Raw genomic sequence first — 128178 nt, 5'->3', positions numbered from 1 at the left:
ACCTTCAACATATTCGTGTGACTCTTTTCTGATTACCCATGTAGATGTAGATTTACAAACATTCCCTACAAAATTTATGAAAATTGTTAAAAATTGACTATAAAGGGCAATAACTCCTTAAGGGGTCAACTGACCATTTTGGAATATGTTGACTTATTTGTAGATCCTACTTTGCTGAACATTATTGCTGTTTGCAGTTTATCTCTATCTATAATAATATTCAAGATAATAACCAAAAACGGCAAAATTTCCTTAAAATTACCACAACCCAACAATAGGTTCTCAAATCCATCTGAAAATTTCAGAGCAGATAGCTCTTGACCTGATAAACAATTTTACCCCATGTCAGATTTGCTATAAATGCTTTTGTTTCAGAGATATAAGCCAAAATTTACATTTTACCCGTATGTTCAATTTTTAGCCATGATCGCCATCTTGGTTGGTTGGCGGGGTTACTGGACACATTTTTTGAACTAGATACCCCAATGATGATTGTGGCCAAGTTTGGTTAAATTTGGCCAAGTAGTTTCAGAGGAAGAGATTTTTGTAAAAGTTAACGTCAAAGGACGACGACAACCAACGATGGACGCAAAGTGATGAGATAAGCTCAAAATAACTATGTCTGTTTACGGTTAACTGACTGACACTATTTTGAGTGCTGACCCTAAGCCCTTTTATTTCCGTCGTAAAGTGAAAAATAAACTGAACTCATGTTAAAAGTGAAGATAGTGTTGCCTGATACATCCAAATGTTCATAATCATGAAGATGATAGCTGTTTTAAGGAAATTCGCGACTCGTGTGATGAAATAAACATTTTTGCCGCTATTTTTTCCCCCAATCAATAACAAAGGGAAATAATTCAATCTTTAAAATTACGGGCAAACTCGGCCCACGACGAAACTGCACACTCAAAATCATGTCACAAAAAAAAAAAAATCCAAACTACTTACCTACCTACCCTACTTTTTTAAAGCATGTAACCTTAAACAGACATATATTTTTTTTGGCATTACTGTGAATGTTTTGTGAATATCTAAATGTAATTGAAGATTGAGGAGACCTATCTGAAAGACATGTATACTGTGTTTGTTGTCTCCCTTCTCTTATATAATATAGTTTTATTGTCATGTATTGTAATTTCAATGAAAAACATCACCACAATTATTTGTACACTTTGATTTAAACTGTAATTGTACTGCTCCTCAGGGCGTCTTGATTGGCAAATTAAAATTGTTGTATAATGTAAAATAGTAAAAAAATACAAATGAATTAGCCCCGAAGAAAGTTTTAAGATTTTCACTGCTATTTTTGTTAAATAGGTCCCTGTGTAATTTGGGTAGAGTGACGTTAATTGGTTAATGATAAAAATGGCTCAAATTAAAAACCTTCCATGAATCTCTTTTGATTAAGTTAGATTTGTCACTTTGGGGACTTGAATGTCTGATATCTGTGAGAATTTATGTCTTACAATATATAGTTAGTCTTAGTCTTTAGTATGCGTCATCTTGACACTGATTTTCTCATATGTACTTTGGTCACTTGCGCGTTTGAATACATTAATCACGTTTGTATTTTCTCTTTGTACTTTCACTTTAATTTAGGTAGGCGCTGTTGATACTGATTTATAAAAACAAATGATCAAATCTTCGAGTATCGTCTATAAACTCGGAAACTGCATATTGTATGTCTGCACTGGCTTCTGTGTTAAGTAATTCTTCTAGATCTAGATTAAGTGTTCCTGTTTTGAAATATATTGACTGGCGGAGTTTTTCTCTATCCAAACTGTAATTGTCACAAAATAATAAAAAATGTTCTACAGATTCTATTTCTCCGCAAGTACATTTGTTGTCTTCCACATGTCTGTTAATGAAATGTTGATACCCCTTTAGTTTGGAGTATCCTGATCTGAGACTGTTTAGTATATATAGTTAATTTATTTTTTGAATTCTCAAAATTTGGATTGACCAATTCACCTCAATTGTATAGGTTAAATTGCCACCGTTCAAAAGCGATGAAAATTCTAGATCGAGGACAGAATTTAAGATACACGAGATAGTAGGTTTTCCTATAAAACCGTGTCAATTAGAGGTATATATTTACTTAAAATAACTTCAAAAATGTCTTTGTCTGCAGCTGTTTTCATGTTTCAATTTAACTTCCGGTGTTTTTTCGGAACATTTCTAGGATCTTCTTTTCTGAATCAAATTTTGTTAAAAGTCTTTCAGTGAATATAATTTATAAAGTCAGTCCATAATTCATCTGTAAATTAAGTTTATTGTCATTGCTTTTGAGTCTTACAAAATTTAATTTGAAAAATACGAAAATAAAGATGCTATAAAGTATGAGTAATGACCATACAAAAAGATATTGCTATAAATCACAAGAAGACCCCAATTATAGATATATAGATTTTTTTTTTTAATTTTTTTTAAAGTACAATAAATTATCCATATATGTGTAAATAGAATTTGATAAGTATTTATGCATACCATTTTATAAGGATCTATTCTTGTCAAAGTTATAGAACTGACATAATCTAACAAACGGTCTCAATGAATCGATGACAACTCGCCCCACTAGCAATCGCCTCGTACCAAATCGCCCCACTCTTTTCCCAACTCGCCCCACTCTTGGTGACAACTCGCCCCTTCTGATGAAAAAGTGTAAATCCCATGATTATAGGTCTACAACAGGGGCGGATCCAGAACCTTGATGTCTGGGGGGGGGGGGGGGGGGGGGCACCATGAAACCAAAATTTTATATTTTTTAGAGATGTATATACGGTATATGCGAGTGTGCGTGTTTTGTTTTTTTCTTGTTGTTTTTTGAAAGGAGGAGGGTCAGATCATCGTTTCTATATCTCTATATTTCTAGATTTTTTTTATTGTTTTTACTATTTCACTTTATACTTTCTTTTCCTGCCAATTGATCTGTTATTATATTTGTCCTCAACATGCATCAAATATTTGCCACTGGACGTTAAACATCATACAATCAATCAATATTTTCTTCATCACCTCTATATTTTTTTGGCCTTGCTTCCAGACTTACTTTTTTGTACATTAGTCTAATATCTGTAAAACACCTTCATATCCTTAAAAATGGTGACCTTTTTTAGCCTCATACATGTACATGGCAATTGAAAAAATAAAAATAAAAACAAATATAACTGTATGCTCGGGCATTTAAAGAAATGATTAAGTCCCAGATTCAGTTATAAAATAGATCTTAGGAAAATAATTTAGCATTTTATTAATGATTTTTTTATAAGAAAATGTCAATTCATCATGTTTTTCCTAGACCGGTGAAAAAAAGGGGGTTTGACAAATTGTCGATTTCCCTTGAAAAAAAGAGGGAAGTAAATAGGACATTCCATTCCATTTAAAAAACAAACGTGTATGGTATTAAAAAATAATTTAATGATTTGATTTGTTGCTGAATAAATTCACAAAAAGACCGTTTTGAAGAGAGAAAAAACATAAATTCTAAATAAAATGGTAATGTGAGTACTGTATTTTGGAATGGAGAGAAACTAAGAACCTAAATATAGATGTATACCAACATTATCGACATAAACATATAATTTGTACCTATTCTTTAAAAACACAGATCAGAAGTTTCACCTGGTAATCGATTTAAATCTGTATTGTATTATAAACCAATAAAAATTCGTACTATTCCAATCAACATGTAAATGTATTTTCCATAATTTAAGCTTGCAAAGAGAAATTAAAAACACACAAAGGTGTCAATATTTACACACCCATCGATAAGTTGTCATAAATCACGCATGTGGACGCTGGCATTAATTAACGGCCAGTATAAGAAGTCAAATCAAGCTGTGATTCATTTCCGCTCTAGATATTAAGAAGATTCATGAGCAATAAAATTATGTTAAAAAAAAATTTTGGTGACCTGAACTGGGGGGGCACATGCCCCTGTGCCCCCGGTAATTCCGCCACTGTACAAACTCGCCTCACTTATGAAAAGGGTTAAAATCCCGCTGAATAAAGTACTCGCCCCACTTATGGAAATTTTTTAAAACCATGATGAATTTTATCGTCATGCCAACTCATCCCACTTGTCAGAGACAGTTTATACTTAGTTAGCATACAAAGATAGATCACCGCACATTTTCTCAAGCTACAGGTTATGAAAAAATTACACCTTTTGTATGGATTATACAGAAAAAAAACATCATTATGTGATTTGAAGCTAAACTAAATGTTAGCATTGTGAAATAAAATTCGAGAAGATATAGCTTTTAGAAAATGCTTTTAGAATATCAAAAGAAAAGATAGGGTCATCGTGTGGTTTTTCTTTCCGGCTAGAATTCAAAATAGCAAAAGTCCGTGTAGATTCCATGAGAAAATGCACTATTTCAGAGTTATCTCCCCTTAAAATGCCAATTTAAACAAAAAAATCAAACTAAATTCATTTATACTTGTAAAAATATTAATATTTATAAGTTATAAGCTTATAAATTTGTTCTTTTAAATGCAAATTCACATTTGTAAACTGCATTCCTGCATCAAATTTTGCTAACTTGATTGAAAATCTAGACCTTAGATTCTCTGTTTTTCACAATCCAAGATGGTGAAAGACACCCATACCACCTTAAATCAATGGAATAAAACTCCTTTTCATAAGTGGGTTTGAGAAATGTTTAAAGTTTTCAGTTATTTTATTTTCTTAATGGCTAAATTCAATGTAATTTAGTAAATTTTTTTGCTAATTTCACTTTTGTGCGGCACCAGTATATCGTAAATACCGCACACTGGACGTTTACTATGTACCGCGCTTTATGTAACGTCACGTCACCTTGACGTGTTACTATACTTTTCTAATACATCTATCAAATAGTCAAGACGTCTTTTATTTCTATCACCCACTTTATGATACCACCTTTAATAAAGCCAACTCGACCCACCGTATGAATAAAATAATTAAACTGTACAGAATTGAGGCCTACCTAGTTGCCCAAATTATGAATTAAATGAATATTTATGAATAATGTAGAAATGCATCTCGGTTATTTTAAGGTAGATGGGGTGTCTAAATTATAATATTTATTAAAAATTATTATATAGATTTTTTTGATAATTTGCCAAAACGTAGTTTATATTCTGCTTGTTTAAAAACCTTAATAAAGATAATGGGTCACGGGACTTATTTTCACACTACAGGTTGTGCAAAATTGACAGATTTTGTATAGATTATGATGGAAAACCCAATTTTCCGCCATTAAAACAAAACTTCACCATATAATTTTGAGATAAAATATGAGAACATAGCTCAAATATTATGCTTTCAGATAAGAAAAAGAAAAAACAGGGTCACCGGACTCATTTTCTTGCTACATACTAAAATGGGTAAATTCCTAACACAGTCTATTGTAAAAGTAACACTATTTGAATTATCTGCCCTTGCATTTGAGTTGCCTTCCCTTATTTGGCAAAGTTGGGAAAAAATTGAATCCGAAACAAAAGTATTCGTGTTTTTGTAAAATACAACCATAAAGATGATTAAAACTTGGTATTTTCTGTATCATAATGAACATTCTTACACATGAACTACCTACTACTCTCAAAATTTGCACAGTTTATCAAAGATCTAGACCTTTATTCCTGGTATTTCAAAATCCAAGATGGAGGAAGACACCCTATCTACCTTAAACTCTTTTGGTTGAAAGAGAGCAGACATGAGTAAGTATCAGCATTTCTGGAACGTACAATTTTATTGACTATAGAAACTGTTTATGAATTTTTCTCTGATAAATATAATCACTGTTTTACAAATTTACAAGTCAAGAATCATCATGATAAAATATCATCATGTTACTGTATTTTTACATATTTTTTCTCAGATGAAAGGTTTGCACAATAAATCCATTATGACAAACACTGTCATGATTACACCAATGATTTGTATCGTTCTTACTATACAAATCTTTTGATTACACAAAAAAAGAAGTACTAGATAAAATGTCAACACTAGAAACAAGAACATAGATACACAAATATGGTATACAACAGATAAGTTTTCATAAGTGACTGAGGCTGAGTTGGCAGACATTAATCATGTTATTATCTGGATTTTACACATTTTGATAAATGCAGTGAGTAAGCAGAAGTAAATTTAACGGGATTTAACCTCCTTTTGAAAGTGGGGCGAGTTGGTGCAAAAATGGAGCGAGTTGAGTTTTATTACTTCCATCTCATTGGTCCGTTGTTGTTGATTATCTGCTAGACTTTTTTATATAATATTAGGCTATACCTGCGCATCTGAATCCGGCAATTTTCTTATAAAAATATAATTCTCTATTTAATACCTAATTTTATAACAATTTTGTGCTTTATAAACTAAGATTTAACGTTGTAAGATTTCAAACATAGAACTCATTACAAAATCTTATCCATTATTATTTGTTCAGAAACTACAATTTTTTGGATAAAGCGCAAGGTTACAACTTGAAATTGACGTGGCCGAAAAACCGTCAGCAGATACGTTCATTACTTCAATATTTGTCAACACTAGTATTGAAAACAGCATTCTTTCAACATGGTAGGACATTCACTAAGTTTCAATAACATTGTCAGACATTCTTATTGCTCTCGACAATGAATATTTTTCTCGCTAGAGCCTGATCAAACCCAAACCACTTACCGGCATCCTTCATATTTTTTCTCCACAACAACAAACCGAACCTCATTTTTGCTTTATTATACTGTAAACATATTGAATAACGTAATGTATTTATAATTGGATTCTATCACTAGCACCATGGAATGAGCACAGATTCATTAAACATGTAAAAAAACTGCATTTGTACTGGTATAACAAAAAGTTTTCAAAATTGAAGCCAATGAAGGACATAACGTCATAAGATACATGTACTGTTGGACATGTAACTTAAGGAAGAATAAAACTTAGTAGTAGTAAACAAAAGAATGCACCACTATTTTATACCTTTGTAAATTTTATAGGATCTGTACTCATCATATTCATTCGTGTCATTACTTATTCCTTGGTTTAAGGATTATGTACCCTTTTGTTGATTTAATGCCACACGGAAGCAGGACAAATCGCCCCACTGGCAAAACGCCCCACACCAAATCGCCCCACTTTTTCACCAACTCGCCCCACTATTAAAAAAATCGCCCAAACTGGTTTACCAACTCGCCCCACTTTTTAAAAAATAGTCTTCAAAAAATAGCCTCACTTGTGAAAAGAGTTCAATCCCGTTAATTTTTCCCCGTTCAACTCGCCCCACTTATTGAAAAAAGGTAAAATCTACTTCAATATATAATTTTCAGGTCTTCCAACTAGCCCCACTCAGAGACATATATGTGTATATATGTCTCTGCCCCACTTAAATGAAAACTAATTTACACAGAATACAAAAAAAACCCGAAATTTATTAAACCATTATTTTTTAAGTTGAATAATGTTTAACATTCTTAAAATATAATTGCAAATACATTTTCGTATCATTCATTGAAGAATAACTTTATACTTGTAAGCTTAGTTGTATAACAATACACCTTATCGCTATTTGTCCGCCATTACTGGATATCACACAGGTTCCCGTAAAATTTTTACATCATAAAGCAAAATATCTGACGCCACAATGAAGAAGTGTTTGTTGTATGCGTCAAAAGTTCAAGCGGCCAGGTCAGCGGGTATTAGCGATAAGGTGTATTGAAAAGAAACCTGTTAATTGTATCATAATCATACAATTTGATGTTATTGCACTTCACCAAGGTTTTCATAGGTATTAATTAAAGTGGGGCAGGGACATAGATATACAACGGGATTGCATCTTTTTTCATAAGTGGGGCGAGTTGACACTAATAAATTCATTGTGGTTTATCTATTTGTCCCGAGTGGGGCTAGTTGGCAAACCTTATTTCAGCGGGATTTCAATCCTTTTCATAAGTGGGGTATGTTGTTCAACCTTTATGCAATGGGATTTTACCCTTTTTCATAAGTGGGGCGAGTTAGTAAACAAGAGTGGGGCGAGTTGGTGAAAAAGTGGGGCGATTTGCCAGTGGGGCGATTTGTCATGGATTCATGCCACACATATGGAAATTTTATAGAAAACCCACAGCCTTTCCCTTTGTACTCTCATGTTTGGTAATTCCATGCTTGATAGATAGAGAATTATTGCATACAGTGCTAGCAAGAATTTCCTTAAAACAAGTTTATAGATTTAGATATTGGTTAAAACAAATATAAATATGGACCAAATCAAGTACACTTTCTAGAGTGCACTTGACTTTAGTGACTCAGCACAAGGTGTTTTGGAATTTAAAGGTTGTTTAGGACTTTTTGTAAACAATAAACATTAGCACATCATAGAAAAACAAGTGAGTAATCTATGGTCAAAATTTTATAGCATTAATCTCTATTGAAGTCTGTGGATTTTCTACAAAAATCTTGGTTTTATTTTCACCAAATCCTCTTTTTCTACTAAATGCAATTAAACTTTAAATGATAAGGCTTTGCACAAGTTTCCTCTTGGTATATGTACAAATTGCCCATCTCTATTATTAATTATCTTTGCTGTTTTGATACTATTGAAACTATTGCAGTTTGAAAATTTCGTAATTCTCAGGACACAGAAGGGATCATAAACCTTAAGAATGTAAGAATACCCATAAATTTATTGGACAATCAAGTATATTTTTCTTTCTTTTATCTAGGTGCTGCTTGCTGCAGCTGTATGTAACAAGTCCGGAAAAGGTTGGTTTATTTTTTACAATTCTTAATTAATTAATCTCACCAAAATGTTTATATCTGTATATTTTACAAGAGAATTGAGAAATTTAATACTGAATTTTACTATCATTTAAATTATTAAAAAAAAGGTCAAAAGCTATCATTTTAATTATTTACTCAATTGATTAACTACATTTATATAATATATATTATTACATCTCATACAAGTTTCATACAATTACATAATTTAAATGAATTTTCATGATTGTAGCCTGAAATCGTTATTGTAATACATGTAAGAATTAAATGCTTCGTCTCTTTGATAAATAATGTGCTGTACACCCTGATGTAATTACAAAATGAAGAATGAAATTAATACTTATAAGACTTTTTCAGCGTTAATTTCCCGTCAATTTGTGGAAATGACAAGGTCAAGAATAGAAGGCTTGCTTGCAGCTTTTCCTAAGTTGATGAGTTCAGGAAAACAACATACTTTTGTTGAAACAGAAAGTGTGAGATATGTGTATCAGCCTCTAGAAAAACTTTATGTTCTATTGATAACAACAAAAGCTAGCAACATACTAGAAGATCTGGAAACATTACGTCTGTTTGCACGTGTGGTAAGTTTGAAAAAAAACTTTATGATCTATCAATAACAACAATCACTAACAACATACATGTTCTTGAAGATCTGGGAACATTTGTCTGTTTGAACATGTGGTAAGTTTAGAAAACTTTATGTTCTATAATAATTATTAATAGCTATCAACATGCTAGAATATCTTAATATAGTGTCGTTTGGCAGGTGAAGTAACTTAATAAAGAAAAAAACTTCTTTCAATAAGTATCATTCACACAAGAAGATGTTGTGTGTGTGGGGGGGGGGGGAGGATAATACTTTTCATGTGATAGATTTGCTTGGATTACACCTTATTATTTTAAGGAGCATTTTTGATGGCATTGCAAAGATCTAGATAAATAGCAGAATTGAATATTTGTTAACAACTTGACATGCATTAAAAAGTTAACTAAATGCATAACAAATATCTATTTTTTATTTTTTTATTTTCTTCAGATACCAGAATACTGCAGAAATATGGAGGAGGCTGAGATTGGAGATCAGGCATTTTCTCTTATCTTTGCTTTTGATGAAATCGTAGCTCTAGGTTATAGAGAAAATGTAAATCTTGCTCAAATCAGAACATTCACTGAAATGGATTCACATGAAGAAAAGGTTGCAATATCTGTTAGAGAGGTAATAATTATTAAGGTTTAAATGATTTTAAATGCTTGGGCCTGCAGATTAAAACTTACTGTAAAAAACTTAAAGAATTGGAATGAGCTAGTAAAATCTTTAATATTGACCTGTGGATGTCAAAAGCCTTGTAGGAGTCAATATAAAGTTTTTGTTAATACTGTACTAAGAAATGAGTAAAACAAAATAGTTTTTAAGCACAACAGAAAAATAAATAGTTGAATAAAATACATGGTTTACCCTGATTATTTCATGCTATGGTAAATATTTCAGCATCTCTCAGGGAACACTTGAATATTCAGACCCTTTTGTCTACTATTGAAAGACCTGCTACAAAATGTTATGGTTTATTTTAATGAAATAAATAATTAATGAAGACAAATTCTAATTTTGTCATGTTTGTAACAAAAAATTGGTCTCAGGAAAATATGATTGTAAACACCCTTTCCTTTCTTGCAGTATATATGCAATTATATTTTGAATTAAAAATTTAAAAAAATCAAATCATCAACTCCTTTATGAATTTTTTGTCAAGAATATGAAAAACATATTGGTATGATGTTATATAGCTCATATGAAATATTAAATTGAATTGTTGTTTGATGTATATTTGTACAAACCAAATATAACGTTAAGCAACCAACAATGAAGTAAGTATTCCAAGTAATATTTGAAATAGTGCTAAATATTCAGTAACACTTTAAGCTGCAATATGCATTCTAAATTTAGACACAAGAAAGAGAGGCGAAGGAAGCAATGAAGAAAAGAGCCAAAGAATTACAGCAAGAGAGAAAAGAAGCTGGTAGATCAGGGAAAGGTATTGGTTATGCAGGAGGATTTGGTAGTTCTTCATATTCATCATCATCGTCATCAAGAGACATTATTGAGCCTACACCATCAGCAGAGACAAAACCATCATACACATCTGTACCTAGGTAATTCATAACAAAATCTATCAGATATTTGTGCTGTGGATTCATTCATATTTGTGCAATACACATTTTTCATGTTTTGGTCGGTAGGAGAAAACCACAAATTTATCTTGATTTAATACAATTATTAAGATTTTTCTGTTTTTTGAATTATGATAAATAGGGCTGTTCCAGAAATTAAAGTAGGAGGGGAGGATGAAGTCAGAAAGCACTTTTAATTTACACCAAAATGCAATTAGAGTTTAATTTACTATTTCTATATAATTATTATTCCACCCCATACAATTAATTCTAGAAGTAGATATAAGCATTGATAACTCAGTTCATGTGGTAGCTAATTAGTATACTGTCTGAACTTTTTAATGTTTCATTTTAGTATATAAAAATGTTTTTCTGTTACAAATCATGATGTATTGTTTTATGTGTACATGTTATGCTGCCCATCAAGGGCCATTGATTGGAATAATAAATATTCTTATTCTTATACTGTTATTAAACAGATTGTAATTCCATATTTTATTTATTTTAGTAAACCATCTGGAACTGGCAAAGCTCTTAAGCTTGGCAGTAAGAAGAAAGATGTTGATACATTTGTTGGACAGTTAGAATCAGAGGGACAAAGTAAGATTTCTTCATCAAAATGTACTAAAAAACTATGACATTGCTAGAAGGTATGTTTTTATCATGAGATTTTCAAAGATGTAAACTGAATACTCATGATGAAGTCATACTAGGAAACAATGTCAACACCTTATACAATATAAGATTTTTCATGGGCCTGTGTATTTTTTCAAATGTATAGTTGTATGACATTTTGCATGCCCATGTCGTGTTGGAGACCGGTCTCATTATATTTGGAAGCTGAAAATCTTCATGTTGAAATCAGATCTTTTACAGTATCCTTCCTAAAACTCTGTGTGAGGGAGTTATAAACATTCTTGTATCGAACCTATATAGTAAAATATGGAAGTATTGTGAGAAAACTAAAGCAAAAACAAGTACTCTGGGAAAAAAACTTATTTTTTGGTATAAGTTTTTTGCAGAATGATTGATATATTGCTTTTACAAGAAAACATTGTCAGGTGGTGGGTAATTTTACTACTCTTTGTGATTTTGTCAACTATCAAGAGAAATCAAAGAAAACTATAAAAGTATAATGTACTTATTATTATTTTTTATCTTTCAGAAGTAGTCAGTTCCAACACATCAGTATCATCAACGGTAGCCAAAGCTTCTACACCAGCTGTTGATCAGGACGGGTAAGATCTAAATGTTCATACTGAATTAATGTTAAATTTCTCCTCATTGTAGTAAGACAATGTATCTCACACTTTGCTACTGTTATATCAGTAACTTCAGATCATGGATTATTTTCAGTAGACAAAAGAATAGTTAGAAATATTTGGCTTTAAATCTCTTCCTAGAAAACTTGTCCTTCAAATTATTCTGTAGACAAGTTCCATTTGTATAATTCTCACATCCAGACATTTCATGTAATTCTGCAAAAGCTGCAAAAAAAAGTAATATGTTTTTGTGCTAATAACAAGAAAATTCTGACTTAGTACAACAACAAAAATACACAGCTAGGTGGCCCTGCTTCAGGTTAAATCTACAAACTTAACATACAATTTGCCTTACATTTTTACCTAGTTTCACACAAATAAGCTAAGAGAACACTGATAAATTAAAACATTTTCAGTTGTTTTACCTGAAAAAAGAAGTAATAAGGTATTAACTGCTGCATTAAAAAAACTTGACTGTATTTCAATGAATACAGTGAGAAACTACTTATTTAATGAATAAAAATCAACCGATAACTGAAATTTTTATCAAGGTTCTAGTGAAAGTTGTTAAACTTTTATTATTATATTCTTATTAATATAAATATTTACTAATGAATTTTTATTTTCTTTTATAGTGTACACATCGTAATGGAAGAAAAGGTTTCATTAACGGCCGGCCGTGATGGTGGTCTTCAGAGTATGGAAATTCTTGGTATGGTCAAGGTTAAAGTCAACGATGAACAATATGGTCGCATTAAAGTACAAATGATTAATAATGATAAAAAAGGAACACAGTTACAGGTAGGTCATATGGTGAAAGCATTTAAAAACATATAAGAACATGCTATAGTTTTGAATATGCTACTAGTCTCAAAAGTGAAAAAAAACTTGGTATTAAAATAACTTTACAAACATATTTTCTGATGAGTTATATCTAAGGATATGAAGTAGAAGGGAGGGGATATAATTTTTGATCAGTTTATCATCCTTTTCTTAATGTTAAATGAAGAACTTTGCACCAGATTGCGACCTTGCCTGGATATATAGCATGTAATGAAAGAAATCCTTATTGATTTTTGCAGTCATTATATCTTAAAATAGACATTTGTGCTGTAAAGTGGTGTGTATACTTAATCAAATACTACAAATGGGATGGCAAATATATACTTTGTTGTTTTATAGTTCCATGTAATGAAAAGAATACTTCTATTGATTATGATGTCTCGACATCTAATTAGGTTAAGGCCATAGTTGTTGAAAATAGATGAAAATTTGTTAAAAAAAGTTGTTTCTGAATTGTAAAACAATTTTTGTCTTATATAAGTTTGCAACATTTCTTGAATGAATGTCACATGTAACGACTACATGAGAGGAAGATCACTATTAATTCTATGGTAAAAGTCATAGTTGCTAAAAATAGACTAGAAGTGGTTTTCAAGTAATTCAACAATTGCAACCTTACATTGATAATGTGAGCTTGTTCACTAAAGATTCTTTGATTTATATGATTATTTAAAATCTATATGAGTAGATAAAGTAATTTTATATTTACTTTGCATGTCATTTTGGTGTTCTGAATAACAGGATGGTATTTGAAATTGATACTTTAAAAGTTGGGATTAATTGGAAAACATATATATTTGAGATGTTTAAGCGTGCAATTAGATAAGCTTACTGTTTTTTTCATTTCATTTGAAGGATCAAGGAAGGGTCTATCTCTTAAAAACTTATTAAAATCTTGAAATACCTTAAAAAACTTGTGTGTTAAGTTATCTCCCCTGATAATTCACAAATTTGGGTGTTAAACATTTTTTGATTGTAGAAATATGATTTTTTTTATATGTTCTGCTCTGAAATTAATAGAATTAATGTTTATAAATAATTATATTTTTTTCATAACAAAAGAATCAGTTTAGTTTATTGTATCATAATATCTTATTGTCTTATACTTTTTAGACACATCCCAATGTGGACAAGAAAAGATTTAGTACAACATCCAATATTCAGCTGAAAAATCCAGAAAAACCTTTCCCTCTGCATCAAGATGTTGGTGTATTAAAATGGAGATATACAACACAAGATGAATCTAATATGCCATTATCAAGTAAGTTTATTGTGATATGGCCATAGTTCTACAAGAAAAATGTTCAGATATAGAGAATTTAATTATTTTTTATGTAAAAATGTTCCAATCTAATTAGAATTCTTTATTTTTGCATGTGAATGACTTAAAAATTGATTTATTTTGCATAAAGACACTTCAGAAATTAATTTTATCCGTTTACTATTCAGGATTGATAATGTTTACCTTTATTTTCAGTAAACTGTTGGCCAAATGAAACAGGAAATGGCTGTGATGTAAATATAGAATATCAGTTAGAGCAACCGCAACTAGAATTAAATGATGTAACAATAAATATTCCTCTACCGTAAGTGCTTCTCTCATGTTAAAGTTGTGTGTTTAATAAATCAACCTTCAATAAACTGTTAAGTCTTTATCGTTTTGTTCAGTGAATGTAGGATTGGTCTGTGGGTAAACAGCATTAGACAGTTAATGTTATAATATTTTTATACCCCACCTATGATATTTTCAATGTTTTTCTGACAGGAAATTGACCCGGAAGTTACGAATTTGCAATTTTGGAGACAAGAAGATTTTGTTTTTAATAAATAAAAAGGATCTATTTCTTGTGAAGTTGTTGTCTTTATTCATTGTTTTCCCATATCATGTGAATTAGATGCCCTTTTACTTCAAATGGTTTTAATCTATTTATAAATTATACAAGACTCAGTTGACAAGAGCAGTACGTTGATGTTAGGAGGATTTTTATTAAACTATAAATGCTCATAGAATGAGAAATATAATCTAAACTGAATAATTTATTGCAATATAAATATAAATCCCTTTTGACAAGAGAAATCTGACTTTTGTCATAAATTTTTTTTTTCAAATGTGCAAAGGTAACCACATGTCATGGCGGCCAAATTGGTTTGTTTACAAATTTGTGAAGAAGCCTCTAGAACCATGACCTGAAAATAAATAGTCTTCAGAAAACGTAAACTTTATGCAATAATATTTTATCAATCATAATTATTTCATAAATTTAAATTTGATTATTTAAAGAAATAAAATTTTAACAATTACCATTTTAGTTCAGAGATTCTACCCAAACATGCTTTGATCTATTTATAGCCAAATAAGTTGTATAATTTATTATTTACAATTGTTAATGATGTCTATTTTCTCTAATAGGACGGGTGTAGGAGCTCCAGTAGTCGGAGACTGTGATGGGGAATATAATTACGACAGTAGAAAGTCAATGTTAGTGTGGAGTTTACCTGTTATAGATGCTTCCAACAAGTCTGGCAGCTTAGAGTTCAGTATAGCTGGACATCCAGATGATTTCTTCCCTGTCCATGTTAACTTTATGTCCAAAAAATCTTACTGTGATTTACAGGTTAGTTATTATATTTTGTGTCATATTATTATCTGAAGCTTATCAATGGTACTACATTCAAAGCCTTGTTAAATACTGAGAATTTATTATATCTTATAGCGGGATATTTAAGCCGGTGTAAAATTTCGCAATCTTCATTGAATAAGGTATACGAAATATTTTGGGGGATTCAAAATTTTTATCAATACCTTAGCATGTTACACTTTTATTTGGGCGGAATTTATTTGTTCTACCCACGAAAATTTACACCCTGCCAAAATAATCCGCTATACGGTATTTTGAGAAAATGAATTGGCTGACTGCCTTGGTGGTCTCGTGGAAGCATGTTTACCTTGAGTGTGGGAGGTTTTGGGTTGGAACCCCGTCTGGGATATTCCAAAGACTTTGAAATTAGTATTTGCTTCATCTTTGCTTAGCATGTGGCATTATGAAATAATAGCAAGGCTGGTTGGCTCAGAGTCAGAAAAATGTGTCTGGGTAATGTGACATGTCTTCATGTGGCATGTAACCTTGTGAACTTGCAAGTTTAAAATCTGGCTCAGCTTGTTGGTCTTGTACAAAGCAACGTTAATATTCATATAACATAAACATGTTCTCTTCCTGATTAGGCATAATAATTTGCTGCTGGACATTAAGTAGCCATCATCATTAACACGAATTTGAAAAGTTGATTTATAAAACTTGTTTTTCTATATCTACATTATTGAAATATATGTAAATATTTAATGCAGACATGTATAAAACTTGTTACTAATAAGAAGGCTACCTCTCAGCTCCATGTAAAAAGAGTTGCATTTCTAGTCTTTTAAATCAACTCTTCATTTTTTTTTTTACAGATATCTGATGTACGATTAATAGATGGAGAACAGCCTGTAAAATATTCATCGGAAGTTATGTGTTATACAGACAAATATGAAATTGTATGATAAATATGTTAAAAAATAAAACATTTTATGTAAAATTGGGACTTGGATGAGAAAGACAGCCAACTAACTGCCTGTTTTAAGTGCTGCAATGTCTAGAAATTAAATACTATTCTGAACAAAAGAATTTAGACCTAATTAAACGTTGGCTGGCTAGATAAAGTGAATCATGAACGTGGATATTCAGAAGAATCTAATTTTTATGTTCCTGCAGCACATACTACTTTTGTAACATTGGTTTTTGGTTAAAAAATAGCTTGTTAAAAAAAGTGTTGTTACAGCATAGAATATATATCACATCTATTTCATAGACTTGTTACAATCTGTAGATGACCATTTCTGTTTTAGAAGTCTTTTCATCAGAATGGAGCGTTGATATTTGTGTAGGCATTACTGAGGAGCACCATATAATAATGAATTGTCTCAGTTTGTAATTGAGTTTTTGTGAAAACTGTCAAATAAAACTGTGTTTTATGAGTATAAAATTGTAAAGACTTTAAAGAAAATCTCATTTTTGTAAAAAAAAAAACAATACTTTAAAAAAAATGTTTAATATGTTAAAACTTCAGATTCAGGTTCAACAGTTTCAAATGATTATATGATTACAACATAAACAAACAACAATATATGTATGTATGTTCTCGAGGTATTAATTATTATTCTACAAATGTTTAATGAATTAAAATGTAAATATCTTTTAACTTCCACTTTACAGACCTTTAGATGGAAATAAACAATCTCTTTGATACAAAGACAAATCTATGAAATTTGAATTATGTGTTAAGAACAAACTCACTTTTATAGGTAGGAATTGACTTTAAAAGGTTGTAGTTAAGATCTAAGTTAAAACAGATATTAAGTCTTGAGGACTTGTATTTAAAGTTTTCTTGTTTATGACAAGGAGGGTAGTATGTTAAAAAAGTATATGAGGGTTGATGTCAATTATAATTTGTTTCATAGACATAGAAAACGTTTTAAAATCATGATCTTTACTTGAGATTTTGGTATAAAGATCACATTTATAATTATGTGAGTATATTACTACTTACATATATTGTCAGATGAGAGGACTATTTTACTGTCTAAGGACAAGATGAGAAGTTGACTTGATATTTTGTTTGTCAGCAATTTCTTTATATACAGGAACTACTACTATATTTTACGTAATGGTAATCTGATTTTTGTTATAAAAATATTATGGCATTGGAGAACCTTTAATTTGGAAACATTGCATTATATTTGTTTTCAACTGAAAAAAATAGAATTGATGAAATTACAACCAAATATGGATAAGATTTATCTAAAAGAGCACACAGCCTCGATAAGAGCTCCTGCAGGTAACATTATAAAAAATGCTTCTACTAATTTTAAACCAATAGGTATCAATTGATGGAGATTTCCTGTTGACAATTGTTATTTGTTACAACTTAAGGACCAAAAAAAAATTATGTATATATGTCTTTTTAAAAGAAGAATGTTTATTTATTGAAAGTGCTCTGAAGTATATATTGTCAAAAATAAAATGGTCGAACAGTTTGATATTCTTGTTATTAGTTGTAAATTTACTTGAAAATTACATAAGAATTTGTATTATCCAGATGAGAGGTGTTGTCTTATTGTTGATAAAAGTTGTAGGCCATCCATTGTACAGCTCGAAGAAAATATGGAAATTTTGTGCATTGATATTCCTTATTTCCAGGGAAATTATTTGGCTTTAAGCCAGGTGCAACATGAGCAGAATCTGCTTACCCTTTAGGTGCACATGAAGTCTCTAGATTTTGGTGAGGTTGATTTTACTCTGACTTTGGTTTTCTTTGCTTTGTTTTGTATACTGATATTTGTCTTTTGATCTTTTTAACCGGATTTTTGTGACAAAAATGTCGGTTATTGATTTGGGGATGTACGGCGGGCGGGCGGGCGGGCGGCAATCAAATATTGTCCGTGCATTAACTCATGAACCGTTCAACCAAAGCTTTTAAAATTTTAATATGTTATTACTGACAACTATACGAAGGTCAAGTTCAATAATGGAGATTTTGACTTTTACCGTTCAGGAGTTATGGTTCTTGAAAGATTGAAAAATGGAGTTTCCAGTCGTGTCCGTGCATTTATGCATGAACTGTTCTACCAAAACTTCCGAAATTTTAATATGCTGTTACTGATGACAAAATGGAGGTCAAGTTCAATAACGACGATTTTGACTTTTACCGTTCAGGAGTTATGGTTCTTGAAAGATTGAAAAATGGTGTTTCCCGTCGTGTCCGTGCATTTTCTCATGAACCATTCAACCAAAGCTTTTGAAATTTTAATATGTTGTTACTGATGACAAAATAGAGGTCAAGTTCAATAATGACGATTTTGACTTTTACCGTTCAGGAGTTATGGTTCTTGAAAGATCGTAAAATGGCGTTTCCATTCACGTTGTTGCATTTACTCATGAACCATTCAATCTAAGCTTTTCAAATTTTAATATGTTGATACTGATGACAAAAAGGAGGTCAAATTTGATATTGACGATTTTCACTTTCACCATTCATCAGTAATGGTTCTTGTGATATTGCCAGGACACAAATAAATGTTAATAAATCCGGTTTGCTCTTGTTCTATGTTTCGTTTGTGTTTGCCATGGCAGTTAATTTTTTTTACTTAAAATTTTTGTCATTTTGGTGTCTTTCGCTCTCTCTTCCAGGCATGGTTCATTTTATGAGTTATTGTATAAAGAGTTGATGGATAGAGGGACTACATTATACCATAATACATCACATCTATGAATGGTGTGTAAAAAAAGTATATTCAAAATCTGCAAAGAAAATCGATACCTTTAAGCATGAAGAAAACATGAGTGCTCGCCCTGATATGTGTCGCCTACCTTACTAACCATTGATATTATGTTGATAGTCCTAAATATAAAGCTTTCAGGGCCGTAACTACCTATGAGGCAGGGGAGGCAGTTGCCTCCCCTGAATTTTCTACACCAATATTTTTTATTGAAGTAATAAAATGAAATATTGACTATGTACACGAAGAACTCGAATTCATATTATAAACAACACAAGTTTACAGTTTTAACAGTGTTATCATGTTACGTGATATATCTGTCATTTTCAGGATTTTCGATCCATAGTGAACCGTTTCAGTATATTTGTTTTATTTTTTTTTTCGTGTAGCCGTCCGTCTGTTATGCAGTATTCGTAGGAGAACACATATGAAACTTTGCTTTCGACAATTTTGAATAAAACTATTAACTATTCACATTTATTTAGCCATAGAGGCTCAATTAAGCAGAGGAAGTTCCCTTTGTATTGTGAATCTTTTATGATATCGGAAATTCGTTATCGGCTGAATCAGCTGTTGGATCTTTTTTTTTAACGTCTCCTGATCGTACAAGAGCTTTATGGTCAATGCTTTAGAAGTTTTAAAAGCACTCCCATTCGTTGTAGCAGGGACTTTCTATACTAAGTATATACTGGTATAGAAAGTCCCAGGTTGTAGTTATATACATGTCTGTTCAGCTTTCAACAATATTGAAATTCTAGGTCCTCGATAAAAAAAATATCTTACGCTCTATGATCTTGCTTTATGGTATGTTTTTTTATACCCCCGCTTTAAAAAAGGGGGGGTATACTGTTTTACCTCTGTCTGTCCTTCCGTCAGTCCATCAGTCAGTCCGTCCCATGAATATTTTTCGTCGCATTTTTCTCAGGAACTACAATACAAGGATTTCTGAAATTTGGTTTCAGGGTTTATCTAAGTCAGCTATACCGTGTGATGCATTTTCAGATTGATCACTTGACAACTTCCTGTTTACCGAACACTTGTATGATTTTACACATGATAGCCAAGTTGAAAATTTTCGTCACATTTTTCTCAGGAACTACAATACAAGGATTTCTGAAATTTGGTTTCAGGATTTATATAAGTCAGCTATACCGTGTGATGCGTTTTCAGATTCATCACTCGACAACTTCCTGTTTACCGAACACTTGCATATTTTTACACTATTAATATTATCCACTTGCGGCGGGGGTATCATCAGTGAGCAGTAGCTAGCAGTTTCACTTGTTTTATAACTTACCAGTTTGATTTCTAACAAAAATATCTTTAAATACAGATAATAATTGTTTGCATGAAAATTGCTTCCAGGATCCAGCAATACTGATGTTTCTTAAAGTAAGGAACTCGAAGGAAAACGGGTAATTTTTAGCAGTTTTACTGAGAGAAAAAATCGGCGGCCCCCAAACCCCTGCCTTCCCTGAATTCGAACCCTAGTTATGGCCCTGGCTTTACTACAATTATCACATTAACTTAACATGATCAAAGAAAATGAGGTCACGGTCTCATTAACCAAACAAGAAATACATGTGCATCTTGCAATCATTCAATTCACTAAATATAGTTGACCTATTGCTTATATAGACTTCATCAAGTAAACTAAACATTGACCAATCAACCATGAAAATTAGGTCAAGGTCAGATGAACCATGCCAGGCAGACATGTACAGCTTACAATCCTTCCATACAACAAATATAGTTTACCTCTTGCTTAAAGTTTAAGAAAAATAGACCAAAACACCAAAAACTTAACACTGAGCATTGAACCATGAAAATGAGGTCAAGGTCACATAAAACCTGTGAGACTGACATGTACATCATAAAATATTTCCATAAACCAAATATAGTTGACCTATTGCATATATAGACTTAATCAAGAAAACTAACTTTGACCACTGAACCATGAAAATGAGGTCAAGGGCAGATGACACCTGCCTGTTGGATGTGTATACCTTCCTATCATTTCATACACCAAATATAGTAGACCTATTGCATACAGTATAAGAAAAACCGACCAAAACACAAAAATTTAATTATAACCACTGAACCATGAAAATGAGGTCACGGTCAGCTGACACCTGCCAGTTGGACATGTACACCTTACAATCCTTCCATACACCAAATATACTAGATCTATTGCTAATAGTATCAGAGATATGGACTTGACCACCAAAACTTAACCTTGTTCACTGATCCATGAAGAGAGGTCGTGGTCAAGTGAAAACTGTCTGACAGCATTAGGACCTTGCAAGGTAAGCACATACCAAATGTAATTATCCTATAACTCATAATAAGTAGTCGCTGAACCATCAAACTGAAGACAATGGGCATGTGACTGACGGAAACTTCGTGACATAAGGCATCTATATACAAAGTATAAAGCATTCTAAATATAAAGCTTTTAAGAAGTTAGTTAATGCTGCTGGATCACTATCCCTATGTTGAGCTTTCTGCAACTAATGTCACAGACTAAAACACACAACAAAAAAGCAGAAAAACTGATAACTTTGTGAATTTATCGAAGGCAAAGGATCATAACTCTGCACATCTGACTGGAACAGAATTCATACATTATCTGTATCTTTTTATGGTTAAACTATATATACCAAATATCAAAACATTATCGGGGCCTCGTTGGCCGAGTGGTCTAAGTAGTTACTACTGTAATCACTAGCCGGTCAACACTGAGGTTGCGAGTTCGAACTCCGCTCTACCGGGTGCACTCGACTCCAATCTTAATTGACTAGGATTGTCAGTTTTCCTATCGAAGGTCTGTGGTTTTCTTCAGGCACTCCGGCTTCCTCCACCAATAAAATCTGGCCGTCACGAAATAGCCTAAATGCGGTGCTTAAAAGAGGCATTAAAACACCAAAAATCAAAAATCAAATCAAAACATTATCTTCAAGCCTGATGGGGGGAAAATGCAAAACTGATTACATGTCAACATTTTTCCAAGTCCAAATAATATTACTCTGCTCAAAATCAGCATAACAGAACAAAATTCAAACTTGATCTGTAACTGGTCATTATAAAACTATATACCAAAAATATATAAAATTATTATCTTCAAGCATGATGAACAAAAAAGAGAGATTACTTGCCTGAATTTCCTCAATTCCAAGGAACATAACTCTACACAAAATCTTTAGACCAGAACACAATTAAAATTTGATCTTTAACCTTTCATTGTTAAACTAGATATCAAATCAATGTCTTGAAGTATGAAGAAATAGTGGAAAACTGATTACTTGCTGAATTTTTCAAAATCCAAGGTCCATAACTGCACAAAATCATCAGACCTGAGCAGAATGCAAACTCAAATATGTAAAACTATATACTGAATATTAAATCAATATCTAATAGCATGAAGAAAACAAGTGGATTTTTTTTTGCCAAACTTAAGGTTTGACAGGCAATGAGTGCAAACCTGAAGTCCTCTTTGACTTCATTGGTAGGGGACTTATAAAGAATACCATATCACAGTTACCTTAAGAAGCAGTACTTAACCTGCTGATGATAAATTGGGTTCATTAGCCCTTGTAGCTTTAGGATACATTGAAATCAAAAGATTCAAGCAACTTATGCTATCAGAATACCAAGGTGTAATAAATATATTTCTTTTTAGAAACATTCAAGGACACTTTGGCATGTTCATTATATGCTTCTAGGACTGCACATTCATAAATGTTCCTTGTCGTAAAACATCACTTTTACTCAAATCCTAGAAGTGTACCTCAAGTAAACAACAAATTGCACCTCATATTCTTCTTTTCAATCTTTTTTCAGTAGCTGTAACCTTGGCCTTTGACCTTAAAATTCATAGGGTTCTTCCCCTTCCTTATTTCCTCCAAATTTATACTGATTTATCAATTTCATTATTAAATCAACAAAGGAACCTCATCAATGGAAAACCAATCCCCCCATCCCCCCCAAAAAAGTCTATGTATAGCAACAGCAAACTTTAAAATTAACCTATTTAACCACAAATCATCTAGTTTACCCTCTTCTCTCTATATATTGCATTTGCATATGTTTCTTTTCAATTAAGCAAGGAAAACTTCTTGGTTTTGGACAGACAAATGGACAATTATATTGGTCCCTATAACTTTTATAGGGAGATTAGAAAATAATTGAAACAAGTCTGATATTATGCATATTTTATTCTTTGCCAAAACAATTTTAAGCTCAGACAATGAGTCTCAAAATCATCAAAGAATCTCTTTCATATAAAGTGATGAAAAAAATACAGACTTTGTTCTTTAGAAATCAGATCACAAAGCAAAAATACATAAAAAAAAGGTCTTTCATATCATATAAAATCAAATGCAAATTGGTACTTTTGTAAGTCAGAAGGCTTTCTCAGTCCTAAGACATATCTTAACCTTGATAATGTTTAAAATTAAACATATTAGAGGTGAAGATAATAACTTCAGTAAAGGAAGTTTCTGGCAGACTTCAGGAATTAATAATTACACTATAGTAGATGAATGTTTCATTATAATGCATTATTTTGATTGGCTAACAACAATCTTGCGTCATTCTGATATAAACATTCATTTTTTTCAAAATGAAGTTACATTCATGACGACACACTTTTCCACAATAGAGGGCATAGGTTAATCAAAGAAAAACTGTACAAATGTACTTTGGTCAACAGTTTTACACCCCATTTAATTTACAAAAAGAAGCATTCAATACTAAAATAAATCAAATATCAATTTTATTTTCTTATCTTATAATACATATTGCCTTCATGCATATTTCCTATTTTATATCATTTTCTCCTTTGTTTCATTGATTGTCTTACATGACTATAGTTTAACTTTGTCTTTCATGACTATAGTTTAACTTTGTCTTTCATGACTATAGTTTAACTTTGTCTTTCATGACTATAGTTTAACTTTGTCTTTCATGACTATAGTTTAACTCAATTACTTAATAGAATAGGAAACAAAATGCTCAAGCAACCTTCTCAAAAGGACTGTTTACAATTTTCCAACTTGTAAGCAAGTACAAGAAATATGAACATTTTATGCACAAATTACAAGACAATGTCTGGAATGATTCATTGTCTTCATAAAAAAAATCACATAATTTTGTGATTGGTGGGTATCAATAACAATGTTTATAGTCTTCTGTCATGAATAATAAGTTTATCAATAACAATCTGTACACAACAGTCTTCAGTCATGCATAACTTGTTAATCAATAACAATCTTCACAAATTCTTCAGTCAAGTATAACTTGTTTCTTCGTTCCATCTTCTCTAATAAGATGTTTAAATCCATTTTCTAAATCAAACTCTCTTCGTAAATATGCATATAACAGGTCTGTTATCAAAAAGATCTGAAAATAAATTAGATTTGAAACACACATAAAATGAATGACACTTTTGTACAAATCTTTTATTAATAACAATGTCTTACTATAGTTGGTATTAGTCATCTAAATAAAATTGTGTGTCTAAAGAACACATTCATGAAACAATTCTAATTTCAACTACATTTGAAGTTATGCATTTGCTGAAATTCGAATTTCATCTATCTTTTCAATATTCCATCTAAGTCTGTGCAATCCCATTGAAGTCATTCATTGGGGAATTTTAAAAAATTGACTCAAGTATATACTGTGAAAGTACTTTTATTCGTGGGGTACCAATTTTCGTGGTTTTCGTGGATGACTTTATCCACGAATTTAAGTGTCCAACGAAATAAAACAACCATTGTCCAAATCAAGACATGGAAAGATCCCCATCGGTAGATTTGACCACTGATATGATCTAGAAAATATATTGAATAACGCCAAATCTGAGAATACATTAATAGCAGTCACAGAACTACAACCGCATGCAGAATTATACCCATTTAATCTTTAATAACCTAAACTGTACAACTTTTGATCTTTTTATTCTCATAAAAAATATTGTTGATCGACGAAAGTCAGATTTCCGGTATTGATATGCTAGTATGATAAAGTGTTCACTTTATATCCTCATAGTTCTCCTACATGTGGGAAATAATAATTTCATGCTGGGCTTGATTATTTGACAATTCAAGATACGTTTAAACCATTTATTTATGTTACTGTTTTCTTTAGGTGACATGTTTATGGCCTAATCAACACCTTTGATGGTCTTTAATCTGTTGATCACTTTATCATAGGTTAATTAGTGTTATCACTACGATTTACACGGTCAATGTTTACTTTGCAATTTCCTTCAATCAAGACTATTTGTAACCTTCGTTTCTAAAGGCTTTAATTTTTCAATTATTTTTTTTATATTAGAAAACTAAAATCCACGAATTCAAAAACCCACGAACATGTTAATATTACTCAAACCACGAAAATTGATATCCACGAATTAAAGTACTTTCACAGTATTATAAATCAGTGGTTTTGTACGGTTTTTTTTTTAAATAACATACTTTTATACTTATTCTATTACTTTTTTGTTTTCAAGAATTCTCTACAGTTACTTAACTAAGATCCTTATTTGCTATAAAATCTCATACCAGTAAAATGTATCCTCTGTTTAAAGTTAATTGCCTTACCTGAGCTGTAGAAAATGCTAAAGATGTTGCAAAATAGAAGTTGGCATTAGCACTTCCTGCATAGATCCACAAATGGTACAGTATAGGACCAAACACTGTTGTACAAATATACATGCAGGCTACTACAAATGAATTTCTCATATCTGTAAAAAAACAAAAATAGTTATTCTCTTTATAATTTTAATCCACTTGTAAATTGATTTTTTTTTTCATGAATTTTTAGTAGCTATAGAATGAAGCTTTTTGTCCTGTGCTGATTTTTTATATGTGAGGTCTGCACAAAAACCTCAGAAATCCTTGGGTTCCACAGCAATATATTTAATTGGTCCTTCTGATAAAAAACATTTTTGCACCTAATTAAAATTGGTATAAAATATTGTAGTTTTTCTATGAATAGCGTAAACATTCTTATTCTCAATCTTGGTACCATCTTCCTGGTTTTATTTTATACATCTCCAAACTGATTTGCTTGTCCTTGAAAATAATTTACAATATACTCTCATTTGAAATTTTCACAGCAATGGAGGAAGTTGATAAAACAGTCCTTCTTGGCTTCAATTTAAGGACCATTTGTTTTATGAAGTGTTTCTTGGTAATAACATAAGGCACATGAATAATAAAGTGGTTTATGTTGGAATTCAACATAGCATTAATTCCAGATTGTTGCTTTTAATTCAAACTACCTAATAAAGGAATGTCGTCTTGTTTAACAATGAATCCAGATATTTTAATCATCAGCTAGTAAAAATGAGATCAGTTGCATCTATAACCAGCAGGGTTAAGATCACCTTAAATACATACTGTAAATTCAGAAATTATTGCGAGGTTTTTATTATTGCAAAAACATGTGACAAGGTTATAATTGCAATAATTTAAAATTGCATTTTGAAATTTTTTATATAAATTAAAACAGGATTTATCTCAATACAGCAAAAATTAGAGACATATTTTAGTCAAAATGACAAAATCGCAATTAATGAATGGCTATTATTTATTGAACCATAAAATTAATTTTTGACTCTTCACATTGAATAATCCACAATAAATTCAAAATAAATTATTGCCATTCATTATAAATAAATTTTTATCAAAAATAAGGCTCAAAGAACTTTTTATATTATTTATATTAACAATAACAACGTACACACATGCTGGCGTATAAATACACAACGTCAGAGCGGGCGTGTCGCCATAAAAATTGACAACATTGAAAATAAAAGTATACTTTTAGCCAATCAGAAGACAGTAAATACACCAAATTTATTTATTGATAAATGCATGCAATAATTTTTGAATTTATAGTATATGTTTATACTTACATTCAAAAGCATATCTCCATAATGGTAACAATGATAACATGAGTCCTACATCGCTATAACTTGGGTAAGATTTAAATATACAAATCAAACTGACTAGTATATACATAAGAAATACAGGATGCTCTCTGAAAGGAATGCAAAACATTTAATATACATGTTATAATCAATAATCACAACACTTTAAAATATACTTGTAATTGATTTTAATGATTCAGTGATTGTTGGAAGCAGTGTAGTCACCTGTTATTGTTCACAGCTTTGCCCTTTGGTATGTAGAAATACTGTGGATTCATTTATTGTTGGGGTACTTACTAATTTTCGTTGTTTGAGGAAAACTTGCATTTTCATGGATATATTAATTCATGGTTTTGCCAAACTCTGCATATAACCTTTTAGAGAAAAAAAATTTGAACTCAATTTAGTGGTTCACCTGTACCAACGAAATCCATGAAAATTAGTATCCAACAAATAATCATGAATCCACAGTAGTTATCTCATTGGCAATCATACAGTTTACATTTCCTTATTGATGTATTAAAATATCTTCCTCTTTATATATATCTACTTCTATAGAACAAATCCTATTTAGGTTTTATTAGTTGATTGTAAATACACAAAAAAGATTTCTAAAAAGTAAAACATCAAGACAATTTTTGTTTACTATGTAATTCAACAAAGTATATGTTTTGTTTATGTCCATCATATATTTTAATACACTGGTAGGAAACACAAAAAATCTACTTTTTGCATGAAAGATAAATGAATACTTACTTTAGTTTTACTGATAATGGAACTGTATAAATGACAACGTTTATCTGGAACACACATATAAAGAACATTCGGAAATGTTCAAACATCTCTGTGAAAAAATACCAGAAAACTCCCATGTTAGGCGTCAAATCTGGAACCATTAAACTGAAATGTAATATAGTAAGTACACTTGTATTTCAATTAATCCAACTAATTCATACCAAAGTGAATATTTTCTCCAGGGTAATTTAACTAACTCATACCAAAGTGAATATTTTCTCCCAGGGGGGAGAGGTTTGATTATTTTTGCTGAATTAGCATTGAAATCAAATATATGTCATATGAAAATATAGATACGTCGGACAGTCACACACTTATCATTAAAAATTGTGAATCAAGCCTCCAAGTGAAAAATGTAACCATTGAAAAAGCTATAAATAGCAGCAACTGAGAGATCATGAATTTATTCATTGGCCCAAAACATTTGATTATGAAATATTTCAATCAATTTCAAAGAGGGGCTTTCCATTTGTTATCTGGAAAATACAAAAAAGTACCATTGTGGTAAAGTTAAAACAATGAAAATCAAACTCATTTTCCAGAAACCACAAAATTTTGAATTTTGGTCACTGAAGCATGAAATGTAGGTAAGAGTAATTCTATTATTTTATTGGGTGTTTGTATATCATCCATTAATATTTTGCAGTGGCAGGAATTTTCCACACAAAAATTTAATACAGCCTATAGCATTTATACTATAAAAAAAAACTACTGTGACCACTGATAAGCTCTAATGTAATTGATATCAAAAAGTTTTGAATTGTACCACATTAAATTTATATCCTATCTGCAGTTTATATTTATACTATTACAATGTATATACAATACAACAGTGGCTCATAACAGGGAATCACCAAACTTACATAAAGCCATATGTTGATGAAATAAAACTCCATGATCCTTCTAGAAATGCTGAGAAACCAATGAGAGCTGCTACCATGACAACACATAAACCAACTGTTCTGCAGTAACTAAATAAGGCTGGGCTGTCAGTGTAGGACATTTCTGTGTCTGATATCTTATTCTGAAATAAACAAAAACTCTTATTTCAATTTATTAATCAACTTAGGTATCACTATACAAAATTTATATTAAATGGTACCTCTGATAACGGTAATAAATTCCTATGGGGAAGCCTAAATTACAATGCACTGCATCGTCATATAACTATATTTATTTCTGTTAAACTTAAAGAAGTTAACTATTGGCATTGCATGTTTATAATGACTATTAACATGTGTGGATAGTTTAGAATTCTCCTTTTGTTTTTAGTGCCAAAATAAATATTTGTAAATTTCATATGAAATGATGATTAATAATGTTCTAAAACACCAATCTATCTACAATTTTCTCCATTTAAATGAAACAATCACATCTGGTATAGATTACCTTTCTGAATTTTGAACTCTGCATGAAGAAAATGGCTGCTGGTACACAAAGTGTGATTGGATAAATTGACAAGTAAGCTGACATGGCAATAAACAGATAACAAAGATATTCATTTTCTGAAATTAAAAATGAAATAGAAATGATTTCAAATAAATATATGTATTAACCCTTTGCTCTATATCTATAATTCCTTAAATTTCTTTGGCCTGAAAAATTTTTCCATGGTAATTGCTGGTTAGTTATTAAACTTGTTCATCAATCTGTTGAATTGTTCATAAAAATCGGCACAAAAAATCTTCAGTCATTATCAAGCCAAATATAATTTTTAAAAAGAGGGATCCATGTAATCATTTTTAAGTTAAATCAGTCTGAGTGATAAAAATCAGTCAAAAATGCATCTTTGCCTCATATAGCAAAGTTTGACGTCGTGAAAAATAACAATTTACCATAGCAACATCATTATCTCCCCTGTTACTGTATCATTTGCGCTTAATGTGTTTTGACATCTGGTAAATTAATTGTTGATGGCAAATCTTTGTTTCTATCTTGTTATTTATTCATAACTACAGTTTCAAGTAGTTATATATATATTATATCTATATATCTTTATAACCAAACGAAAATTAGTACAAAGCAGTAAATTTCAATAAATGTTTTAGTAATATTTCTAGTCACAAAAGAATAATTTGACAAATAACCTACCTTTAAGCATGAAATAGAAGATGAATAAGATTGACAGATTATTGAAAACAGCTGTAGATTTGGCTAAACAAGCAGCTATACTGTATGGATTCAATGAAAATCTGAAACATAATGATACATATCTATTAAAATTACAATATATGATAGTTCATTTTTAACTAACAAACCAACACATATATCTAAATGAAACAGACCAATGAACTGAAACAAAGAGAATTATAGAGGGGGTGGGGGTGTCCAATAACAGCAAAACAGCAAATTGATTTAGCCCCAAAACAACATAACTTTAAAATCCCTTGTGGTATCACCTCCCCACCCTCAACATACACCCCTACTTTAGAAAGTGAGATGGGTTTTATTATCATTTTGAAACGAGTAATAGTTTTTAACTTGAGTATATGTTTTGACATCTATGATTTTACTTTAAATTTATCAAGAACAACCAAAAACCAATTTACCAAAGAAAAAATTATCTTTGGTTCATTTCTGCCTATTTCAGTTGATAATCATGTGATTTCTTACAATTATCTACTGGTCCGAGAACACAATTATTTCGTAGTGCATTTCTTTTAGAACATAAATGAAAATAAAAAAATTCCCACCTGCGCTTTCTCAAAGAAACTTTTACAGTGTGTTGTACTACTTTTGGGACAAATTATATCAAAATTATAGAAAACTTAATCGGCTCTAACTCAAAATATGGACAATTTTATGTTTAGGGCATCTTGAAATCTTTTGACAGCTTCCGAAGTGCTAATTTTCAACCTTTTTCAGCTGGACCAAATCACTACTTTCCTTTAAAATTCTGGACCCAAATTTTTTTACAGTGTAATTTCACCCCCATACTTGCAATTTGAGGCAATAAACATGGAGAAATAAATTTGGAAGGGGTATAAAAATTAATGGCAAGTAACCCACTGTCAACACTAGGGACTATATTCGTGAACAACGAAAAACAAGGGGACGACAATTGTGGTCTCGGACCTAATAGGATAGAAAGAGTTGACAAATCTTAAAAAAACTTGGTATGACCAAAGCTTAATAAATTATAACACTGCTTACAAAGTTTCATGACAATAGGATGTATATTATAGACAATAAGTTAAGTTCTATACTCATTTTTGCACGTAAAATTTTGACATTAAAATTGAAAAATTTCAACTATCAACATTTGGGGCTTTAAAAATTAAAATATTGCAAAAAAATACTTTTAACATGCCTTAATATATAACTTATCCTGTACTAAAAGCAATAGAGTACTCATTTGATTTATCAGACTTGGCATAATTATTCAAAAGTAAAACTTATATGAGCCTGCGCCTAAAAATTGAGGTTTTTCAATGAAGGGGAGCCTTACATGAAGATGTAATATTTTCCAGCAATTTTAAATTTGTGAAGCTTTTTGGTTATAAATAATCCTTACATATGTATTGAAAGTACTTTAAATGGAAAGAAAAGTTACAAATAACATATCATATTAGTTTAAAAGGGTCTTAGGCCAAGTAAGACTGGAAAAAATTTAGGGTCAATTTAGGCGGTGCCATATATTTACATTAAAAAATGCATACTGAGGATACTAGTATAAGAAATAAAAATTTGTGCCTTTTTTATCATTTCTATACTCATGTGACATGATACAACAAATCTGAGCACAAAAAGACTCTTGCAATTAACTTTTCTTACAAACAGTATGGTCTGATACAAAGATTTTTGCCTTTTTAGGGAAAAACTTGCATGCAATTTATTCTCAACAGGCTTATATTTAAATCACTTGCTATCCTACAGAAGAAAAGAAAGATATTATGTGAAATGGAACAGGTACAATAGACTTGTAAAGTGCTTTTGATACAAATTAAGTGAGGTATTTATTATGGACTTCAAATTTTATGTTCCAAGCTCCCCACTTTTTACTTCATCCAAACAGGGCGTTAGACAAGGGTCATTTATACAACACATTTTGCACATATTGTCTGAGATAATCTTCTTTTCTGTAGATTCAGAGTTCATAAATAAGTAAAAGAACTAGATAAAGGCATAGAAACACAAATATTGACACATGAAAACCTGTCAGATAGAAAGTCAGGATGCCATTTATGCATCAATATTGAAAAAGCTATAAATGCCTATTTTGACCATAAAATGCCAAAATTGGTCATTTTTGCAGAAATTCTATAAAATAAAAGTTAAAATCCTTTAGTTTCATGCTATTTGACAAATTGACACCATCAAAACATTTAGGGAAGTTGCCAAAGTACAGATTCTATATTTACAGATTTCACCTCTTAGGTCCGAGAACACAATTATTTCGTAGTGCATTTCTTTTAGAACATAAATGAAAATAAAAAAAATCCCACTTGCGCTTTCTCAAAGAAACTTTTACAGTGTGTTGTACTACTTTTGGGACAAATTATATCAAAATTATAGAAAACTTAATCGGCTCTAACTTAAAATATGGACAATTTTATGTTTAGGGCGTCTTGAAATCTTTTGACAGCTTCCGAAGTGCTAATTTTCAACCTTTTTCAGCTGGACCAAATCACTACGTTCCTTTAAAATTCTGGACCCAAATTTTTTTACAGTGTAATTTCACCCCCTTACTTGCAATTTGAGGCAATAAACATGGAGAAATAAATTTGGAAGGGGTATAAAAATTAATGGCAAGTAACCCACTGTCAACACTAGGGACTATATTCGTGAACAACGAAAAACAAGGGGACAACAATTGTGGTCTCGGACCTACTGAGATATTGCATCATAACCACTTTGTATACAAATTGATAAAGATGCAACAACAGTACATTGTGGATCAATTTATTTTCACTAAGGGTCTGGAAACGGTCATATATGCCAGTCTTGTCCTAAACTGAAAGTGTTTGTCCTAAGCGTGGAATTGGGATTTAGGACAAATTTTATTTTTTAACAGAAATAATTTCGGTCATTTCGTTGAGATCTAGTTTCTAAATCGCCATTTTGAACTTGTTTTTGTTTTGTTATCCCTTTCCTGTGATAAAACTGCCACTCCAGTAAAGTGTTATAATCCTGAGGGTCCTCCTAATAACTATATTAATGCCTCGGGAAAGTATTGGCTAATGATCGCTAATCTCTTTACCTGTGTTTTTAATTCACACCTGGCTATTGATCACAAGCTCAGAACTAATATTATAAAGAAATTAAAATTCCATAACAACTGTCTTCATTTTTTAATTACTTTTAAGCTTAGACAATAGTCAATTCTGATTTTAAGTTGAATTAAAACTTGATTTAATTTACGTAGAAAAAAGTATTTTGTCACTACTAACACACGTGCTTTGTTTACTATGTAATAGGCATCTTTATATGTCGAAATCCTCTTCCGCAGATTGACACTAAATCGTAAATTCAAAATGATTTCATGCTAAATAAAGCAAGTGCAAGTATTATCATTCATATTCAAACACTATCAAAGGTAAACAATTAAAAGCCAATGATTTCCTGTGAATTTGATAAACAAGACTAAACCCGGGAAATGAGTTCGGAATTGCTCGTTTTAGAATTTCGCAAAACATCCAGTTTCAATTTTGTCTTCAATGTCTTAAAAATTGAAAGAAACGTAAGCCTTGTCTGAAAAATTTATCGTTTTGAGTCATTAAAATCATTTCACTTTTTAACTGTGCCTTCCCTTAATTGCTCTTGAATAATTCTAGGAAAATGGTAGGAAAATTCATGAAGTAAATGTGAAAAAAAAATCGGGATCCTTGATTTTCACATATACCAATTTTCTTGGATTGAGGATAACATGCATTTGCTTTACCTATTCGATTTTTGTGGTTTTACAAAATTATGCATTCAAGCCTGTAAAAAAATTACACTTCATTGAAATTATTAAATGTATTGTTCACCTTTGTCCATCAAATCCATGAAAATTAATATCCCACAAATATACAGTAATGTCATTATGTAATTAAAGATGTTATGGCAAAATCAAACTTACGCTACAATAACATAAAACTGTATTATTCTCAAGTCTTCTGTTTTTATTATCAATGTGTCACAATCTGTAGCATATCTCTTTACTTCTTTTGCTTGCTTTTTCAGCTGTTAAAAAATTCCAATAACTACATGAGCACCAAAGTTTTAATGATAATTTCAAAAATTGTTATATCACAAGTTTTATGGGGTTCGTGTTGCTTATTCTTTAGTTTTCTATGTTGTGTCATGTGTTCTATTGTTTGTCTTCTTTCATTTTTAGCCAGGCATTGTCAGTTTATTTTCGATTTATGAGTTTGACTGCCCCTCTCGTGTCTTTCGTCCCTCTTTTATGCTTATTTCTATCTTTCAAAACATTTCATTAGTGGCATTTATAGTAGATTTCATAGATTTTAAAGTCTGTTAATGCAGTCTAAATCATTGGTGCTATAGTTTGTGGTATAAACCTTGGTCCAATATATTTTTTCTATTCATGTTTTCTTATCCGACTATATACATGCAACCATATGATATCTATAACTGCATTATACTCTGTATTACATATAAATGTCATACCCTTATGATACTTACCAGATATCCACCATACAGATTTGCTATTTTTACCATCAAAATTAAACATAAAGCATCGAGTCCCTGAAAATGTCAAAGATGATTCTTAACCTCAAATCTTGTGTTTCATATAAATGTTTAAATAGGTATATAATGTGTACTGGTATATCAACACTTATTTCATTGAGGAAAAATTGTATTTTTGCACATATTTGATTTTCTGGTTTTATCAAAGTCTGTCTACTTGCCTTTAGAAAATATGTAACTTTGTTGAATATTCAAAATTGTGGTTCATGAATATCAATCCAAAGTAGTCAATTTATCTCCCTTCCACCTGGATAATGATCAATCTATTTTTACTTATTCATATGATATTTTTAATTTTTCTCATTCTAAATTTGCATAAAATCAATACTGTTAAGCAACCAAACCAACAGCAAGTTGTTTTACTCCTATCTACTGTTAGACAGTTCATCCCTTTATCACGTAAGTAGTTATGCTCTCAAAATTTTAAAAAATATATTGATTGATCAGCTTTCCACATTTTGGTTCAGAAACCTTTAATGGTTGTCTTATGTATTTTTTTAAATTGGTATTTTTTTCCTTATGTTTTACTTTTTAATATCATATTACATGTAAGTGATAATACTAAAGACAAATAATTAAAAAATAGAAACCTTTTCAATGATGTCATTCTTTTCTTTTTTTACAAATAAACAACATGATGAACATGTCTTATTTGGACACAATTGAACCAATCAAACTGTAAACAGCAAAATATTATTTCTATATCCTAACTGTTGTGTGATTTAGTTTTAAAATTGCTTAAATCATTCATATACTTACAACAAACATCAGTAAGATTGTATTGTCAGAAAATGAAGTCATGAAACCCAGTATTCTTAGAACTAGTGGGGTCTAAAATGAAAATATACATCTCTCAGTTTAATAACAGTACACAATAATAATAAGTTATAACACATTATAGTAAAAAAAAACATTCTAAGACAGTATATTGTGAGGTTTCAATGTTTATATGTTTTGTCATCTAAAACATTATCATATGCAAATGCTTTCATCTAACTGGGATCTGTAACTTTCTAAAGTTACAAATATTACAGCTTTTCTCACTTTTCTGTAATTTATTGAATTAAATATATTTATTTACTTTATTACACAGCTCAGTAGAAATTAACCTCAGTAGAAATTAACTGTCTATTTAAAAAAAACATCATTAAAAATAATTGAATGTTTCTTTTGTGGTTATTTTTACCTTAGTTCCTATGAACAGTAGCACAAAATTCCATCACTTTTTTTTATATATAAAATTAATATATTATTATAACTACATATTACCTCATGAAATAAATCCCCAGCATAAGGTGATATCATATACTCCTTTAAAGCAATACCTTCCATCGCTGTGAATATAAGTTAAATGCATAATTAGCCTGTTTCTGTACCAAATCTTGAGGCTTATTTTGAAACCCTACATGCATGCGACACTCACAGTATTTCTTCCCACATTTGATTTTATCACAAGGGTGATGGCAACTATTTTTGGGTTTCAGGTATAACATTTGTGTACAATAGAATCAATCAGTTTATATAGTCATCATAATAGAACACTATTTAACAACAAAAAAGGCAATTATTTGATACAGTGTCTTTTCAGAAGTTTGGAATGAAACATGTACATCATAGTCCTTTAGTGACAGTTCAGATTTTGTTTATTCATGAAATTATATAAAAAAAATCAAAGACCTGATAGCTTTGATAGAGTAAGACAATAACTTGAATAACTATGAAAGCAAAGCCCTATTACCACACCAACCTAGCCTTCTGTTGCTTTCGAAATAATATACTTACACATGTGATATGTCTCCACCAAAACATATAAAACTTACTATTAACATCTCTGAATATTGTTGATTCAAATTAAATTCACTTTAATTTCATACAATGCATCTCAGTACATTTTGCATGTTCAATTTTATTAAAGCAAAAACATTGGAATTGATTAGGATTCATTCAAAGGATTTTTTGACACTGAAACTGATTATTTTCAGAAGGTATTAATTACAGGGATGGCGTCAAGACTCTTAACCCTTAAGGGAATTGCTGGTTCCATATGAATCATCAAATAAGTCTATACAAAGTTCATGTGCATTAAACTAGAAATTAGAAAAACAGTCCAGATCAAAAGATTTTCAGGGCATATATGTATGTTTTCTACCTGTAAACTGGATGTAAAGGTATTTCTTCCAATATAATTGAAAATTTCATTTCAGAAATGTTTTCAATGAATGGTTAAAAAGCAAGAGCAGCCACCTGGGAAAACAATAGTTTATGTCTCGGTTTCAGTGATCTGATCATTCTATTTTCTAATTTCTGCATAGATTTGGTAACCTGTCTTCAAAGTTATTTGACATTGCCTGCTGTGTCAATGTTGTTTTTACGGTCTCACTAATTAGCGACAACAAGCGTCAACAAGTGACAAGAAGCGACAACAAGAATTATTTTAGCGACAACAAGCGACAAGAAACTATTTAGCGACAAGAAAACATTTTTTTTTAATTAAAATTAATTATTGCAATAAATATTAAAAGAATATAATTTTAGCGACAAGAAAGTTAAAATTGATAGAAAAAAATGAAACATTATTTACATAATATTTTATCATCTATTATGAATAACAGCCAGTATTACGTTTAATTATTGTATTATGAGATTACTTTTCCTTGTGTTTTAGAACATATTATTTATCTTATAATTTGTTTTTTAAAACTCTTTTTGTGCAATATGTATTAAGCTCGCAAAATGAATTACTTGTGCATCATTGTCCTGAAAATATTGACACAAATTGTGAAATACAAAGAACTGAAACCAAACAGGAGGAAAAGAAAATTGAAATGTGAATGTTTTCATCTTTTTATTTGTTTATTGCCTCATTAAACGATATTTATCATGTTTATGCATATTGATTGAAGATGAAAGGAAATTAATGACAATCTTGAGTTTTCAACAGGTGTTCACTATTTACAATGATTGTATATTCTGGCGCGTGTAATTGTATAGTCTGACGCGTGTACAAAGATGAAGGTGTTAATTGGATGTTATTGTAGCAATAAAACAGGGGAAAAGCTCAATCTCTTTCTTTTTCACAAATGTTAAATTTCTTCATCTACCAATATACTAATATAAACTTCACAATCTCTTTCTTTCTCACAAATGTTTCATTTCTTCGTCTATCTATATGATAAAACATTTTAATTAGACATATCTGCTCGATATTTAAAAAAAAACATTAAATACAATTTCTTTATATCTAATAAAAAAAAAATGTTTTCTTGTCGCTAAATAGTCTTCTTGTCGCTTGTTGTCGCTAAAATAATTTTTGTTGTCGCTTCTTGTCGTTTGTTGACGCTTGTTGTCGCTTCTTGACGCTTGTTGTCGCTAATTAGTGAGACCCTTCTTTTTAGTTTAAAACGACAATAGGCTGTGTCAATTTGCTGTTTATCTTTATAAGCTGTGTCAAAGGGCTATATAATTAGGTTTTCTGTACACAACAGGTAAGCACAAAATGGTGTAAAACATGCCCACGTTTATTTTATTTGGAAATCATTAGTTATAGTTCTATTAAACTTCTATGTTGGTCAATCGTAAATAATTTATTTTGTCTTCTCACAGCAAAATGCCTATTAAATAATTTGGCAATGTTGACATGGCAGTGAAGCACCTGTTTCATAAGAGTGAAGGAACTTTTAACATTTCAATTTCGTGATAAGGTTGGACTAGCTTAAGCGTGAAAGAGTTGGAAGGAAAAACAAAATTATATGAAGCTCAGCATCCCTCAAGTTGCGGCTCAACCGAAGTCCTCTCTGCATATTAATTTACCTCGCTCCCATGATGTTAATGGTGTAGAAACCTCTGGTTGCAATGAGATCCAATCAGGGAGAGAGGTCCGGAATAAGGCAAGTCGAATAATAATGCCACTAACTGTACAAAAGATGAGCGGGTAGCTCGACATTTTATTTCACGATTTCGATTTTTTTTTTGTTTGATGAGCATTTTTTCGTATTAAATAAAACGTGTAATTGATCCTGATTCATAATTCAATTTTAAGATACATTACCGTGCGAACATGATAATAGTCCGTTTTTTTTCTTCTCTAAATAAATTCCTCCGTTGTTGGAGCACCAATGACACACGCGGTAATAAAACCCTCCTATATAAATTTTTAATGTTTCTTGTTTAAAAAAAATAAATAATAAGTAACATTTATTCCCCTGCAACTCCCTGCTATCATAGTGTCAGGAGAACCACCAATCTTATATATACTCTGACTTTATTTTTTTATTTTTTTTAATCAGTCAAATTCTACTCTAAAGTTGTATCCTGCGTCAATGATGTCGTAAAGCGCAAAAGCCTGTGTCAATGTGCCGGTTGTAGGCTATGTCAATGTATACCTTGTGTATGAATATTTTTAAAATTGCTGTTCACCATTTACATTTTTACAACTGTTTACAGAGGGGGGGGCAAGGGGTTTAACTGTTATGCTGTTATGGGGTAATTTAATTCTTTGTTATCTGTTATTCTGAAAATATATTTACTGTTAGCTGTTATGGTCTTATTCCTTGTTATCTGTTATAGGACTATTATTTTTATTGTTATCTGTTATAGTGAGATTGTTTTGCTGTTAACTGTTATTGAAAATTGGAATGTTAGCATTTTGACAGCCAATCTTAAGTAGAAATTGAAGAAAATTGAACATTGTGATTTGGATGGAAAGTTGTGTCAGTTGCACTCATACCACATCTTTTTATTATCACTATTGGGGTCTTTCCATTGGTAATATGGAGGTCACGTATTTGCAGAAGGATTCCCGGAGTAACAAACATCACATAAACATATTTAAAAACAGTGGGGTCCAGGACCATTGCAGTATACATTATTATTAATCTTTGTAATAAATTCCATTGTCTGTGAACATGTTTTTAGATGTAAGATTTTGTACAAATTATAGTTTGTTTTTTTTTTACTTTGTACACATTTTTCTTATAAATTATAATTTGTATTTTGACTTTGTACACAGTTTTTGTACAGATTATAATTTGTGAAAATGACCATTTGTATAAAAGTTGACTAAAAATCACTTTTAAAAATGTATAACTTTTAAAATAACTTATCATATGGATTTTTTTTATGAAAAAAAAAAGCCTTGATACACGTATATAATTTTAATTCAATGACCAAATAATAAACTTTTTGTTGTACTGTTACACCACTGTCCGAGGTTAGGCACCAACTAACATGTTTAACCCCGCCACATTATGTATGTGCCTGTCCCAAGTCATCAGGAGCCTGCAATTCAGTGGTTGTTTTCGTTTATTATTTTTTGAGATAAATCAAGCTGTTAAATTTCTCGTTTTGATTGTTTTTCGTTTGTCATTTTAAGGCCTTTTATATCTGACTATGCAGTATTGGTTTGTTGCTCATAGTCGAAGGTGGTATGATGAGCTATAGTTGTTAATTTCTGTGTCTTTTTGTCTCTTTTGGAGAGTTGTCTTATTGGCAATCATACCACATCTTCTTTTATACTTATTTACAAAATACAAAAATAGTATATATGTATCATTTGTTTGAGCATGTGAGTGAAATGTTGCCTTTTGGGAATTACACGACATCTTTTTCTTTAGCATTCACACTTAAAAGTACTACTCCTCCTCTTTGTATTTACATGAAAGAGAACCCTGACTATCAATATTTCGATAGCTTTTTAACTGGTTCACATAATGAAAAGTGAAGCTTAGAAACTGTTGCTGCAAATAAAGATGTGTCTTTAACAGCTTCAAATATTTAATTTTTCGACAAAATATCCTTAAAATAAGTGAATATATATGTCTCTGTTAAGGCCTAGCAATCCATGCAACCAGTTATAATAAGATGTACTGACAGTACTGTATTGGTCCTTGTTGGACTGATTTTAAAATTTCATTTACTGTTATCTGTTATTGTCCCTTTTCAATTCCTTGTTATCTGTTTTAAGCCAAATCAATTTACTGTTTTGCTGTTATTGGAACCCCCTTGCCCCCCTCTTTACACAGTAGAGGCAAACATTACGATAAATGTATAACATGTCTCTGGTGCAAGTGATTTATTTCCATTGTGCATATGATATATATAATATGATCTGACTTAACCCCTGAATCATTATGAGATAAAAGCTTTAACGCTTATAAAACTACATGCATCTTGTCCATTTCCTTGTATAATTGTCTCGTACTTGATACAGTACTTCAGAGACATATAAATACAGTATACAAATTTAGTATACATGTCTCTGAGTACTTTAAGAGTAGTAATTTTTTATTTAAGAATTCTTTACAATTAGTCGATAATTTCACTGAAAAATTTCCATCGAACCAAGTTTAACATTTGTAATTTCGGGACCTTTTATTGAGGACTATGCGGTATGGCTTTGCTCAATGCTGAAGGTCGTACGGTGATCTTATAGCTTTTAATTTCTGTGTCATTTGGTCTCTTGTCGATAGTTGTCCAGTTGGCCATCATACCACATCTTCTTTTTTTTATATTTAGTAACACTTTTCTACAATCTAATAAAAATCTAGATCTTTGATTTCATTATCCTCGTAAGCGACGGGGATGGTCTTTGATTTCATTATGCTCGTAAGGGGATAAAAACATCAGATTATGAGGATAACGAAATCAGAGGTCTATTTTTTATTACATTGACTTTTCTATAACACTTATCTATATTCTTTTCGTGTCGGGACTCTTGAGGTATTGGATGTTCTCATTGCAGTTGACGGTCATACGGCAGCCTATAATTGATTATATTCACTTCATTTAAACTATATGTCGATAGTTATATGACCGGAATATTTGGACAGTGCAATGAAATTAGTTTTTAAACAACAGTTTAGTATTTCAATTGTTTTAATGTATATTTAGGTTTTGCATTTATTTTATTATTCTAGACTTTGTCGTAAATTTAGGCATAAGTGTTTTACACGGATTATGTGTCATAATCTTGGACAAAGGTCTTAAATGCATTTACTCTATTTATTTCATTATTTATTCTCTGTGACAGTTTGGACTATAATTTACAAATACGTGTCGGACACTAATTACTCTTTTAATCTATTGTTATTTCTAATTTCTAATTTGTCATCTGTTAATCTTCTTAATCCTTTAATTGCTTGTGCTTATATATATTGTTATTGTTTGTATGTTACTTTACACTTAGTTTGGAGTTTGGTGTTCGGTCTCGCCGGACTGCTGAAATAAAAGTTTTAGGAGCGAAATATTCCTTCTTGATTTACATTTAGTCGGAACGCCATTCCACCCGGCTATAGTTATCTCATTGGCAATCATACCTCATCTCCCTATTCTTACATTGTAAAGGATGCAAAACATCCGTGACTTGAGACAAGTTACAGTTTTACGAATATAACCCAATAAATATAATTGTCAGGTTACAAGCATTGGTACATATAAACTCTATTTGTAATGGTTTTAAAGCTATTAACTATTAAACCTATATTTATTTATAAACAAAACTTTTGATTTTATTATTTTATTATTTATACTGCATATGTTTGACGTCTTTATGACAAATTAAACTATTGAACTTGAAATATTTGTTTCTGAAAATCTAAGTCAATAATCGAAAGTTACAACTTGGTGACAAGTTCATATCTAAGGAGTAAACAAACTTAGTACCTAATCAACTACGTTGTCAAACTGTTCACTTTGATTTCTTATACTGAGTACCCGATCAACTACGCTATCAAACTGTACACCTATATTTCTTATACTCAGTACTCGATCAACAACGCTGTCAACTTTGCATCTAGTTTTCTTATATTGAGTATCCGATCAATTACACTATCAAACTTCACACTTAGATTTCTTGTACTGAGTACCCGATCAACTACTCTGTCATATTTTATACCTAGAGTTCTTATACTGAGTACCCGAGTAACTACACTGTCATATTTTATACCTAGAGTTCTTATACTGAGTACCCGAGTAACTACACTGTCATATTTTATACCTAGAGTTCTTATACTGAGTACCCGATCAACTACACTGTCATATTTTATAACTAGAGTTCTTATATGAAACATGAAACATGAAAACTTAATTAAACGCCTATTTCTACATATACAATATGTATTCAATGGCGTTGTACATAAATGACATATAAAATACAAAAATACTATACAAAAATACAATATGTATGTACTATACCAAAAATTGAAAATATACACTGTGATACACAAGAAAAAAGTCAGAAAAGTTCAAAATAATTTTCGAAATACAATGTTTTCAACCGACATTTAAAAGTATCCAAAGATTCAGAGTTTCTTACATTTGTACCTAGTTCATTCCACAATTTTGGCCCAATAGTACTAAAGCTTCTATCTGAAAAAGTTTTCTTTTTGTTATATGGGACTGCATAACAACCAATAGATGACTCTGACGACCTTAATGAACGTTTCGACACTTGAGGATTTAACAAATTGATCAAATATGACGGTGCATTACCTACATGACAGTTGTACATATATGTTAAGATTTTGAATGTAATTCTAGCTTTGATCGGAAGCCAGTGTAAGTCAAACAATGCCTGCTTGGCACTATCATACTTAGAACGGTTTAACACAAGTTTGGCACACATATTCTGTATACGTTGCAATTTATATAAATCAGCTTGTGAAATTCCAAAAAGTATAACATTGCAATAATCTAAATGTGATATAACCAAAGATAAGACCAAAGTTTCAGTTGCTTCTTTCGATAGATAGGATCTTATGCACTTTATTTTGTAGTAGTTCATCATTGCTGTTTTACATTTTTTAGTAATATGGTCTTTGAAGTTTAGAGTCTCATCCAGAAAAGCTCCTAAGTACCGTATACATGTTTTTGATTTTATAACATCTCCACAAATGATTATTTCTTTTGTCTGACATTTAGAGAGTTGGTGTCGACTGCCAAAGAGAATAAACTCTGTTTTCGCATTGTTCATTTTTAGTTTGTTACTGTTCATCCAGGTGTTTATATGAACAGCGCAGTCCTGTAAGTCACGAATTGCACCCATCTCATTCGTTAATGTTGGCACGAAACGTTTATTAGCAGTATGGTCGTCGGCAAATCCGTACACAGTAATAGATGGTGGAATAATGTCGAATAGAGTTCGGTCGTAGACTAAATAAAGCCAGGGACCTAAGCAACTTCCCTGTGGTACGCTACACTCAAGTTGTCGCTCTGATGATGTTGTAGAGCTGACATTTACACGACAGCTTCGAGGTCTCAAATAGGAATCGATCCATTTAAGTGCGGTTCCATTTACACCGTACTGATATTCGAGTACTTTTATCAAAATACTATGATCTACAGTATCGAATGCTGCACTTAAATCAACGGCGATCATAGCGGTGACTTCTTAATGCTCCATCCCATCGAGTATGTCATTAACGAGTCGTAGAAGGGCCGATTCGCACGAATGGAATTGACGATACGCAGATTGGTTTGTAGGAAGGAGATCATGGTCTCTCACGTGTTTATTCAGTCTATATAGCGCGCATTTTTCAATTAATTTAGACAGGAAAGACAAGTTGCTTACTGGTCTATAATTTGAGTAAATTAGTTCAAGACCAGCCTTTTTCAGCAGAGGCCTGACTACCGCTTGCTTCCATCTTAATGGGAAGACGCCTTGACTAAGAGACAAGTTAACTAACTTTGTGATAACAGGCAACAATTCACTAAGGAACGATTTAAGTACTTTCGTAGGCAAAATGTCAAGTTCGCATGATTTACATTGCAATTTATTTATGATGGTCTTAACTTCGTCTTCTGAAAGATTTTTAAATGATGTAAATAACGGAACGTCTTTGAACAATGGTTTGTAATCGTCAAAGTCTCTCAGAGAATCACGAATTGTTTTTATCTTGTTCATGAAGAAGTCCGCAAATTCATCGGGAAGTTCGTTTTCGTTTTATACTGAGTATCCGAGTAACTACACTGTCATATTTTATACCTAGAGTTCTTATACTGAGTACCCGATCAACTACACTGTCATATTTTATACCTAGAGTTCTTATACTGAGTACCCGATCAACTACACTGTCATATTTTATACCTAGAGTTCTTATACTGAGTACCCGATCAACTACACTGTCATATTTTATACCTAGATTTCTTATTCTGAGTACCCGATCAACTACGTTGTCAAACTTTACACCTATATTTCTTATTCTGAGTACCCGATCAACTACACTGTCATATTTTATACCTAGATTTCTTATTCTGAGTAGCCGATCAACTACACTGTCATATTTTATACCTAGATTTCTTATTCTGAGTACCCGAGTAACCTTGTATAGTGGTCCCAGACTAAGTTTATGCAAAGGATTAACAAGTTTACCCAGAACGTTTGCGAATTTCTGAAATGTCTGGGCTCGGTAAACAACATCACCTTAAAATTAGGATAAGCTTTTCCGCGTGAGCACATACCATTTTTTATCTTTTTTTTCTGTAATAAACAATGACATGTCTGTCTGTATGTTTAATTTTTTTCTTCAATGAATAAAATGTTTACCATCAACATGTACCCTGTGGAAATTGCATTGCAAATAATTGCACACTTTTACTCATATACAGGTAACATCATATGCTTTTTTGACAAAAAGATGGGGAATCGAATTACTAAGAAATAAAGATGCGATATAGCATGGCATGTATTCCATAAAATAATGCACTATCATGTTTTGATATACATGTTGTTCATATATATGAAAAAGTTGTACCGTGAACTTTAATTCGGCACGTAACTGTATATTTACATAACGCATATTTTATTGAATACTATTTACTTTGCAATATTAGCCGTTATCACATATAACTAAATAAATCATGTAAAATGATATAAACATTTACTTAGTTCTCGACATTTTCTACTTCATTTTTGAAGTATTTATATCTACCGATTCAGACCAATATAAAAACTCATCGACTATAATAATGGTACGCTAGGCGCGTGCTTCGTCTACATACGACTCACCAGTTGCGCTCGAATCAATTAGATGCAAGGTCATATCAGGTACGAAGTTGAATAGCATCATAAATCGAAAATTCTCATAATGTTCTGTCAACTATGACTTAGGTAAACTAGGACTTAAGGTAGGACAATCTTACCGTTCCAAAAATGTACTAATAAGTTAGCAAAATATGAAACATGTTTGATATTTTGAATACTGAGTGTAAAGAGAAGAAAAACACAACCACAGATATAAGATGATGATTCAGTTATTTACAATAGGACAACACCGAGAACTTGATACTAAAAACAATTTTAAAAGGTTACTATCTGTGATCTAAAGAAGAAACAAGTTAAAGTCAACAAAAATAAAAACTTTTAAGTCATTACGATCGTTTTGAATGTATTTTTTTCTATTAGTTTTGTCAATCAGCCCTTAAAGAAAAGAAAACTACAAAAATTAGAACGGAAATGAAATTGTAGATATAAGTAAACAATATAGAGATCAGTGAATAGATGTAAATGTGTACTCGGACGGCCTTTATGTCCGTTAAACAAATATTCTCAAGAGTTTACACTTCCAATTTAAAGGCACAATTAAATTTTAGCTTTTGTTTACAACACTTATTGAAACCTAAACTATTTATATAAAATGTTTATTCCACCTCCGATCTTACCATAGACAACCAAACGAGAATATAAACCATGATCTTGTAATTCTAGTGTTAAATTGACGTCTAAAACATGGATTATGACAATGATTTGTTTTTGTCGGTATCATCTCATTTAAAAGACAGAGATTCAGAAGCCAAAATGACACATTGTACAGAGGTATATCCTGACCTTTTTGTGGGCACTGAGTAAGTACATATCGCTTTTCTGCTCCGCAGGGTTTTAAGATTTACCACAGAAAATATTGCGCACATTTCGACTGAGAATAGGAAGCCTAGGGTTAAACGTTTCTTCTAAATACAAGTATTCACTTCCACATCAACATATACCATGATTCTCACCGTCAAGAACGGGAGTTTAGAAATAAGTACTGCCAATTTAAATAATGTTAAAAAAACCACATCATCAATTGTAATTGACAAAGGCAGAATAGTTTGACGGTACCTTTTTTTACAGACTCGAAATACTCTCATAGCACCATTACGAAAAAAAAAATCATTTTTTATAGAACAGGGGGAAAATCACATTGCCATGCTTTACAGAATATTTACATATTCATTATAGTAAAGGAATACCTTAGGATTAATTATATTGACTTTTTTTTCAGCATGCAATCAGAGAATAAGAAGGAACTTATTATCATGGGTATAACTGATGTGATAAGTTTTGATGTACATTATCTAAGTACGAATTTCTATCGAGATTCAGGAATAAACTATCACCCAGTGGATATATCTGATGAAGCGGAACCAACAAGGAATTATATTCCTCTGTTTTTGGAAACAGCAGATCTAATAGACAGAATCATCAGAAAAGGAGGTACGTATAAGGATTTTTAGAATGATGTATTCCAATATGTTATTAAGATCATAACCGGCATTCGTTTTTGTCAGACACGAGAAAACATATCATTGCAGGACTTTCTTAGTATAAATAAGATGTCACAAACAAAGCAAACACAAAAATTGGTATTGTATAAAGTTAAATGGGTTTTTGACGGGTAACACAACCATTTCATTTCCCCATTACCTTTTTTTTGTTGGAATGGCAGACGGTAGGCAGGCAGGCGACAACAAATGAACAAATCTATATTGTGTTATCAACTTCTGCAGATTTAAACGTAGTCAAATTTCAGCCAAAAATAATTTTTCACCTGTTTATCATAATTTCGAAAGATGGTAATTCAACAGAAAAAAAAACAAACACAAAAGACGCGACCAATTGTGCATGTGTCATCAACTTCTCTTACTGTTTTCAGACAAGATTTCTGTACATTTACTTTGCATACAAAGTAATGCACCTTTTTGCAACCCGACAATCTGAGAATTGGTTCCATTATTATGTTTTTCACACAGATATCTGTGTACTCGTTTTAAAATGCTTCAAAATACACAAATATGACAAAGAAAGATAATGCTCTGACAATTAAGTTTCACTAAACCTTTACAATGCTATAGTTCAGGATAAAAGTCTTCCTATAGATTCGACCACAACTCGTAAAAGTTAAATTAAACAACAACAAAAATCTATCGAGGGTGGATGAACTGAATGAAAAAATACATAAGAAATAAGAAGAATTTTAAAGAGGGTACGGACTTCATGAAAAGACATGTCAGAATAGTTTGTGTTAGGTTGATGCTTTGTGCATGGACTTTGTTGTGTTTTGAAAGCATCAACAATTTCGAATTGACTGATATAAAAGTATGATATTTATTATTCCAGAGGAAGGTTCATTCCACAACTTTGTTCTAACAAGGAATTTTTAAGAGGATATAAATTATTTCAACTTTAAGCATATTCTAATAGTGTTTAACTGTCATATTTTCGTTGTTCATTGTTATTCTGCGGTTAACATGTCAAAATGTACTATAATATTATTTATTTATGAATTTCTTTGTCTTAGGTGTTCTTGTATTCAATTGTAAGGAATTCCTGTCATGTAACATTGTCGTTTTAGCAGTATTTTAACATTGACATTAAGCGGGAGGTTTGGCTAGCTATAAAACCAGATTCAACCCACCATTTGTTTCTTAAAATGTCCGGTACCTAGTCAGTTGTTATCTAATAGTTCGTTTCTATGTGTGTTGCATTGGCGTTTGTATTTATTACACTTCAGTGTTTCTGTTGTTCCGTTGTTTTCCTCTTATAGTTGATGTGTTTCCCTCGGTTTTAGTTTTAGAAAAGCGGTATACTTTGTTGCCTTTATTAAGGATGAGTAATTTTGTGTTAAAAATAACTTTTGATATATTTGTTCAATGAATAACACATTATTTGTCTTGTAGGTAAAGCTTTTTTGTTCTGTAACGCTGGATACAGGAAGTCACCGGCCGTGGCTATAGCTTATCTGATGTCAAAACGAAGAATGACATTAACTGAAGCTTCCATACAAGTAGCCAAAATACGGAGGATTTTACCTCATGATGGACTCATTAAGCAACTATGTGCCTTAAACAGGAAGCTGTATGGAGTATAGCACAAAGCATTCATTATTCTATATCAATATGTGGAATTTGTATAATATTTATGTTATCAACCAGGCTAAATGCCTTACCTCATATAGGAAATCGTCCATTCATTTTTGACAATAAATACATTTCAGAAGTACTTATATGTGAAATCTTCGGATTTCTGTGCGCACACTTGTCTTTTAAGAATAAAATAATATAGAAAATCGTAAGAACATCATGAAAAAAATCCGTATTCTTTGCACAAAGAAAACATCTGAAATATAACGAATCACAAATTACTACACCATTGCTTAATGTTTAGTCATATTCCGACCACTTGGGGACAGGTTAATGGCTGTAACAGACACAATTGTTTGGTTGAATGACGTGCTCCTATAAACGATTGGTTTGCTTAGATATTCGCAAGTTTGCATAACTCAAAAAGCCCTTTGAAATGCAACTACGTATTTGTACCCTATAAAAATATTGTGTGTGTACTGTTGTTTGTCGTTTGTCGCTCTTGTCATGGTCACTGTTCCTTTTTCAACATAAAATTTCAATATCTCTTTGGTATCTATCACCTACCTTTAAAATCAATATTGTTGTAGTTTGTTTATTAGTCTAACGTGAACAGCTACTTATACTTTATTAAAATGTTTGATTTATTTTCGGTTCCTTTTTGTTTTGCTGTTACAGCAAGCTCTGTAAGTCCAAATTGAAAATTAACATCTATATCAATTCTGTCTTTTGACGGATTCTGAATATCGATCTTAAAGTCAGCAAAGTGTCTACAATCTTTGTCGTCAATATACACAGGATTTTCATGTGGAGATGAAAATAAACGAAAAGTAGCAATATCCTGGAATGGTTGTATTGTATGAAATGTATGTGAACGTTTTTCTCCCACAACAACTGGTGTATTGGCTGAAATTAAACTATGAAATGTATCTCGACAACGTTTTACACCATCAACAGTGTCAGCACGGCGCTCTTGATGTTTTGAAGGATCAAATCTTTGACTGCTTGAAATTCCGTATGAGTGTTTAACAATCCTTGAAGCGATTATATTTGGATTGTGTCCATACATGACAGCCCCTCTGAGTACTGCAGTGCTACTGTCAGGTATTATAATCACTGTCTTGTCAGGAAACGCCTTCTTTATCGTATTTTGTACAACTACCGACTCAGAAAACCCACCAACAAGTAATAACATAGATAGATCCTTACATTTGGGATTTTTCAAGTTCTCTTTTATCAAATTAACTATTTTTGATGTAGTTGAACTAAATAAAGACAAGAATAACTCTTTCGACAACTGCACTTTTTCCCCCGTAACATGTGTCACGGTGTCTTTATGTTTTGACTGTTTCAGAGTATCAATAAAGTTCTTTTTATAATGAGCAGAGCAAATTTTATCAAACGCCGCCAATGGTACCGACATTCGAATTCTTTTCTCTGGATCTGTATGTTTTAAGAGTTCTAGAGTTCTCCGTATATCTAAATAGTCCAATGGATAGTCACGTTTGAATTCAAGCATCACATCGTTCCCTAGAATTTGTGATACAACCTTCATAAATTCTTTATCAACATTTGTACCGCCACACTCATCACCACAAGGTTTACACAAATCTTTCAGCCTTCCGTCTTTCAGTTTCTCTTGAATAACAATATCTGTTGTGCCTCCTATAAAAAAAAAAGATTGACAAGAGGTGTTTTTGGTTGCATTTTTGGTACATCAATAAACATATTCTGTTGTTTGATCAACATTGAATTATTTGACACAATGTCAAAACCTTGAAATAAAAACACCTGACGATATCATTCTGTGAAATTTAAAAAATATTCACAACGCTTAATTTTAGAATTGATTGTGCAATAAGTATACGGAAATTGTTTACATGTCAACAATTACAAAGATCAAAAAAAGAAATAATTGGTGTTTTGATCGAAGTGTTCTGTAATTTTGGTATGCATTTGCTATTTCTATATTTTCTTGTTTGCTATGTGCTTCATTCGAAGTGTTAAATGATTAAAAGCATCAGCTATGCATACTTTTAATGCCTCTGCTTTAAAAAAAAATAGTGGGAGTATACTAGTCTGTCTGTCTGTCTGTCTGTCTTTCTGTCTTTCTTTCTATCTGTCTGTCTGTCTGTCCGTCCGTCCGTCCGTCCGTCCGTCCACAAGTTCGTCCAACCGTCCTATGCATATTTTTCAAGTAATTAGAATGGTTTAAATATTCCAAATGCATATTTAGGTGGGGTGTCATCATTGGGCACTAGCTCGAATAAACTCATCATAGATACCAGTACTAAAATTTTATATTTACGCCAGACGCGCGTTTCGTCTACAAAAGACTCATCAGTGACGCTCGAACCAAAAAATGTCTAAAAGGCCAAATAGAGTACAAAGTTGAAGAGCATTGAGGACCAAAAATTCCTAAAAGTGTTGCCAAATACAGCTAAGCTAATCTATGAGGTAGAAAAGGCCTTAGTTTTTCAAACATTCAAAGTTTTGTTAACAGTTAATTTATAATTATGAACATATCAATGATAACTCAAGTCAACACAGAAGGGCTGACTACTGGGCTGGTGATACCCTCGGGGAAATAAATCTCCACCAGCAGTGGCACCAACCCAGTGGTTGCAAAGTTTCAAAGTTACACTTGTTAGTCTTGCAATGCATTTACTTATGTCAGTCTGAGATATAGATTTCCATGACTTTCGTTTCCGTAAATTTAACATTTTATAAGCACTAGCATAATATTAAGTTATAACATAAATTGAATATCAGCATTCGTATTTACTTTTTACTACATGATGCTTATTAAAAGTCAAATGTTAATCATCACTAAAGAATAATCCCTCTTCAGCAAAACCATTCGGACACACGAAATTTAACAAGGAAATGTTTTATTTCCCAGTATACCAATTGGTAAGATTTAAAATGTGTTGGACCTTAAAAATGAGACCGTATTAAATTCCACGTTGACATTCCCAAATGGTTTGTTTCTCGCATGATTTAAGGTGCAAAGAGCGTCATCGCATTTTCAAATACCTTGAATCAATAAACTTATTTTAGATACGAGTATTGAAATTTTGTATTTGCGCCAGACGCCAAATGTATTGACTTGTTTGTACTATCGTATGATTTCTCAATGTTTAAATGTTTGTCCTGTGCAGCAAAATGATCGTCCCCCTTACAAGAGAGGTGTGTCAAATGTCAAAACATCTATATCCATTCTACTATTATTGCCAAACCTTTTTTGAAAATACCACAGAATGTACTCACCTCCGATGTCCACTATCATGAATTTTAGATGTAATGATGGCGTTGCGGAAAATGGAACACATTGACAAAATATGGAGGCGGCTTCTGGTTCCAGAGCAATAATGGGATTATGTCCTAATCCAGCCTTTAAGATAAAAAAAAGTATAAGAGTGCTATAAACAGTTTCGTATAAAAAAAAACTAGGGGTTATTCCCCGACTAAAAATAACCATGGAGGGAAACCCCTGTTTATTTACTCAATTGGTGAAAAAGTATCATGTTTTTTGTATTTGATAGTAAAAATTAGTTAATTAGCTTTCAATTAAAACAGGTTGAATGATTGAAATAATTTTAAAAATTATATTAACTTTACATGTTTTGAGGGGAGACAACACTGTAAACATCCTGTTTTTTTGGCAGTGAAAAATGAAAACTTATTTGCAGCCACTGTAGCTCTTTTCGGAGCAGGAAACCGTACCCTGAAACAAGATTTTTTTTAAAGGCCAGGTAAAAACCTACAAATTTCATACAGTTTTGATTATGTAAAATTTGCATAGATCATGTCTTCATGGGTGTGCACATGACCTGGTTTCATGTTTTTTAAGTTCAAATTAGACCTTTTTTCCCCCATGTTCATTGGATGGAATATTTTTAATATATTAAAAGTACACATTATTTTTATTTCATTATAAACTAGAGAACATTCTGATTCCAGTGATATCTAGTTTTATACAAGTATCTTTATAATCAGTCCACCACTAAGAGATCACCCCTAGTTTTTGGTGGGGTTCGTGTTGTTTATTCTTTAGTTTTCTATGTTGTGTCATGTGTACTATTGTTTTTCTGTTTGTCTTTTTCATTTTTAGCCATGGCGTTGTCAGTTTGTTTTAGATTTATGAGTTTGACTGTCCCTTTGATATCTTTCGTCCCTCTTTTATGCATGGTCCCTCAAAATGTGACGTCATAGAAAAAAACTGTTGATTGCACCCTTAGATATAAAACTATTTTGGAGGACCAAAATTGAAGAAACCAATCTACAATATTTTTCTTGATGTTGTGATATAGAGGTGCTGATTCTATCATTTTATTTACAGCAAGTAAAACGATTATTAGCTTATAAATTGATTCAATAAATTGAATCGAATACCAGAAAAATTACACTTTTTATATTGAATATTCACAAAATTATATTATTCCGTCTTGACAATTACAACATACAGTAGAGCTATACAATGCAGGATATTATATAAATAATAAATAATACTAATCAGACAAGAAGAATGTTACATCAAATAATAATTATGTTTTTTTTTTAATTCATATACCTTCACTGCACATGTTCGCATAAATTTCTTTGCTGGTTCTGTCCATATAGAAGGAATTGTTAATACCCATCTTATTTCATTTTCCTGAATTAATCTGCCTAGAAGACCTTTGCTTTCCAAATTTTCCAGTAAATTGTCCTTTAATGACTTTAATGATCCGACAATAACTGTTTTCGCTAACAATGGTTTCCCTGCTACATCTTCTATCATGGAGTCATTTGTTAAGACCTAAGCAGTGAAATATATTGAATTACGTTTTTAGCTTAATCTTTCTTACATGTAACACACCAATACATTTTTTTTCTTACGCATGTTACTGGAGAGATATTTGTTGGCATTTCAAATGTGTCTCAACAGTTATTGCACCAAGCTGATGAGAAAAGTGCATGCAGCTTTTTGTTTCCTGTACATAGCAACTTTCTCAGATGATTGAAAAAGAGAGGAGAAGGATACAAAAAGGACCTTATCAATATCATATCGAAACAAATTGATATATTAATATTAAACAAAGCAACGAAAGCGACCAAAAGACTAACAACATGATACACAACGAAACTTAAAAAAACTAAAGACTGAGCAACACGAACACCAACATAGATAAAGGCACCGGTATTTTGCCGCTGTTCAACAGTCAGAAATCGATTTAACTGAAACAAATCATAAACCGTGGGTGATTTCAATTTCCCCTGAAGGGTTAATACACCCTGCAATAAATAAGGCAACCGTCGTGTTATTCATGTTAGTCTAATTCGATAGGTCACATTCATCATCATCAGGAAGTTGAATATTTGAAAACCAAGAAGTTATCAGGACATATCCGTCGTCATCTGTGAAGCAGATATTCCATTATGGTCTACCAGCTCGTGATGGTAATCGTGAAATTTTCAAAGGGTCAATTTCATCTCTTCAACATTTGGAACTTCGACATTGAATACAATGGAAATAGATATTTGGAAATAGCTTGGCTTACTAGATAGGTATTTACATAGCTTTAGAAAAAAAGGATAATTCATTACTTTACTAACCTCTATTTTATAAAGATTCATTTTAAAATTCTTGAAGAAATAATACTCATTCTGTGTTTTGTCCAACACAATGTTCGTGTAGTCATCTTCAGCGTCATACCCAAACGATAAAACCTTTTTGTTCTCATCAAACAAAATACAAGTTGGACATTTTATGGATGGATTTCCAGGCTTCCATGCTTGATTTGCATTGATTTGTAAAGGATTGTTTTCAAATTCAGCTTTCATTGAAAATGCATATCCTGAAAACGTTGTTCCTAAATCAATGGCTGCTACCATCAACACCGGGATCGACATCCTGATGTCCTAAAATTGGAAAACAAATTTAATTTAGAAAGTGACATACCTACCAACATTTCAAAATTCCCATTGGGGTTTGAATTTGGAAGATGTGTCTTATAGTCCTACAAAACTTTTTAAGTGGTCATAAAATAATTAATGTGTATTTTGTTTTGCTACTTCATACTTTTATCCAATCTATAGCCATGGTAAATTGATTGATTTTGTTTTATAATTGTTGAAAAATTGCTCTTTCAAAATTTCCTTTTGGGAACATTCATGGGTGAAATCCCCAGCACATAGGAACAGTTGGCAGGTATGAGTTACACAAATGAACATAACGAAAGCCAGCCTTGTTATAAATCATAGACCAAATACATGTTCCAACGATGTATACTCGCACTACTTTTACTTTTTTAGATAATACTTAACTTTTATATTTAATATCAATAGTGTTAGAAAGTAAATGTATCGATTAGACTAACCCTTTTCTTTCCTTTTATTGGCATTTCCTTTCTTTGCTGTGTAATGGGAGGGGACAGTGTATTGCTCCATGGTACTCAAAATGTTAAAAATAATGTAAAGTTATTTAGATATTTTAACTGCAAATCGACCGAAATAATTGAAATAATTGAAATGTGCATTTATAATTATTGTAAATGCTCATAATAAATTTACTACCTTTCAGACCTATATACACAACATATTGTTGCTCAATGTTATTTGTATTTTTCATTTGTTCAATCGATGAATAGAAATATTCTAATAGCTAAATAGTTCAGTAAGAAAATTAACCTACCCTAGTTTTGTTTACAATGGTAACCGACAAGGAAGTAAATTGTACTGCAAAAAGGTTAACCAGTGCATAGAACACACACTACTTTCAATTTACCTCGAAACAGTATATTTTGTCGATGTCAGCCATGCTGTGATGCCAGGACCTAAAAAATATGTCAATGACAGAACCAATTATCGTTTCAAATTCTAAATTTTCTATAACTCTGTTAGCCCTAGTATCGTCTATATTCTAAGTCATATATAACACACATTATTAGCCAAAAAGTCAATGTGATATGAAAGGCTAAATGTAAAAGAAAGCAATGATTGAAGTTCATATACCAAGGAGAGCCGATTTGGCCCAAGCCAAGCAATGGTCAATTAGAAAAACGTTACAAAACAATTGTTTGGGGGCAACTTCCATCAGGGAGTAAAAGGTTTTGTTTATGTTCAATGAGTCTTAAAAAAGAGTAAGTAAAATAACGAAAATTCCGAACTCCAAGGAACAAAAAAATCGGATAGTCTCTTATCAAACGGCAAAATCAAATGCTCAAATTCATCAAACGAATGGAAAACAACTATCATAATAACTGACTTGGTACAGGCATTTCCTTGTGTAGAAAATGGTGGATAAAGCCTGGTTTTGTAGCTAGCTAAACCTGTCACTTAAGTGATAAGTCACAGTCGCATTAAATTCCAATATATGTACAAACATACAGGCAAAAAAATACAAAAATAGAGGTACAATAGTCACCAATGTGTTATAATCTTAATTTATGGAACAAATGTCAATAAAGAAAAACAAAATTGTATAATTTAATGACAAATAAAATAAACAAAAATACCGGACTCGAATGCGAAACGGAAATTAGGTCCCTGAGCAAATGGAAAAGCAAAAGGCTCAAATACATCAAACAAATGGATAACAACTGTCAGATGTCAACGTATATAAGCAAAATTGAAAGACAAGAAAGAAGAGTTAAAAAACAAAATCGAGTCGGAAGATACCAACATCATAGATCGAAGGTCAAATTAAAAAAGCCATAACAAATCATTTAATAGTATCAAAGACAAACAGGACAACACGACATCAGTTTAAATCGTCCTTGGTAACAATTGGAACCTATACCTTTATCTACATTAACCTAAAATTGGTTGCCAATACGAAAATGTCCCTTCGGTATTGCTCGAGGCCAAAAATCAATGAAATGGTCAAAACCACATTTAAATGAGCCTGTCATAGGTAGAAAATACTGCAATTTTTGACATTTTAGGAATTTGATGTTTCCAGAAATCTGCAGTCGTCGTCCCTGCTTCGGAGGTTGATCGATAAAATATGATCCCCTATTAAATAAAGGACGATATTGGTTTATCCGAAAACTCTCTAAACGCAGACAATTTTCAGCGTGCAAAAGTTTAAACTGCAAGCCAAATGTAACATTTTTGTACATAACCTGAATCCCAGAAAAAAATGTATTATACAGCTTGAGTTTGAACGTGACTGCCAAAGTCTGGCTGACACATTTACAAAAAATCTATACAAACTGTCAAAAAAGAACGAATTTGGCTAATTACGGAACCAGTTGTAACCACTATTTCCATCAGAAAATAACTTTTTCAAAAAGAATTATAACAGTTGGTTAATAAAGTCGAAGTGTTTGATTTCATGGACTTTACCTTTTGAGGTCATAATTTTGGTTAATACATTTTTTTGTAAATTCATTTGATTAATTATTGATTAAACATACTAAAGGGACGTACTAGGGGTGTCTTCATGACGAATAATGGTAAAAAATCTTACCGAATGACGTTCAAGGAAATGTTCATGCTACCCGGAATTGTTTTCTCTCAATCGATTCATGACTTGCAAACATCGGTATACTTCTGTTGCCGTTATCTTTTAGGTGCATGACCATAAAATTGTACACTTTCTTTGGGACGATAAAGAATCGACTGATTTTGACGAACCACGTTAAATTCTTCTAAGAAATAACGATAACGGATACATATTAGAGACCTCTTAAGATATATTGACTAATAATGATAAAAGTTTGATCAATTAGACGCTAACGGTAACCTAAAATGAAAGTTTGATGCCTGACGAAAAGGGGTATTTCTACCCTCATATTTACATGCCATACTCACTTATTACATCCATTCAGGCAACAGTAGATTATCGATGTAAATAAGATATATTTCCTTCCGGGTTGCAGACAAAACAGAAGTCCTTAAAATGTGCTAGATCGGATTTGTTAAGGTAGCACAATACAAAGATTTTTCATCCCCAATCAGACATCTTTAAACTGATGTAATTCCACTCATCCTTCTTTAAATTTTAAAAATGAGGTACCAAAAGAAAGAAGATTGATTAATCTTTCTAATTGTGATAATTTCATTATGACATAATTATTACATAATTAATTGTTATGTAATTAGTTGCTATATTGTGATGTCCATACTTGAATGAATTTAGCTTCTTTGTTATTCATAGCATCCCAAAATATTTTATAGATTCTTGCACAACAGTTTGACCTCCAAAACTGTGTCTCAGATTTTTCCTATTGTATTTCATTCTCTCATAAATTTTCAATGAAGTTTGCAACATCAATTCATAAGAGATCACTTAATTCAAAGTGGTAAAAATTTGTTCTATTGATGTTTTTGGAATCAGGTATCAGATTTCGTCAAATGTTTGCTTCCCCCCTCCTGATGCTCTAAGGATGAAAGAAGAGCAAAAACCGGGGAAAGGATTTCTGAGCTGCCACTGGAAAATGAGAGTATCCTTTCCTTTGATGTTTTTGAGTTTTTGATTTTGCTATTTGATTAGGGACTTTTCGTTTTGAATTTTCCTCGGAGTTCGGTATTTTTGTAGAAATATTGCCTTGCATACTAAACTTTATAATCGCATGGGAGAAGTTCTTAGAGAATATAATATTTTAATTATCAAGTAAACTCTTGGGCTGACTTGATACATTTTGTGTCGTTTGGATTCTATCTAACTGGAGTATACACCCCTTTTCTATATCATCATGGCTATGAATATCGTATGATATTTCATCTTACCAATTTGTCTCATCTAAAGAAATTTTACGAGTTTATTTCTACTCTTCCGGTTCCTTTCTGTCCTGCTGTCAACAAAACGTTCGGTACTTCCAAATTGAAAATCAACTTTTATATCTGCAAAATGCCTACAACATTTCTCATCAAAATATACTCATGTCAAGAGGAAAATAAACGCAAGAATACAGTCTTGGTATGTTTTTTGGCTTTAATATTGATTCACGTATAGGGTATTTGCATCGGAATTGAACACATTTATCCTAAAACCAGTTGTTGGCATGATACAGGATATGTTCTCATATATTTTATGATGTCATGATACTAAACCCCTAACGAGAGCGATTGTGCTTGATATTCATATGATGAAGACATCATCTTTCAATCAGTTTAATTGGGGTCTGTCGGGGTCAGTAGCTGCTAGTAGTCCTATGTCAATTTATGTGTCATTGTCATTTTGCTTAGTTTCTTATAGTTACATATTCTGACATCGGACTAGGACTTCTTTTAAACTGATTGTTTACTCTGAGTAATACTGTGTTTGTTTTTCTACATTGGCTAGAGGTATCGAATATGGTTGAGATCTCCCAAAACATGTTTAACCCGACCTATCACAAGTCACCATGCAGCCTCTGACCTTAGTTAGTGTTGTATGCTTTTTATTTTTTAGATTATTATACATTTCGGAGTTTAGTATGGCGTCTATTATCAATGAACTGGTACAAATTTTTGTTTAGGAGCCGGGTGAAGCACGCCTCTGGGTATGGGATTTTCTCAGTGTGTTGAAGACCCGTTGGTGGCCTTCAACTGTTTTCTGCTCTTTTGACACTTTCTCAATTTCATTCTAAGGTATGAAAAGTATGTGATCGTAATACTCCCACAGCAACAAATGTGTTTGCTGAAATTAAACTGTGGAAGGTAATAAGACAACGTGTAACACCACCATTAACTTAGCATGGCTTTCGGGTGTTACAGGTAGCACTCAAAAGTAAAATTGAACCACAAAATGCCAAATCCTATTTTATATTTTGGAGAAGATATCAATTAAAAATAAATGTTTTGATAAGTTTAATCAAGCTTGGTACAAACAGATATGAAACTAATTTTGTTTTCTTTTCAAGTTACTATATTTGTTTTTTGCTTTTTTTCTTAATCATCTTTTATTATTAATTCTCTATACTTTTTTTTGTTTGTCCTAAAATCCCAACAATGTGTTATTTTCAAGCTCTATACAATTTCTGATGAGTTGTATTATATGGGCGGTATTATATTACATTTATATGTATGAACTGTACTGTTGTATATTATATGTTGGATAAAAAAAAGAAGAAAAATCCTCTTCTATTCGAAGCTTTTAATGCACATCACTGGGTTGATACCTCTGCCGATGGACTATCATTCCCAAGGGTATCATAAACTCAGTAGTCAGTACTTTGAAACTGACATCCTTTTAAAACAAATGTTTCTTAAATCGTCTGATTATTAATTTTAAAATTATAAAGAAACTTAGGTTTTCACTCCCTCAGGCAAAGTTGGCCTTACATGGATTTAGCTATATTTGTATAGGCGGATCCAGGGGGGCCCCCTTTCGTGGGAAAAATTTGGTTCATTATATAGGGAATCACTGAAGTATGACTTGAGTGGGGCCCCCCCTTATGAAAAGTTCTGGATCCGCCACTGATTTGGTACATATACACCTTTTGTTTTCAACTACTCGTCTTCGAGTGTTTCTGATAAAGGTTAATCCAGAAAAGCTCCTGAACACATGAACATGCTGTTTCCATTTTTTTAATACTTTTTTCAAACAATAATTTTAGGTTTTTGCTTTTCACTTTGTTTGCATAAACTTCTTTGAAATTTTTTTCAATGTCAAAGTACTACGGTATTTAACACCTATCTTCTTCATTTTCTTTACTTCCTATACCAAGAAAACCTCTATTTCTATGCCCCATCTACGATAGTAGAAGGGCATTATGTTTTCTGGTCTGTGCCTCTGTTCGTGCCTGCGTGCGTGCGTCCGTGCGTCCATTCAGGTTAAAGTTTTTGGTCAAGGTAGTTTTTGACGAAGCTGAAATTTTATATTTTGGTCTTTGTGGATAGTTGTCTCATTTGCAATCATACCACATCTTTTTTATATAGAAAATGAAAGTGGGAGTTTCAGGTTAGAGTTTTTGATGAAGCTGAAGTACAATCAATCAACTTGAAACTTAGTACACTTGTTGCTTATGCTATGATCTTTCTAATTTTTAAGCCAAATTAAGACTTTTGACCCCAATTTCACGGTCCACTGAACATAGAAAGTGAAAGGGGGAGTTTTAGGTTAAAGTTTTTGGTCAAGGTAGTTTTTGATGAAGCTGAAGTCCAATCAACTTGAAACTTAGTACACTTGTTGCTTATGATATGATCTTTCTAATTTTAAAGCCGAATTAGACTTTAGACCCCAATTTCATGGTTCACTAAACATAGAAAATGAAAGTGGGAGTTTCAGGTTAAAGTTTTTGGTCAAGGTACCGGTAGTTTTTTGATTAAATTGAAGTCCAATCAACTTGAAACTTAGTACATATGTTCCCTATAGTATAATCTTTCTAATTTTAATGCCAAATTAGATTATTACCCAATTTTTACAGTCCATGGAACATGGAAAAGGATAGTGCAAGAGGGGCATCCGTGTACTTCGGACACATTCTTGTTTAATTATGCAGTAAATGGTCCTTTTATGACTTGATTATGCGGTATAGACTTTTTTGGTAAAGGTTGACTGCTGTAACCCTATTTTTGACATTTTTTCATATCATATCAGTGTTTTGTTCACAAATCATTGCCCATATAATGGAATTTGATAGCATAGGTCATACAAGTGAGAGGTTTATCTAGCTATGAAACAAGGTGGGAATATGACAGTTGTTATACATTCGTTTAATGTTTTGGGCTTTTGATTTTGCCATTTGTTTAAGGACTTTCCATTTGAAAATGTTGCCCATTACCTGAGAGATTTTATTTAGAATCAAGTGCAACCAGTATCAACATAGAGCTAAATCGTTGCTTGAAGCCAACTTGAATTTGTGAGTGTAAACTAACAAGGGCTTAACTATGAAGGTATGTTCTTTGTGTGTATGATGAATAAATATACCATATCCATTCTTTTTAATTTCATTAACTATGATTAAAGCTGATTGCGCAGTACCAAGTTAACACACAATATTTTTATCTTTTTATTTACAATAAATACAATTTAGTGTCGATGTTATTTACATGATTATGACAATTAATTTACATGTTGACAAAGCGTATCATATTTAATATAATAACTGATGAAATATTTGGATTCTTATGGTACTTATATTGCATGTGACTTATTTTCATTACACGAAATAGTTGCATGCAAATGATGAAAATATTTATTATGACAGCAGGATATAAATATTGGTGTCAGAATATAACCCAGTTAAATCTGTGAATATAACCTAATTAAATTTGAAATTAAATTATGAAATAAAACCTTTATGTAATATTCACAGAAAGCTTTTCTGCAATAAATGAAGACAAGAGTGCACACGCTGAAATGTCTCGCCTTCTATACTAATCATTGATATTATGTTGATAGTCCTTAGTATAAAGCTAAGCTTTATAACAACTGTCACATAAACTTAACATTAACCAAGATAACTAAACATAGACCAATGAACCTTGAAAATGAGGTCAAGGTCAGATGAACCATGCCAGGCAGACATGTACAGCTAACAAAGCTTCTATACAACATATATAGTTGACCTATTACTTATAGTTAAAGAAAAATAGACCAAAACACAAAAACTTAACACTGTGCAATGAACCGTGAAAATGAGGTCACGGTCAAATAAAACCTGTGCGACTGACAAAGATCATAAAATATTTCCATACACCAAATATAGTTGACCTATGGCATATAGTATTAGATAAAAAGACCAAAACTCAAAAACTTAACTTTGACCACTGAACCATGAAAATGAGGTCAAGGTCACATGACATCTGCCCGCAAGACATGTACACCTTACAATCATTCCATACAACAAATATAGTAGACCTATTGCATATAGTATGAGAAAAACTGACCAAAACACAAAAATTTAACTTTGACCACTGAACCATGAAAATGAGGTCAAGGTCACATGAAATCTGCCCGCTAGACATGTACACCTTACAATTATTCCATACAACAAATATAGTAGACCTATTGCAAATAGTATGAGAAAAACAGACCAAAACACAAAAATTTAACTTTGACCACTGAACCATGAAAATGAGGTCAAGGTCACATGAAATATGCCCGCTAGACATGTACACCTTACAATTATTCCATACAACAAATATAGTAGACCTATTGCAAATAGTATGAGAAAAACAGACCAAAACACAAAAATTTAACTATAACCACTGAACCATGAAAATGAGGTCAAGGTCAGATGACGCCTGCCAGTTGGGCATGTACACCTTACAGTCCTTCCATACACCGAATATACTAGCCCTATTGCTTATAGTATCTGAGATATGGACTTGACCACCAAAACTTAACCTTGTTCATTGATCCATGAAATGAGGTCGAGGTCAAGTGAAAACTGTCTGACAGACATGAGGACATTGCAAGGTACGCATATATCAAATATAGTTATCCTATTATTTATAATAAGAGAGAATTCAACATTACAAAAAATTTGAACTTTTTTTTCAAGTGGTCACTGAACCATGAAAATGAGGTCAAGGACATTGGACATGTTACTGACGGAAACTTCGTAACATGGGGCATCTATATACAAAGTATGAAGCATCCAGGTCTTCCACCTTCTAAAATATAAAGCTTTTAAGAAGTTAGCTAACACCGCCGCCGCCGCCGGATCACTATCCCTATGTCGAGCTTTCTGCAACAAAAGTTGCAGGCTCGACAAAAAATCCCCTTATTTAACCTTCAAAATGCCATGAAAGTCAATTACATCCATTCAGGCAACAGTAGATTATCGATGTAAATAAGATATATTTCCTTCCGGGTTGCAGACAAAACAGAAGTCCTTAAAATGTGCTAGATCGGATTTGTTAAGGTAGCACAATACAAAGATTTTTCATCCCCAATCAGACATCTTTAAACTGATGTAATTCCACTCATCCTTCTTTAAATTTTAAAAATGAGGTACCAAAAGAAAGAAGATTGATTAATCTTTCTAATTGTGATAATTTCATTATGACATAATTATTACATAATTAATTGTTATGTAATTAGTTGCTATATTGTGATGTCCATACTTGAATGAATTTAGCTTCTTTGTTATTCATAGCATCCCAAAATATTTTATAGATTCTTGCACAACAGTTTGACCTCCAAAACTGTGTCTCAGATTTTTCCTATTGTATTTCATTCTCTCATAAATTTTCAATGAAGTTTGCAACATCAATTCATAAGAGATCACTTAATTCAAAGTGGTAAAAATTTGTTCTATTGATGTTTTTGGAATCAGGTATCAGATTTCGTCAAATGTTTGCTTCCCCCCTCCTGATGCTCTAAGGATGAAAGAAGAGCAAAAACCGGGGAAAGGATTTCTGAGCTGCCACTGGAAAATGAGAGTATCCTTTCCTTTGATGTTTTTGAGTTTTTGATTTTGCTATTTGATTAGGGACTTTTCGTTTTGAATTTTCCTCGGAGTTCGGTATTTTTGTAGAAATATTGCCTTGCATACTAAACTTTATAATCGCATGGGAGAAGTTCTTAGAGAATATAATATTTTAATTATCAAGTAAACTCTTGGGCTGACTTGATACATTTTGTGTCGTTTGGATTCTATCTAACTGGAGTATACACCCCTTTTCTATATCATCATGGCTATGAATATCGTATGATATTTCATCTTACCAATTTGTCTCATCTAAAGAAATTTTACGAGTTTATTTCTACTCTTCCGGTTCCTTTCTGTCCTGCTGTCAACAAAACGTTCGGTACTTCCAAATTGAAAATCAACTTTTATATCTGCAAAATGCCTACAACATTTCTCATCAAAATATACTCATGTCAAGAGGAAAATAAACGCAAGAATACAGTCTTGGTATGTTTTTTGGCTTTAATATTGATTCACGTATAGGGTATTTGCATCGGAATTGAACACATTTATCCTAAAACCAGTTGTTGGCATGATACAGGATATGTTCTCATATATTTTATGATGTCATGATACTAAACCCCTAACGAGAGCGATTGTGCTTGATATTCATATGATGAAGACATCATCTTTCAATCAGTTTAATTGGGGTCTGTCGGGGTCAGTAGCTGCTAGTAGTCCTATGTCAATTTATGTGTCATTGTCATTTTGCTTAGTTTCTTATAGTTACATATTCTGACATCGGACTAGGACTTCTTTTAAACTGATTGTTTACTCTGAGTAATACTGTGTTTGTTTTTCTACATTGGCTAGAGGTATCGAATATGGTTGAGATCTCCCAAAACATGTTTAACCCGACCTATCACAAGTCACCATGCAGCCTCTGACCTTAGTTAGTGTTGTATGCTTTTTATTTTTTAGATTATTATACATTTCGGAGTTTAGTATGGCGTCTATTATCAATGAACTGGTACAAATTTTTGTTTAGGAGCCGGGTGAAGCACGCCTCTGGGTATGGGATTTTCTCAGTGTGTTGAAGACCCGTTGGTGGCCTTCAACTGTTTTCTGCTCTTTTGACACTTTCTCAATTTCATTCTAAGGTATGAAAAGTATGTGATCGTAATACTCCCACAGCAACAAATGTGTTTGCTGAAATTAAACTGTGGAAGGTAATAAGACAACGTGTAACACCACCATTAACTTAGCATGGCTTTCGGGTGTTACAGGTAGCACTCAAAAGTAAAATTGAACCACAAAATGCCAAATCCTATTTTATATTTTGGAGAAGATATCAATTAAAAATAAATGTTTTGATAAGTTTAATCAAGCTGGGTACAAACAGATATGAAACTAATTTTGTTTTCTTTTCAAGTTACTATATTTGTTTTTTGCTTTTTTTCTTAATCATCTTTTATTATTAATTCTCTATACTTTTTTTTGTTTGTCCTAAAATCCCAACAATGTGTTATTTTCAAGCTCTATACAATTTCTGATGAGTTGTATTATATGGGCGGTATTATATTACATTTATATGTATGAACTGTACTGTTGTATATTATATGTTGGATAAAAAAAAGAAGAAAAATCCTCTTCTATTCGAAGCTTTTAATGCACATCACTGGGTTGATACCTCTGCTGATGGACTATCATTCCCAAGGGTATCATAAACTCAGTAGTCAGTACTTTGAAACTGACATCCTTTTAAAACAAATGTTTCTTAAATCGTCTGATTATTAATTTTAAAATTATAAAGAAACTTAGGTTTTCACTCCCTCAGGCAAAGTTGGCCTTACATGGATTTAGCTATATTTGTATAGGCGGATCCAGGGGGGGCCCCTTTCGTGGGAAAAATTTGGTTCATTATATAGGGAATCACTGAAGTATGACTTGAGTGGGGCCCCCCCTTATGAAAAGTTCTGGATCCGCCACTGATTTGGTACATATACACCTTTTGTTTTCAACTACTCGTCTTCGAGTGTTTCTGATAAAGGTTAATCCAGAAAAGCTCCTGAACACATGAACATGCTGTTTCCATTTTTTTAATACTTTTTTCAAACAATAATTTTAGGTTTTTGCTTTTCACTTTGTTTGCATAAACTTCTTTGAAATTTTTTTCAATGTCAAAGTACTACGGTATTTAACACCTATCTTCTTCATTTTCTTTACTTCCTATACCAAGAAAACCTCTATTTCTATGCCCCATCTACGATAGTAGAAGGGCATTATGTTTTCTGGTCTGTGCCTCTGTTCGTGCCTGCGTGCGTGCGTCCGTGCGTCCATTCAGGTTAAAGTTTTTGGTCAAGGTAGTTTTTGACGAAGCTGAAATTTTATATTTTGGTCTTTGTGGATAGTTGTCTCATTTGCAATCATACCACATCTTTTTTATATAGAAAATGAAAGTGGGAGTTTCAGGTTAGAGTTTTTGATGAAGCTGAAGTACAATCAATCAACTTGAAACTTAGTACACTTGTTGCTTATGCTATGATCTTTCTAATTTTTAAGCCAAATTAAGACTTTTGACCCCAATTTCACGGTCCACTGAACATAGAAAGTGAAAGGGGGAGTTTTAGGTTAAAGTTTTTGGTCAAGGTAGTTTTTGATGAAGCTGAAGTCCAATCAACTTGAAACTTAGTACACTTGTTGCTTATGATATGATCTTTCTAATTTTAAAGCCGAATTAGACTTTAGACCCCAATTTCATGGTTCACTAAACATAGAAAATGAAAGTGGGAGTTTCAGGTTAAAGTTTTTGGTCAAGGTACCGGTAGTTTTTTGATTAAATTGAAGTCCAATCAACTTGAAACTTAGTACATATGTTCCCTATAGTATAATCTTTCTAATTTTAATGCCAAATTAGATTATTACCCAATTTTTACAGTCCATGGAACATGGAAAAGGATAGTGCAAGAGGGGCATCCATGTACTTCGGACACATTCTTGTTTAATTATGCAGTAAATGGTCCTTTTATGACTTGATTATGCGGTATAGACTTTTTTGGTAAAGGTTGACTGCTGTAACCCTATTTTTGACATTTTTTCATATCATATCAGTGTTTTGTTCACAAATCATTGCCCATATAATGGAATTTGATAGCATAGGTCATACAAGTGAGAGGTTTATCTAGCTATGAAACAAGGTGGGAATATGACAGTTGTTATACATTCGTTTAATGTTTTGCGCTTTTGATTTTGCCATTTGTTTAAGGACTTTCCATTTGAAAATGTTGCCCATTACCTGAGAGATTTTATTTAGAATCAAGTGCAACCAGTATCAACATAGAGCTAAATCGTTGCTTGAAGCCAACTTGAATTTGTGAGTGTAAACTAACAAGGGCTTAACTATGAAGGTATGTTCTTTGTGTGTATGATGAATAAATATACCATATCCATTCTTTTTAATTTCATTAACTATGATTAAAGCTGATTGCGCAGTACCAAGTTAACACACAATATTTTTATCTTTTTATTTACAATAAATACAATTTAGTGTCGATGTTATTTACATGATTATGACAATTAATTTACATGTTGACAAAGCGTATCATATTTAATATAATAACTGATGAAATATTTGGATTCTTATGGTACTTATATTGCATGTGACTTATTTTCATTACACGAAATAGTTGCATGCAAATGATGAAAATATTTATTATGACAGCAGGATATAAATATTGGTGTCAGAATATAACCCAGTTAAATCTGTGAATATAACCTAATTAAATTTGAAATTGAATTATGAAATAAAACCTTTATGTAATATTCACAGAAAGCTTTTCTGCAATAAATGAAGACAAGAGTGCACACGCTGAAATGTCTCGCCTTCTATACTAATCATTGATATTATGTTGATAGTCCTTAGTATAAAGCTAAGCTTTATAACAACTGTCACATAAACTTAACATTAACCAAGATAACTAAACATAGACCAATGAACCTTGAAAATGAGGTCAAGGTCAGATGAACCATGCCAGGCAGACATGTACAGCTAACAATGCTTCTATACAACATATATAGTTGACCTATTACTTATAGTTTAAGAAAAATAGACCAAAACACAAAAACTTAACACTGTGCAATGAACCGTGAAAATGAGGTCACGGTCAAATAAAACCTGTGCGACTGACAAAGATCATAAAATATTTCCATACACCAAATATAGTTGACCTATGGCATATAGTATTAGATAAAAAGACCAAAACTCAAAAACTTAACTTTGACCACTGAACCATGAAAATGAGGTCAAGGTCACATGACATCTGCCCGCAAGACATGTACACCTTACAATCATTCCATACAACAAATATAGTAGACCTATTGCATATAGTATGAGAAAAACTGACCAAAACACAAAAATTTAACTTTGACCACTGAACCATGAAAATGAGGTCAAGGTCACATGAAATATGCCCGCTAGACATGTACACCTTACAATTATTCCATACAACAAATATAGTAGACCTATTGCAAATAGTATGAGAAAAACAGACCAAAACACAAAAATTTAACTATAACCACTGAACCATGAAAATGAGGTCAAGGTCAGATGACGCCTGCCAGTTGGGCATGTACACCTTACAGTCCTTCCATACACCGAATATACTAGCCCTATTGCTTATAGTATCTGAGATATGGACTTGACCACCAAAACTTAACCTTGTTCATTGATCCATGAAATGAGGTCGAGGTCAAGTGAAAACTGTCTGACAGACATGAGGACATTGCAAGGTACGCATATATCAAATATAGTTATCCTATTATTTATAATAAGAGAGAATTCAACATTACAAAAAATTTGAACTTTTTTTTCAAGTGGTCACTGAACCATGAAAATGAGGTCAAGGACATTGGACATGTTACTGACGGAAACTTCGTAACATGGGGCATCTATATACAAAGTATGAAGCATCCAGGTCTTCCACCTTCTAAAATATAAAGCTTTTAAGAAGTTAGCTAACACCGCCGCCGCCGCCGGATCACTATCCCTATGTCGAGCTTTCTGCAACAAAAGTTGCAGGCTCGACAAAAAATCCCCTTATTTAACCTTCAAAATGCCATGAAAGTCAATTCCTACATGAATCATTGTCTTTTGCACAAATTGACTTAATCACAATACAGCTGCCATATATACATAATAACACTTATCATTAACAAACACTTCCCCAAGACTGTGGAAATATAAAACTTATTCAAATTCTAACGAAGAGAATGTTTGACTTTTCACTAGAATCTCCTGATCATTTTCCTGTTTTAATGTTTTTGTTCCAAAATTAGAATGCAAATCTTGTTCTAATGTCTTCTAGCTTCTTGGATACCTGAATAAAATAAAAAGAGAAGTAAAACATAAGTTTGGTGCAATCTAATGAATGTAGGTTAAGTATGATATCTAAAAGGTTCTCAAACTTATTTGATAATAATAGCCTGTAAAACAAGATGTTACAATTTCATACTTCTAAAACAAGTGAAACTGCGAGCTACTGCTCACTGATGATACCCTCGCCGCAAGTGGATAATATTAATAGTGTAAAAATATGCAAGTGTTCGGTAAACAGGAAGTTTTCAAGTGATGAATCTGAAAACGCATCACACGGTATAGCTGACTTATATAAATCCTGAAACCAAATTTCAGAAATCCTTGTATTGTAGTTCCTGAGAAAAATCACACGGTATGGCTAACATATATAAATGTTGATACCAAATTACAGAAAGGGTGGATGTGTAGTTCCTGAGAAAAATGTGACGAAAATTTTTAACTTGGCTATCATGTGTAAAATCATACAAGTGTTCGGTAAACAGGAAGTTGTCAAGTGATGAATCTGAAAACGCATCACACGGTATGGCTAACATATATATAAATGTTGATACCAAATTACAGAAAGGGTGGAGGTGTAGTTCCTGAGAAAAATGTGACGAAAGTTTCATGGGACGGACTGACAGACAGAGGTAAAACAGTATACCCCCCCTTTTTTAAAGCTGGGGTATAACAATTTGTTCATAATGAATGTGGATCAGGTACAAATTGTTATAATCAGTTTCTCAGTTGAAACACGGATTGTAATCTACATCATGTCCACATTTAAAGACGACCTGCATAAACAAATCTCAAGGAACAAATGCCACATTCTATATAATTATTTTCTATCTCACTCTTAGTCTGATTTCATTTAGAAAGATCGTTTAATAACTCATTTATCAAATAATGAACCTGTGGATCAGGTACAAGTTGTTATAATCAGTTTGTCAGTTGAAACACGGATTGTAATCTACATCATGTCCACATAGTATATAAATTATACTCAAATAAAATTGTCTTATTTTATCTTCTATTTTTGATATACAAGTGGCTTATAACAAACACACAAAACTTTTAGATGACCAGCAAATATTCAACAATCAAAAAATAAATGCTCAAGTTTAAAGATTCATGTTATAGAAAGTTTAAAAAAAATTTCTTTTAACACTTTTGACAGAACCTTAATGTTGACAATAGAAACAGTTTCTGATAATGTGTCAAGTAAGTTACAAGTAGGGCGTATATTTCGTCACATGAAACTAACTAGTAAAGGTTATATTGCATCAGATTTACCATTTTTTTTTATAAATTCAACTATCACAACGTCTTTTCAAAGTTATGTTACAACCTAAATAGTAATAGTGATATTATAGGAATAAACTGGTGATCCCTGAACTTCAATTCTTTCTGCTTAATGTTCTTCTTCCCTGTTAAGTTTTATTTCAATCAATCAGAAAATACCCACTTATTCAAATAATGAACACATGGATCAGGTACAAATTGTTATAATCAGCTGTTTGTCATGTCCACATTTTATATAAATTTGTTTCAATTATTAAAGATGATTTTATTTCATCTTCTGTGTGATACACAAGTGGCTTATAACAAACACACAATTTTTATATAACAAGCAAATATTCAACAAACTAAACCTATAGATATTTCATGAATTTAGATGGAGGTTGTAAAAATTTCTGGATATAAAAAAATATCTTATATTTCAGATCTTACCAGACTAAAGTTTAACTGAATAGAAATGACTGATATCAAGAATAAACTGGTGATCCTTGAATTTCATTAACAAATAACTCTAATTCTTCCAGTATAATAATGTTCTTCTTCCCTCTTTAGTTTTACTTCATTCAATCAGAAAATGACCCAATGAACCTGTGGATCAGGTACAAATTGTTATAATCAGCTGTTTGTCAGCTGAAACACGGATTGTAATCTACATCATGTCCACATCAAATATAAATTTGTCTCAACGAAGCTGATCTCATTTCATCTTCTGATTCAAACCTGCCTTATTACCAACAAACAACTTTAATATGAAGAAGGCATATTCAACAGCCAAAAGATAGATGCAAGTTTCAAGTTTTCAAATTATAAAATAAACATGTGGATCAGGTACAAATTGTTATAATCAGTTTCTCAGTTGAAACACGGATTGTAATCTACATCATGTCCACAGTTTACGAAAATTTGTCTTAACCAGGGCTTCCAAAACGGTCATATATTCCGGTCATTTGTATAATGTCCGGTAAAAGTCCAGCTGGGCAAAGCATGAAACGGTCATATACTTTTTAGTTTTCAAGGCTTTTTTGGTCATTTTTACATAATTCACGATCTTTTTGACCCAACCTTTTGCCTTTAACATCAACACATTTCCGGTCATAAATGTGACATGATGATTAATTACTATCAAAACAACACCTACTTCAATACTTTCTAATTTTAATCAAGGCTAATTAGTAGTTTGACAGCTGAAATCTACCTGTTCTGGTGACAGGTGAACTATGTTCAGTACCGGACATCGTATAAATTGATCGGTTTATTCACAATTATTTTCTTACATTTCAGCGGTTTGTATCTAATTGATTTAGTCCAAAAGATTAAAATTATTAGAAATTCGTTAATCAACATGATTTGATGAAAAATTTAAAAAGGTTTTAAATAAAAAAAAATCGTCAGAACTATGTCGTATGAACTAGAATACGTGTGCGCATGTGCACAGGTGGGAAATTTAATAATGCATCCTACATTTCTTCAAAAATGCTAAAATTATCATTGATACCTGTATCTAATGTTCAATTCAAGTATTTTGTTGAAGAAATAACGTGGAAAGAGCTTCTCCTCTCAGTCGTGCTTTGTAAACGTACACGGATTTTACATATCCGTTTATGGTCCATGTTTTACCATTGTCAAGTCAACATCCGGTTGAAAACGAAAGTAAAGTTTTTGACAATGTCATTTTGCACAAATAAAAAGTCTAAGGCAGATATGAGCACGCTGATGTGCACACTTTGAATTATGCACTGCCAATTTAACAGTAACATCCGAACATCAAATTCATATCATATCAAAGTAAAGTTTAAAATCGTTTTTTTTTTTTTTTTAAATGTAATGTCAATCATCGGAATGGCCATCTGATTACCATAATTGCCTTTTGTGACTAAGTCTTAAGGGATTAAAATCGGGACCAGATATGAAATGTCCGGCTGGCTCAAATATTTTTTGGAAGCCCTGGTCTTAACTCAGATCTTTTAATTTTGTCCAGATACAAAAGAGTTTCATTACACATAATGCATCAGATTTACAACAATTTCATCAGTTCTTCTACCAATTTGAACAGAAATGACCAATATAGAAGAAAAGACTTATGATTCCTGAAATTTATTATAACTACAAACTTAACATCTTCCTGCCTCAACCTTGTTTTATTCAATTAAAAAACGTCCCATTATTCAAATAATGAATATGTGGATCAGGTACAAAATGTTCTAATCAGTTTCTCAGTTGAAACACGGATTGTAATCTACATCATGTCCACATCAAATATAATTTTTTCCTATTTTACTTTGCACTTTGATCATTTATTCCTGGTACAAAAGTGGTTTATTACACACAAGTTTAAATGATGAGCAAATACTCAACAGATGCTCAAATTAATGGTTATGACATTCTATTAGATAAATACAGAGAAATAGATGGTTTCTCTTAAATAGGCCAACAAAGGTAATAGGGATACCTATCGCCAGACTATATTAAATATGCCAACAAAGGTAATAAGGATACCTATCGCCAGACTATATGAAGCAAAAATTTCATTCAAAATAGCTTCATTAAGGCCATTATATCAAATTTCAAAATTTTAATTGCAACAGTGCTTTTTTTTTAAGCTCTTGTAACAATCTGATGAGAAATGTGGTGACACCTAAAGTTCAATTTTAAGACTTACTCACATCACTGTATAATTATTTGGATTTATTGTATTACATGTTCATTATTGGACCCACCAATAATGAACATGTGGATCAGGTACAAATTGTTATAATCAGTTTCTCAGTTGAAACACGGATTGTAATCTACATCATGTCCACCGTTTACAATTTTGATTTCAAAGTCCCAATAGAGAGGTGTCTCATTGGCATTTATACCATGTTTATCTATATGTATTTTTTTTTTTAAAGCTCTTGTAACAATCTGAAGTTCAATTTAAAGACTTACTCACATCACTGTATTATTATTTGGATTTATTGTATTACAGAACAGACCAGATGCTCCGCAGGGCGTAGCTTTATACGACCGCAGAGGTTGAACCCTGAACGGTTAGGGCAAGTATGGACACAACATTCAAGCTGGATTCAGCTCTAAATTTGGATTGTGATTAAATAGTTGACACAGCATAGGTTTCTGACACAGAATGAATGTGTTCTAATGAACTTAAAATTTTTGTTTCTCTTAGAGCAATTCACTATGCTGTTGAATATTAATCCTCTCAAAAAAATGTTTGAAGAAATTTTCTTTTTTATTTATGAAATTTCAAATGAGAAAAATTGAACCCAATTTTTTTAATCACATCCCCTTTTCCCTTATTCCAAAACTAATCTCAATTAAAATTTCTAATGGAGTTTGCAACAATAACTACTCATTTAAATACATCATAAAATATTAAGATGTAAAAAAACTGCTTGTTATCACTGAATGGTAAAGATTATTTTAATTTATCAGTTGGTAGTAAAAAGTGAATATACATTGTATATTGTATATAACAAAGATTTAAGTTGATTCTGGACAAAGAAAGATAACTCCAATTAAAAAAAAATCTTGCTATTGCACAATATTTTGCAATTAGATATTTCTTGCTTACTATTCTGGACAAAGAAAGATAACTCTAATTAAAAAAAAATTTGATATTTCACAATATTGTGCAATTAGATATTTCTTGCCATTGCGCAATAATGTGCAATTGAAAAGACTTGCTATTGCACAATACTTAATATAATAATTTTAGATCCTGATTTGGACCAACTTGAAAACTGGGCCCATAATAAAAAATCTAAGTACATTTTTGGATTCAGCATATCAAAGAACTTCAAGATTTCAATTTTTGTTAAAATCAGACTAAGTTTAATTTTGGACCCTTTGGACTTTAGTGTAGACCAATTTGAAAACAGGACCAAAAATGAAGAATCTACATACACAGTTAGATTTGGTATATCAAAGAACCCCATTTATTCAATTTTTGATGAAATCAAACAAAGTTTAATTTTGGACCCTGATTTGGACCAACTTGAAAACTGGGCCAATAATCAAGAATCTAAGTACATTTTTAGATTCAGCATATCAAAGAACCTAACTGATTCATTTTTTGTCAAAATCAAACTAAGTTTAATTTTGGACCCTTTGGACCTTAATGCAGACCAATTTGAAAACAGGACCAAAAGTTAAGAATCTACATACACAGTCATGACAGTTAGATTCAGCATATCAAAGAACCCCAATTATTCAATTTTGATGAAATCAAACAAAAGTTTAATTTTGGACCCTTTGGGCCCCTTATTATGTTGGGACCAAAACTCCCAAAATCAAACCCAACCTTTCTTTTATGGTCATAAACCTTGTGTTTAAATTTCATAGATTTCTATTTACTTATACTAACGTTATGGTGCGAAAACCAAGAAAAATGCTTATTTGGGTCCCTTTTTGGCCCCTAATTCCTAAACTGTTGGGACCTAAACTCCCAAAATCAATACCAACCTTCCTTTTGTAGTCATTAACATTGTGTTTGAATTTCATTGATTTCTATTTACTTAAACTAATGTTATTGTGCGAAAACCAAGAATAATGCTTATTTGGGCCCTTTTTTGGCCCCTAATTCCTAAACTGTTGAGACCAAAACTCCCAAAATCAATCCCAACCGTTCTTTTGTGGTCATAAACCTTGTGTCAAAATTTCATAGATTTCTATTAACTTAAACTAAAGTTATAGTGCGAAAACCAAGAAAATGCTTATTTGGGCCCTTTTTGGCCCCTAATTCCTAAAATGTTGGGACCAAAACTCCCAAAATCATTACCAACCTTCCTTTTGTGGTCATAAACCTTGTGTTGAAATTTCATAGATTTCCATTCACTATTACTAAAGTTAGAGTGCGAAAACTAAAAGTATTCGGACGCCGACGACGACGCCGACGCCGACGCCAACGTGATAGCAATATACGACGAAAATTTTTTCAAAATTTGCGGTCGTATAAAAAGGACCCACCAATAATGAACATGTGGATCAGGTACAAATTGTTATAATCAGTTTCTCAGCTGAAACACGGATTGTAATCTACATCATGTCCACCGTTTTGAGGTGTCTCATTGGCATTTATACCATGTTTATCTATACGTATGTTTATATTGGGATACCTGAATTTCAATATTACCACTAACTTCACATCTTCTTAAACCTTCTTAAATACATTCAATCAAAAAATGATTCATTATCAAATATTTAACATGGATCAGGTACAAGTTGTTATAATCAGTTTCTCAGCTGAAACACGGATTGTAATCTACATCATGTCCAGTTTATATAAATTTGTCTTTTTTTAGTTTAACTATTTTACATATCTTTTATTTGTGATACAAAATTGACTTATACTACACATACACAACTTTTATATGACAACACCATATACCTCATTATAACATAGGTGGTAATTTTTTTTATCCTTATTACTGTTTGAATGGGTGCCTAAAGTGGTTACGAAAATAAACTCATCATAGATACCAGGATTAAATTTTGTATTTACACCACAGAGGCATGTTTAGTCTACAACAGACTCATCAGTTGCGCTCGAATTCAAAAAATTTAAAAAGGCCAAATACAAAGTTGAAGAACATTAAGGACCAAAATTCCTAAAAGTTTTGCCTTATTGTAATATAATAGCATCAATGTTCCTGAAATCAAAGAATAACATTACCTCACTAGGTGTCCTATCTAATTCTTCTGCCACACCCTTCTGTTTACCAGGATCCATAGAATTAAACATTTCACACAGGTCTCCATCAATGATGCTCTGGAATGACCAAAAGGATACTTATAATACTATTGAAATAATCAAAGGAACTACTAATTTTGTACACTTGCAATTATAAAGGACTATTTTATTTTCCTAGAATAATATTGAATTCTTCTGAATAGTCAAGTTGTTTACATTCATATCCTTTAGACTTTGGTGGATAATTCTCCTTGGCACCCATATCACATTCCTTTATTGTCTTTAATACATACTATTTCAACAAAGAAACTTTAGACTTTGGTGGATAATTCTCCTTGGCAATCATATCACATTCCTTTATTGTCCTTAATACATACTATTTCAACAAAGAAACTTTAGACTTTTTATACTAGTTAGTTTTACCTTGATAGGAAAGTAATATGATCTAAATGATAGATGGTCTCTCCCACACAGAGGAGGATTCTCTGATCTCATGTACATCTCTAAATGCTGGAAGAAATCTTGGTCCTGAAAAATATAAGCTCTTCATTTTATTATACATACTACATTATATCTGACTTATTCAAAAAAGTTTTCTACATTTTTAAATATTCAGCATGCTTGCCAGAATTAAAATTTTAGTCAGTTTAAAACAGAAATGTTCAAATTTATTTTTCTTCATTACTTCTGTTTGGTTAAAAAAACTTGTTTGTCAAGTGAGTAAATCTACAGAATGCATTGGACTTGTATAGTCGTAATCATGTATATTATACTGTATAGTCGTAATCATGTAAATGTATATTATACTATTTCCTACACATTGGACTTGTATAGTCGTAATCATGTATATTATACTGTAAAGTCGTAATCATGTATATTATACTATTTCCTACAAAAAGTCTTAATAAGTTTACTTTATAGGTTACTTGCCTCATGTGAAGTAAATGGTACCAGCATACCAATACCACCAGACAGCGTAGTGTAGACTAGAGACTCAGAACCTCCAGGGATTAGGGTGGCTTTCTGTAGAGATGTCACTATCTCTCCTATGTGGAAATTCATTACTATATCAACCTACAATGAACAAATTATGTTTGAACCACTTTAACAAGAATTTGATAGCAAAGAAAAAGAAGTTTTCTTGTGTGACAATTAACATAAATGTTACAATTAATACCATGCATAGTTTGTTAAATGCTTAAAACAACTTTGATACACAACTATAAAAATTTGTCTTCAACTTAATCAGAAAGTAGAGTATACCTTTTGAGATGCACCACTCAGCAGGCCTCTATCCCATAATGCCTTGTTTCCTGTTGGATCTTCATCAACATCATCACTGATATCCTCTGGCAGCCGAACCTGTAGATAACAAAAGCAGTTGAATAATTTGTCTGGCATATACAACAATATTCTCTTTCAAGTACTTTATAAATGTTTTTGTCAATATCAAATGCAAGCCTTTAAAAGGTGTTTTGCCAGAGATTCTTTAATAATTCAGTTTTGGTTGAACTTTAGTAAAGCTTGCTATAACTAAGAAAAAATTTGCTGATTTAATAGCTTAAGTTTTAAAATGTTTTATCTAAAGTTCAGTTGGAGTTCAGTTTTTCTACCAATAATATCTAAGTTTTGTTTTTTTATTGGAGCTTAAGTAAGTTGTTCATACATACAATTTCTATTTTTTTTCTTTGGTAGGTTTTAAGCCATATTCTGAAGAATTTGTCAACAAAGTGTAGAGTTCTTGACACAAAATTACTGTTTTGACAATTTTATAGATCATCATGGTAAACAGAAATTTTTTAAATACAATGTTGTTTACATAAAATAAAGCATCACATGTGATTCACAACATACAAGAAAATCTTTAGAAAGCATCACAAAATCCAGGATTATAAAAGGAAGAACACTAATTGTGAATACATGTTGGTGTATCTACAACTAAAAAATATCTAGCATGTCTAGTGGTCATCATTTCTTAGGCTGTCAACTTACCACTGTAATATTTCCAAATTTATCTGCTCCCGCTACTGTATTATAATCTAACATACACGAAGCAGTAATCCATCTAGGATTTGTATCATCGGAGAATATAATTAACTGATTTTCTTGTCTTTTATATCGGATAAAATGAAAACTGTCCTGAATGTCTGACACTACAATACGACTTCCAGTCACGTGAATTCCTATCACAAAGTTTGGGATATGCTGAAAAATAAAAGATCTCCATTAGAATTTCAGATTATTTTCTTAACCTTCATAGTCAATGTTGACATACTTTTACAATTAAAGGTATAAAATAAAATAAAGTTCAGCCAATCTAATACTTCATCATGAACATAAGGATAACATGCAATGCACAGATCATGTGATTTTCTCTATTTAGAATAATTTAAAAGTTTCATAATTTAAATGAATTGATCGGTGTTTACTTGGTCCTACATCAGGGCAAGAAGGCTATAGTGGCAAAATACTAATTTAAATGATATATAGTTTGACCAACCTTATTTTCACATTTCCTTAGCATCTTTTTCTTGCCAAGATCATAAATTCTTAAAAATTTGCCCACACCAATAAGACACCTTCCTTGGAATGAAGCAATTGCTGCGGGCACTTCTTCCACTTCTGTTTTATGTAAGAATTCTAATTTTTCTCCATTGTCTTTTAATTGATACGCATATATATAACCAGCTGTCAGTGATCTGGGCTGTAGAACAAGATCTCTGGCCACACCCACTAATATAAACTGATCATCTCCACGACTGGCAAACTTCAGTAGGGATATACTGGAAGTAGAAAGGATCAATTTCAGTACATTTTCAAATGAAATTTGCGGAATTTCGTTCGAATGCTTTTATGCAACTTTTGGGGGAAGAGTTGTCTGATGACACATTATAGCATTCTTGTGTTTACAATATTTAAATATGTACGGAGTTAAATAATTAAGAACACTAAAATTCAAACTATTCTTTGAAGACCCTGCCTGGAGTTTCAGTTGTTTTTTGTTTTCATTCCTCTTAATATTTGAAACACTGTTGGATAATATCTTTGTATTTTTTAATACTGGAAAACAAAAAGTTGTAATTATTTATATAGTGTTGTATTCATGATATAAATATAAATACCTATGAGCAGCTTCATTTTGTTCTAGTGATATTTTATCAAGTGTTTGACCACTGATAGGATTGATGATACGAATGACCGACGCCCACATGCCAGAGCCTGCCTTTGGTGCACCAAATATACTCTCTGGTAATTCTTCATTTAAGAACTGTGCAGCCATCTCAGCTGCCATTTCTCTCTGTTCTTCTGTCACTGATTCTACCATTTCCTACAACATATGCAATTAAACATTTGATATAAATAATACAACAGAAGCATTTCTGACCAAACATTCCATCATGTCTTTATCTAAATATTCAATCTACAGTATTATCCTTTATTTCCCATATCCCATAAAACTCTCAAAGTTGAAATAGAATATAAAACTGTATTATGTTACATATTCAGCACAATTCCTGAGATCTAATTCATAAGATCATTTCTAGTAAATAAGGAATAATCAGATGTTACAACACAAATAATGCAAAGTTAAAGGGTTATAACTTTGTAAAGTAATTTTGTGATTTTTGTATTAATAGCAATATAACATCTGTTTCTATGAAAAAATAGTAATATTTTTTTCTCATTAAAAAACCGATAAAAATCTTAGGACTAATTCTTACTTCTCCTGAACATTCAACTTTCAAAAAATTTTCATTGTTCTTGATTTTTCCATGGAGGCAAGCTTTAATTCATTCCACTTGTAAAGTCAACATAAACTTACCTCAGCCATTTGTTGTTTCCTCTCCATCTTTGTAGCATCAGTATAAGCATTATGATCAGTTTCTATAAGGACAAGATTGTTAGACTCTGGGTGTATCACAAACTTTCTTGGAGTAAATTGTACTGGATGTGAAACCTGATTAAATACTGCTCCAAGTTTTTCTAAAGCCAAAATCCTAAACAAATAAAAAAAATCTTCTTTCTCTATAAGCTATAAACAAACTCCAAATTCTCAGAATATTTACAGCTTTTACATTAATGCTAGCAAGACAAATCTTTGTTTGGCTTGCTTGCTTTGTTTGTATCAATGTTTGCTCAAGCATGGCAATTAAGATAGGCGGGGTTTCAGCTTGTATACATCATACTTAAATTTTATTGGACGTTATGTTTGAGGTTAAGGACACTAAATTTTAAAACATCACATGACAAATATTCTCACATGTTTCCTTACCTGTAAATATACAATACAGTCAGGATTCTACTTCGTCAAAATTATCTCCCCATTACGGCAGTTCATTTTCACAATCGTAGAAATGGAAACCAATTTTTTTTCGAACATATGCATTTTCATCATCCAACTTAAAGATTGTCGTCAAATACTTTTAGTAAAATAGCTATTCGAACACACCTACTCTGATTTTGTGATTCATTGGATAGGTATTTCAATTGACCCATACAATTCATCTTTTAGTATTGTGATTTTTTTATGTTATAAAGTCAACCTGTAGCTTTGCTATATAAAAATGATAGAATCTGAAGCGAGATGATGTATCAAATACTCTTCCTTTGTACGTTTTCAAGACAAAATATTCATCTCAAACACACCCTAACATAAAAAAAACGTGCACTCGATTTTCTCTTTTCGATACAATTGTTACCCATTTATTGGAATTTTTTTTTGAGTTACATAAATGAAAGGGCAGACACGGAAACAACTGAACTAATAGATTAATATGTTATAAAAAAACAATATTAAGTTTATATTTTTCTTTCATTGACCAATTATTGTATTTTTACAGGTGAGGAAACATGTGAGAATATTTGTCATGTGATGTTTTAAAATTAAGTGTCCTAAACCTCAAACGTAACGTCCAATAAAATTTAAGTATGATGTATACAAGCTGAAGCCCCGCCTATCTTAATTGCCATGCTTGAGCAAACATTAATACACACAAAGCAAGCAAGCCAAACAAAGATTTGTCTTGCTAGCATTAATGTAAAAGCTGTAACAGAGTGCAATATTATATAAAGATCACCGAGATTGACAGTTAATCTTAAAAAATCATAACAAAAATTACATGTCAATTATAAAATTATTTCCTCTATTAGTTATGAATAACATTTCTAGTCAATATTTTTAAATAGCTTTTCAGCTTCCATAAAAGTTATAATCATGTGCTATTTCTTTGAATATGAAATTAACAATACACTATTGACCTAGAGCAGAATTTTTCTTCATCACAAAATACAAAATCTCTTCCAATTAAAATTTTCTTTTCATCTAAATAAATATGATTTACCTAAGTGTGTTTGTAGAGATGGCTACTATTCCTTCTGGACACTGTTCAGAGGCGAATCCTGATGCATACTCTAGAGATTCGTATGACAATGGTGTTAGATGAAATCTGTTTTGGTAGGTATAACTAAGCCAGGATCTACTTGACATAGCTAACACCTGTAAAATACAATGAAGTAACAATCTCTAATGATACTACGTATACAGATTGTAATAAACATCTGGCTTATTTTTAAATGACTTTTAGTAAGAAAATTTAATCTTATGTTTTTCTTTAATCTTATGTGAACATCTATGTGGCTTTTACTTTGTCGTTAAAAAAAATTAAAATTCATGCATCTGTAATTCCTTGTTGTCAATTTTATGAGTACAGATTTTGTATAGAATGGAATGAGATCAACATGAACTTTAGAAGTAGTTTACACACAATGTAAAGGGCAAAGTCAAGTCTTTGAAGGTATATATGGTCATAACTTCAAAGTATATAGTTTCACTAAATAACTAAGTTCATATCAAGAAAGATGAAATCTTTCCTTTCCAAAAGGTACTCACAGCTTCAGATCCCTGCATTGATATTCTAAAGAGTTTGACTGGTCTCAATCCTAAATATCTGGTCCTTGTATCAGACAGGTCACCAGTTACTGTGTCTAATACAGTTCTCAGTAGTACACCATTCTGAAGTCCGATGTTGAGAAAGAGGCCTCCTACACTCCCAGTCTCTCCTGTTTCTTCCTTGGCTTCTGTACCTCCCATCTCTACAATACACAGTGACTCTGGGGGTTCTGGTAAAGCCTGCATACTCAATGGTGATAAACAATCCTGTAGGAAATATCAAACTTATAATACAGAGATGGCTTATGGGATATTTCAAAAGGTGGAATGACTGTACTGAAAAGAATTACAAGACAAAGAAAGAAATTATAACGATCAAATCACAAACAACAAGCTGAACCATTGAGCTGGCGTAAATAGGAATTAATCATCTGTCAATATTTACTCCCAGACTGCTTTTATTTTTATTGATTTCCAGAAAAGGTAAGAATACAAATCAAAATTTCTTCATAAAGTTTTTAATACTACATATCAGCCAACAATTACAGAAACATATCTAATACCATAAAACTTACAGTAGGGTCTAATGAAACAATCCTGACAGTATTATCTGAGAGACCAACAGCCAAGAATCTACATCTCTGTTCACCTGTAGGGACACGTCCTAGAGCCATACATACAACATCGGAGGACATCTCTTTCCTTTCGGTGTATTCATTGAGCTGTCCTGTCTACAATAATAAAATCTTATTTATTTTTCTACATATATCACAACCAAATACCCAAATACTTGAAATTGTCAGAACTAAAACTTGACATTTATCAAAGAGTTGCAAAAAAGTTAACTTATATTTTAAGATGCATGTTGTATGTTTTAGCAATCTTCACGAACAAAAAATAGAATATTATATGAAACTCTTTATGCATATGAAATTGTTCTAGTGCACAATTAAGGAATGCTTACTGGGTCCATTTCAAAGTAGACCAATTCACCACCCGTCAAAGCTATGACAACTTGTCTTTGATTGACAGCACACTTCACAATATTCTTCTTGCCAGGTGTCTTCCATTCATTTACACGCTTGTCTGACCTGATATGACGAATTCCATCTGGATAAATCTGTTCATAAATCAAAACAGCTTTTAGATATTCAAATATACTTAATGAGTGGTCTCGATGTCTTTTATTTACTGAATTTTGCATTTAAATAAAAATATATACATATTTTTTTTAAAGACTAGTGATATAAGTTTACACAACTTTTAAAGGTGAAGAGTAGGACCCAATAGAATTTTCTTCAACTTGGGACTGAATTAAAACCTACTTAAATTAACTAGGTTTTAGATCGTTTTGTTACTGTTGCATTATTATTAGTTTTTTTTTATCAATTTTGCTTGGCTTTATTCCTTGATAGTTTTCAAATATATGGGTCAGTTTTCAATTAATAAATGGCATCTACTGACCTGCACCAAGGCATCGTCTCCAAGCTGTGAACAAGATAAGGTAGGTGTTGTTCCCAAGAACCCTGAGTCTGTTACTTCTTCAACTGTTTCACCAATAGACAATACTAGAGTAGCATTGACGAAGGACACAATAATATAGGCATCAAACTCCTCTGAAAGTAGAAATGGCACAAAAATATAGTCTACTTCTTATATAATTTACTTTTGCCTTTTTGGGATAAATGACTTGATAGAAATAATATAGAATAATTCAATAGAATAACCAGTGTCATTTGGGGGTATGAACTTTTGATTAAGATTCCAGTTATTAATGAAGATTTTAATTCTCTTAAACTACAAGTTATTATGTATGATCTGCACTTTGAAAATAAATTTAAAAAAAACACTGATGAACACTTGGTCAAAATGACATATTTCAAAAGGAAACAAATTCGAGTGAGGCATATTCAGATATCTCCATGTCATTTTACAGTTCAATATTCATCAGAACAAAAACAGAAAATATTTTTATTCACCAATTTTATTGTATAATAGTCAACAAAATGATATTGTTTATATCAAATACACATTTTTTTAATAGTGAAATCAGTTGTCCTGTTTAAGTCAATTTCTGGAGTCCTTAGGTTGATATGGATGGATTGCTCAACACCTTCTGTGAATGATAAATTTAATAAAGTCTTGACATGCAAGAATATCCTGTTGAATGATTGGACACATTTGCTTGCATGGGAATAGCATAAAAATACATGATTCTGTATTCATGCATCACTTACAAGGATCTGAGAATTCTACATTCCACTTACTGTTTCTTAACCCTCTGCTTTTATCTAAATGATGCACCCCTTCAAAAATTTGAAGGCTGTAATTGTAGTGGCTGGTATAGGTAGTAAAGAACAGAAACTTGGACTTAAGTGTTTTCAGATCCTTGTTAGAGAAGAGTGGACACAGGATATGTATTTTAGATTTATAACATTAATAATTATATATTTTAAGACTTAAGTTTTTCAATTTCATGAACTCGAACATAAAAAATATGACATATTCAGTTGTTTTAAAAGAAATTAAACATTACATGTTAAGTCATCAATGGGGCAATTCAATTCTGCAACAGAGGTTATCAAAACATATAAGAAAGAAATATGAAATTTCCATCAAATAACTTCGACATACTGTGGATTCATTATTATTCGCTTGTTGCAAATTTTTGTGGGAAACACGAATTCAAATGTTCAATGAGTTTCAAATTTTGTATAATCTTTGTATGCAGAGATTGGCAAAACTACGAAATCAAATACCCACAACATGCAAGTTTTCTTCAATCCATGAAAATTGATACCCACGAAAATAAATGAATCCACAGTACTTCTTCCAAAAAGATGTCTCATTGGCAATCATACCACATATTTTTTATAAGCAACTTCTTGAAGCAAACAAAACAAATTGTTCATAAAACACCATGCCTAGCTGAACCATGAAATTTTGGTCAAAACGAATTTGGCTTTATAAATGAAATAGTTCAGGTATAGCTACAGGATAGAGAGACCCACAGACTTGAAAACATAATTCCCTACTACTATCATAGGTGGTAATAAAAATATCTCTAGGTCCTTACAAGATATATCTGGTATCACCTCCCTGATAAACCAATCAAACCACAGAATTACGTCACTCTAACTTCACTAATTCCCCTCCCCCTTAAATGATATGAATATGAGTAATGAATATTCTGCATCCTATGTCTGGTCAGTGTGTTACTGACTCTACCCACCTGTTTACTGTACAGTATGCTTCTTAGACAGGATCTGAAATTAGAAAAGAGGCTTGGTGTTGGAAGATTTCCATCACACCAGCCCTCATTAATCTTTTTTCTAAAACTGATCCTAACCAAGTTTAAACTCATAACAATAACTGTCAACACCAAGCACTGTTCTTTATCAGGTTTTAAGCTGATAAAACAGAAAGGCAAGATAAAATCAGAAATATTGTTACAATTTTCCTCTCTCTATCAAGCCTATTCTGTTCATTACAAATGCATATATCAACAGCTACAATTTCTAACACATGAACCTCACTTTCATTTGCAGCAGGTATATTAATAATTGCTTAAAAAATTACATAACACTAGTTATAAACAAATTTGTTAACTCTTTATAATTGATATTAACGGACACAAAAATGTCTTGTGTGCGTGACCTTATCATAAACTTTGAACGAGCCAGATTTCATCAAAAGTGAGATAAAGACATGACCCTATGATAAACCATCCTGCTGAAAAATCGATTGAGATCCTTGTAATAAGTTTACAACAAAAGGTGAACATTTCCATTAAGATTTCCCTCCCAGCCACTATAAAGGCATCTGCTAGATAACACCTAGAATAAAGTAGTAACAAAATAAACATAATTTGTAGGAAGTTACCGTCAACATTTTTCTTTACAGTCCATACAGCGTTAGGATTACCGGGCAGTTCTGAAACAGCCATTTCTGATACCTAAAAAGATATAATTATAATCATGTAACATAACATCAATAAAAGTTCTCTTTCAACTATTTCTTTTCAATCCATTTATCTTTTTAAGCAACGATTATTAATGTACTTTTTACATTGCAGTTATATAAATTCCTTTAACATTTATAGCCATATTTCTACTAAGTATAACAAAGTTATTTTTGTATTTACTAGTGATAAAAGAAAGCTCTTTGCTTCTAAGCATGTATCAAGACTCGTCAGTTTTGATCATTGATCATACCGGAATAAATGTAAAAAATATTGATAAAAAGTCAGTAAATTCTTACTTCTAAACCATGTCTCAAGACTCGTAGTGTAGATCTTGGTCCTCTTCCGCACAGTGTATACAACTGGGGTGTATCCTCATTAGCCAAATCAGCAATCTACACAAAATAAATACACATATCTCAAATATAATAAGAACAGTTGTAATTCACGTATCCATATTTAAGCAAAAGATTCACCAAATCATCTCTGTATTCCAATCTTAAAAATTTCTATTTTTAGCATGAAAATAAATGAGCAGTCTAGTATCAATGTCAATATAGGAATCAATCACAACATGTGTTTTTATCCAAATATCCAACTCAGACTGCCCAAAATTTTAATCTTCACAGCAAAGGCAACACATATAATTACCTGACAATTCATAATTGGAGAAAGGCTGTCTACTTCATCTACTTGTACTAAATTCTTCAGAGATCGTGGAGAAAAGAAGAAAGTGTCACCCTCATCTAATGGTGTGTTACTACTGAATCTAGGTTCATCATCATCGTCACCTAACTGTGCTATTTGGTATAGAAAACTGAAATAAAATCAATTTCAAATTAAATTAACAGGGTTGATGAAATAATGTGGTTTTCTGTCAGAACACAGTGGCAAACATTCAGGACCAATACTTATCATTTACAAGAAAGTGGCAAACATTCAGGACCAATACTTATCATTAACAAGAAAGCAATATGCTATTCAACTAGGCCAAGCTTAATCAATACATTGTTAGTAAGAGTTTTTGAGTGTGGTAAAAGAGTGCAAGAAAAATCCCCTCCCCCTAAAATATCCAAATTTACACATCAAAATTAGTCAAGACTTGAAAGTTAGCATAGTTTTGGACACAAAACAGATCCAACACTTTTAAGAATAAAATGTACAGGTATATAAATTGTCTAATTCAAATATAACTGTAAAACATGTCAAACTAGTTTGATCTATCCATGTCAAGTACAATGTTGTTCAGTTACTTTTTTTGCTGTATTTAAAAAATCTCAAAAATCAATGTAGTGGCATCAATTCCCAATATGTGCTGGATTCTTCTCTAGGATCCATACTGTGACACAAAAATGTTTTTGTTGCTATCTAATACTCTTTTAATAGTAGCATATAAGACAATGTTTTAGAATTATATATCATTAATACCTATTTCCAAATTCAGAGGCAACAAAGAGGAAACCAGATTTCAGCACACACATGCTAGCTGCCACTGGAACTGTGTCAAAATACTTTAAATTTATGGCCGTTACCTAAAAGGAAGACATTAAAATGTATAAAATATTTTGACAATTTTGAGTCATAGCTTACTGTATGCTTTTCTGGTAATCTTTTTAAACTGAATTCAAATAATGTTTGTCTTCTGTTGTTTGTATTAAATTAGAATTACTGTCTATAATATTAATTGATCTATTCTTTCAAGGTGTTATCAATTAAATAATGAAATTTTCCTTATAAAGTAACTGTTTGTCCTCACCATGTCTTCATCTGTGTCTAAAGTTATCTTAAATATATCTCCTTGTTCTGTTTGAGCCAGGAAGAAAAACATGGACTGAAAAGATACAATACATTAAAATATAAAAAAATTTAATGAACATTTTTCTGCAACAATAGATTTGTGGTTGAAAATGTAATTTTTCGGCTATGTAACATCATCATAAGAGTCAAGTGTAAAAAGAAAGAAACTTAATTTTGTCCTAAACAAATTGTTTAGAGATTAAGTGAAAATAACATAGTAAATGAGGACAATATAATGCATTTTGAATCCTCTATAATTTACAAAAGTATGTTTAGGTGAATTTTTCCCCAAAAGCAATAAATATAGACATCTAAACATCAGAATTGGTTGAAACTAAATGCTGTTTAAAATCAGTCACAAGTCAGGTAATGATGCTCTAAAATGAGCCAAAACAAGAAACTGTTGATATTAAATCTACCATAGTTAACTTAAGTTTACATGATTTCATTATAACTGTAATAAACATGCTTGTTGGCATGGTAATTCATGATATTTGATTGGAAACTATGAAAACTTGTTAGAATTGGTATGTATTATACTTACTTTAGTTTTATGGGTAGCACTACATACAAAGATCATCCCTCTTTCTGGATCATCAAGATCATTCTGTAAAAGATGCATAGGTGGTTTACAATTTCGTTAAATATAATTTAGATTTTTAATCTTTTAAAATCTAAATAAGTATTGAAATACTACCATAGGGTAGTTTTTTTACGGTTAAATATCTTTCATAAAAAAAAAACACCCCAAGAATTAAACTCAAAACAAAAATTTCTGAAAACTTTATATCATAATACCTTTTACTAATATCCTTAAAAATAATCTCACAAAAGTATTTTAAAGAAAATAATGACAGTAGAGCACCACTTACCCTGCGTCTAGGAATAGGACATCTGATATCTGGTTGGTCTCCAATATTTTTGTATGTAACATAATTCTCAGAACAAATTAACACACCACTTGGTCCATCTGTGCCTCCAGGAACTAAAATAGACATCATGGTTTGTAACATTGGTATACTATCTTAATATTTATCAAATATAGATGAACAATCAAACTTTCCGTAGTTAATATGTATGTAAGCAAAATGTTTTTAGCATTTTAAATCTTTAAAGTCAGAATAAAAACACTTTTTATATTGCCCTGACACCAGTTATTGTTATTTTCATTTGTAAAATAGTTATATTTGCTTTAATCTCTATTACCCACAGAAAATAATATTATGTGATGTCAAACCCTCCAGGACATTCAATGGAATAGAACTAACAGACATCCACTTTACCTGATACAAGAAAATTAGCATGTTCATCAAGTGGTTCTGAGTACTTTCTAACAACATGGTTCAATCCTAAGTCCAGTTCATAATAGGTCAGTAACTGTTGTGCTTTCTCTGCTACTTCACCAGAGGGGTCACTGTCCGATTCCTGTAAGTTATAAGGATTATTCTTGTTTTACATGTTCAGACAATACAGAAAGGCAATCTCCTGAACCAATAAACTATTTTTTTTCATATAAGAAGAAAGTAAGACCCAGGGTTTACAAATTACACTTATTCAGAATCATAGGAAGAAGTGTTGAGACTTTAAAGAGATAGCCTGCATTGCTAACTTAACTACTAAATAGATATCATAGAGAGCTATAATAAAAGAAAATTCTGGAGTACAAAAATGTTTGAAATAGAAATGTAAATGATTTTTGGATTAGATTTAAATTATCTAAATATATTTTCTCTAGCTTACAAAAAATTGAGATACATGTACTGAATAAGAATGTGTTTTACTGCTTTGTTCATCTTAAAGACTCAAAATTCTGTTGTGAAAATTTTCAATGTTCCTTTTCTAGTGTTCAGTCTGTGCCAAAAACTTTTCATCTACTATTCTGGAAACTAAATATCATAACTTGTCCTTTAAAAAAATTTCACCACATCAAATCAATATTTACAAGTCTGGGGCATCCGACTAGTGGTTTTCAGTGTAGACTGAGAGTTTTTGATGCAAAAAGTCTATTTGTTTTAAATTTGTGAATACCATCTTTTGACTTGGATATGCTTAAAATTATTAAATCAAAACATTTTGTAAAAATATTTTTTTCTTTACCACTATGAAATCACATTTGTATTTAAAACAGGTACTCACTTCATAGTCAATTTCAAGGCAAGCAAATGTTGGATTTTCAAAACCAACATCAACTCCTACTATATGATAGACCAGTGTGTTAGCTTTGTGAGCTTCTAGAGGTGAAGAAATGGTCAGTCTAGCTTGTGCATCTCTGTTTAATATGTAGACCAATTTCTGTTTTTCAACTGCACCTGTTAATAATTAAAGAGATATATATTTAAAAATCATTAAATAATCAAGAATAGGATGTAATATTGCTCTGCATGTATGATATAATCTTCTTAATAGGTGAAAAAATGTTTATAAGACTAATTTTTTTCTTATATTCTATAATTCAACAAATGTAATCCTACACTTCGCTCTTTATCTAAATATCAAATTCACACTACCTGAATTCTCAAGTATAATATTTTATGGTTACATAAGTTTCAACCAATTGATTCCCTAATCTTAACAAACAGCATATTGATACCTTTTTATTCTATTTTACAATTATGATCAAAATCGGTTTGATTTCTGAAAAAGACATGTTGTCATAAACCAACTGATTTATAGATATATTTTTTTTAGTAGTCGTAAGTGAAATACCTATCATGACAGCTCTTCCTTTAGGATCCACAGCCAGGTACTGTCCAGGAACAATCCTTCTACAACCACTTTTACCAAATGTCTCTTGATGAACCTGTTATTTGAAAGTGAATTGATGTTACAGACAAAGTAAAGTTGGTTCTAAATGGCAGAACTAAAATGTCAGAACTAAAATGTCAGACAAAATATGCAAATCGAAGATGTCATCTAATATAACGAAAATTTATGTATTTATCACCTTTGTCATAAGGGCTATTCCAGAAAAAAATGTATGGGGGGGTTGGAAGGCAGTTTTTGTCAGTACCCGCGGCCCAGACAATTGTAATTGAGAATTATAAGTGCATTATAGTGTATATAGCTCTAATACCCATCACCCATGTATTATTAATACAATGTGCCTTCCAACCTCCCCCCCCATACATTTTTTTCTGGAATAGCCCTAAGGACTTTTTGGAAGCTTTTCCATGAAAACATAAATGGGACCAAGGTAATGCACTTCAAAAATTGTCTCTATACATGATTAGAAAACTTTAAAAATTCTATGGAATCATACATGTTTGAATGGAAAAGCTTGAAGAAATTGTTTGCATATTGTAAACTAGAATGACAAAAAAGTGTGGAAAACTGATTATTGAATTTTCTAAGTTAAATCACACCATGACTTCGCACAAACTCATCAGACCTGAACAAAATTCAAACTCGATCTGTAACTTGTCATGATAAAACAATAGTCAATATACCAAATCAATATCTTCAAGCATTAAAAGAAAACAAGTGTAGAAAATTGATTTGCGGGACTGATGGATCGACAGACAGACAGAGTGCAAACCTAAAGTCTGTTTCGACTTCGGCGGTAGAGAACTAAAAATGTGACTCACCAAAAAACGACTATTAACATGCTTTATAATGTCAATACAAAAACAAACATCAGTCACATGTAAGTTAGAAACAAAATCGTATGGAAACATTGTTTAGAAAGTTCTGTGATCTTAATTACAATTAATATAAAGGATTATCATTTTGAGCACCAACAGCAGTATTTTTTTTTCATTTTCTTTTTGTCGAGCCTTTGACTAAAGTCGAAAAAGCAAGACTAAGCGATCCTACATTCCTACATCGTCCACAAATATTCACTCTGTGGTACAAGTTTTTTGAAATTTTAATAACTTTCTTAAACCAAACTGGATTTCTACCAAACTTGGACAGAAGCTTGTTTATGATCATAAGATAGTATCCAGAAGTAAATTTTGTGAAAATAAAATTCAATTTTTCCCGTATTTTACTTATAAATGAACTTAGTTTTTCTGCGCGAAAACATTACACTCACTCTGTGGTTAAAGTTTTTACAATTTTAATAACTTTCTTAAACTATCCTGGATTTCTACCAAACTTGGACAGAAGCTTGTTTATGATCATAAGATAGTATCAAAAAGTAAATTTTGTAAAAATAAAATTCCATTTTTACTCTATTTTACTTATAAATGGACTTAGTTTTTCTGCAGGAAAACATTACATTCACTCTGGTTAAAGTTTTTAAAATTTTGATAACTTTCTTAAACTATCCTTGGTTTGTACCAAACTTGGAGAGAAGCTTGTTTATGATCATAAGATAGTATCCAGAAGTAAATTTTGTAAAACGATAAATCAATTTTTTCTGTAATTTACTTTAAATGGGCTTAGATTTTCTGCCAGGAAACAATACATTCACTCTGGTTAAATTTTTTAAAATTTTGATAACTTTCTTATACTATTTTTAATTTGTACCAAACTTGGACAGAAGCTTGTTTATGATCAAAAGCTAGTATCTAGAAGGAAATTTTGTTAATATTTTGTACCTGTGTATCTGTATTTTACTTATAAATGGACTTAAGTTTTCTTCCAGTTAACATAACATCCAGTCTGCAGTTAAAGTTTTTAAAACATTTATTAGATTCATAAACTATCCTGGATTTTTACCAAACTTGGACAGAAGTTTCTTACAATCAAAAGATAGTATCAAGCAGAATATTTTTATTGATTTTTTCCCTCATTTTTGTTGAGCCTGCAATTTACTGCAAAAGTAGGCGAGACACTGGTTCGTGGAACCCTCACAAATTTGTTTTATTATACAGATGTTCCTTTCTTTCTAAAACACGAAAATTCAAATATATGGTAAACATTTTTTTATCAGCTGTAAACCTACCCTTTCAAACACATTCTTCTGAGGTATGTATTCCAAGATGGTAATTCTTCCAGAGTCGGATCCAACCACAATGTAATCTGAAAATATCATTTTACTCAAAAATTGAAAATTGGCATGTATACAATAATTTTAAGGTAAATTTGCAAATGTTCAGTATTTCAAAATTTAATGTATAGTAGCTTGTTAATAGCTTGATTTACCTAAGTAAGTATCAGTCCATCCTCTCCCCATCATTAACTATACTGACAGACTTCCGAGTTCTCTGTAATACCTCTACCATATAGGTGGCCACAAGTTTTTGTTGAGTGTTTGTTCTTATAAACATTTTTTTCATAGAAAAAAAATTTCTGTATGTGAGAAAAACTGAATTACACTCTCAGTGATTTTTGGGTTTATAAGACTGTAACAAATTAATTGGTGAAGAAACAAGAGGCTCTCAAGAGCCTGAATCGCTCACCTTAATTCTTTTGGTTAAATCTCTCATCAATGATTATTTTGGCTTTTCAATTTATTTAAATGTTTTTTGGATCGTCCTATTTTCTTCAAAAGCCAAAAAAAATAATCATTTTCTCCTATGTTCTATTTTAGCCATAGGAGCTATGTTTCTTGACATACAAGGAAATAAAATATAAAATTTATACTAGATACTCTGAAACTCATTTAGCCTAAGTTTGGCTGAAATTGATACAGCAGTTTCAAAGGAGAAGATTTTTTAAAGTAAGTCAACATGATGAACAAATTGTGAAAAAAGTCTTTAAAGGGCAATAACTCCTTAAGGGGTCAACTGACCATTTCCGTCATGTTGACTTATTTGTAAATCTTACTTTGCTGAACATTATTGCTGTTTACAGTTTATCTCTATCTATAATAATATTCAAGATAATAACCAAAAACAGCAAAATTTCTTTAAAATTACCAATTAAGGGGCAGTAACCCAACAACAGGTTGTCTGATTCATCTGAAAATTTCAGGGCAGATAGATCTTGACCTGATAAAACAATATTATCCCATGTCAGATTTGCTCTAAATGCTTTGGTTTTTGAGCAGGGTTCATACATCTTTTTAGTTCCATTTTTCCATGACTTTTCCATGACTTTTCAAGGATGTTTTATGAAATTTCCATACCCCAAAACTATAGACCAAAAAGTCATCTCTAATGCTATAAACATGCTTTTGTGTCCTTTCCATGCAACTAAATAAACAATCTTTTTAACATCCAATAATGACACAATTGCACTGAAACACAATGAGAAATACCAACATAGTTATGAATGGCAATACTGAGTTAAGTTTGCTAACAATGATGTAGACCCACTTGTTATCAAAGATTCTATGAAAAAGTATGACCTACACACTCATTTGAATGTCCCCTTTGGTATATGTTCTGCCTCTTTTTACAGTATAAAAGAATATATACAAATTTTGAAATATTTTAATAAACAAAGTATTAGAAAAGGTTATTTGGCATAATCCTCTTGACTGGTTGGACTTTCATCAAACAGATAATGCATTGTAGACAAAAAACTATCACCTTCCTACTTAGAGGCATCATTGCCATTTCAGCAGTGACATTTGTCTACTATCCAGAAACATATTCTTAAATACCGAGACGATATCCTCACAACTTTTGTATGAAAAATTGCTCTTTACTATATGTAGGACTCTTATCATTTCAGCTCCTCTATCCATACATTTTCATTAAAAGTGTTTTTCAACGGCTGTTTGGTAGCAATAACTTCGTTTTCAAATATTCCGATAGCTGGTTTCTTATTTCAATAGTGATACTGTTAAAGCAAATTGCACTATGAAGGGAACCAGATGCAGTTGCATATTTTTATAAACAATTTTGAAGAAACAAATTTTAAATTCTCATTTTACACTTACCACAACTGGGGCCTTGTTTCTAGCATTCGAAAAAGAAACAGTTTCGACAAAAACTACGGGGATCATTTAATTTGAGATGTTTGAAGACATGCAATAAAGATTACAGTGCAAATAATCATTTTCCATGACTATTCAAGGACTTATCACTAAAATATAGCTTTCCATGACTTTTAAAGGCCTTTTCCCCCCTAAATAAAAATCCATGACTTTTCCAGGATTCCATGCCCCGTACGAACCCTGTTTGAGTTATAAGCCAAAAACTGCATTTGACCCCTATGTTCTATTTTTAGCAATGGCGACCATGTTTGTTGATAGATCACAACTTCGGATACAATTTACAAACTAGATACCCTAAGGAACATTCAGTTAAAGTTTGGAAGTATTTGGCCCAGTAGTTTCAGAGGAGAAGATTTTTGTAAAAGATTATTAAGATTTACGAAAAATGGTTAAAAATTGACTATAAAGGGCAATAACTCCTAAAGGGGTCAACTGACCATTTCCGTCATGTTGACTTATTTGTAAATCTTACTTTGCTGAACATTATTCCTGTTTACAGTTTATCTCTATCTATAATAATATTCAAGATAATAACCAAAAACAGCAAAATTTCCTTAAAATTACCAATTCAGGGGCAGCAACCCAACAACATGTTGTCTGATTCATCTGAAAATTTCAGGGCAGATAGATCTTGACCTGATAAACAATATTACCCCATGTCAGATTTGCTCTAAATGCTTTGGTTTTTGAGTTATAAGCCAAAAACTGCATTTGACCCCTATGTTCTATTTTTAGCAATGGCGACCATGTTTGTTGATAGATCACAACTTCGGATACAATTTACAAACTAGATACCCTAAGGAACATTCAATTAAAGTTTGGAAGTATTTGGCCCAGTAGTTTCAGAGGAGAAGATTTTTGTAAAAGATTACTAAGATTTACGAAAAATGGTTAAAAATTGACTATAAAGGGCAATAACTCCTAAAGGGGTCAACTGACCATTTCCGTCATGTTGACTTATTTGTAAATCTTACTTTGCTGAACATTATTCCTGTTTACAGTTTATCTCTATCTATAATAATATTCAAGATAATAACCAAAAACAGCAAAATTTCCTTAAAATTACCAATTCAGGGGCAGCAACCCAACAACGGGTTGTCTGATTCATCTGAAAATTTCAGGGCAGATAGATCTTGACCTGATAAACAATATTACCCCTGTCAGATTTGCTCTAAATGCTTTGGTTTTTGAGTTATAAGCCAAAAACTGCATTTGACCCCTATGTTCTATTTTTAGCAATGGCGACCATGTTTGTTGATAGATCAAAACTTCGGATACAATTTATAAATTAGATACCCTAAGGAACATTCAGTTAAAGTTTGAAAGTATTAGGCCCAGTAGTTTCAGAGGAGAAGATTCTTGAAATAGTTTACGACGACAGACGACGGACGCCAAGTGATGGCATAAGCTCACTTGTCCCAAGGGACAGGTTAGCTAAAAATCATATGGTGGTGCACTACTTTTTTTGCTACGACCCTTTGAAAATGCCCAATTTTGATGATTTACCCATTTTTCATCGATTTTAACCTATTTTTTGGCTATTATCGTGAAAAAAATCACAGTTCCACAATTAAACTTTTTTTCATACTTTCTATAAAGATGGAGTGGACCAATCAGAATAAATTTTACTTAAAAAAACTATAGGTAGGTGTTAATATAAGAAAGTTTATCATATTTTGACGCTTTTTTGTGTAAAATTTACCATGCTGTCAATTTTGTATTCTTACAATTTTTCTCAGTTTTAAGAACAAAATGTATATTATTTCAACTTTTTTGTTATAAATAATTGAAAAATACATATCTAAGAAATTTGAAAAGACCAAAATGATATGGGATGAACATGATTCTTATAAAATCATTGTTGGTATCCCTCACCCATTTTCTCAAAATTTTGCTAAAAATACAGACTTGATTGGTTGTAAAATTTGAAAACTGGATTACTCAAAAACCATTCATTGTAAATACACAATCTTTTCACAGAGTTATGTTTGATTATAATTTTTTTAAAAATTCATTGATATTTTCCACTTGTATCACATGTTTTGGGAATAATTCAAGAACGAGATTTCAACGAGACTGAACGAGACTGAAAAGTTAGAAGAATACATCCTTAAAACATTGAGGTTTAAAAAGTCTTTTCGCAAAAGCTATTATGCTAAAGTACAACATATGTGATAGGCTTTACAATTTACCGGTAGGCTGAAGGGATTGTTTCTAAATTAACAAGTCCGACCATGTAATAATTGCTATTAAGGAGGCTCGCGGGTATAAGATTTTCAGGAAAAAAATAAACTTTTATTTTTCATTACAAATTTTATTTATTACCTTTAGTAGTTGTTACTTTATCATGTGGTACAAAAATTATTCCAAAAAAACCAATTTTGTGTTGGACCCAGGTGACTTTGAAAATGTTTATATCATGAAAAAAGCTCCAAATTATCTCCCTTTGGTGCAAAAATGCTATTTTTTGTCATTAAAATTGAAATATCTTTTTTTACTCATCGGTGACCTATATTTTTTATTATTGTTTTCAAATAAGCTATACATAAACTAAATAATTGTAAAATTTAAGCGATTTCTGTAATTAAATTCGTTTTTTATTTTGATATTACCTCTTTTTCTCCTATTAGTTCAACAGAAAAGAAGTACCTTTACCAAAATGTATGTTTCTTTCGAAGTCAGATTGTGAGCGTAAATGATCGGTGACCCCCCTTTTTGATTTTATTTTTCTATTAGGTATAAGATATAGTTCATTTATAGAAAAAATTTGCGAAATCTTATATTAAATAAAAAATTTGATTTAGACCCGCGAGCCCCCTCAAGTTAATTTATGTTTTGCAAAATATTATTTTTTATGTAAAATGATTTTTTGACAATTCGGAGCCTATTGAATATTTAGATAATTGGTGAAGATTGCCGTCCACACTAGTGTTACAACCTCTCTTACATTTTTCATTGAAAATTGAAAATACGAAATTCGTTCACTGTCGGAATATGCAACATTTATTTGTATATATAAGCTTTAATCTAAATGAGAGAGAAATGCAATGTTTGCCGAGCTTTCTCCTTTTTTTTGGTAGCGAGTACAAATACATGTTTTATTTTCCGGCAATGTACAGTAAGAACTAATGTTTTAGCAGACAATTTACAGTTCACGCACAAAAACATGTATCTCTATTTTACCGACGTTACTTTTCATTAAAATTGACGGCATTTTAACGGGGATCACAAATAACACTGCCACATAAACAATGATTCAAATGTATCCGTTCGCTTCAAATAGAAGCAGGATAGGTATGCGAATACTGTTTTGTATTTATATAGTAAAAGGGTCGACTGTAGTCCTTCTTCCAACACTCAAAAATAAACATTGTGATTCAGCCGACAAAGAACACGGTTAAATTAAATCAATTACTAGTAAGTAATGGACATTTGTTGTAAAAAGTGTTAATCAAATATTCCATCTATCTTCTGGCATGTTCATTTCTAGTTTGTATGAACGACTGTTAACGTCATTATCGAACTACGTTTCTAACGTCTATATTTTCGCGGACCATCAGACTTTACCATATGGAAGCATCGCACTTTAACGTCCCCATCGCACTTTAGAGTCCTACATATATAAAAGACAACTAAAGGATTTTGATTTCTGGTGCTTAAATGCCCCCTTTGAGCACTGCATATAGGCTATTTTGGTGCAGCCAATTTTTATTGGTGGAGGGACAACTAAAAGATCTATATAAAGCCATACATCAGCAGTTATTTAACATACCTTTAGAACCACCAGTCAATCTGAAGGGAATAAGAGCTCTAATAGTTCCAAATATTTCCGTTGACAACAAAGGGTAACATTTTCCAGTATTTGGGTCATGTTTTAGAAGTTCCAATATTTTGCCTCTGGATACAACTATTTCTTGTAACTTGCTTCCAGAAAAGTTTCCATGGATTGCATGAGCAATACCAGTAGCTCTTTGTAAAGTTAAGTTATACAGATACATTCTTCAAGCCTGAAATACAGATAAAGTAGTTGTGAGATGTGTAGGATGCATTGCATGTGCAATGCCAGTAGCTCTTTGCAAAGTTAAGTTATACAGATACATTCTTCAAGCATGAAATACAGATAAAGCAGTTGTGAGATGTCTAAATTTTTTCAACACGATGAGACCAATGTAAAAATCTGATTGTGAAAATATCTAACTGAGAATAATAGTAGTTTTAGTTGATATTTTTTAAAAACTTAACTGTGTTGCTAAATTGTAGATTGCTTCCTCTAAAAGTGAAAATCTATATTTTGCAAAGGTCTTCACTCATTTGAGAAGAGTTTCCTTCGTATAGTACGTTACATGTGGAGCAGTATCTGCTTACCCTTCTGGATCGCCCCTAGTTTTGTTTTAACATGTTTAAAGGTCTTAGTGTTGCTTTTGCTTTAGATTGTGTACTTTTTTCCCTGTCTACATTGTTTGTGCATTTAGGGGCAGGGTCACTTCCTTCCCATGTGGAGCAAGTGGTTGAAAACATACAATTCTGTATTGCACAAATCAATCGGCAAATTAAATTTCATAATTGATAATCAGCATTGCTTTTATTAAGAATAGTCAAGTACCTGTGGAACTAACAATATTTTTAGTTATTCTGCATAAATTATACAGATCGTGAAGTTGCTTGACTAACTTTACAGGGATACAGGCAATTCCCTTTCACTGGTAAATGGCGATTGGCATGCATAATTTTACTGACAAACTTTTCACTTTCAGGGGAAGGACATAGGTATGAGCTGTTCATCAAAGCCCATGTTACCGTTATCTTTTCTACATATGCGCCGTTTAATGCGCTGTAGATAAAAGTGAACATGCATATACTGTATATAATTTAAGGTTTTCTGTGGTATATTTTTGTTGTGTTCGGTGCTTTTGCAGCCCGATAATAGACCAAAATAGCTTTACATGATTGATATATACCGTACAATAAACATTATTAAATTAGAATATACTCCGATATCATGAGGAACATGATATTCAAGTTTTTTTCTTATATGTTCTAAATATCACTAAACAAGGGTGATAAAAACACAGGAAATGCAATGTATTGTAGAGATTGGTGGGCTTTCATACGGGTTTGTTATCATTGAATGTTATCTTATTTGCACCTTATTTCTTTATCATGACATGTCAGCATAAGAAAAGCATTTGATTTCAATGGATTTAGCTCCCTATAACTTTGAATGGTGATCAAGCCGGCATCTTCCTAGCGTTTCCGGAAGCGGAAATGTTCAGTTGACAGTGTAAACCAATAACCCAAATACGATTTAATCTCGCAAATGAAGACAACGTCCTAATCTGTATTTTGAGTGTATCTAATGTTCATTAAAATTGTCGATTTCTTGACTTATTTTTATTTAAAAGAAACTCACATTATGAACAAGTAAAGTTATTTTTCATATTACAGATAAGAATGGCATACCGGTTTCCTGTATTTGTAAAGAAAAGTATTCTCCTATTAGTGATCATTAGTAGGGTGCCCAGTATCGAAAAAGACGTCTAGATAACGAGTTTAAGTTAACGGATAACACACGGCTATATTTATATGCAAACTATTGGAAAATCATTATATTTTCCAATCATGAATGTCGTCGTAAGCTACCGTGGTCACGTTTTTCAAAAGTTTGTGGTTTCTTAGGGTACCCAAAGATACCTCATCATACAGGCAATCTTCAACACGAAAAATAGAATTATTGCTTTCTGCGTTATTTGTTCTAATGATACTTATCATTTAGCTTAAAAATAAATTTATGATATAACGAAAGCTGAAAAGATTTATATAATTTAAGTATAAGTATTTCATGATTTTAGTAAGACTATTTTTTTAGCTGAAATTTACCACATTTTGAACGAAAGAAACTTTATTGCGCTTTACTTTCACGGGATTTCTACTTTGATTGCATCAATAAGACATGGTTCATATGTGTGCCAAATATCTTTCGTGTAATGTTAATCGGTGAGAAGAAAATTGCAATTTAAAACACAAATTTAGTGATAATTCTGCCTTGATTCAAACACGCCTTTTCTCGTGCCGTTAATCGTTTTGTAGCTTACACTATCAGGTCATTAACTAGGACAATTGTCACTAACTTCAATTCTCTTTTTTGCTTGTTGTATGGTCGATTTGTATGTTTTGAATAGTCCAGTTAGCTTGAAGATCGTTGTTTTGTTTCAGGAAATATTTTTTTCGTGGTCTTTTATAACTTTAATTGTTTTTTTTTTTAGTTGATAGTTTTGTTATAATTGTAATATACAAATCGAATCATTCGGTCACGTTTCAGACCCGGAATATTCACAAACCTGACCTGTTAAACTATTCCCACTATCAAGCCCTAAACGAAGTAGGAATGAAATACAATGGGATAAGTGTGTTATATGTCAGGGTTCTCCTTCTGACTTACTTATTAAGATGCGAGAAATTAAAACAAACAAAAGCTCTACCGAGGCTATGGGAGCACGGAAGACAGGGGCGTAGCTAGGTATTCATTCAACTGTAGGCACCAATCGGCAGGGGGTCTGGGGGCCGCTTAAGGCCCCCAGCAGGTCCAGGGCAGAGCCCTGGTAGGGGGTTCAAGGGGGCTAGCCCCCCTTCGGAAAAAGGTTTTCAGCGTTTTAGCTGCAAAATTTTATGTACAAAAATATTAAATTTATTGATTATTTAATCATGATAATTATAATAGTACATATTGATGATCCTTCATTAAAAAATAGGCACGTAAACACTGATACTACTATATAATAGAACTATCCTTTTGGCTAGACATCAACTATTAATCTTTTGAATCTTAAACCTTCACCCTAGCCACATAAACGCATACAGACGTAGTCGATGCCCAACAAAATTCAAGAAATTCGTATTTCTTTATATATCCTCTTCTGTAAAATCCCTACCTGCTTAGGAATTTTGAATAATTGTGGCCATTACACGCAGATTTGAGAGTACTCAAAATTACTGGAAGCCAGCTGATTGATTGATTTTTTACATCCAGTGTCAAATATTTATGCAAGTTCAGGACCGTTGAAATTTTTTTTACAATAAATACAACTTGGAGCTACTTTTTTAGGTCCTGTAACAGGTGTCGTCCAGGACGAAGGTCTGAAAATTTAAAAATGCCATGCATTGGAAAGTGAGGGGTTATTGGATAGGAGCATAAATTTTGCCTTTCAGTAGACCAACTACGAACTCATCAAAGAGTTGCATTCTCTCTACAACTAGGCATCGGATTTAATGTTCCCATTTTGACTAGGCGTGACTGCGTATTTATACATCCTGCACAGCCAAACGGACGACCAACATTGGCAAGTCGGGTAAAGACAAAGTGGAAAGCTATTTGAAAACTAACAACAACTTATTGAAAAACTCACGTGTCTAAGTTGAGGTTCATTCAAGTTTTTGTTGATAGAAGTGAAATGGTCTGAGCAAAGTTCTAGTTTTATAAATATAGTTTCTATATAAGGTAAAATCTTAAAAACATTCAATTCTATCCAATGTTCCATTCACTAAGGACGAGAGACTAGTGTACACATGACATTCGATAATTTAAGAGTTTTGACAACTTCACCGGCTTTCATCTACAGATTACGTTGTTTATTATTTTTTTTTCATAAAAAAAAAATAATTGTGAAAAAAATATGTGTAGGCACGTGCCTAAAGTGCCTTACGGCAGCTACGCTCCTGGAAGATCATGTATATTTTAATATATTGCACAATGCTGCAGACCTAGACCATTTCCAATGAACATAAAGATGCTCAGAAGGAGCAGTCAGATTTTAAGATTTTTTTTGTACGCCTGATGAAGTAGATACTCGCATAATTTTATATGCTTTTCATGTAGACAAAGAGTTCGGTGTGAAATGAATCAAGGGTCGGATAATAATAATATAGTCACATGAAACAGATGTTCTGATCTTATGCGTTTATTACTTCCCCTCCATGCAACATACGCATGAGCTATGGTTTCAAACAGGCACTATAACTTGCACACAATATTTTCGCCGCAATAAACCTGTCCACGAAATATGTAAAAGTCTCTAACATTCTACCAGCCGCACATGCTGTAATATGATGGTAGGCACTTAAAGTTAACCATCGAGGGACGTTAACTACCGAGGGTAGTAATGAATATTCATCTTTACCGGATGATTGACAGCGATGTAAATAAAAACATGAGAGTGATTACCGTGTGTCAACGTCATATCAAATTAATTCAATTTAATTGTTAGAAATACTGTTTTCTGCTGAAAATTAAAAAATAAATAAAATTGAATGGAATGGAATGGAATTGAGCTATGTACAATACAGTAAATATTAGCAATTAGAATTAGACGGTAGACAAGCATATTTTGCCTATTGATTCTTTTTTGCATGCCTATTTGGTTATATTATAATGCACTAATTGTTTTGATACTGTTTAATGTTTAAATAAGACCCATATGTGAACCATTTATGCACTTTTAATATAAAGATCAGATTCACACAGGATCATACAGTTCGAGCTAACTATTTTATGTACGACAGCTATTACTAATGTAACGGTGATGCTGAGATAATCTCCCTTTGCTAGAATATGGGATGACGCAAAATGAACTATATATCACTGTGCAAGAACGGAATAGCAAAGTGAATATATAAATCAAACTGTATTGGGATGATTTGGTAAACGTTTATCCAACTTACTGGATATTTTATGAAAGATTTTGCCATTTGTATAGAGGAATTATACCTTTTCAAATAAACTTGGGAGAATAATACACTAATTATAGAATTTTAGCAACTTAAACGCCTGAAATGAGATTTTGATTACAACGATTAAGAAAAAATTCAAACGCAATACTTCAAAATGCGAGTCTTAATTATTGTCGCAATAATAAAAACCTCGCATCAATTTCTGAATTTACAGACATCTGTACCGTCAGCGTACCGTGATCTGTTAAAGGTTTTTTTTAATAGTTAATTCCGGTGTCACTTTGTCTCTTTTAGAGAGTTGTCTCATTGGCAATCATGCTATATCTTCTTTTTTTTATATAATAAAACAAAAACCTGAACGACTTTACATTATAAATTAAAATGCATCCTAGTCGTGATGGAGACAGAGTCAAATGAACAAATGGACTAGATGAAACTGAACGAAAAAAAGAAAGAAAACACCAATTTGATCTGATAGGGGTGAATTCTATTCTTTATTAATTCAAACTCGAGTTTGGTTTGGAACCGTATCTATTGCGATTATTACCCAAGGACAGATATTACATATCTGAACTTCGATGCTCGAATTTGAAGTTACCTATTGAGACGGGTAGATGGGCGGGGATCGCGAGGGAAAATAGAATATGTACATTATGTAATGAGGGAATAGGGGATGAGTTTCATATATTGTTTACCTGTAAAAATGCTGATGTTTCTGCTCTTAGATCAAAGTTTGTACCAAATTACTATGTAATGAATCCAAGCAAGAAGAAATTCACTGGCTTGTTGTCTATATGTAACGTACAAGTTCAAAGGAAATTATCAATTTTCGTGAAAAAAATCATAAAATACTTAATCTAATTATACCAATTGTCTTTTAAAATATACTATGTATTTGTGTTTCGTTTGTCCTGTCTCGCTATGTATTATCTTAATATGGTTGTATATATTATTGTCCTCTTGTACACAAGTATGTGTCTGAGGTTATGAATAAAATCTCGAAATCTTGATACGAGAAAAGATTATATTTGCTTCGGCTTTTTCCATTTGCGCCAATCTGCACTTAATTAGCGCCTATTTTTTTTATATTTCTTTGCGCCAAATTTATTTTCTTCATTTGCACAAATTAACAGGTAAACACAAGTCATGAGGCATATAAGATGTATAGAATTTATTTATATAATAACAAAAATATTCCTTCTGGCCTTTTGCCACCTGCCACTTGCTCACACGTGACGAGGAGGAGGAGGGGGGTTGAAAGCAGGATAAGTTTATTGCAAGTGTACATCACACTTGAAGTATCACTTTATAAAATAAGATTGTAACAGTTTGACATAAAAAGCACATTTGCATATGCACAAATCTTTTTTAACTGAGTATTGTCATGCAACACTTCTGTTGAACTGCAACCTTGTGATATCTTCCCTACAATAAAGCATCCCCTTTTTTATCAAAATTTTTATAAGTTAAAGCCTGTTTTTTTCTTTATGGCATCGGTTCCATATATGAAAGTAAATGTTCGGGTACCAGAAGTGTGATTAAATGATGATACCCATGAGCTCAACATGTTTCTATACACACATTTATCTATATTGTAGCTTGTGTTAATTGAATTGCTGCGTTTGGTTAAACAAGTTAATTTTTTTCATCTAAATTTATCAGACCTAACCTTTCGAATCAATTTGGCGCAAATTAAAAAATGTCAATGTGTGCAAATGAAAAAAAATATGCTTTTTCAAAATTGGCGTAATTGTCATACGTACATTCACCGATCACATATTACTGGTTAGATTAAAAAATAATATATTATTTAGATTAAGAAGTACTTTAAGAAATTGATTGATTGTTGTTTGCCATCAGTACAGCCGCAAATATTTCAGACAAGTTCAGGGAGAAAACTAAACAATGAATACAATAGGGAATGTTACTGGTCAAATAAATGTCATCAGTCATTCAGAGTGAAGTATAGATACGAAATTTTGGACTGTCGATTGAAAATAGTTTGTTTTGATAACAACCGCCGGTAGGTACAGACAAATACGGTTGATAGACGGTATATAGGAGCACTAAATTCTATGTTAACCACCGACAGTAGGTATAAAGAAATACTATTGAAAGACGGTATATAAAGGAGCACTATATTTTACGTTAACCACCGACGGTAGGTATAAAAAAATACTGTTAATAGACGGTATATAGGAGCACTATATTGTATGTTAACCACCGACGGTAGGTAAATTCAGATACTTTTGACAGACGGTATATATGAGCACTATATACGGACCATATAATACGTTATATTGACCATCGACGGTAGGTATAAATGAAAACTGTTGATAGACGGTTTATAGGAGCACTTTATTGTATGTTAACCACCGACAGTATGTATAGACACATAATTTTAATAGACAGCACTATATTTTACATTAACCACCGACGGTAGGTATAGACAAATACTTTTGATATACGGTATATAGGAGTACTATATTGCTTGTTAACCACCGATGGTAGGTATAAACAGGTACTGTTGATATACGGTATATAGGAGTACTATATGTCATGTTAACCACCGACGGTAGGTATAGACTAAATACTGTTGATAGACAGTATATAGGAGGACTATATTGCATGTTAACCACCGACGATAGGTATAGACAAATACTGTTGATATACGGTATATAGGTGCACTGTATTGCATGTTAACCACCGACGGTGGGTATAGAAACAGGTTAGAAACATAGTGTTGATAGACGGTATATAGGAGCACTATATTGCATATTAACCACCTATGGTAGGTTTAGAAAAATACTGATAATAGACGGTATATAGGTGCACTGTATTATATGTTAACCACCGACGGTAGGTAGAGAAAAATAGTATTGATAGACGGTATATAGGAGTACTGTAATGCTTGTTAACCACCGATGGTAGGTATAGACAGGTACTGTTGATATACGGTATATAGGAGTACTGTATGGTATGTTAACCACCGACGGTAGGTACAGACAAATACTGTTGATAGACGATATATAGGAGTACTGTATGGCATGTTAACCACCAACGGTAGGTATAGACAAATACTGTTGATAGACAGTATATAGGATGACTATATTGCATGTTAACCACCGACGGTAGGTATAGACTAAAACTCTTGATAGACGGTATATAGGAGCACTATATTGTATGTTAACTACCAACAGCAGGTATAGACTAACACTCTTGATAGACGGTATATAGGAGCACTATATTGTATGTTAACCACCGACGGTAGGTAAAGACAAATACTGTTGATAGACGGTATATACACATGTAGGAGCACTATATTGTATGTTAACTACCGACAGTAGGTATAGACAAATACTGTTGATAGACGGTATATAGGAGCACTATATTGTATGTTAACTACCAACAGTAGGTAAAGACTAAAACTCTAGATAGACGGTATATGTAATAGCACTATACCGTATGTTAATCACCGACGGTAGGTATAGACAAATACTTGTGATAGACGGTATATAGGAGCACTATATTGTATGTTAACTACAGACAGTAGGTATAGACAAATACTGTTGATAGACTCTATATAGGAGCACTATATTGTATGTTAACTACCGACAGTAGGTATAGACTAAAACTCTTGATACACGGTATATGGGAGCACTATATTGTATGTTAACCACCGACGGTAGGTATAGACAAATACTGTTGATAGACTGTATATAGGAGCACTATATTGTATGTTAACTACCGACAGTAGGTATAGACAAATACTGTTGATAGACGGTTTATAGGAGCACTAAATTGTATGTTAACCACCGACAGTAGGTATAGACAAATACTGTTGATAGACGGTATATAGGAGCACTATATTGTACGTTAACTACCAACAGTAGGTATAGACTAAAACTCTTGATAGACGGTATATAGGAGCACTATATTGTATGTTAACCACTGACGGTAGGTATAGACAAATACTGTTGATAGACGGTATATAGGAGCACTATATTGTATTTTAACTACCGACAGTAGGTATAGACACATACTGTTGATAGACGGTATATAGGAGCACTATATTGTATGTTAACTACCAACAGTAGGTATAGACTAAACCTCTTGATAGACGGTATATATAATAGCACTATATCGTATGTTAATCATCGACAGTAGGTATAGATAAATTCTGTTGATAGACGGTATATAGGAGCACTATCTTGCATGTTAATCACCAACGGTAGGTATAGACAACTGTCAATAGACTGTGTAATTGAGCACTGTATTGTATGTTAACCACCGACGGTAGGTACAGACAAATACTGTTGATATACGGTGTATAGGAGCACTATACTGTATGTTAACTACCGACAGTAGGTATAGACAAATACTGTTGATAGACGGTATATAGGAGCTCTATATTGTATGTTAACTACCGACGGTAGGTATAGACACATACTGTTGATAGACGGTATATAGGAGCACTATATTGTATGTTAACTACCGACAGTAGGTATAGACAAATACTGTTGATAGACGGTATATAGGAGCACTATATTGACTGTTAACTACCGACAGTAGGTATAGACAAATACTGTTGATAGACGGTATATACACATGTAGGAGCACTATATTGTATGTTAACTACCGACAGTAGGTATAGACAAATACTGTTGATAGACTGTATATAGGAGCACTATATTGTATGTTAAGTACCAACAGTAGGTAAAGACTAAAACTTTTGATAGACGGTATGTGTAATAGCACTATATCGTATGTTAATCACCGACGGTAGGTATAGACAAATACTGTTGATAGACGGTATATAGCACTATATTGTATGTTAACTACCGACAGTAGGTATAGACAAATACTGTTGATAGACGTTATATAGGAGCACTATATTGTATGTTAACCACCGACGGTAGGTATAGACAAATACTGTTGATATACGGTGAATAGGAGTACTGTATTGCATGTTAACCACCGACGGTAGATATTGATAAATACTGTTGGTAGACGGAATATAGGAGCACTATATCGCATGTAAACTACCGACGGTAGGTTTAGAAAAAAAAATAATAGACGGTATATACATGTAGGAGCATTTTATTGCATGTTAATCACCGACGGTAGGTATAGATAAATTATGTTGATAGACGGTATATAGGAGCACTATATTGCATGTTAATCACCGACGGTAGGTATAGACAACTGTCAATAGACTGTGTAATGGAGCACTGTATTGTATGTTAACCACCGACGGTAGGTACAGACAAATACTGTTGATATACGGTGTATAGGAGCACTATACTGTATGTAAACTATCGACAGAAGGTTTAGACAAATACTGTTGATAGACGGTATATAGGAACACTATACTGTATGTTAACTATCGACAGATGGTTTAGACAAATACTGTTGATAGACGGTATATGGGAGCACTATACTGTATGTTAACTATCGACAGAAGGTTTAGACAAATACTGTTGATAGACGGTATATAGGAACACTATATTGTATGTTAACCACTGACGGTAGGTATAGACAAATACTGTTGATAAACGGTAAATAGGAGTACTGTATTGCATGTTAACCACCGACGGTAGGTATAGACTAAAACTCTTGATAGACGGTATATAGGAGCACTGTATTGTTATTGGTTGCTGTCTTTGATATTAATTTTACGTTTATCGTTTCAGCATTAATCGGGCTGTTAGTTTTCGTTTTTCGTCACATCTAGTCAGGGATGGGTTTTAATTGCATTTTACATGAATACATATGTGTAACTCATGGCTGATTCACATTCGTTTGTCTTTGGTAGATAAGTTTTCCATTGGCAATATTACCACATATCTTCTGAATTTTCATTGCATCATCTAAACATGTAAAATTCGTATAAAGAAAATATATACGTATAGATAATACATATATAATATAAAAAAGTAGATGTTGTATGAATGTCAATGAGACAACAGTAGTGTTTGTGGGACAGAATGACCCCATTAAGGTGGACGTCGGACGCTGACACCATATTCGAAAGTTGGCGCAGACGCCGACGCGCCATATTTGAGCCTTAAAGCGGACGCCATAGTCGACCCTGAAATCAAGACGCAAACTTCGGGTTGGACCATGTTACTCGGACATCGAGACGCCGACGCCATATTTGGGCTTAAATCCTGGACGCTATATCTTAATGTTTGACCAGGCTACCCTCCAGGGTGAATACTTTTAGTGACCCTAGAAAGAGTTTTTCAAGACTTGAGACCTGCTATACATCCATGTAGGTGTTTTAAGATTTTGTTTTCTTTTCTTCTCTTTTTTTTCTTTCTTTTTTCATTATTTTTTTTTTGTATCATTATTTCTCATTTAACCAAATAGTGCTACGAGTTTATTGTCATTCTGAATCGTGTCAGTGGATGAAAAGTTGTTGATAATGTCGATAATAGTCCCGACATCTCAATTTGACGTAATAAATGCAATACAGGCCACATGTATCTGAATCATCGTGTTGGATTTGATTGCAAACCACACAGTATTTCGGTCCATTGACGATGAGTACATTTCTGAAATAGCGTTGGTACTTTTCCGGTAATCGTCCTAAGGAGTCGAAAAATTCTGATGGACCCGATGCGGGGAAATGAAATGCAACCCAATGACTCCCCTTTTGATCACAGTTGTCCGTATTGACCACAAACCTTCTACGTCTGTCTCTCACATATCTAGGCAAGTCTTCTGCACAGCAAACGGTCACGGGCAATCCACTCAAAGCATCCTCTACATCTTTCCCGGTCATCGTTAAGGGCAATGCCGTTTTTATTCCCACAACCTTGCTGACGTTGGGCTTCTTATCCACGTAGGTGAGCAAACACTAAGTACTCCGCAATCCTGACAGGCGATGAGATCTTTCCGTGTTTCAGCATCCTCTGACGAAATATGTGTTGTCTCGTCGGCAATATCTTCGTCTGATAAGACCGAACTATCGTCTTCAAAAGTATTCGAGAGACGGTCGTCATCCCTCTGTCCGTCTGGTGTCTCTCCTTGACCGACCTGCAAGACCTCTGCGTGCAATCTGGAGGCTTCTGGGGTTCTAGCTTTTAGGTCAACAAGAAAGTACCCGAAAGGTGTCCTCTTTGCCTCTTCAAATTTCCGGAGAAAGAAGTCCCCTCGAGAAGGATACATCTGTCGGCCAAGAGTCACGATGGGCTGTCGATCAATGGGGTTATTAAAGAGAATGAGATAATGACAGTTTCGTCTCTGGGTGGGGTCTTTGCCAAAGTATAAATTCTGATTAAAAACGATCCACCCACATTTAGGACTGGCAGTTATTTGTAGTTTTTATCAACAGCTTGCACTTTTTCTAAATTATATTTGCTTCTTTTAAGACTGACCAAAACTGTTTTTTTTACCATTGTGGTTTGATTAAGGTAGTGTATATCAAACAGCTGTTGGAAATATTTTGGACAACCCTCTTATTTACAATATCATTTGATCAACACCTAGTGGTCTTTGGTGGTATCTCGCATAACATTAATAAGGTCTTTTTTAAAAGGCAACTTGAAATTATTGGTCACATGTTTATGTGCTATAGCAAATGTATGGGCTGCTGATCTGCTTATATGATAGCTATATATTCTTATGGTTTCAATGACCCCTTATTTCTTCACTCCACTTTATAAGATAGAAATAAATGTTATTCCATATTTTATTGGTTTTTTCAAAGGTATCATAATTTAGACATCAAGACAAAACTAAGCACAGTGAAAAAAGTCTACTCTGTCCTGTAAAGTTTGAGATGTTTTTGTTGTTCAATCTTTGTCACTTGTATGGAAACACTAAATCTTGATAACCTACAATAGAAATATTATCACTTTTATTTCAATTCAATTGTTGCAGTTATCATGCATGTAATAGAGAAAATGATAAATTAGACCAGATCTCCACATTAATAATATTAAACCTAGAGGCTTCAATGAGCCTGTGTCACTCACATGATACTTTTATTTACAATTGATGCATGATACAGAAATTGTCCATACCAACCGTCAGTGTTTACCATACAATACAGTACTTCTATACACTGTCTGTATACAGTATTTGTCGGATTTTGTCCATACCTATCGTCGATGTTTGACATAAAATACAATACTCCTATATACGTATATCAACAGTATTTGTCTATACCTACCGTCGGTGGTTAACATACAATACAGTCCTCCTATATACCGTCTATCAACAGTATTTGCAATTGTCTATACCTACCGTCGGTGGTTAACATACGATATAGTACTCCTTTGCACCGTCCATCAACAGTATTTGTCTATACCTACCGTCGGTGGTTAACATGCAATAAAGTGCTCCTATGTACCGTCTATCACCAGTATTTGTCCATACCTACCGTCGGTTATTAACATACAATATAGTGCTCCTATATACCGTCTATCAACAGTATTTGTCTATACCTACCGTCGGTAGTTAGCATACAATATAGTGTTCCTATATACCGTGTATCAACAGTACGTGTCTATACCTACTGTCGGTAGTTAACATACAATATAGTGCTCCTATATACCATCTATCAACAGTATATGTCTATACCTACCGTCGGTGGTTAACATACAATATCGTGCTCCCATATACAGTCTATCAACAGTATTTGTCTATACCTACCGTCGGTAGTTAACATACAATATAGTGTTCCTATATACCGTGTATCAACAGTACGTGTCTATACCTACTGTCGGTAGTTAACATACAATATAGTGCTCCTATATACTGTCTATCAACAGTATTTGACTATACCTACCGTCGGTAGTTAACATACAATATAGTGCTCCTATATACCATCTATGAACAGTATTTGTCTATACCTACCGTCGGTGGTTAACATACAATATAGTGCTCCTATATACCGTCTATCAACAGTATTTGTCTATACCTACCGTCGGTAGTTAACATACAATATAGTGCTCCTATATACCGTGTATCAACAGTATTTGTCTATACCTACTGTCGGTAGTTAACATACAATATAGTGCTCCTATATACCATCTATCAACAGTATATGTCTATACCTACCGTCGGTGGTTAACATACAATATAGTGCTCCCATAAACCGTCTATCAACAGTATTTGTCTATACCTACTGTCGGTAGTTAACATACAATATAGTGCTTCTATATACCATCTATCAACAGTATATGTCTATACCTACCGTCGGTGGTTAACATACAATATAATGCTCCTATATACCGTCTATCAACAATATTTCTCTATACCTACTGTCGGTGGTTAACATACAACATAGTGCTCCCATATACCGTCTATCAACAGTATTTGTCTATACCTACTGTCGGTAGTTAACATACAATGTAGTGCTCCTATATACCATCTATCAACAGTATATGTCTATACCTACCGTCGGTGGTTAACATACAATATAATGCTCCTATATACCGTCTATCAACAATATTTCTCTATACCTACTGTCGGTGGTTAACATACAATATAGTGCTTCTATATACCGTCTATCAACAGTATTTGTCTATACCTACCGTCGGTGGTTAACATACAATATAGTGCTCCTACAATGTATATACCGTCTATCAACAGTATTTGTCTATACCTACCGTCGGTGGTTAACATACAACATAGTGCTCCCATATACCGTCTATCAACAGTATTTGTCTATACCTATTGTCGGTAGTTAACATACAATGTAGTGCTCCTAAATACCGTCTATCAACAGTATTTGTCTATACCTACCGTCGGTAGTTAACATACAATATAGTGCTCCTATATACCGTCTATCAACAGTATTTGTCTATACCTACCGTCAGTGGTTAACATACAATATAGTGCTCCTATATACCGTCTATCAACAGTATATGTCTATACCTACCGTCGGTGGTTAACATACAATATAGAGCTCCCATAAACCGTCTATCAACAGTATTTGTCTATACCTACCGTCGGTAGTTAACATACAATATATTGCTCCTATATACCGTTTATCAACAGTATTTGTCTATACCTACCGTCGCTGGTTTACATACAATATAGTGCTCTTTGATACCGTCTATCAACAGTATCTGTCTATTCCTACTGTCGGTAGTTGCTCCTATATACCATCTATCACCAGTATTTGTCTATACCTACCGTCGGTGGTTAACATAAGATATAGTGCTTCTATATACCGTCTATCAACAGTATATGTCTATACCTACCGTCGGTGGTTAACATACAATATAATGCTCCTATATACCGTCTATCAACAGTATTTGTCTATACCTACCGTCGGTGGTTAACATACAATATAGTGTTCCTACAATGTATATACCGTCTATCAACAGTATTTGGTTATACCTACCGTCAGTGGTTAACATACAATATAGTGCTCCTATATACCATCTATCAACAGTATATGTCTATACCTACCGTCGGTGGTTAACATACAATATAATGCTCCTATATACCGTCTATCAACAGTATTTGTCTATACCTACCGTCGGTGGTTAACATACAATATAGTGTTCCTACAATGTATATACCGTCTATCAACAGTATTTGTCTATACCTACCGCCGGTGGTTAACATACAACATAGTGCTCCCATATACCGTCTATCAACAGTATTTGTCTATACCTACTGTCGGTAGTTAACATACAATATAGTGCTCCTATATACCGTGTATCAACAGTATTTGTCTATACCTACTGTCGGTAGTTAACATACAATATAGTGCTCCTATATACCATCTATCAACAGTATATGTCTATACCTACCGTCGGTGGTTAACATACAATATAGTGCTCCCATAAACCGTCTATCAACAGTATTTGTCTATACCTACTGTCGGTAGTTAACATACAATATAGTGCTCCTATATACCATCTATCAACAGTATATGTCTATACCTACCGTCGGTGGTTAACATACAATATAATGCTCCTATATACCGTCTATCAACAATATTTCTCTATACCTACTGTCGGTGGTTAACATACAACATAGTGCTCCCATATACCGTCTATCAACAGTATTTGTCTATACCTACTGTCGGTAGTTAACATACAATGTAGTGCTCCTATATACCATCTATCAACAGTATATGTCTATACCTACCGTCGGTGGTTAACATACAATATAATGCTCCTATATACCGTCTATCAACAATATTTCTCTATACCTACCGTCGGTAGTTAACATACAATATAGTGCTCCTATATACCGTCTATCAACAGTATATGTCTTTACCTACTGTCGGTAGTTAACATACAAGATAGTGCTCCTATATACCGTCTTTCTACAGTATTTGTCTATACCTACCGTCGGTGGTTAACATACAATATAGTGCTCCTATATACCGTCTATCAACAGAATTTGTCTATACGTACCGTCGGTGGTTAACATACAAAATAGTGCTCCCATAAACCGTCTATCAACAGTATTTGTCTATACCTACTGTCGGTAGTTAACATACAATATAGTGCTCCTATATACCATCTATCAACAGTATATGTCTATACCTACCGTCGGTGGTTAACATACAAAATAGTGCTCCAATATACCGTCTATCAACAGTATTTGTCTATACCTACCGTCGGTAGTTAACATACAATATAGTGCTCCTATATACCTTGTATCAACAGTATGTGTCTATACCTACTGTCGGTAGTTAACATATAATATAGTGCTCCTATATACTGTCTATCAACAGTATTTGTCTATACCTTCCGTCGGTAGTTAACATACAATATAGTGCTCCTATATACCATCTATCAACAGTATTTGTCTATACCTACCGTCGATGGTTAACATACAATATAGTGCTCCTATATACCGTCTATCAACAGTATTTGTCTATACCTACTGTCGGTAGTTAACATACAATATAGTGCTCCTATATACCGTTTATCAACAGTATTTGTCTATACCTACCGTCGCTGGTTAACATACAATATAGTGCTCTTTGATACCGTCTATCAACAGTATTTGTCTATACCTACTGTCGGTAGTGGCTCCTATATACCGTCTATAACCAGTATTTGTCTATACCTACCGTCGGTGGTTAACATAAGATATAGTGCTCCTATATACCGTCTATCAACAGTATTTGGCTATACCTACCGTCAGTGGTTAACATACAATATAGTGCTCCTATATACCGTCTATCACCAGTATTTGTCTATACCTACCGTCGGTGGTTAACATGCAATATAGTGCTCCTGTATACCGTCTATCAACAGTATTTGTCTATACTTACTGTCGGTAGTTAACATACAATATAGTGCTCCTATATACCATCTATCAACAGTATATGTCTATACCTACCGTCGTTGGTTAACATACAATATAATGCTCCCATATACCGTCTATAAACAGTATTTGTCTATACCTACTGTCGGTAGTTAACATACAATATAGTGCTTCTATATACCGTCTATCAACAGTATTTGTCTATACCTATCGTCGGTGGTTAACATACAATATAGTGCTCCTATGTACTGTCTATCAACAGTATTTGTCTATACCTACCGTCGGTGGTTAACATACAATATAGTGCTCCCATATACCGTCTATCAACAGTATTTGTCTATACCTAGTGTCGGTAGTTAACATACAATATAGTGCTCCTATATACCGTCTATCAACAGTATTTGTCTATACCTACCGTTGGTAGTTAACATACAATATAGTGCTCCTATATACCGTCTATCAACAGTATTTGTCTATACCTACCGCCGGTGGTTAACATACAAAATAGTGCTCCAATATACCGTCTATCAACAGTATTTGTCTATACCTACCGTCGGTAGTTAACATACAATATAGTGCTCCTATATACCTTGTATCAACAGTATGTGTCTATACCTACTGTCGGTAGTTAACATATAATATAGTGCTCCTATATACTGATATACTGTCTATCAACAGTATTTGTCTATACCTACCGTCGGTAGTTAACATACAATATATTGCTCCTATATACCATCTATCAACAGTATTTGTCTATACCTACCGTCGATGGTTAACATACAATATAGTGCTCCTATATACCGTCTATCAACAGTATTTGTCTATACCTACTGTCGGTAGTTAACATACAATATAGTGCTCCTATATACCGTTTATCAACAGTATTTGTCTATACCTACCGTCGCTGGTTAACATACAATATAGTGCTCTTTGATACCGTCTATCAACAGTATTTGTCTATACCTACTGTCGGTAGTGGCTCCTATATACCGTCTATAACCAGTATTTGTCTATACCTACCGTCGGTGGTTAACATAAGATATAGTGCTCCTATATACCGTCTATCAACAGTATTTGGCTATACCTACCGTCAGTGGTTAACATACAATATAGTGCTCCTATATACCGTCTATCACCAGTATTTGTCTATACCTACCGTCGGTGGTTAACATACAATATAGTGCTCCCATATACCGTCTATCAACAGTATTTGTCTATACTTACTGTCGGTAGTTAACATACAATATAGTGCTCCTGTATACCATCTATCAACAGTATATGTCTATACCTACCGTCGTTGGTTAACATACAATATAATGCTCCCATATACCGTCTATAAACAGTATTTGTCTATACCTACTGTCGGTAGTTAACATACAATATAGTGCTTCTATATACCGTCTATCAACAGTATTTGTCTATACCTACCGTCGGTGGTTAACATACAATATAGTGCTCCTATGTACTGTCTATCAACAGTTTTTGTCTATACCTACCGTCGGTGGTTAACATACAATATAGTGCTCCCATATACTGTCTATCAACAGTATTTGTCTATACCTAGTGTCGGTAGTTAACATACAATATAGTGCTCCTATATACCGTCTATCAACAGTATTTGTCTATACCTACCGTCGGTAGTTAACATACAATATAGTGCTCCTATATACTGTCTATCAACAGTATTTGTCTATACCTACCGTCGGTGGTTAACATACAATTTAGTGCTCCTATATACCGTCTATCACCAGTATTTGTCTATACCTACCGTCGGTGGTTAACATGGAATATAGTGCTCCTATATACCGTCTATCAACAGTATTTGTTTATACCTACTGGCGGAGGTTAACATAGAATATAGTGCTCCTATATACCAAGAGGGATAACGGATCTGCATCTAGAATTTATCATGCTGCCCTTTTTTTGGATTTTTAAAATACTTGTTATCCCTCAATGTTTACATTCATCCCAAATAATACAACAGTAGTCAATTAGGGGCAGAACACCCATTGTATTATGTTTTCTTGCAGTTATATAAAAAAAAATGTATTTAAGAAAGATGGTATATTCTGGATGATATATTAGCACAACCTTGGTCAATTTAATTTCTCCAGTTACTTAGTGGGCTGTCAATTTTGAAACTAATATTTTTTTCACATGAAGAATTTTGTAATACTTTAATTTATTATCAAGTTTGGTTGAAAAGTCTGAATAGTTTCTGCTTTGTTCCAGTAATCAAACATTTTGTTTCATTTGCATCTATGAACATGTTATTCATTTTACACCACTCTTCAACCCTGTATAAATCTTCTTGAACATCATCATTTATATTTTCTAGATGTTTCCCCCTGATTTATGAATAGTGGTGTCATCAGCATATACAACGATATAGGTCTGTTTCACAATTTTTAATGCATAAGGGAAGGTCATTTATAAATAGCACAAACAATAGAGGACAAGGTATAGAACATTGGGGAACACCAAATTTTACATGTTGTTGTTCAGAGTTAACATTACAAATGTATACCTTTTGTTATTCAGGTACGACTTAAAAAAACTAACAGTAGTCTCACTAAATCCATACATGTCGAGCTTTAAACAAAGAAAGTCATATGCTACCAAATCAAAAGCTTTTTTTTAAATCTTAATAAAATTGCTAGGTTTAAATTACCATCTTTCATTTCTTGCAACCATGTGTCAATGATATTAAATAAATGTCAAGCTCAATCCAGTATATATTCCAAGTTATGGACAAATGATAATGCTATTAAAAATACCAAATCATAACCAGTGCTTTTCTCTTTTTCTATTTTCAGTATATGACTAGGTAATAATGATTACTTTTTTCAACTATTTTCATACTTTTTTGTTTCCTCTGCTTTTGTATCAAGGGCATAATTGTTTATGGCAAACTAAGCATCTGCATAATCAAACTATTCCTAACTATACTCTACCTCAAATTCTGGAAACTGCAAAATTTTTGTCATAGCAGTCTTATGGTAGCTGAACTATTCCTATTTTTTGTAAATCTGGATTAATAAGTCTTTTGTCACATTCTGGGGCTATAGAAAAAAAACATTACAGAATTATCAAAATTATGTGTGTATAATGTTTGTGTACAGTCATTCAACTAAAAAAGGACAAAAATTATTTTTTTGTGTATAAATAAATAATTGTGATTTTAATGTCTTAATATTATAAAAAAAACTTCAAAAGATTAAATTTAAATTATAATCTAAACATGAAAGAGCACATATAAATCAACCTTTTACTCAGATTTATATCTAAAACCAGTTATAACTAGCTATAATATCTTTGACTTCACAAATATCATCATCTAATTTTACAAATCAGTATTTATTTGGTGGCACATCCTGCACACTAAGTATGTTATGCCTTAGGTTTAATTTTGATGCAATCACATTTCAGAAGGTACATGTCTTGAACTGTTTTAATGAATAAATTACAGTTTTAAACTCAGTTTAGGCTAACCTGAGGTCAATAGTCTTAAACAATGTCATCAAACTATCAGTTTTACTGTAATATATTGATATTGTGACATTTATGGGAAAGAGCATATGAGTTAGTCATATTGGTCAATACAATGGAAAGTTTATATCTGAGACTACTATAACACTATGTGTTATACTAGTAGTCTCAGTTTATAACTATGTTAATGTCAATTATATACATGACATAATAATTAAATCATTTAAAAAACTATTCCAAAGATTTCTCTCAAATCATGTTTACATTTTTTTAGAGAAGAGTCTGTCTGAAATATATTTAGGGGTAGTCTAAATAGTTATGACTTCTTAAAAAGCTATATTATGGGGAAAAAGGGGGGGGGGGGGTCTATTATGGTTTTTTTTCATACAGGAGGAAGACGTCAAAGCAAAAAAAAAACCAACAAAACAAAATAAAATAATAGCCTGTCAAGACGTCCTTATATCATAAAAATTTGGTCTAATTTTGGGATAATACATTTAACTTCCTTTGATGTCGGGGAGGGGATAAGTTTTGACGATTAATTATTCTTGAAACTAACAATAATTATTTCTTATTGTTACTTTGTTAAGCGAGCGAGATGTGTGGTTCTCGAGTTATTTAAAAAAAAAAAGGGGGGGGGGTGTTACTATATCAAGTTTACCCAGTTTGGAGACAATAAATATTTAAAATCTAACCATAAACTCCAATGTTCCTGCTTTTTTTAGCAGAACAAACACGATGGCATTCTCGTCTCTGTTGTAATCAATAGTTAACTCATTTCTTCTTCCAGGTTATTTCTTAATCAATTATGATTATCAGCTGTCTATCTATTTACCATGTTTATGTTAAACTGGTCCGTAATTCCATCGTAGTGTATCGATAACTGAACACAACAAGGATCCAGTTTATTAAACATATATAATATACAAGGTTCCTGAGTCAGTAACCGTAACTATCACCGTGCTTTGTGCGCATGCGCAAGAAACACCAACAACAAGGATAAAACAGGGTATACAGTTCCGTAATTTCGTATATTTTTCTTATCTTCATACTAAAGAGCTCCAAAAGTAGGCGTGCTTAGGTGCACAGGGCGGGTCTAAAAACCGACTCTCGGTGGTTAACGTCTCTCGATGGTTAACTTTAAGTGCCTACCTAATATGATACGATACAACGTCATCCCTGTTTTGGATCGGTAAGCGCACTGTTTCTTTAGTCTTGAAGGAAAACCCAGATGATTTCACCGATTTGCCAAACCTTTCTAATTGTGACATCGATGAATCTATAGATGCAGCCCTTGTTGTTATGTTGAATAATCTCAAGTCAAAACTAAAAATAGATCATTGTGACCTAAACAAAAAATAGCGTGAAGTTGGCTACAATTTAAAATTTCTCCCTGGTCAAACTTCCTCCTTGTGAATCTACTTTTAAACAATATGTAATAAGAGCTTCACTCCAGATATAAATTTGATCTTTTCCTATATAGCGAAACTACCCTAACATTACCGCGCTGAAGTACGTTCATTATTCATAGTTCATTATTCATTATTCAATAATGAATAATGAAATAGTTCACTATTCATTATTCAATATTAAATAATGAATAATGAAATAGTTTATGTTTCATTATTCAAATTGAAGCGGTGAATAGTGAAATAAATATAAAAAAAATTGACTGTTGACACTAAAGCTATATTTTGATTCGCAATGACCATAAGAGAGTTTACGGAGGACCTTAATGCCACAACATGCGTAAAAGTAAGGAAATATAAAAAAGAAGATGTGGTATGATTGCCAATGAAACAACTACCCACAAAAGACCAAAATGACACAGACATTAACAAGTATAGGTCACCGTACGGCCTTCAACAATGAGCAAAGCCCATAACGCATATAGTCAGCTATATAAAAGGCCACAATAAGACAATGTAAAACAATTCAAACAAGAAAGCTAACGGCCTTATTTATGTAAAAAATGAACGACAAACAAATATCTAGCACATAAACAACATAAACAAACTACAACCACTAAATTACAGGTTCCTGACTTGGGACAGACACATACATAAATAATGTGGCGGGGTTAAACATGTTAGCCAATTTTGAATAATGAAATGGATATTTTGAATAATGGAATGGACTGGCAGGACCCTTCAGCCTCTTATTACAGATATATATTATGCATCGATCGAAAGCTTATTAAGAGAAGAACAAAAGTTATATAGTCAATATGTTCCGCAACGCATATTAGAGGAGTAACGAATGACTTAAATATCGAAATACGTCCGAACATTGAGAAATAGCCAATTTTGAATAATGAAATGGATATTTTGAATAATGGAATGGACTGGCAGAACCCTTCAGCCTCTTATTACAGATATATATTATACATCGATCGAAAGCTTATTAAGAGAAGAACAAAAGTTATATAGTCAATATGTTCCGCAACGCATATTAGAGGAGTAACGAATGACTTAAATATCGAATTCCGCGTGAACATTGAGAAATAGCCAATTTTGAATAATGAAATGGATATTTTGAATAATGGAATGGACTGCTGCGACCCTTTAGCCCCTAATTATATATAAACCTTATACCTCATTCGAAAGCTGATTACAAGAGGAACAAAATGTATATAGTCAATATGTTCCGCAACGAATATAAGAAGACCTAAATGCCAAAATACGCGTGAAAATGAAGAAATAGCCAATTTTGAATAATGAAATGGATATTTTGAATAATGGAATGGACTGCTGCGACCCTTTAGCCCCTAATTATATATAAACCGTATACCTCATTCGAAAGCTGATTACAAGAGGAACAAAATGTATATTGTCAATATGTTCCGCAACGAATATTAGAAGACCTAAATGCCAAAATACGCGTGAAAATTAAGAAATAGCCAATTTTGAATAATGAAATGGATATTTTGAATAATGGAATGGACTGTAGCGACCCTTTAGCCCCTAATTATAGATAAACCTTATACCTCATTCGAAAGCTGATTACAAGAGAAACAAAATGTATGTAGTCAATATGTTCCGCAACGAATATTAAAAGATATAAATGCCAAAATACGCGTGAAAATTAAGAAATAGCCAATTTTGAATAATGAAATGGATATTTTGAATAATGGAATGGACTGTGGCGACCCTTTAGCCCCTAATTATAAATAAACCTTATACCTCATTCGAAAGCTGATTACAAGAGGAACAAAATGTATGTAGTCAATATGTTCCACAGCGAATATTAGAAGACCTAAATGCCAAAATACGCGTAAAAATTAAGAAATAGCCAATTTTGAATAATGAAATGGATATTTTGAATAATGGAATGAACTACTGCGACCCTATAGCCCCTTATTATAGATAAACCTTATTCCTCATGCGAAAGTTGATTACAAGAGGAACAAAATTTATATGGTCAATATGTTCCGCAACGAATATTAGAAGACCTAAATGCCAAAATACGCATGAAAATTAAGAAATAGCCAATTTTGAATAATGAAATGGATATTTTGAATTATGGAAGGGACTGCTGCGACCCTTTAGCCCCTAATTATAGATAAACTTTATACCTCATTCGAAAGCTTATTACAAGAGGAACAAAATGTATGTAGTCAATATGTTCCGGAACGAATATTAAAAGACCTAAATGCCAAAATACGCGTGAAAATGAAGAAATAGCCAATATTGAATAATGAAATGGATATTTTGAATAATGGAATGGACTGCTGCGACCCTTTAGCCCCTAATTATATATAAACCTTATACCTCATTCGAAAGCTGATTACAAGAGGAACAAAATGTATATAGTCAATATGTTCCGCAACGAATATAAGAAGACCTAAATGCCAAAATACGCGTGAAAATGAAGAAATAGCCAATTTTGAATAATGAAATGGATATTTTGAATAATGGAATGGACTGCTGCGACCCTTTAGCCCCTAATTATATATAAACCGTATACCTCATTCGAAAGCTGATTACAAGAGGAACAAAATGTATATTGTCAATATGTTCCGCAACGAATATTAGAAGACCTAAATGCCAAAATACGCGTGAAAATGAAGAAATAGCCAATTTTGAATAATGAAATGGATATTTTGAATAATGGAATGGACTGCTGCGACCCTTTAGCCCCTAATTATAGATAAACTTAATACCTCATTCAAAAGCTTATTACAAGAGGAACAAAACGTATATAGTCAACATGTTCCGCAACGCATATTAGAGGAGTAACGAATGACTTAAATATCGAATTCCGCGTGAACATTGAGAAATAGCCAATTTTGAATAATGAAATGGATATTTTGAATAATGGAATGGACTGCTGCGACCCTTTAGCCCCTAATTATATATAAACCTTATACCTCATTCGAAAGCTGATTACAAGAGGAACAAAATGTATATAGTCAATATGTTCCGCAACGAATATAAGAAGACCTAAATGCCAAAATACGCGTGAAAATGAAGAAATAGCCAATTTTGAATAATGAAATGGATATTTTGAATAATGGAATGGACTGCTGCGACCCTTTAGCCCCTAATTATATATAAACCGTATACCTCATTCGAAAGCTGATTACAAGAGGAACAAAATGTATATTGTCAATATGTTCCGCAACGAATATTAGAAGACCTAAATGCCAAAATACGCGTGAAAATGAAGAAATAGCCAATTTTGAATAATGAAATGGATATTTTGAATAATGGAATGGACTGCTGCGACCCTTTAGCCCCTAATTATAGATAAACTTAATACCTCATTCAAAAGCTTATTACAAGAGGAACAAAACGTATATAGTCAACATGTTCCGCAACGCATATTAGAGGAGTAACGAAGGACTTAAATATCGAAATACGCGTGAAAATTAAGGAATAGCCAATTTTGAATAATGAAATGGATATTTTGAATAATGGAATGGACTGCTGCGACCCTTTAGCCCCTAATTATAGATAAACTTTATACCTCATTCGAAAGCTTATTACAAGAGGAACAAAATGTATATAGTCAACATGTTCCGCAACGCATACTAGAGGAGTAACGGAGGACTTAAATATCGAAATACGCGTGAAAATTAAGAAATAGCCAATTTTGAATAATGAAATGGATATATTGAATACTAGAATGGACTGTGGCGACACTTTAGCCCCTAATTATAGATAAACCTTATACCTCATTCGAAAGCTTATTTCGAGAGCAACAAAATGTTTATAGTCAACAAGTTCCGCCACGCATATTAGAGAAGTAACGAACGACCTAAATATCGAAATACGCTTGAACATTAAGAAATAGCTTATTTTGAATAATGGAAATGACTACTACAGCCCTTCAGTCCATAATAAAGGCAAATTTTATACACCAAATTAAAGCTTATTGATAGAGGAATAACTTGAGTATAAATGATATGTGCCGTTATGACCATTAGAGGGTTTATGGGGGACTTAAATGCCAAAATACGCATGAAAATCAAGAAATAGCCAATTTTAAATAATGAAATGGATATTTTGAATTACAGAACACTTGTCTTACAGAATGGACTGTTGTGACCCGTTGACCCCTTATTACAGATATACCTTATACCTCAATTGTAAGCTTATTAAGAGATGAACAGTAGCATGATTATGAGAGTTCTACCACACCTCCATTTTGAGCAGGGATTCGAGGGAAAATTTTTCTTTGTGGATGAAATAAACACACACACACAAAAATAGAAATTCACAGATATAATAAACACAATGGACTTTAAGATTACAAATATGTCTGGTCAGAGATAGAATACGACGCAAGAGGTAGAAATTCTGAAAAAAAAAACTGGCCGCTGTTAAGGCCAATCGAGAACAGCGCTTCAATGATGAGGGAATTATCAAATTGCAAAAAGTAGGGCAGGACTCACCCTAGATTGTCAAAGACATTAAAGACTTCGACACGAAGTAAAGGACTGCAAAATTATAGCCTTGTGCTGGAAAGCGGAAACTATTCGCACATGGGGATGTGAGAGATTAAATAAGCAGCTGACTACCGTCTTGGCAAAGAGAGAACCGATGGAGCTGTGCAAATTGTGAGCTATGGGATGAAAAATCATGACGCACCGCGTATGTTTCACGACTTTCTTATTTTTTATAAGGATTGTAGGATCGAAAGTGTTCGAATATATATGTTTTGTAGGCCCGAAAACTGGGTCTAAAAACCAGTAAATTGGGAATGGTGGTTTTGGGGTGACTTAAATTGATTTTTTTTGTTAGGATAAAGACATTGATCCAATAGTGAACATGGAGTTAGTAGTTGAAAACGTCAAAGCTCTGAGGGGTATAGCCAAAATGAACCACCTTCGAGGGTAATCCCGGTTGAGGAAAGATCAGTTGGTTGAGAGTTGATAGAAACGAAGACAAATCTTAAAATTCATCGTCGTCCCAAACCCCACACGAGGAGATTGTCACCCAGGCAAGACAACTTGGGTTGAAAGGGGTTAGCAGGCTGTCGATAGATCGACTGCTGAAGAACGTGCAGGAAAAGATTTTGGAAGATAGGAAAGCCATTGCGGATAAAATTGAGGTACATTCGCCGAAAAAAACGTTTAAAGATTTATTTACTACCTGGAATATGACCCCGCTTATTGGCATGGACGTGCATACACCTCCCTTAAGGTCTCTCTGATGTCACGGATGGAAGTTATAGACGATTGGGCGTTTTAAGGGGCAAAACAATGTGATCATGCACTACATGTACCTTTGTAAATATTAATCCAACAGGTAAAGCGGATGATGAGAACGAGGGATGCTTTCACTCGGAAAACTAGATTTTCACCGCGGCCACGGACTTTGAAACCCTTGAGGAGATGGATAAAAAGATCGTAGAAGGCCCAGTGGACCTTTGACAAAACTAGGGAAATGGTGAATATTTCCGCGGTCCTGCGGGGGTGTATCCCTTCTCGATTGTACCTTTTTTCTTCAGAAATTCGCGGTGGTTGTATGGGAGGGAAAGGTTCAAATACAACTTGTTTTTCATGCTCCTTATGACTTGCGGCAACATGGGCCATCTTGATAGCGGTGCTTGGTGGTATTGTACTGGCGAACAAGATCGTCCCGGACATCGATATAGGTGCGTGTGGAGTTGGCTGAAAAGTATTTGAACATTTAATCTTTCATGGTGCGTCTCCAACGTTTGACAATACTCGAATTCTCTTCGTTCCCGGTGGAGTAGATATCGATACCATGCTTTTGAAGCAGTTGATTTACGTGTTTGTTGTAAAATTCAGTGCCTTTGTCTGTCGATAGCTTCTTGGGCACATCGCTTGGAATGCATCCCGCACCGTCACCCCTTCTTTTTCTTGAGTGGTATCATCCAGCCATATTTGGAAAATACATCGATAATGCTCAGGATAAATTTATTTCCCTTGTTGTCCCTGGAGAAGTCACTCATATCAAAAAGGTCGTCCGCCCATGTCTCATCCACACCACCCACCGCTACACAGCGTTTATGAAACTAGCGTCGAACTGGTGAACCCCTCAGCTAGCTCATCGGTCCAGCGAACATTTTTTTTAACACCCAGACCGAATCCAACTTTGGTACCGATGATGCTGCAGTCCAAGTGTTAAGCGAGGCTACATTGTAGCATAGCTTCGTGAACGATGGAGTTGTGTGCGGATGAATCCTTGTACTTGGCATAACAAAGATCGTAGTGATATGCTGCCTCGTCAACTTGATTAATGGGTTTTGACCAAGCCTTCAGGGTGCCGTCGGGAAGTAGTCGCTTTCTAAGTTAAGTCCCTGGCCTGGTGAAGTTCCGTCATCTGTCCGGGTAGATGCATTTTCATGGGTAATCGGTTGATTAGATTGTTCATGAACCCTGTACCGGTTGTAGCAACAAACTGAGACATCTTGGCATCGCACACCTTGCAGTAGCCAACCTTTCACCGTCGCCCGGTGCTGGTCATTACCTCGCTGGTGTTAACTGTGTCCGTCTTCCTACGACTTTCACACAGAAAATCATCGCTATTTTATTTCAATAAATGAACATTAAAGGACATTTCATACAGTGCCAACGCCCACACGAGGAGTAATCACTATCTCCTACTTCAATGATCGATAAGACGGTCGATCATTGGGAAGTCGGACTGTGGTAAGACGACGCAGCTAAACAACATATTCCTGCGCGATGGGTAGCTCCGACTACAATCAATTGTTCGTCTTCGGATAATCCATTCACCAACCTATCTACCAGCTGCTGGAGCAACCGCTGGAATAAAGCTTCCCCAACGAAGATATCCGAGACATCCTACAGTGCAAGGGCAAGTCACCCTACTCGTTGATCGATGTGATCAACACCTTACTACCACCACGACACCCCAGTATCAACACTTTTTTCTTCGAGCAAGGAACGATATACTAGACCCCCGAGAACTTGACCCCAGCCGCAAGAACCTCATGATGAACCTCATGGTGTTCGACGATGTTGAAAAAAACAGAACACGTGTGAAGACAACGACGATTGCTTCTACCTGTGCCAGAACTTCTTCACACTGCCTAGCCAGTCGATCCGGGAGAATGCCTACTTCTCCTGCCTCTTCCAGCAGAACGCTAAGAATATCGACCACATCCGACGCAATCACTGCAACGATCTCACCAAGAAACAGTTTGACGCTCTGTGTAAGCATTGCTGGTGCAAGGCAAATGGAAAATATCGATGCAAATTAAATTAAATGAGTTCTATGCGGTATAAGATAAAGAATG

General features: G+C 32.6%; 5 protein-coding genes and 1 long non-coding RNA gene across 8 annotated transcripts; 2 read left to right on the top strand and 4 right to left on the bottom strand.

Moving 5' to 3' along the window:
* Positions 1–6429: 6429 nt before the first annotated feature.
* Positions 6430–17147, top strand: LOC143080848 (coatomer subunit delta-like). 2 transcript variants are annotated; one of them, XM_076256914.1, is made up of 12 exons: positions 6430–6565; positions 8707–8746; positions 9119–9342; positions 9798–9977; positions 10707–10912; positions 11439–11530; positions 12099–12168; positions 12828–12993; positions 14149–14296; positions 14513–14621; positions 15446–15650; positions 16487–17147. In XM_076256914.1, exons 1-12 carry the CDS (start codon positions 6563–6565, stop codon positions 16574–16576), a joined length of 1533 nt encoding a protein of 510 aa, XP_076113029.1. In that variant the 5' UTR covers positions 6430–6562; the 3' UTR covers positions 16577–17147. The 2 variants fall into 2 exon arrangements, with proteins under 2 accessions (XP_076113029.1, XP_076113028.1); XM_076256913.1 differs by having other exon boundaries at positions 12096–12168.
* A 7043-nt stretch (positions 17148–24190) lies between these two features.
* Positions 24191–38742, bottom strand: LOC143080846 (GPI-anchor transamidase component PIGU-like). Its single transcript, XM_076256912.1, has 12 exons — positions 38589–38742; positions 36048–36112; positions 35538–35609; positions 34713–34775; positions 34147–34250; positions 30177–30277; positions 29475–29590; positions 28949–29109; positions 28047–28190; positions 27276–27400; positions 25957–26099; positions 24191–24751 (listed from the first exon to the last, which is right to left on the bottom strand). Exons 1-12 carry the CDS (start codon positions 38719–38721, stop codon positions 24635–24637), a joined length of 1344 nt encoding a protein of 447 aa, XP_076113027.1. The 5' UTR covers positions 38722–38742; the 3' UTR covers positions 24191–24634.
* A 7671-nt stretch (positions 38743–46413) lies between these two features.
* LOC143080845 (dual specificity protein phosphatase 3-like) lies at positions 46414–49032 on the top strand. The gene is made up of 3 exons (XM_076256911.1): positions 46414–46616; positions 47036–47247; positions 48711–49032. The coding sequence occupies exons 1-3, from the start codon at positions 46501–46503 to the stop codon at positions 48899–48901; spliced, it is 519 nt and encodes a 172-aa protein (XP_076113026.1). The 5' UTR covers positions 46414–46500; the 3' UTR covers positions 48902–49032.
* Positions 49033–49087: 55 nt separating this feature from the next.
* On the bottom strand, positions 49088–55639 carry LOC143080844 (heat shock 70 kDa protein 12A-like). Its single transcript, XM_076256910.1, has 5 exons — positions 55570–55639; positions 54492–54797; positions 53467–53694; positions 52164–52287; positions 49088–50558 (listed from the first exon to the last, which is right to left on the bottom strand). The coding sequence occupies exons 2-5, from the start codon at positions 54786–54788 to the stop codon at positions 49510–49512; spliced, it is 1698 nt and encodes a 565-aa protein (XP_076113025.1). The 5' UTR covers positions 54789–54797; positions 55570–55639; the 3' UTR covers positions 49088–49509.
* Positions 55640–69256: 13617 nt separating this feature from the next.
* LOC143080849 (splicing factor 3B subunit 3-like) lies at positions 69257–100250 on the bottom strand. 2 transcript variants are annotated; one of them, XM_076256915.1, is made up of 27 exons: positions 100130–100250; positions 98756–98990; positions 93043–93119; positions 90861–90954; positions 90291–90463; positions 89438–89579; positions 89027–89139; positions 88699–88761; positions 88114–88188; positions 87786–87889; positions 87009–87174; positions 86657–86752; positions 86279–86351; positions 83861–84012; positions 83361–83516; positions 82972–83127; positions 82397–82663; positions 81849–82003; positions 80330–80504; positions 79629–79834; positions 79007–79289; positions 78499–78711; positions 77770–77868; positions 77437–77580; positions 76930–77034; positions 76489–76584; positions 69257–69540 (listed from the first exon to the last, which is right to left on the bottom strand). In XM_076256915.1, the coding sequence occupies exons 2-27, from the start codon at positions 98979–98981 to the stop codon at positions 69496–69498; spliced, it is 3654 nt and encodes a 1217-aa protein (XP_076113030.1). In that variant the 5' UTR covers positions 98982–98990; positions 100130–100250; the 3' UTR covers positions 69257–69495. The 2 variants fall into 2 exon arrangements, with proteins under 2 accessions (XP_076113030.1, XP_076113031.1); XM_076256916.1 differs by having other exon boundaries at positions 100194–100212.
* An 11137-nt stretch (positions 100251–111387) lies between these two features.
* LOC143080843 (uncharacterized) lies at positions 111388–120377 on the bottom strand. The gene is made up of 3 exons (XR_012979808.1): positions 120141–120377; positions 118911–119018; positions 111388–111548 (listed from the first exon to the last, which is right to left on the bottom strand). It is a non-coding gene; the product is annotated as an uncharacterized LOC143080843 (long non-coding RNA).
* Between the last annotated feature and the right edge of the window lie 7801 nt (positions 120378–128178).

This window comes from Mytilus galloprovincialis, chromosome 6, assembly GCF_965363235.1.
Source record: "Mytilus galloprovincialis chromosome 6, xbMytGall1.hap1.1, whole genome shotgun sequence".
NCBI classification, from domain to species: domain Eukaryota; kingdom Metazoa; phylum Mollusca; class Bivalvia; order Mytilida; family Mytilidae; genus Mytilus; species Mytilus galloprovincialis.
This window is presented reverse-complemented; position numbering and strand designations above follow the sequence as displayed.

What these genes read in the sequence shown, in the direction of transcription:
- LOC143080848 (XM_076256913.1), top strand. An exon ending in TCATACACATCTGTACCTAG is followed by an intron (nt 10,913 to 11,438) that starts GTAATTCATAAC and finishes TATTTATTTTAG; the next exon opens with TAAACCATCTGGAACTGGCA. An exon ending in ACAATAAATATTCCTCTACC is followed by an intron (nt 14,622 to 15,445) that starts GTAAGTGCTTCT and finishes TTTCTCTAATAG; the next exon opens with GACGGGTGTAGGAGCTCCAG.
- LOC143080846 (XM_076256912.1), bottom strand. Translation starts at nt 38,721, where the DNA reads ATGTCGAGCTACCCGCTCATCTTTTGTACAGTTAGTGGCATTATTATT. An exon ending in AGAGTTCAAAATTCAGAAAG is followed by an intron (nt 29,110 to 29,474) that starts GTAATCTATACC and finishes TGTTTATTTCAG; the next exon opens with AATAAGATATCAGACACAGA. An exon ending in ATGGAGATATGCTTTTGAAT is followed by an intron (nt 26,100 to 27,275) that starts GTAAGTATAAAC and finishes GTTTTTTTACAG; the next exon opens with ATATGAGAAATTCATTTGTA.
- LOC143080845 (XM_076256911.1), top strand. Translation starts at nt 46,501, where the DNA reads ATGGATTATGACAATGATTTGTTTTTGTCGGTATCATCTCATTTAAAA. An exon ending in GACCTTTTTGTGGGCACTGA is followed by an intron (nt 46,617 to 47,035) that starts GTAAGTACATAT and finishes CTTTTTTTTCAG; the next exon opens with CATGCAATCAGAGAATAAGA. An exon ending in CAGAATCATCAGAAAAGGAG is followed by an intron (nt 47,248 to 48,710) that starts GTACGTATAAGG and finishes TTTGTCTTGTAG; the next exon opens with GTAAAGCTTTTTTGTTCTGT.
- LOC143080844 (XM_076256910.1), bottom strand. Translation starts at nt 54,788, where the DNA reads ATGTCGATCCCGGTGTTGATGGTAGCAGCCATTGATTTAGGAACAACG. An exon ending in TGAATCTTTATAAAATAGAG is followed by an intron (nt 53,695 to 54,491) that starts GTTAGTAAAGTA and finishes TTCACTGCTTAG; the next exon opens with GTCTTAACAAATGACTCCAT. An exon ending in TGCGAACATGTGCAGTGAAG is followed by an intron (nt 52,288 to 53,466) that starts GTATATGAATTA and finishes TTTATCTTAAAG; the next exon opens with GCTGGATTAGGACATAATCC.
- LOC143080849 (XM_076256915.1), bottom strand. Translation starts at nt 98,981, where the DNA reads ATGTATCTGTATAACTTAACTTTACAAAGAGCTACTGGTATTGCTCAT. An exon ending in GTCCTATTCCTAGACGCAGG is followed by an intron (nt 88,762 to 89,026) that starts GTAAGTGGTGCT and finishes CATCTTTTACAG; the next exon opens with AATGATCTTGATGATCCAGA. An exon ending in TCTACTTTGAAATGGACCCA is followed by an intron (nt 83,128 to 83,360) that starts GTAAGCATTCCT and finishes TTATTATTGTAG; the next exon opens with ACAGGACAGCTCAATGAATA.